The 124,742-nt window shown below is 41.2% G+C and overlaps 3 protein-coding genes across 4 annotated transcripts; 2 read left to right on the top strand and 1 right to left on the bottom strand.

The window, feature by feature from the left end:
- Window positions 1–12,531: 12,531 nt before the first annotated feature.
- Window positions 12,532–56,898, top strand: mboat2a (membrane bound O-acyltransferase domain containing 2a). Its single transcript, XM_062440002.1, has 13 exons — window positions 12,532–12,707; window positions 34,926–35,071; window positions 38,862–38,939; window positions 45,059–45,154; window positions 46,152–46,207; window positions 48,100–48,154; window positions 49,366–49,552; window positions 50,323–50,515; window positions 50,827–50,930; window positions 51,021–51,085; window positions 51,745–51,877; window positions 52,724–52,875; window positions 54,338–56,898. The coding sequence occupies exons 1-13, from the start codon at window positions 12,624–12,626 to the stop codon at window positions 54,498–54,500; spliced, it is 1,512 nt and encodes a 503-aa protein (XP_062295986.1). The 5' UTR covers window positions 12,532–12,623; the 3' UTR covers window positions 54,501–56,898.
- Window positions 56,899–57,688: 790 nt separating this feature from the next.
- kidins220a (kinase D-interacting substrate 220a) lies at window positions 57,689–104,372 on the top strand. 2 transcript variants are annotated; one of them, XM_062441023.1, is made up of 31 exons: window positions 57,689–57,819; window positions 61,932–62,090; window positions 63,600–63,698; window positions 64,427–64,525; window positions 65,855–65,953; window positions 66,446–66,544; window positions 66,746–66,844; window positions 67,848–68,045; window positions 68,195–68,293; window positions 68,604–68,702; window positions 69,032–69,130; window positions 69,582–69,759; window positions 69,885–70,049; window positions 70,250–70,429; window positions 71,440–71,605; window positions 71,746–71,897; window positions 72,290–72,390; window positions 72,792–72,977; window positions 73,487–73,627; window positions 74,630–74,867; window positions 74,970–75,061; window positions 77,595–77,739; window positions 78,481–78,643; window positions 92,070–92,248; window positions 94,319–94,530; window positions 94,799–94,915; window positions 98,863–98,979; window positions 100,222–100,320; window positions 101,226–101,444; window positions 102,172–102,393; window positions 102,806–104,372. In XM_062441023.1, exons 2-31 carry the CDS (start codon window positions 61,959–61,961, stop codon window positions 103,724–103,726), a joined length of 5,115 nt encoding a protein of 1,704 aa, XP_062297007.1. In that variant the 5' UTR covers window positions 57,689–57,819; window positions 61,932–61,958; the 3' UTR covers window positions 103,727–104,372. The 2 variants fall into 2 exon arrangements, with proteins under 2 accessions (XP_062297007.1, XP_062297008.1); XM_062441024.1 differs by lacking the exons at window positions 94,319–94,530; window positions 94,799–94,915; window positions 98,863–98,979; ... (2 more) ...; window positions 102,172–102,393; window positions 102,806–104,372 and adding an exon at window positions 93,377–94,307.
- A 1,514-nt stretch (window positions 104,373–105,886) lies between these two features.
- id2a (inhibitor of DNA binding 2a) lies at window positions 105,887–108,529 on the bottom strand. The gene is made up of 3 exons (XM_062441025.1): window positions 107,854–108,529; window positions 107,462–107,522; window positions 105,887–106,546 (listed from the first exon to the last, which is right to left on the bottom strand). The coding sequence occupies exons 1-2, from the start codon at window positions 108,205–108,207 to the stop codon at window positions 107,466–107,468; spliced, it is 411 nt and encodes a 136-aa protein (XP_062297009.1). The 5' UTR covers window positions 108,208–108,529; the 3' UTR covers window positions 105,887–106,546; window positions 107,462–107,465.
- Window positions 108,530–124,742: the final 16,213 nt, after the last annotated feature.

Below are 124,742 nucleotides of genomic sequence, written 5' to 3'. Positions count from 1 at the left end.
AATACCTGCGTTATAATATCAATTTAAAAGTTTAAATTGATTACGGAGGGATGTGGTTTTTCATGTGTAGGGATGAACACTGTTGAGGGTATTCCTAGATATAAAAATGCACAAGCTAAACTTAACTGAAAAAACAGCCCTTGACACTAATATCAAAAACCTCTGAATATGTGTTCCTATGATGTTTCACCTTCAGATGTGCAGCTGTTCAATTTTCACGCCTGGAAAATCCTCCTTTTCACCCTTCTGCTGTCCCCTAGGTAATGTCAAATGTTCAAAGAGCTTGTTATCCGCATCTCCTGAATTCATTACTCATTTACACAACACAACAGCACAAAACTACTGCCTCATCATCATGCATACATCTCTGTACTATATACTATAATATAGTCTTCTGTGTTGTAAGGAGTCATTTTTGCATATGGTCAAAATCCCTGTGTTGACAACTCACTGGAGGTAATGTTTGTTAAAAGACAGGAAAGGGATCCAAACTTCTGTAATTAAATCAACACTGATGCTGTTAATGAGGCCCAATAATATGCAGTCATAATGTACCGGATAAAAACGCTAATTAGACCAGTAATTAACACAGTGCAGTCAACTTCTTATCTGTGTGTGCTCCAGAGTTAACATGAATGTAGCTACTGCATTATGAACCATGTGAGGATATGTTAAGTTGTTCTTTGTAGGATGTAGCTAAGAATAAAAAAAGGCAGCCACATCTCCCAAAAGAGGAGAAAAGAAACATTCTATCACTAGATGCTGCCTGAAACTTGTGAAGACTGTCTCCCATGCCTGAATTTTTGTCAACGGGGGCTTGAAAAAGCAACAGCCTGTTTTCCTGGGTTTTGGGATAAAAAATCTGCTGATGTTTTCCCAGCTCATTCAGCCCAAGTGTCGGTATAAATAGTATCACAGCGGCCAAGGCAAAAAAAACCCTGGGCAGCCTTTAAATCACAAACTGGGCAGTGTTCACACATTCTTTCAGCTCTGCAGCGTCTCCTGGCAAGCTGGTAAATGAAGAGCCCAAAGACCCAGGCTGACCCTGACTGGCTAGCGGGCCTTGACTCCCATATGAAATGAATATATGCACACTCCCAACGAACATCTGCTCTCCAGAGACACAGCAGCTCAGTCAGTGAGGTCAGCTGAACCAAACACCACCAGCCCTCCTCTTCACCGCTGACAGTTTTATATTCTTCAGTACCATCTGCCTTTCTACATGCAGGTTAAATAATTTCAATTGAGACCAAACCAAGCTAAAAAAAAAAAAAAATTCTAAATCGTGATCTGTTTGATTTTCCACTTTCTGTTGTTGAAGAAATACGATGGAAACCAAGGTGAATAAGGTCATCCAGCAGGTGCATGTTGGGAATATAATATGAAAAGCACATTGTTTTATATTTTATTGGAACTGGAAAAAGCACAATCAAGTATATCAACGAGGAACCATAAAATAACTGTTAAAAAATACTGTTAAAATGTGTCATGAATGTAGCCTTTTGAATAAATCTATTTTCTACTTTTGCTACGTCATTGCAGTCATCAAAGCCACCTAAAGTTTAGATTTCAAAATTTTACAACTGAGCCGTATTTGCTGCCAAAGCAGAAGCTGCCAGCTGCTTTATTAAACTGAACAGAGGCCTCATTCACCAGCAGGGACCATCCTCAATATAGACCTTGTTTGCATGCATGCAACTTAAAGCCTTGAGTAACGAGTCAGAGAGGTAGCTATTTGATCTGCTGTGGATATGGATGCTGAAGTTGAATCGTCCTTTGATGATTCGATGCGACAACAAACTGAAGATGGATGTTTTTTTCGTTACTTAGCTGTACACAATGTGCCGTTTCACTTTCCTTTAAACTCAAATGAATCACTGTGTCATACAAAGTTGATTTGGTAATGGAAACCAAATGTGATCATGCAGCTGCAGACAGAATAGCCAAAGCAGATGTCATACTGTACGCAGACCTGGAAAAGATGTTGGTAATATGTATTGTGAACAGGGCGTGTCAGTACACTCGTTCTTTGGTCAAAATGAGCCACAAACATCCCATATATAATTTTACTGATTTGGCATTTGAATGTTAGCGGCACCATACAGCATTTCATGGCAATAAAGGGATTTAGGTCTGAGAGGGAGTCACTTTTTCCTAATTGCACTGCCATGACATCATGATTGTGTAACAGGTGGGATAAACTCACAATCCAGCTGCTTGTGCTTCAAATAAGTGGGATGAATGACTGCTTTGTTTAAAATAATGTGCAACCAATTCCTCTCATTCTGCAGCCGAAACTTTCCAACACACAAGTGAAGGAAAAAATAAACAGCATATTCTGGGCCAAGCTCGGGTCCTCTTCTGAAACATCCTGCTGTCTGGACCGTATCATACATCACATTACTGAGTAAAGACTACATTAAAGAAGAGCTTGTTACACAAATGAGGTAACTGCACATGAGCATGAAGTGAACAAGCAGTGCCTGGTGAACCTGAGCGGTAGCTGCACACACTGGGACTCCTAATGGGAGAGGAATGAAGAAAAAAGGGGAGGAGAGGGGCAACGGAACGAGGGGAGGGAGGGGAGTGCTGAAGGGAGGGCAGTCAACTGTAACGAGGCAAGTCTTTTCTCACAAACTCTCGAAGAGGGAGCTCAAGAATAAGTTCAGGCAGAACTACTTTGTATCAAGAGCTTATTAACAGACTCTCTGTACAGTATGAAATAAAATAAACTAAAAACAGCGCAGTGGTGATACAGAATTTAGTTTACCACCATATGGAGATATTTTTTGTCAATGCAGGTGTGCAGTGCATGCCGGCAATTGGAAAACTATTTTAAACCCTTTTTCAGGTTTGTGATTAGATATTTCAGTCATGCAATTCTCTCAAAATTAAAAGTAGAGAGTTGAGTAAACCTGAAGCATGACATCATTTGATCAATACCCAATGTTGGATCTTTGGATTCTTTCCTGCCTGTTGTACTGACAGACACATATATTATCTTAAAGCCAGGTGACAGTATCAATAGGGTCAAAGGTCAGATGCAATTACACATTGTCCAATCAACAATGGAAGTTTAATTAGCTGGTGGAGATTAAAAATTCCGCTGTCTGTATGTAGCTGACTGTAATGTATGACCTGTACGCAGCAACATTTGATTCATTCTGTTAATCTTGCTTTATTTAATGACAAACAGATAAGGTAATTTGATAATCAAATCATTTGAATTATTCAGATTTGGATCTTTAAAACAGAACCATCAGTTATGGACAAGGAGTTTTTACAAACCTACCCTAACTCTGGCTGCTGCACTCAGTTTTCTCATACCATCCACATCCTAGCATGCCCATTCATTCCAAGCAGAGGAATGGTCTGGCTCATGGTTTTCATTTAACCTTGCCACCCTGAAGGACACCCAAGAAATGATGTTCTGTAAAATAATTGCATGACATTTTTAGCCAGCCCCCACCACACACCCATCTGAGTGATGATCGCAAAGAGCTGGGGGTTTGCAGCTGCTTCACTGTCATCATTAGGAGCAAGTGGCTTTTACAGTAATTATGGCTCCTCTTAGGATTTGCCCCCCCCCCCCCCCCCCGAGTCTGAGCATATCCAGTGTCCCTGTACTTCATTATACCCTGACAGGCAGCATGTCAACCTGCCCCATCGTCTCTTAGTTTCCTAGTTACCATAACTCGAGGTGCTTCATCAAGCATTTCACTTTCACTTTGTGCCCTTGGTGGAAAATCTCCACACTGCAGATTTTTTTTTGTCTTGCATACTGCAGTAAAAACACTTTCATTGTTATTTCGTTTTAGAGTAGAGGACCCTATTTTATTCAGTGTCCCCGGAGACAGTACGCAGATGAGGACACGTCTAGTGAGCTCTCACCAGCTCATGGGCTAATAAAAAGATTGTTGGCAGTGAACACTCCATGTGTGTGTGTTGCAGATTAACTCATCTGGTGCTCAAGCAATGTAAACTGCAGGAAATTAATTGTTAAAGCACAGGACAAACACACACACACACACACACGCACACACACACACACACACACACACACACACACACATACACACACACGCACACACACACAAACACACACACACACACACACACACACACACACACACACACACACACACACACACATTAAAAAAGCTGCAAAACAATGCATAGCCTGCTGTATAGGATCCACTGTTTAAACATCACAGGGTCAGTTCAGATATTTGGGTATACGCTGACTGTGCAAAACATCTCCTTTATCACAGTGTCATCTGTTTTAATTTCAGGACAGATTAAGTGAATCGGTTCATGCACTGTTGCCACAAATGGAGGATAAAATGTGATCTGCTTTGCGAAAAGACAATCATGCCAAACAGTGACATTCTTGGCCAGGCCAGTCACATAGAATACACAGTCATATCCTTGCTGTATAAACACATACTCACAACTATATAATATATAATTTTAGTAGTACGCCTGTTCTCTAAGGATAAACACTTCTATTGCATCCAGTAGATCTAAGAGGTTACAGAAGTGCGATCACTAAGTCAGGTTCTTGTGTTTTCTCTCTCTGTGTTCATCCACACTAATTTAATTTAACTCAGGGTAAATATTTAAGCAGACTATATAGTTCTGACTGAATCAGCATCTGTGCAGCACCATGAATTCAAATCAGCCTCCTTGACAGTCCTGCGAACTCCCCGAGCAACTACTGTCACGGTGCAAATTCCCAGGCTGCGCTGCATCTGTTCTGACACCACAACAGATGAGTTGAAAACCTCTCAGGCATTTGAACTATAGCTGTATTAAAGATACAATGGGATAATGGTAGCAGTTAGCTGGGGGAGGAAAGTCTACCTCAGGGGTGTTTGTATTTTTCTCTATATTGCCTCAATTAGAAGATTAATTTAACAATCTTGTATCCCAATTCTCAGATAATTTGAAGTGTCTGGTAAAGTTCAAACAGAATGAGGAATCAGCGCTACTTTGTGGTGCACCACAGGAAAGAAGAAAGTGAAGCAAGCACGGTGCGTGGAGTGAATCTGTCAGTATCCTCCTGGGAATGCTAATGGAGGGCCAGTGAGTTCAGTCAATGTAACTCAATGATTGTGTCCGTCTCACCCACAGTGAACGGTTCAGACAGACGGCGTGCAGAATGGAGCTTCCACATCCATCATGTTCATCCATCTTCCTGACAAGATAGAATTTTAGCCATATGGAAAAGCTAATCATGGAAATACAGTCCTGCAGTAAACAGCAGTGAGCGAAAACTCTGAGAGCGGAGAAATGGAAGTTTGTCATGCTTTCTGTGTCAGATCGATACTGATGCCAATGGGGACATATTACATCTACCACAATTTGGTTATTAAAACTCATCCATGATAGATGACTTAATTTCCTTTATCAGGTCAGCCCAAAGATTAAACTACGTGACTGACATTAGCCAAATCTCTATGATAACTCATTGCCTCAATGTGTTATTGATTTTACTGTGAATGGTGACTTCTAACAAAAACTGCTATCTCTCATTCATCTTAGTCTGTTACCTTATTAAAATGAACACCAGAGCTGTTTTTTTTTTTAAGAACATAAATCAATTAAAAATCACACTGTTTTAATAGTTCTGGTTAACTCCATTTTTAAGGTTAAAATCTTACAGTAATATACCATATAAAACTCAGGCCTCCTTAAATTCTTCTACATTATATCCCAGTTACACTCCCGCTCTTCCCCTCCCCTGCAGCCTCTATTGTGTGTCTACTTTGCATGCTGCATTGGTTTGTGTAGATCTGCCAAACTTCAGTGTGCTGCCAATGGAGTGACCATCATCTCAATCTCATCTCAACGACTGGCTAAAATAAGGAAATTATTCTCCAAAATTGTGAATGATTTTAAATTCCAGAGATGAATTGTGTGTATTCATTGATAGAAACCATTGAGAAAAAAGGACAAAAGGCAGGAATAGCTGACTGGAAATTAAGCTTAGATTAAAATACCTCCACTCTCCCTGTTTTGGCATTTACACCAGAGACCGTTGTGAGCTTATTTGAACATATTTTTCTTACAGCACCTCAACAAGGACAAGAATATTTGTTGTGAAATTGATGCAAAGGTGAGAAAGTAAAGATTGAGGCAGGGAAAAAAGAAAGAGAATGGGTGGAAGAGATGTTTGGACACATCAGGTCAGACTGAAGTGAAAAAAAACAATGAATGATTGCAGAAAATGAAACAATGAGCTGAAAGGTCTCATGTTTCTGCCTCTGAAATAGATGGTGGTTACGAATTAGACTCCACACTTTCCAAAAGCATTGTTGATGTGGGAAAAAGGATAGGCGTGTGTTTCTACACTCAGCAGGCTAGCTGGGGATAGCACGATAGCATGTAACTGATTTCGGGTGTTACTAACTCCTCTCCTCTCCTCTCTGCATCATTTATTATTAATATAGAGTAACATAAGTATATTTCTTGGTTTCTGGATATATCTCCACACTTATTCACTCTGGATGTTTTAACTTTTACATCCAGGAACTCCAATATTCCCATACCAAAGCTGGCTTTGTCAGTGAGTAAGAGCTTATTGATTGAGTAACACTGTTTATTGATTGGAAAATATAGCCCGGTCTTAAGTAATATCTCAGCGATTCCTGCAGGTTAGACGGCTGCACTATTTTTGAGGGATGATGATAATGTGCGAGCAGAGAAATCCCACTGGGATCGCAGAACCATTAAAACGGCAGACACTCTGCTTGCTAAGTAAGCTTTCTGTGTCTGCAGGCAAAGCTAAACCAAAGATGGAAAGGGAGGAAAGGGGGGGTTGAGCAACAAGAGTCATAACATGATTATCAGACATAGAGGATTGTGGCAGTAAATAAACAGCACATGTTCATCTCTGCAGACTTTTTTCTATTTCAAGAAGCCTGGTCCAGGGGGAACTCTGGCCTGACCCTCAAACACAAAGACACTTCCTGTCTGATCTGTAAAGAAAAAGGCTGCATGTCCCCGGAGGAGCTAGACTGAGTGCAAAACATAAAGTATTGACTATAAAAGGAGCTTATGGACTTTATTACCACGATACAGATCAGCTAAACAGCTCAGCTTGTAAATAAATGTCAGCTCCAAGTGATAGGAAGTGTTTTTGGAAAGTAAAGGAAAAAGAAGGCTGAACGCAAAGAGGATCACATATGTGTACACTTGTGAGCTGCCTGGCCTTCATTATGAATAAGTGGGAACCTCCATTAACTTATCCAGCATTCACACTCGCTGCTGCAGCCTTTTAAATAGATTATTTGAGGCTTTGTCTCTCACTCCGCTTTCTCACAGTCTCTTTTCCTTCTCCGTGAGAATCGCACTCTTTAGGTGGAATATCGGTCCACGGGAGAGGTGAGGAGGAAGGGGATGGGGTTGCCATGACGATGCCAACTTAACGAACTGAGTCTCCCCCTCATGATTGTGAGTTTAATGAGATATCATTGAGGGGGAACAAAAACATGGTTGAGTGGAGTGACATGAATGCAATGGATCTGTGTATGTCTAGCTGTCTGCTTCTCTCTCTCTATCTCTCTCTCTCTCTCTTACTCTCTCTCTCTCATTTTGTGTAGTTATGAATGATTAATGGTGATTATATAAGAGCTGTAGTACATGAGGTGCATGGTGAATGTTTCAGGAGTATGTAGTCCATCGAGTCCACATAAATAAATAACCTACAATGATAATGGCATTTACTGTATGTTATAATCTCCCGTTTACAAGTGAGTGAAATGTTTTGTCATTGTCGTAAAGAGATAATTAGTCTCTATACTACACACTTGCAGTCACAATGGTTGAAAATAAGGCTCACAAAATTGAAAAAAGAATTTGATGCAAACTCTTTAAAAAGCCAAAACAAAAATTGTAATTAAGTGAAACATTTATGCGATGCACACTCACAGGTTCAAGTACAAGTTAATGAGAAAAGATATGCAAACATTATTGCAAAATGACAAAAATAATACTCATGCTTCAGTAAGTTGAAGTTTCTTGTACACTCTGCCAGAGCAGGTTGGCTGGTTGATAATTATTGGTGCACTGTGACTATCTGAGGTTCCACTATTTTTTATTAGACTCGTATATAAAAAGGCTTTGTTGCATAAATAACAGCTCAAGTAAAATCATTTTTTTTAAAAACACAAAACAAGGCCAAGATATGTCCACTTAAGCTTGCCATGCCATCACTGCCTCTCTGCAGAAAACTCATTGGATGCTTTCAAACCAACCTAACAGCACGTGTCTTCTAATTAGGAGTCTTTCTCCTATAGTGAACAACAATTATTGCACATATTATTACACAAACAGGTAACATGAACAAAAGAACAGTGCACAGCATGTAAATGATCCAATGTTGGTCTTGTAGTAGTAGCAGTAGTACTCGGGCAGCATGGTGGTCCCGGTACTATGGATTAGGTTAATTGGTCACTTTAAATTGCCCGTGAATGGTTGTCTGTCTACTATATACCTAGATAGACATGTTCAGAGTGTACTCTGCTTCTTGCCCAGTGACAGCTGGGATTGGCTCCATTGGCTTAATTTTGACATTAATGTAAGTCATGTAGCCTAATGAGTGATTCTCACTATGATGACAAGGATTTACAGCACAGTACACAATGTATTTCTCATAAACCTCAAATTATCAACATTTTATTAACCCATTGCATTATTTTACATACGTTTCAACAGTTCAATTTGTTTATTATATTGCATGAATCCTGTAGAAGAACACAAGTGGAAGATTTTAGTCAGCTGAGCTTTAATTGGTTTGTCAGTGCTGCCCTCTGCTGGCATCAGTGAATTGTTGCAAACAGCACTTTATTAAAACAAAACCTAACTAGATTATTTCAGTGAAACAAACAAACAAAATAATCCAACTAAAAATAAGTTAACATATAATGAAAAAAAATCAGATTTTAAAAAATCTTATGAAAAAATGCATTATAGTAACATTTTGATCCTTCAAAACTTTGAATATGATATTCATTTATTCACTGTTTATCCCCAATTTTTGGGATTATTCACAGTCTTCTACTATATTGATTGTCTGATTAAGGAAATACAATTAATTTATATACAAAATTATATCTGATGGGTTCTAGGATAAACTGGCTATAACCAGTAGATGGTGCTGATAGGCAGTGAATAATAAAATGCTTCAACAAGTTAAAGTAATTCAAGTAAATAAAAGTTATTTGACTGCTGACAATAGTTTAATTTTCTTTTCTTTTTTAAAGAGCAGTGCTGACTTTGCCCTGTCTTTGAAACACTGTCATTTTCATATCCTGTCAAGGCATATTTACATATTTAAATTCCTTTGTACCTGCAGGTTATGGTGGTTATTCAAATTTACTAGTCTCACCAGTGGAGGGGGAAGCACTCAGATCTTTTATGTAAAAGTAGCAATACCACAATGAAAAAATACTCAATTACAAGTTAAAGTCCCGCATTCGTACTTAAGTATATGTTTTGTCAGGAAAAAGGTACTGAAAGCATCAATAATATATATGTATATTTTTTAATATTAATACTGATTCATTGAAGTAATGCACACAGCATTTTAATGATACAAAGTAAGGTAATCAATAACAATGCATAGATAAACTGATCATATATTTTATGTGAAAAATATTGATCTGAAAATTAACTAACATGACAAATGGGAAATAAATATAGAGGAGTAAAAAGTACAATGTATCCCTTTGAAATGTAATGGAGTATAAGTATAAAGTTCCACATAATGGAAATGATCAAGTAAAGTACAGTACTTGAAAATGATAGATTACACCACTGCCTCTCACTTTCAGATTCATTCTCTTTATTGCAGCTTCACTGATGCAGTGAAGGTTAACTTCCTGCCCCATGTTCTTATATTTCTCTCACTATGTTTGTCTTTGCAGCACAGCCAAGCTGTCAGCATAATGTACATTCAACACCATGTTAGTATTTACAGGTTTTCTCAATTGCTTACACACAATAACTGGGCCTATTGATTAAACATCCCAAATACTGACATCTACTAAAATAAAAACCCATTTCCTGGTAAACAAAAACAATTAACACTATTTTCCTGTTTTCACTTATGTGCTCATTTAGAAAGCACTACCATCCAATAGGCTATCATTAACTCAAGTTGTCCCAGCTAGAACCCAATTAACACACAGTTCTCCAGGTGCAAGCACTGAGTCAAAATTGTTCACGCACCAATCAGAACCTCAGGATGGATAGATAACAAGACTGTGGGTCACTTGTTTTGGAACAATGGATCCACAATAATGTGAGGAAGAATATGTAATTTCTTTCTTCGCCCTCTTTTTTTTTCTCCAATGGTTTTTATTGATAAATACATGGACATTATTTTTCTGCACTCTATGTTCTTTATCAGTTGCATATTTCTTACAATAAATTTACCTTTTCATTCAATTTCAATTCACCACAGTACATAAAGGACTGAAAAATGTTTAAAATGCAAACATGTGTTGAGTTTTATATTGTGCTCATCATGTCAAGAAGTTGTCATAAGCACTATTATTCAGTGCAGTAACACGTTTTTACAGTGGTGGTTTATGTTGATCTCACCAGTCGGTAATTGCTATTTTGTGTTGTTTTGTGTATGTGTAATCGATGGCTTTAGTGTGATGTCTGAAGGCAAAGTTTGGTTTAGATGTGAGATTACATGTTTTTGAGTGGAGGGTTCGGCATGGTGGTTGGCTAAAATGAGTGTGCAGTTATGCATGCATTTGTTTTAGGGTGTGTGTTTTTTTAAATGACACATACTTTGAGGAAATGTGTCATGGCAACCAAGAAATACTCTAAAATGTGCACAAACAGCTATATTAAATTTATACCACATGCATTTGTATTTTGTATATTTAACTCTTGGAATACATTTCTTCTCTATGTAGCCCGCTGTTCCCACAAAGTGCAGCCTGCTGAAGAGTGTGATGACCATTTACAAAACTTCTGGAGATCTTTTTTTTTTTTTTTTAAAGAGAAGTGCAAGTGCACAGACCATGCAAAAGGCTTCGATGTTCACTTTGGAGGACCATCACTGGCCTCATTGTGGTCGTTGCCTCAGAAAAACCCTGCCGAATACCCTCCTTACGTCACACTTTTCCCTTTCATGTGTGGATTGCCATGAATGTGGAAAGGGGTGGGGACCACATGCAACAGTGCTCAGTTCGAATACAATTTGCCTCGAAGACTGTTAATCAAGGACCCCCACCCCGTTTTGCTTCCTAAAGTGGGATTGGCTAATGGATTTTTCACCTTCTCGACACGATAGGTCAAAAAGATAGTTATTACGGAGGGCTGGGCACGCCATCTCCCCACCCACACTATCACCATTTTTTTATTGTTGTCAAAGGTTCTCTGATGTCAAGATAGTTCACGCCACTCTCTGGCGTAATAGTAACTGTTGTCTCATTAGCACATAAACTAGAAAATGGACGAGTGAGTAAGCACAGAAGAGGTTTGCAGACAGGCTGGTACTGTTTCTTTCTTACTGACAATGTTTCTGTTTAACAAGTGACCGTTAACTGGGGCCCAATGCGTCCGTGGTTGCCGTGGCGACGGCAGCTGTTGAAAACATTATCACAACATCTAGGTGTTCTCCTAAAAAGCCTATAATTGTTTTAAACTGAATGTCCAATACACCACTCTGGTCCTTTTTGTCTTGCAAGAAGCACTTACATTTACTTTTTATGTGGGGAAAATGATTGATTAGCAGAGCAGCTAGCATATTATAACTTAGCAAAGCATCATCATCATGCAACTTGTCAAGTTGTTTTGGAACCAATCAACGTCGCGAATCCAGCTGACAGACAGATAGTTCATCCAATCCTCTGACGTTTTTTTTTTTTTTTAACGTTGCCTGCACTTTTTAAAACAGTTCCCTTGGAGGACTTGATCACATGGTTCTGTGAAATATTTAAGCATTTTGTGAGGAATTTGACACTCATAAAACAGATTATTTGGTTAATATTGACCACTTAACTGTATAAAAAAATCCCAAGATATTTACACTGCTAATTTGTAGGCTATGGTTTGCTTCCCACAAAACATTAGGAGAGGTAAAGGCATCTTGCTAAACACAGTTTAACTCTCGTAAATGGTTAATGTAGATAGATAGATTGTAAAATTGAATCAGGCTGTCCTGTTGCTATCACTACTAGCAAACACAAGGCATTCTGCTGAGTCACCCGTTAATGGTCACTCAATAACCAAAACTTATTTTTACACTGGACATATTGGACGTGGAATTTGGTAAATCTAAAAAACAATTTGTCAGTATAAGTGCATCTACTACGAGAACCCCCCCCCCCCCCCCCCCAAGTGTGAGGTACTCTGAAGCGCACTATAAACGGGCCTCAGACGAAAGAGGAAGTGGTGAGCAGGGAAAATCTCGCCGTGGCTCGGTAGTCTTTGGTGGATGTGTGCTGTGGATGACAACTGTCCAGCCCGTCGCAACAACAGCAGCGGCAGCGGCAGCAGCAGTGTATTTATCATCGCAGCAGCAGCCGAGGGGAGTGAAGTGAACCCAGGGGAAGGGAGAAAAAAGAGAGAAAGGATTTACGGACACCAAGCAACCAAGCATGGCTACCCAAACGACTGCATCATGCACTGGATCCACTCTGTTGCAGCCAATCAGCGAAATTATCAATCTCCCTCTCGACCAGGTACGTTTTTTGGATGGGGATAAATATTGATTCATTAACGTCTGAGTTAAAAAAAAAATAATATATGTGTTTGAACTGCACATTAATCCATTAATCGTGGTTAGCTAGCAGATGTGGACATTGTGTTAGCGGAGCCGGATGATGCGCAACGCGGTTCTTGTAAAACGTTAGCGGGTTGAAGTGGAACCGAGTGCAAAAAAAAATCCCAGTTTGTGTCTCACTATCCCCCCCCATCAGCTATGCTAGTCCCTGTCAAGCTACACCACAGCTAATGCCCTTTGTTTCTTCTTGCGTCCGATATGCTTAGAGCTCAATCCAGTGGTGCCCAAACTGGGGTCCGAGGACCCACTATGATCCTTTGATCTGGTTTAGGACAAATCACCAGGATCATCTTAATGCCATAAATGTCACTTCATTTGAAAATTAGCCCTGCTGAGTGTGTGTTTAGGCCCCAGTGATTATTCTGATATAAGATTACACATTTTCTCTCATTCTTATGGTGAAAGACAACAAAATATAGTGTTATGTAAGAAGAGAAAAAATCTAATCTAGTTGTAAAATGGTCTCTCAAGGTGTGAATCTTTGTGTTAACCTATTTGGGATGAAATCAGACTTTGATTACTTTAAGTAATTCACAGCATATGTCAGTTGCTACAGTATTATGTAGCAATAACCATATTTCAAGTTACATTTGATGGGCTTATTTACTTTTACATACCTTGCATAACCCCAAAAATGGTTCAAATGAATGCCATAACAAACATCTTAGTGTTCATAGATGACTTATTCTCATCAGTGCTCATGTAATTAGAGTGGACGTGACTTCAGTGGGTGACTACAGTAGGTGTGGTCTACCTGGATTCATTGGTGTGCTACTGGTTGTTTTCTGACATGCAGATGTTTGCATTGTAAATATAAACTTCACACAGGAACCACACCTACTCAAAGAGTTTATATACTTTTTTTTTTTTTTTTTTTTTTACAGTTATCTTGGCTGTTAATCATGATTTGTCTATGGTAATGCAGCTGTGGCTTTTCTAAAGAAAGTTAGAAATGTCCCAAGTTAACCATGGTGGTTTCCACCAGCTGCTCTGTGATGTCACAGTCTATACATGGCGCTGTCTGAAGGCTGCGATGAAATTTTATAGAAACATTTGCAGTCCCTAACGAATGAATCCTACTGACTTTGGTGATCGCCTGACTTTTCCTTTTTAGCAACAACTTGACATTTTTGTTTTTTTGTGATGTTTCTCAACAACAATCAGATGGATTGAAACAGGGCCCCCAAATTCAACTGGTTGGTCCCTTCATTATTTCCTCCCATTGTGCTATCATCAGATCAAAAGTCTTAATGTGTGCTTTTGTTTATGATACTTGCAGAACTAATGATATTTAGTTTAGTTTAATTTGTGTTAGTGCTAATTAGCTAATTAAACTAAGACGTGAACATGGTAAATTATGATACTTGCCAATCATCATATTGTGAGCAAGTAAGCTCGGAGCAACTAGCATGAGGGTAGACTCGGTCTTTTGTTGTAGTCAAACTTAAGTTGTTATCTCAAATTAAACTTCACTGTCAGTTTAAAGTTGAATGTGAGCACCAAGGAAGCACTGACACATCCCATCAGTCTGTTACAGAGCACAAAAGGTCAAAAAATATACACTGTCCTTTTTTCCTTTTCTGGCTATCCTGTGGAGTTTTACTCCATTGCCATCAACAGTAGAGTCACTTGTTAATAACGTGTCTCTCTCTCCTGACCAGCATGGGGCCACATACAGATGAGTCTATTTCCTCCTACTTATTTTTTTTTTCCACATGCAAGCCTCAAGCTCATGACTCACTCTTCTCTTCTCATCGGACCTTATTGTGCACACCTGGGTTTGTGGGTGTGACGGGGGGGGGGGGGGGTTAGGGTTAGGGTAAGCGTGCCTCCTCAGCCGTGAGCTGGTGAAAGTTTGTAGGGTTGAAAATAAACCGTGCACTTATGTCAACTTGACTTTTACTCTGTCAGCAAACTTTGTAAACAACTGGCCGCACGCAGAGTCCGACAGCGTATTATATCAGAATAAAACCCCCTTGAGATGGATCATCTTGTTTTTAAAGGGGGGCCCAGAGCCGTGTGGCTAGCCCCTAACTCATCGTCTTTCGTCGAGGCTCACGCTGGATTACACACCTATCCCACCATCTTTTATCCTCCGTCCCACCTGCATGTGCAGACTAGAACGTCTCATTATGCCTCTCTCCGTCCCGAAGCAATCCAGCCTCTGCCAGGAATGCTGCGTGGCGGGAACTCACTTCTTAAGGGATCTGTTCTGCATCATAAAAACAAATACTCTCTGAACTCAGGAGGGAGTTCATTTGCCTTTCTGTGTTTTTGGCTACAACGAGATGAGCGATGAGTCCATTTTAACGGCTCCCCACAGCTGCCTTCTGCTTTGTATTTGTGCTGTTTGTACAGTAAATATTTGTTGTAAATGAGCATTATTTATATAGTTATTCTAATAAAGGTGATATTGTGTTTTGTAATTGATTAAATGTGACCTCTTGAAGGAAATAAAAAGAATATACAAGGTTAAACTTGTGTATTGATCCGGTAGCTCAGCTTGTGTAAAGCATATCACTTAACAACTCTGCTAGATGGCCCTACAAGTGAATATTGTGACCTGTTAAGCTCATAGCCTGCAGTGTTTGCCAGGTATACACTACAGTAAGTGTAGCGCTTGTGTTTCCAACAGCACGTTTCATGTCTTGTCTTGTTTCCTTGCCCTTTACCTTTTGTTGTCATAGAAGTGGAGTCAGAGGAAGTGAATGCAGGAAATGAATCGTCAGCCGCTTTGTTTACTGAAGTGTTGGTATTGACTTGTGGAGTTGTGCGCCTCTGGCTTTAACTCCTCATGCTGTTTGACTACCATGAAGGAGCTCGCTATTTGAATGAGTAAGAAAGAATGTCATTGTACAAACGATCAGGTCTCATGCCCCCCACCTCCTCCACATCATCCTCCTCCTCCTCCTCTTCCTCCTCCAGCCACAAAGACGTTGTTGGACAGGTATTGCTTTTGTGACAATGTGGTTTGTTAGCTTCCTGCCAACTGGGTACCCCAGTGTGCCAGGGCCGCTGTCGACAGCACGGAAATCAATACAGCCGCTCAGATGCAGTATGATCTGTGTGGCCCGTGGACATTGACACTCACTTTCATAAAGCTGTTATATTGTGTCTGTTTGCGCCCCTCGCCGGACTGTACGTTGTCAGGACTGGACTATGTACGGCATCCCGCGGGAGAGACGGGCCTCTGCACCGGCCTGTGTCAGCGCTATAATTGGAGCTGTGAAATCTGAACTGTATGCTTCTCCATCTCTTATTCTCCTTCTTCGTCCTCTTCTTCTTATCTGCCTTTCTTTCTTTCTCTCTCTCACACACAAACACACAGCCCATCCCCTCTCGGTAACATTATTGTACTACTTAAAAAGAAAAAAAGAGATCAGTTAGCTGTCTTTGTCGGTTTTGTCATGAACATTGTGGGTTGAAGGGAAAGGCCGTTTCCAGTATGAAGCGCTGCTCTCGCTTGTGAAGACATTGACCTGACAGCGCTCATCAAGAAAATCCTTGACATTTTACTGCATCTCATCTGACCTTGCGCCCCTCTAGCCTTTAGACATCCACTTGTTCAACCCCTGCTTTAGACTTGTCTCCACTGAAATTACAGGCCTGTTTCCAAGCTGTCATTTCTGTCAGAAAACAGCTAATTTCTCAGGCCAAAAAAAAAACACGTTTAAAAGGAGTTTCCTTCTTTGAGATCAGAGACTCGCACTTCTCCTTTTTTAAGTGCAGATGCTCGATCTCAGTCCTTTGATGCCTTAGTATTTTATGTGACACACATTGCAGTTTCCTATATAAAAATATTAGAATAATCAGGGTGAGTGGTAAACCTTATCAGGTGCAATCTATGGGGCAGATTCAGATGTATGACTCAGTACTATAAACCCAGTTACTTTATGAAACTGTCCAGACTCAGGTTTGAGGCTTGGTTAAAGTTTGACCCACTCTGCTTTACTGTAAGTTGAAACAATAAATCCCTCTAAGGTGGTACTTTAGTGGCTCGCCGTGGTTGTAACATCAGCTGTGAAGCCCTCACGCAGCCGCAGCTGTTTCAGCATGCAGCAGCTGGGCTCCTGATGATGAATCCCTCCGTTGGCTCGTTGGCACGTAGGCACGATAAACTTTTGACAACTTGCAGTTTGTTCGTGTGGCTCTTCACTGTCTCGTATCCCAGAATCTTAAATTGTATATATCATATTTTTTGGTTTTGGTAAATGAACGTCACAGGAATAAGGGGAATTCACCTGATGGAGTTTCCCGAGGCTTAAATTCATCATGTTGACACCGCTCCTGTTTTTCACCTGTGCAGGTCTGCAGGATGTCTCTCAGGAACATGGCAGCTTGGAAATTTCCACCTGCACTTTGCTGCGTTTAGTAGACAGTCTACACCCGATAAGCTGACATTAATGATGGTGTTAACCTTAAAATCTCCTAAAATTCTCGTCTTGAATGTTTTTAGTGTCAGCAACGGCTGCAGACACGGAGGGAAAGAGCACCAATGGAGATGTTGTCAGCTGATTAAACCGGCTCTATCAGACATTTTCTTCCTCTGGATTCTGAGAAATGATCCGGTGGCTGACACGTTGCTCTTTGTTCTCTTAATCTCAGGAAAGCAGAACTTTAGTGTTTTTTTTATTGAGGAATTAAGCAGTCATCATGCTCTCTTTGTCGCTCATCAATCATTTTAATGTACCAAAAATGATCCGATTTTTCTGATCTTGATGACGCAGCCTTACAGGTGGCAGCTCACAGGGGACAACAGACGGTGGGTGCTGCTGCGTGTCATGAAAGGCCCACCGCCCAGCTGTACAATCAGTCGTCTGTTTATGTGACATATGGGATTGCAGTTTGTCACGGCAACAAGCAGCCTTTTGTGGTCCTCACTGCATTTTCCACCGGGCTATTGTACTGTAGGCCTCTGTGCCTACACAGCGCTGAGAGTTTGACCCTTAGTGTTTCCTTTTGTCCGCTGACAGCTCCCTGCTCCCATCGGCCCACGTCTAACGCTGTAATCCAGAATGATTTAGTTAAAATGAGTTTAAGTGAAAGCAGTCAGAAGTTGTTACATGTAAAGGCTTCTGGTTATTCCTACGTCTCTGGATCTACAACAATCAGCAGGTTAACATTTCCTTCACTCAGTGGGATTTTTTTTAAAGTGTTGGTTGGATTTTGGTAATCTCAATTTGGCTTCCCCTCTAAGGTCCCCTGCTGCTGACAAAGTGTACCCAAAGCTCCTAGCCTGGGACCTGCCGGTTTTACTTTAATGCCCTCGAGTCCTGTCAAGAGTTTCCCTACCTCTCCTTTTGTCTTTAATTGGCCGCCCTCTGGGGAGTCTTATCCTTCCAATTGATTTCTTCCCCCTCGGCTCTGTCTAATGGAGCGCTGCTGGCTGCTGCCGTCGTTATGTTGCACGATCAACACGAGCATGTGCGAGTCCTCTCTGGGAATATGGAAAGACTCGGCCGTGTTGTTAACATAACTGTGCGCTTGACAACGAGCGACAACAGTGATGGGAAGGGGGGGAACAAAAAACTGGCAGCTCTTCAAAAAGGTTTAGTAGATTTTTGTCATCATGTGTTTAATGGTGTTTGTTGTAAATGTAAAATGTGACGCACAGAAGTGGAAGAACTGGCCAAGAGGGAAGAGTCAATATTGTCAGAAAGCCTGTCTGCATGTTAACTCAGCACAAATGTTTAATGTGTTACTCGGGATGAAGGTAAATAGTCTGTATTGATCCGACTGAGGTTCATTACATAATATTGGAGTAAAATAACTTTGAAGTGATGAGTTGACCTCTGGTGACTCCGCCGAGCTTTTGAAAAATCAGTTTCCAGCAGTAAAGTTTTCGTTCCTCAGTGAATCTACTTCCTGCTGTTCATGTTTATCATGCTCTTGTCTCATCTCGTTAGAGTTAAAGCATGATGATGACCGCCATGGGTGAGGGATCACTTCCTACCAGCAATAAATACAGTCATTGTTTTAAAGCTGTAAAACTTAATCATTTTGATATGGAGAAATAGTCTCTTCTCGATCATCTGCAGTTCTCTGTGCTTTCGATGCATGCGTAGGGTCATACTGCTGGCAACTTGTGACTTGTGTTGACCTTTAGTTTTTTAACTCTGTTTTCATGTGATTCAACCGTAGATATAAGCAGGCAAGCACTTTTTTGGTGTGTGCCACAAACGTCCACACAAATTCATCAGTAATAGTAATGGTGTGGTGGTGTGAGGGTGGTTGGGGTTTCTGTGCTGAAAGTGTGCACTCTCAGCGTGGAGTGCCGGTTTAATGTTCAGGTGGAGCAGCGCGCCGTGTTTTTAGAGAATCATATTAGCAGCTTCAAATTGCAAGCTGAGCCACTTTAATATATCTGATGCTGTAGGTTGTAGATGAATGCCAGCGAGCAAAATAAGCTTTGAAGGTGTGTCGCTGGTTAAAATGTACTTTCCCAGTTAAGCCTCTGTGTTCAGTGTCATACATCAGACTAGAGCCCGACCGATATATCGGTTAGCTGATATTATCGGCCGATATCGACCTATTACAGATATATTGGCCCATCGGCCCCTAAAATCCAGTGTGGGTCGGGCCCTACATCAGACTGATACCTGTAATTTCTCCACATATCTCACACTTATGTACAACAGCTGTTCCTCCTCTGGTTAATTCAGAGTGTTCAGCCAGGAGTGCGATGAGATGAAGGCGCCAAGGAAGTGTGTCCAAAATGAATGAAAGTATGTAACGTTGTGACTTTTCTCTGTCACTTGTAACTCCATTCAGGTGAGTCTTGTAAAGGCGTTCAGGTGATGGACTCTGACACGTTCGCCAGGCCCCCGTCACCTTTCCTCCCGGTGCGTCCGTGCTCCAGCGAACAGTCAATCTGAGTCATTGATCATGCCTAAGTACAAGCTGTGATGTCATCTGAAAAGTTGGGCTACTAAATGCAATATTGATTCAAACTGTTTTCTTCTCCGGGCCCTCTGCCATCGATTTCATTGAACCTGAGCACCTGTGCAACAAAGGGCAAAATAATCTGTGCTTTTAAAGTGGTATACCATTCAATTAAAAAAAAACAGAAGCAACATAAGGGGGAGGAAAAACATTTAAAAAGCACTCAGGTGGTCAATGAGAACAGGGTCAGACTCACAATGCACAGTCTTATCTAGAAAAGGATCAAAATCAATGCAGGACAAGCAGATTTATTAAGTGTGTCCAAAACAGCCATTGAAAGTGGAATAAAATGAGACTCGCCCATTCAAAAAAACAGGAATGCTTTTAAGTCAAGTTCGAGGCAGCTCAGATTGTGAGGGGTCTATTTTTGGCAGGCCCTCATCTCCACCCGGCTGTGAGAAGGTCGACCCCAGCTTTTGTCTCACCACACAGTCATGAACTGAATGAAAACTGTGTCGTCATTTGCAAAATGACTGGCTGATCATCTTGCAAATGTTTGAGACGCTCCAGTCAGAGGAATCGCAGCTATTTTCTGCCACCACTGTGTGTGTGTGTGTGTGTGTGTGCATGCCACCTCAGCGTTTGTCTGTTTTTATCTGCTGCTGCTTTGCAAACAGAAAGTGACCACAACGAGACAGCGAGCAGACACAAAGTTCATGTTTCTGCTCCGCTTCACTGTCCCGCTCTCTGCGTGTGAGGTGTGAAATAAAGCGAGAGATCAAAAGCCTCGCGAGTTAGAAACGAAACGAGCTTTTGTGCCAACCAAAAAAAAAACAACTGCATCTTGTATTGTGCTATGGTGCCGCTGACTCCTGCACCGAGCTGTAAATCAAGCTTGTGAAACGGGACTCAAGATGCTCTGGGGAGGCTGATGTTGTCAGTAGTGACATTTTGAGCGGCGCTGTAGTAAAACAACCACATGCCAGGCAAATGTCAGTTACTTAACAGTCTTATGTAACATTAGCCTATCTTTTACAGTCTTTAGTAACATTACAGAAAAACCTGCTTTTTGTGCTGCGTTCACTTTCAATCTTCGAGCATTGTTGTGGAGTGTTCTCAGCGGTTCGGTACTGTGAAGTCGTTGAGATCCGAGCACTCGACCGCAGATTCTTGCCAGAGCGCTAAGTCGTTTGTAAAGATCTGTTGTTTAAAGGTTGTCTCCTCACGCTTACTACAACACCGAGGACTTTGGCATGTAAGCTGTATCATAGCAACAGACTCCCCTTCTTTTTCGGCTAGGTAGCGGTTGCCAAAGCCGGGAATATTGTGTGTGTTTCTCCTCTTCTCTGGAGCCACGGTCACAGACTCGGAAGGGGTAATTACACGGATGTATTAACTGACAGCATAAGTCAAATTTAGGTGCTGCTCTCCGCAGGCTTACGACTGTTATCCGTCTCTTTTAAAACCAACTTGTTAAAGTGGTCTGCTTCACACTGATCATCAGCGAGCTAATGAGCAGACAAAATGCCGTCTGTAACACTCGTAACGCTGACCTTTTGGTGGAGCGGCGCTGAATGAATGCTACCAATGAGGCATGGCTTGTTTGGATTGCTGGGGATCATGAAACACGAAGGCAGAGCTGCTCGTATTCTTGGTTATCTTTTTGTGTTTCGTGACTCACAAACCTCACGTTTTCCCTAAAGTTGACAAATGTTTGAGGGCTATTAAAAAATGTACTGGATGTACTGTAATAATAGTTGTCAGTGGGGGTCAGTATTCATTAATGGTTCATATTTTTGTTGGGAGGTCTTGCCTCTGAGTTGGATTGAAGCCCACCAGAGAGGGGTCAAAATGCATTGAGAGGAGCCAATTGGGCTGATTCATCCCACCATTTTCCCACCAATCCCCCTATGTAGCTTTCCAGTGTACCCTCAAGTTTCTTCCACATGCAGACGATTAGCTACAAACTGAACCCACATTGAGAAAAACTTGAAAGCATGAATAAAAGAGGAGGATGCCCTTTGGTGGCTGAGTTACTGCAGATATGATGATTGCACTGTTTCATTATTCGAGGATCAGCAGCTCCAAATGCCGATTTATTAAAGCAAGACTGATCATGTATGGCAACGCTGGTTTCATGTTGAAAAAAATGCCCAAACAGTGTCAGGGCAATGAGTAAAGTTATGCTGGGGGCTGTTTCTTGATATGAGGCAAGTTGTGGCTGTTCTGTGTGAATGAAAGCAGGGGGAGCAGAGCAGGCAGCTGTCCAATTCCCTCCTTGGTCAAAAGTTCAAGAGAGCACTCATTGAGTCATAGCTGCATTGGCCTTTCACATGTCAGGGTCCGAAATTAACACTCTCCAAGCGCTAAATGCGGGTGTGTTTTCCCCTCGGGGAGTAAATCTTGGGAGGCTATCTGCCCCACCGCCCATAAAATGTTTGTACCAAAATAAAATCAAAAATGTGTGTCGTGATGACTCGGAGAAAATTGCTTGTTTGTCTTCATACAGTGTATGTACGTGAACTGTATGTGTTTTTTAAACTCGTCTTCACTGATTGAACAATTCAACAATAATAATACGAATGTTACGGTTATTTGTCATCATGTCTGTTGTCTGTCTCAACCTAAATGATGAAAATCTGTCATAGCGACGGAGAACTTGTTGACTAACTTCTCTGACTCGCAAGAAAATTGTCTTGCATGTTGAGTTTTTTGTATCTGTACAGAATGGCAAAATGAAGGTCTGGATCAGCAGATGTTGCCCATTTTGGCATTATCAAATCTTTCTCTTTTTAAATATCAAAAACAAAACGTCTTACATGTACCACATTGATGAATATAAAATATTGGACTCAACTAACATGCTTTAACACTGTGTGACTACTGAGTTGTGACAGAAATTTAGCTCTGGCCTCTTTTCTTCAATATAATACCTTAAATACCAAAAAAAAAACGTATATGTGACACCAAAAGGCAATATATTATATTGACTAGTAAAAAAATATACTTGGCCAATTTTCTTTTCATCTTACCGCCCATTTGGCAAAGCAAAATGCTGCATTATAGCCACGACCTACCATCAGAGTATTAAAGTCAAAATCCATCATAAACTCTCACAAATTTCTCTCTCTCTCTCTCTCTCTCTCTCTCTCTCTCTATATATCTATCTCTCTTTCTCTCTTTCTTTCTTTCTTTCTTTCTTTCTTTCTTTCTTTCTTTCTTTCTTTCTCTCTCTCTCTCTCTCTCTCTCTCTCTCTCTCTCTCTCTCTCTCTCTCTCTCTCTCTCTCTCTCTCTGTGTGTGTTTGTTTGTCCAAGTAGTTGTGTGTGTAAGTGTTATAAATCAGCTGATTGTCTTGCTGGCACTTGTTTGCTGAGAGTTATGCGTGGTGTGAAAAGTGGATGTCAAACAGTGTTCCCCAGTTATATTTTTATGCATGCACATTATTCAGCACCGTGGAGGAGACGTGCATCCACAAGCAGCAGAGATAAATCAGATGGATGACATAATTACTCAGCAATCATTTTATTTATTAATTTCTCTGCTAAAAACACTTTTTTTCTTTTCTTTTTTTGGCCAAACTGCAGATTCTTTTTTCTTAGAAACATTTTTCCATTTACGTCTGCCGGCTAGTTAGGCCTCGTCAAAAACACAGCTCCCGGAGAAATGCAAATGTGAAATGCCGGCGGAAGTAGATAAAAGAAAGACGGAGAGACGTGTTTGCACTCAAGGGCTGGCACTCGTGTCTGCGAGTCCTACACAGACTTTTTGGCTAATTATATAAATATATATATTTACAAGATGTTGTCTCTCTGCCTTTTGCTCTCCTCTTGTCTCCTCCTTTCTGTTCTTTTGTTGCTCCACGTCTTTTTTACACTGACACGGTCACCCGCTGTGTACATAAGCTCGACTCCATCAAACCGAGGTCACTCATCAGGTTGTAATCATATCCCGTCGTCACTACATGAATTCATCCTTACACTTTCCCCCCCATCGACTACCAGGACGAGCTACTCAGAGCACAAATGACCAAATGTAATCTTTGCATCGATGCAGCTGATGTGTTTTTAAGAAAGGAGACACAGACACACACACACACACACACACACACACACACACACACACACACACACACACACACACACACACACACACACACACAGACAGGCTGGCATTGTGAGCCTGGTTCTGGCCCGCTGCTGCTGGCTGCCTTGTGGGGAATGGCTGATTGTTTGGCTATTAATAGCCGGCCTGACTGTAGAGCCTGACTGGGATCTGTGGATCAGCTCAGAGAGGAGAGTGCCACACTGCAGGTCTCCACCAGTGGCACTTTGCTTATTATTTTCAACATATATCCACAGTATCAGCCTTTAGGATTGTAGTAAATACATGGCTGCCAACTCACAATTATGATTGTTTTTTTTGAAGAGTGTTCACATTTTTAATTATTTTATTCAGCAAACAGACTGACGACTCAAGGTGCATAACTCAAAAAGCGTCCAACTTCTCTGTCTTTGATTTCTAGTGTGTGTGTGTGTGTGTGTGTGTGTGTGTGTGTGTGTGTGTGTGTGTGTGTGTGTGTGTGTGTGTGTGTGTGTGTGTGTGTGTGTGTGTGTGTGTGTGTGTGTGTGTGTGTGTGTGTGTGTGTGTGTGTGTGTGTGTTTGCGACTGGGCAGAGGGGGCACAGCCAGTGGCACAAAACAAGTCAAAGCTTTGTTGTACTGGTGCAGAGAACAAGAATACTGTTGTTCCCATACTGTCAGCATGATCTAGTTGTGCTAGTATGTACACACACACACACACACACACACACACACACACACACACACACACACACACACACACACACACACACACACACACAGTCTCTGTCTCTTGGAGCCTTGAACAATTGTGCCGCATTTATTGGCCAAGACTGAAGTAGTCATGACATTGCGCATGTCTTCAACTGGCTGGAGGTAATGTGTGTGTTGACATGTGAGCGATAGCATGGGGTTGAGTGGCAGAGGATGAAGCAGCATTACACTTCCCCACTTTGCCTTTTGCGCAACATCCTTCTGTTGTGATTAAAAGCAAACATTTCTCTAATATTTTGCACTTTCACCACATTTTGCGGCCCTGCTCCTGAGGGAAAATTATCGTGTTTCTGTCTCACTCCGCCTTGCTCCATCCACACCCCTTTATAACATTTGCAAACACTCTTATCACCAGCTGTTTTTAATCCTCTGCGGGAATTAGACATCTATGCTCTCCAGTTCTCACCTAGCATGAAAACTGCTGACGACCATGTGTTTCTATACGCACTAGGCTACTCTCTAAGGAGCACGGGGACATTATATGTGGACTGTAGTGTGCCATATATGCTCCATAGTCACTTTCCTCTCAGAATACAGAGTGTGACTTTAGTCGGGTTTAACTCTGAGGCTTTGGGTCCCTCCCTCCACCCTGCCAGCGCTGTGAATCTGCATGAGTCATTGTGGACTACAGCTGATGGAAATGAAATGAGACTGTGCAGAACAGGGCTGAAGTGTCTGCGTGCACATGCGCACGCACACAGGCTGAGCGGGTGGAGGAGTGGGGAGCGATGTGACTTAATGACTTGGAGAAAAAAAACGGGTTTTATGCTAATGATTGTCTAAATTTATCCCCCCCATTTGTGTAGACGCACACAAACAGACGCGCGCACACACACACACACATACACATACACACACACACACACACACACACACACACACACAAACCATCCAGTTGCTGTGAGTAAAGCTCGGACAGGGAGGCATCTCTGCTGCTCTTTGCAAAAGGAACTATTTTAATCCCTGTGTGCTAAACATGGAAACGTGCTCTGGGAGGCGAGAGAAGAGCTCTATTTATGAAAAATTATATTACCCCTTTAGTGTGCGTGTGTGCGTGTGCGTGTGTGTGTGTGTGTGTGAGATGCGTGATGCTCATTGAAGGACTTAGTCATTTCCCAAGCAAAGAGTGTTGTGCACCTGCAGAGAGCAGGTCAGACTCAACAAGCCAGTTTTATAGAGATGTTTATCTGCCTCAGTGCCTCATGGGAAGCCTTGGCTCTGCATTTTCTCCACACACACACACACACAGACACAGACACACACACACACAGACAGGTAAATAAAGGTTAGAAACTGTCACTAGATGGGTTTATCAGATTAGCTGCAAATCCTCCTTTTCTGTCTATTCATGTTGTCCCTGAGATGTGTGAGACCATCACATCAGCTTCTTTTTTCTTTATCGGCTTCTCATTATTTACAAAAGCTGCAGGTGTACAGAGTGAGTGCGTAGCTTTTAATGTTGCTTGTATTGACGCTGCCTGTGGTGGTTTGTTCATTTTTTTACTTTTTTTTTTTTTTTATAGAAGAGGAAAGAGGAAAAGCTCTGCCCAGAGGAAAAATGACTCCTCATCCGTCTGCTCCCTCTTGCATCCTTTCCTTCCTTTCTTCACAACTTCGCTGTCTACCCGAAAACTCCTCTCCAAAGTGACACCTGCAGCTGATGATATTGATTACAACTAAAGCAGAGGGAGAGAAGCTCTTAAATTCTTTGTAGTGAAATGATTGCGAGCGAAGCACTTCTTCTTCTGGTGATGATTTTCAACAACAGGAGGAGTAGGTTTAAAAAAAAAAAAAAAAAAAAAGAGATAGAAAATTAGGGAAACATGCAGGAAGAGTTGTTAGGATGAAATGAACAGCGGAGCAGTGCTTTTAACCCCGAGGAACCTTCTGTTTCTCCACCTTGCATGCACACAGACGCACAGACACGCACGCTGTATTTCACTTGAGAATGAGCTTCGGGATGCTAGCTTATCTCCGTCTTCCACTGCATCCACAATGACTCCCTGCCACCCCCACCCCTGAGCCTCTTTCCCTCTGCCAGTCTGTGTGTCAGTCTATAATGTCGCTTCTTAAAGCCTAGCCCTGTGCCACAGCTGCCAGGATGAACTGCCTGACAGCTTATTGGCCTTAAGCACTAATCGCTCGCCTGGCGTCTGCTACCCATCAAAACATCTGCACGGTGTCCGCCTGCCTCGCTGTGTCTCTCTCCGATTCATACGCTCTTTTAATATATGATTGATCTGCTGAGAGACTGTATCTTCAGGTTTTGAGATGAGGTCGGAGCATGTTGAAGACGAAGAGAGAAAAGAGCTCTAGTTGAGAATGATCAGGAAATGTTTATTTGCCTTCTTGGAGTATTTACTGAGTCATTGTTTAATTTGGTTGTTTTGTTTTTTTTGTGGTGAGACAAATTATGTAACTTGTAACAGGATGGAAGTATTGGCTTGACAGTCAAAAAAACAACAACAACCAGGCCTGCAGGGAGATATTCTGGGGTCCAAGCACCCAAATCAACCCTAAATCAAAGATTTAATACGTCTAAAACTGGTGATGTACTACACATTTGTTTGTATGCTAACAGGTTAAGACACCTCACTTGAAGTGCTCACTGCTGCAAACCCCATCTCTTAGAAATGATGTTTGTATATTACTAAATCCCACTAGAAAATGAACTTTAAAGGAAACATAATGCCACTGAAATGAAATGATTTGTCAGTATAATGAGAAAATGTTATTAATTAACCAGGGTTAATTAACCCAGACCCATCCAGCCCCTTCTTCTATCATCCAAATCTCTGCAGTTCTTCACAAGTCGTAATATTGAATTAAAGTTCAGTGAAAACAGCATTATCAATAAGCTTAGCAGCCATAAATGAATATAGCGAGTGGAAGTTGTCTGTTTATTATGGATTAATGAAGCCTCGCTCCTAGAGGTGTAATCTGATTGGTTACTAACCCTTTTACCTGGTAACTAGCCTAGGTAAAATCTTGATAGGGGATTTATTTTATTCTCTGTGCTTTATTTTTCCAATAAAGACAAATTGAAATAGTGTTGACAGGGTTATTTGTGACTGAGAGACTTTTAGATTATGAGGTAAAATGAATCAAAGAAAATTAGAAGAAATGCTTTTTTACATTTGTTTTAATTTGATCCACCCAGAGAATTGACGTACAAAAATATGCTGTTAACAGTTTGATTTGATTATTTTATGGAATCGTGAAGATTGAATTTTATGGTTTTGCTTTGCTGTGTGGTTATTAAAAGTAAGAAAAAACAAGAAAGTAAAGATAGATGTACGTCATTTGAAAAATTAAACAATCTTGGTTGTCATTTAAGTATACATTTCAGAGTTTAGAAGGTCCACCTGAATATACCATGAAGTCCCTTGTTTTTACAGTCTATGGTCAGTGCTTTATAAAGCAATGTAGACACACAATCCATCTGTAAGTGTTTACGTTTTTAAGTGAGGATAGCTGACCCCACCTCTCAAGTGACTGCAGGGTAAAAAGCTTACAAGTGGCTGTTTGTGTGCAGCAGGGGGACAGTGAGACAGTGCAGGTGCGTCTGTTTGAGAGAAAGGGAGGGAGAGAGAGAGAGAGAGAGAGATAGTCGGGTGCCCAGCTCAAAAAAATGAAAATCAATTTGTGGTGGCCAAAGTTTTATTGTGCTTGGCTGCCAAAAACAAACAGATACATATGAAACATTGTATAACAGTATAAGAAAAGAGAAAAATGCGACTCAGTCAATGGAAAACAGACAGGTGAGAAATAACAGTGTCTGTCCTCTTTCAAGGACACTTTGAGTTTGGCGTTGGATCAAACTTTTTATTTATATAGCACCTTTCATACAGGTTAATGTAGTTCAAAGTGCTTCACAGTTGATAGACAAGCTGATAATAAGACCGAACAAGTGTAGACCAAGGACAACATAAAGAACAAGTGAGAATGGTTCCAACTTTTTGATTCTACGTCTATAATTTTCTGGTTTTATCCACCATCACAACTTAAGTTCATTCATTATTTTTGGTCCTTCAAACCATCCCCAGTTTTTCCGTCTTTTTTAGTCCACCAGGATAACATTACAGTAGGTTTACTGCATTGCATTTATCCAAAGTAGTTTCTCCTCCGTTTGTAGTCCCCTTTGAATCTCTTTGAAACCTTTCTGCAGCACAGATAATCAGCCTTACTTTCTGAAACAATAAGAGCGCTGTACCCAAGGGTAAGTTTGGTTTCAGAGTGAATCAATAATGAAAGAAGAGATCCATGTATTATGAATGGAGAAACAATGTACCCTGGCACAGGAGCTATTCTATTGCAAAGTGTTTATTCAGTAAACTGCTATTATCCCAACACTGGTAACAGGCAGAGGGAATAAACACACAGTCACAGCATTTGTTAAAAAGGCCAGACTATCACAAATGATATTGTCTCTTTAAGCATTCACATCTTATTGTTTGTGTCGCACAGTGCCATAGCTCCCACAGTTTGCTGTAAAGTATATCATACACCCTGGAGGCATCCGTGGTTGCCATTTATCCCATAAATCCTTGCATCTATGTGAAACGCGTCTTTTAAAATAAGGCTGAAATAACAGCCAGGGTTGCTGTAGCATCAGTGTAAAAATCACATCTGTGAGTGAAATGTAGCAAGTCGACCGGCATGTGGTCAAATTATATAACTGCTGCTCAGCCCGAGGAAATGTTCCAAAAGCCGTCGTGTTTACTCTGACAGTTGATTTCTCAACTGCGGGCGTCACTTCAATGTCACCCGGCTACAACAGAGCATTGTGCTGATTTAGTTCAGCTCCACTTAAAATCACTGATAAAATGATAGTGTAATATTGTTCCCCAATTTTTTTTTTTTTTTTGCAGTTTTTGCAGACAGAGTATATACCAACTTTACAGTACACCAGATTGTCCGCATTAAAAGGAAAGGAAACCCCAGCAAAAAACCCAACATCACATGTCGCTTGTGGCCACAGTAAGACACCAAGTAGGTTTTTGGGGATCAGTTTTTTTGATGTGACCATTATGATTCAGGACGTAATAAAAGTTTTAATGACGGAAGATCTGCCTCGAAAATCCTCCACAATTTCAAGTTTTTTTTTTTTTTTTTACTACAGTTCTTAAAGTTAATGGGAAGTTAGGTTGAAAGAGTTCAAGTTGCTCAGGGAAGGGCTACTCGACACATTTTTCATGAAGCTTCTGCCAGTTTTCATCTAAATCCACATTCTCTTTTTATTCTTGTCATTATTTAAGCTTCATAATCAAATGTACTACTGTAAAGAAGGTAACTACTGCAGCATCAATCTTTATATTAGATGAAAAGCTTATAAATAGACGACTCAGAGTTGATACATTGCCGTTGCCACACAGCTCTCGAGTAGTCCCCCACGGCTCTGCTGTGCCGTTGCCGTGAACAATACAGTTCCTCTGTCACGCCCTTCCAGTCTCCCACATGAAATTCCTTCCTTACAAAGCCACATGTTGATATGAAGGGAGGGGCTGATTTCACACTCTTACTCTCAGGTCATTACAGAGACAGAGAGTTCAACTTCTCGCTCATTTGTCAAGGAAACAAGCACTTGAACAATAGTTAGCGATAAGCCAAGGTGTATACAGTAGATAGATAGAGAGATATATATATATATATATATACCTGCTTGTATTGATTTACTTACAGACTGCTGTTTGCTTTGGAGGCCGTAGTCATGTACATGCACAGAAAAAATAGCTTGATTCATGCCATAAACCTACTAACTATTTGACATTCCTGGCTATTTTTGCCTCTGTGGTTTGCTTTGATGAATCAGTGTCTATAGTACGTGTGGGATGTTTGCTGGTTTGCAAATGAGCTCGTCCGTGATTCTGCGGGGAGGCACACAGACCGGCAAGTCAGCTTTTCATTCAGCCGACCAGCGATGACGACTTCTTCTCCAAAAGAGCAGCTTGAAGTAATCAAAGCGTGAAATGACTTCCAAAACTGCAGATTGGGTAAACACTGTTTGAAAAAGAGGCTCAAATGAGAAGGGGGAAGCCAGAGGGGATATTTGATGTGATTCGTTATTGCCAAGGCATCACATTTTATTTCTAAGCACTTAAGATTTTTGAGAAAGAGGGGATGATATGCAGTTCTACCTGGGTCTAGATTAGTGACACCAGAGATCAGAACAACAGTCAGTGATTCACACGGGGAAGGGATTTATATGGACTAAAAAAAGGTGCGCTTGCTGTATTTTTCATGGCTGAAATATGGAAATTGCCTCCAGTGTCAATAAACACTCATTTTTTATTTGCACACAGCTAGGTTGGGTTGTTTGCCTTGGATCTATAACAAATAGACAGATGACTGGTAGTTTGCTTTCAGACACCATAGAAACGCTATCTGCAGCTAAAATGACACACCCGGACGGGGGGGGGGGACCAAACGGCTGGTGTAATGACGTGATTATGAGTTGGTATTTTGTGTACGAGACTCACAGACAGAAGCACCAGAACCAGCTCACAGCCTTATTATAGCTTCTCCTGCTAGATTATTTGTGAATAATATACATTTTAAACAACTGTGTGTGTGTGTGTGTGTGTGTGTGTGTGTGTGTGTGTGTGTGTGTGTGTGTGTGTGTGTGTGTGTGTGTGTGTGTGTGTGTGTGTGTGTGTGTGTGTGTGTGTGTGTGTGTGTGTGTGTGTGTGTGTGTGTGGTCATGTATATATAGGCAAAAACAAAGACCTCAATCTGGGCTTCCAAATGCCATCTGATATGATACACTCAGGCTAATGCTGCAGATGATTTGTCGCTACATCTGTTAGCCATGCAGACTAAATGACCAACATACTTAAAGCCATATCTGCCACCACCACCCCCCCCCCACACACACACACACTCTCATTAATCATGCAGGATCCATAGATAATGGATGGCGTTTATGGTGTCTCCTTTCACCACTTTCTGGCCAGACGGATCTGTTAACATGACCTATATACATGATTACGGCGTTGCGCCTGCAGATACGCATCGCTGAACGTGACATAACACAAACAATATCAGAATCACTATTGAATCTAAATTGTTATCCTTTTAATGCCAGGATTTCTTTCCGTCCGGTTTGTGCCTTGTGTGGATTTTCTTCTTCTGCTACTCTTTCGTCTAAAATCAGCCCTTTAAAACTCTAAAAAGATGGTTTTTAAAAAATGTGTAGTCACAGACCATGTATAACCACAAATGTGAGTTGACGTCATTGTACTAAGTTAGAGTTCATGCATTGCAGTTACTCATATAGGCCTTGTGGGTCAGTTTGTTTGTGTATTTCCATTTGTAAAAAGAGTCAGCAAGGATTTACTAAAAATGTCTGTAAGCTTTTACTTTCTGCATATGTACAATATACAATATATGTGATGGTATAGGTATACTATGCAGGATTTTCCTAAAAAACACTACATAGACTCATACAAAATTAATCTCCAAGTGTGCAGCCGTGTATTTATCTGCAGAGACCCTGCCCTCTGTGTGTATGTACTTAATTTTTTATTATTTTGCAGTGTGTGGGCAGCCTTTGGGCAGTGGGTATTTAGCCCCTAGCTAAATCAGTGCACAGGGTGTGAGGTCAGGATTCGTAGTGTAGCAACCAGGATACATCGCTGTCTCTGTCCCTCTGCTCTGCCCTGCTCTCTGTGTGTCATGCATGTATAAAGAGCAGCAGGACTGTGTGTCTGCCTGACAGCGGGGCCTGAGCTACACACACACACACACACACACACACACACACACACACACACACACACACACACACACACACACACACACACACACACACACACACACACACAGAGCAGAAAATTCACAGCAGACAGGATGAACTTCTGTATTTACACAAAATCTGGCAATGTGGCACCTTACTGCAGGGTTGTGTGGAGCTATGGGTGTGTTTATTTGTGATTTAAAACATAAATCAGAAAATAACATTTTATTTATCTGAATTATGACTTTTGTTCTTGCCAGAGTCTCTCTCTCTCTCTCTCTCTCTCTCTCTTTTTTTTTTTTTTTTTTAGAAAAACCAACCAACAAATCCTCCACAGTGTACCTTTTAATTGCAAGACACATTTAACTTTTAATTATCCCTGAGTCTTTTCTGTTTACAGGGTGAAAGGACATGGGCGCACACATGCCCAAACACTGTATTACCTGCGTCAGTGATGACAAACAAAGAGAAAAAATTATTATTCACAGTTCGGTGGGTGGGCTGCGGGTCACTATAGTGTTCCAGTCAAAAAGTCTTAGCATAATCCAGTCAGATCAATAGGTTATGATGTATACACTCCATCCTTCCTATCTAACACCATATGGTTCAGGATGAGTACAGATAAAAGGTTAGTAATCAAAAAGAGAGGTTTCCATTGTCCTCCCTCGATGGATCCAGTCAATCTCACTATTGTCTGGAGTAAAGCCTCTTTGCTGTGCCATTAGGGGATGAAACAGCGTCTCAAACACCCACTCTCACCCAGTTTTAATGGGAGCTCCCAGCCAGAATGTATGTACAAAGACAACATAAATAACACATACTGTATATTGTTTACATGAGATTTGTCTTTCTTGTTTTATTGCATACTGGAAAACAGAAAGCAACTGTTTTTATATGTTTTAACCCCTTAGCTACAAAAGTGGGTGATAATCATGTTTGTAATAAAATTTACATGAACATGTTTTTATTTGTTTGTCATGATTAACATTGTTAATTAAATTATCAATCAGAGTGACCAGTGCTATGTTAACAGTTACTGTGAAGAAAAACCCAGAGATATAATTGTTACCGTTACATTAGGAAGGACGTTAGCTTGCTAATTAGCTAGTTAGCCATTAGCTAGTTTCAAAGGCTTGATTCTGGTAGGTTGCATAAAATTTGATCCATATTCATTCATTATTCTTAAGATTCATTTCTTTATAATTTTCTTGGAAAACTGTGAAATTATTAATGCCATCCAACATGTTACACAACAGTAACATATAACTATGCTGTACTCTATTTAGGGTTTTAGTTAGATGTTCTTTTTCTTTGACAGTAAAGGCAACACATGGACCAATTACTAATGAAGCTTTACAAGAACTTTACACTATATAATATTCAGGGCTGAGGATGGTAATGTAATGCTATTTTATACCGAGATCCAACATTGCAGCTGTAAAGAAGGACCTGTGACCACCTCCATACTTAGCTTATTGGCAGAGCAAACCCCCCCCCCCCCCACCCCCCACCCCATGTCTGTACCTTTTTATATAGAACAGCGAGGCGGAATAAAGGTGCAGCGTTCCTGCCTTGAACAGGCTGTGTAAAAGGGGCTATTAATCATGATAAGCAGCAGGGCTCTGTCTACATACTGACATACCCAATCAGACACACACACGCATACACACACCGGTCAGCCTCTCGGTGCCGAGCCGGTAATGTTAGCCGCACATAAGCTTTTACAAAGAGCCATGAATGTACTTTTAGAGACTGTCAAACCTCTCTCTGAGTCTGAGTGTGAAAGCAGCTGCGCGTGGCTCATTAATTTGCTTGCTTTTCTTCTTCATTGTCACCCACGATTGCCGTCCATCTGACAGTCGCCAGTCTGTCCTCCGTAAGTAGGGGGAGGGTGGTGGCACTCTGGTAGCTGTCAGTCATAGTAGACGAATGAATTCACAGTTACTGTTGATCATCTAATCGATTAATCAACTAATCTTTGCAGCTCTAGTTTAAACACACCGTGAGAATTGTTTCTGACTGAGTTAAGTTCTTGTCTGCGGTCCAACACAAAAAGGTGACGGATGGTTCAGGTCTTGTTCTCTTGTTGATACTTTAGAGAAACGCTGTTCTCTCTGAATGCAGATCTTGCGCTAGGCTGCCCTCAGTGTATTTAAATTTGTGTCTGTTTGACAAAGACCTGAGCACATCCCCACACAGCACAGCACAAACAGCAGCAGGTGGTATCTGACAACAATCGAAGACACTAAGACATAGTAATGACTTAGTGTGAAAGATAAACCGTGGAGAAGTCGGCCTGTTACTGAGTTCATAAACTCTGCGTTAGTTGAACATTTTTCACTGTGCTCCTAAAGTTTTTCATTTAAGAGCGTGTTAAATGTCTCGTTTCTTCACACGTGTACTCTGTGAAGAAACGAGACATTTAAGTTCACGTATCTTATAGACGCTCCTCTGTGCAATATTTCGTCAAACTCAAATAAAGGAACACTTTATCTACGTTATTTATTGCTCTAATCCCAGAACTTGATGCGGATCCAGCTTCTGCAATCAGTTTCGCTTCCTGATTTTATAAATTTCTAACAGTGCTGATATGCTGGCCCCCCCCCCCCCCCCCCCCCCCCCCCCCTTCCTTCTCCCCCATGCAGGTTAACTTTGTGGCAGGTCAGCTGTTCGCCCTGCTAATGGCCTTGTGGTTTCGGATCTACCTCCACCCCAGTAAGACCAGTCCCTTCATCAGACATGTGGTGGCCACTCTGCTGGGCTTCTACTTGGCTCTCTTCTGCTTTGGCTGGTGAGTCACTCGCTGTTGTCAGCTGTTTTATCCTGCGTTTCGTTCCTTCTCATCACTATCCGGTTATAGTTTGTTCCTTCCTTCCTTCCTTCCCTCCTTTCTTTCTCATTTCTTCCCCTCATTATTGTATGTCAGACTGTTGCCACAGACTTTCCTGCAGAATGTGGATTTTGTTACTTTCATGCTTCAGTAATTGTGATCTGAAATGTTATGCAAGTATCCACTTCTGCTTTGTCCATTTCTACTTTATTTGGGGATTTCCTACATTTCCCAGAATGCCACTCAATAAACCACAGATAATGTACGTGAGCCTTTCAGCCAAAGAAGAAACTATTAATCAATTAATCAGTTGGTTGATTTAGAGAAATTTGATAATCAATTCATCTTTTAAATTTAAACTTATCAAGCATCAATTCCCAATATAAAGCCACTTCCAGCTTCTAGAAATGTAAGGGTTTGTTTTTCTTTGACATATATGATAGTAAACTGAATATTTTTGATCATTTGTTAAATAAAACAAACCAAAAAAGCAAGACTGAATGTCAAGGGACTGAATAAGAGAGGACTTGACATTTCATACATAGTATTTGGATTAGCAGCTAGCATTAGCATTATAGTGAATTTGTGGAGTCATCTTTATAAAGAAACAGCTAGGTAGAGCTCCTGTTACTCAGATTTGGATATAACACTGTCCGCACGTTGCTTAATAATTGAATATGTCCTGAGCACAAAGTGTAAACGGTAAAACTATGGATATAAATTTGTCAGATAAGAAATATAATTTATTGATTTGAAATTAGATTATTTATACATGTTGAGCGATGAATGTTGAAATGAAACAGAACAACAAAACAGAGCACATGACTTAATTGTATCACTTAGTGGGAAATCCATTAGCTGCTCAATAGATCATTTTAAACCTCTGTGTTAATTAATAATTAGTAGTCCGGAATCACTTTAACAGTCTGAAACAATAATGTTAGCTTATAAACGTTATCCATCCATTTCATCTACATTTGGTGGGTTTCCTGCATGAAATTAGAAATATACCATTCTGAAGAACAAAAGTTATGAACTATTTAATAACAATATTTTTATGAGGGACCACAAATAGCTATTTCAAAGTGAATTACTTTATTGTTGAGGATGATGAGGAAACGTTCTGAGTAATAGTTGTAAGTTTGCTGTGTCTTATTCTGCTTCTGTTCCTTTCATTGTCCTGCCTTCACCATTTTTCTCCTTTTTGTTGCCATCTTCTCCTTCTCTTATCTCACTTCTGCCCTGCCCTTCCTCAATCTCCTCATCTTTGCCAGAGCAAATGGGTCAATCTGTTGGTAACTGATATCCAATTAGGAAGCTATTACCCTGTAATAGACAACCCACTGTACCTCTGGCAGTGCCTCTCAAAGTGCCGCTCTGTGTGTGTGTGTGTGGGAGCAAACATAGGAAACATTAGCCTGGCAGGCAGCCAGCGATAAGGGAAAATGCTAACCAGGTGAAATGTTACCTGGTCATCAGTTAATGGGTGATAGGGCTTTATTTGATCACCTACAGACAGACAGGTTCATGTACATAGTGCGTCTGACACTGAGAACTGAGATTGGATGATATCATTTGTTGTGGCTACACAGGAGAGGTGATGTAGTTTAAGATGTTCCTGAATCAGAAACAAGACACTGCAAGACACTGATATCTGTCATAAATAAAGCAATTATGTAATCTTTATCCGCCCAGCCATCCATTTTTTATCATAATAATAATAATAATAGTTTTGTATGTTTTATTTTGATCAACAAATGATTTACTAGATGTTTCTTTCTCTTTTACTCCAGTTTAATCTGAATCGAACATGAGATCAGTAAATATCCAGTACAGGTTAAAAAAAACCAAACAGTGGCAGTGGAGTTGTCAGAAACTGTAAGTTGAGCCTTCAGTAAACCTCTTGACTCATTTCTGGAATCAAAGCATTTCTTAGCAGCGCAACAAAAATACACGAATATGTGTAAAAATAAGGAAGTGAGACTTGGAAGTAAAACAGCTGCACTGTAGTCACTGAGCTGTGTTTGGGTACTGTTCTACTGGTCAACCAAACAAGATTTGTAGGAAAGTTCAACATAGTATATGCAAATAGATATTCAAATATCAATGAAAAATAGATTCAATGATTAATTAGAGTTCAGGACTCCTCCATTTAACCAAGGCATGACAACCTATTTGACCAAATGGGCCAAATAATCAATACATAAGGTTTATGTCCATGAAAGCCTGACAGATAGTTTTATTTGCTACAGTAATTAATACATTAAAATCTTCTATACATATCTATATAAGCAGGTATAATTTATGAAGCCAGTATTGGGTATTTTATTGTACTTGGCTGAATGCTTTGGGCTAAGTATTTTAAACACATTCAACGATAATAATTATACGCTAATTACAAGAATATGTGAAATAATTTGATAAACTTGTCTCAGCAACTTACAATAGAGCCCGTAGAGCAGTAGTGTACATGTTCATAAAGGATCCCAATCAGGGTGTGCCAATGCAGCTCGCTTGTGTGTAATGCATGAATGCATCTATGCACATGCTTGCATTTGCTCATGTACACACACATAGTAATTCACACTTTCATTACACACACACACACACACACACACACACACACACACACACACACACACACACACACACACACACACACACACACACACACACACACACACACACACACACACACACACACACACACACACACACACACACACACACACACACACACACACACACACAGCTTTGTCTTAGAGGGCACCTGGCTGCAGCCCTGGAGAAGCAGATGCTGCAGAGTGTCGTATTTGTGTATTTTAGGATGTGTTCCCTCTCTGTCAGACAGACAAGCTCGTTTCTGAATGTCACTGGAGAAAACCGTCAGAGATTGTGACAGTCGGAACATTTCTCTCCACCAAAGGGCACCAAGTTTGTTTTAGGCTCTGTAGATACATGAAGAGATTGTCGTGGTTGATTAATACTACCCAAGCCAATAGGTCAGAGGTCAAAATGCTGCTTAGTGTAAGAATTTTAGATCTCTTTCCCTCTCCCTCCCTTCAGATATGACTGCCTTCTTAACCCTTTTATTTGCTGAGCAGCTCATATAATTCACCCAGCCTGCGTTTCCTTGTTCCTCGCCAACCCCTGATGCCCTTGCCCTCTTTGTTGACTCACTACTAACACAGTGTGGCATCTCTCCTCTCCCGGGGGGCGGCATGACGTCGGGAGCATCACACACTGCGCCCTTCAAAGGCCCATCTGTTAGCTGCTGCCGCTGTTGAACTGTGTGTCTGTTTGTGTACGCGTGTGCTTCACAGGAAGGGGAGGGAGGTACATAAAAATCTTCCCGACGCACATATGCACAGAAATTTCTTCCTCTAATAGTGATATAAGGAATCTTGCAGCTGAAAGGCAGAATGTGTTGGTCAGGCTTTTCTTTTAGTCCTGTGACTGGAGATGACACATTTCTGGTTCCGGTGGTCTTGCCTCACATGGCTGATGGTGTGACACTGGTTTCATAATGTTTATAATTTCCTCTTCCTAATGACAGTATTAGATGATAAAACAGGATGTGGATGATAATGACAAGACCAAGTAGAGTCTAATATAGCTTAGTAAACAGAAGAGGCCTTCATCTTATGAAGTTTTCCAGTAAATGACAAACCAAGAAACCAAATGTCAAAATTTGAATATGGAAGGATCAATAACATACATTATTATTTATGTTGTCTATCTCTCCCCACAGGTATTCTCTTCATTTCCTGGTGCAGAGCGGTCTGTCCTACAGTGTGATTGTCTTTGCTGGCCTGGAGAACATGCACAGGTAAGAGCACAAATAAGATACAACTTTAATTTAAAGATTTGTCAAAAATCTTTGTTTGCTCTCTTTGTTCCCGGAGAAGGTGAGACCACACAGACCTGCAAACCGCCTCATCATTTCCCACATGATTGAAATGCAAACACCTGAAAGGGCAACCAGACGTGCGACAAAGACATTTGACGAAGTTGTAGAGCCTGTCAGTGCTGTCAGATCAGTGAGTGCAGGTGTAAAACAGAAGATGTTCACCCTTAGGGAGAGCACCATCAATAAATACTAACAAAACATTAATCACAATAACAACAGCTCTCAGAATGAAAGATCTCATTATTACAGTGACAGACTGACAATGACCCATAACGAAAAACTGTTTCATTCAGCCTAAAATGTGACATTTCAACAAATCCAACAATGTTTTACATCAAACGTTGGAGCACATAATTCCTGGAAGTTTAACCATCCATAGACACGACAGCTGGTCTGTCTCTTGTGCGCGCAAGTGAGAAGATAAGCAGTGTCCACTCCTTATTGTAACCTCTATTAAACTAAAAACTTTGGCCAAGCCAAACCAACTGGCCTTTGCCACATGTTGAGATAAAGTTCACCCAGCCCTTGGCTGTAGGTGCAGCTCGGGGACAGAGAGGAAGAGAGCCACAGAGACAGGATGCACTGACATGTTCATGTTTGCAGAGGCTGTTGAACCTACTGCAGAGAACCCACTGGGGTTTCTTACATAACAAATGTTCCATTATCAACAACACCGGTTTAGATTTTTGAGGCAGTGGTCATTTATCTTTGAAGTTCTCCCAACTTGCCTCGTTGTCCCTCTCTCTCAGTCGGTCTCTTTCTTTATGTTTGTCCTATTCTCTCCATTTCTTTTGTTACTATATGTTTCATCACTATGTCTCTGTAAGCCTTCCCTCCTCATAATGTCTTAAAACTATTGCACAACACACTGAGATAACACTAAAGATAATACTGCTGAGTAGAGATTAAATAAATCAGAATAATGCAAAACATCTACACGTTTGTACCTCCCAGTACCAACTGCTGCAGCTGCAACAGCTAGGCTCAGACAAACTTTAGGATCACTGTACAGAGTGTACTGCATACCATTCCCAAGACCAGTGCACTGTGGCAGTACTTGTTATCCCACTCAGACACCCGGCCCCTGGGGGAAAGTGTACAGTGAGTGCAGTGTGACAACTTCATGGAGCTGCTAAAAGTTCTTTTTTTCCCCTGCACTGTGAATGGCCGCAAATGTGAACCTATCATACTATGGCTCTACACCCTTTGTTCAGTGGTAGGCATCATATTTCTTACCATTCAGTCTCGTGCAGCTCCGGATCTCTCAGTGTCCCACTCCCCCTCTTCCTTTGACAGTTCACCTGTTGGGTGTATTGAGACAACAGGGAATGTTCTGGATGCTTTGCTTCATGCCTCAAGCGTGAACACAGCGCTGCCTGCTGGTCGCCAACAAGGAGAGAAAAGACAATAAGATGTTGTGCAACCAGTGAAGAAGGGAACTGATGCCGGTGCTAAAGAAGAACTATAACCAAACTATAGAAACTGCTGAAGAATCCAAAGACATGCTAACAAGCTTCATGTAAATGAGGTCTACAGCTAATATAATATAATGATCAATTAATCTACCAATCATTTGCTTGATTAATCAGTTTGATCTGTCAAACACCCAAAAAAAAGGTCCAAAATGCCAATTTCCTACAGCCCAAAACAGTTATCAAATACCTTATGTCTGATTAACAGTCCAAAGCCCAAAGAAAATCAATTTACAAGGAGACTGAAAAGCAGTAAATTCTCACATTTGAAACCGTCAAGTTTGGAATTTTTACTTGGAAAAAGAAAAGAAAAATACTTTTAATAGAGTACTCAATCCAATTGATTAATCGATCAGTTGATTAGTTGTCTTTTGATTGACTAATTGTTTCAGCTTTAATGTAAATATATGATATTCAAAGGATCATTGTGATCTATTGCACTTTATCTTAGTAGAGGATATTCTGTTTTAGTGAAACTAATTTACCTCTTTACATGGCAAATTGGTATTGTTCTAGGTTGTTTTTCCCCCCCAAATTTTGCAATATCTGTTTAACCCCTGGACACTGGTTATATGTGTTACTGATTGTCTGTACCAAAGAGGGAATTTCCCCTTCATCATCTCCCCTCAGATGTATCCTATGATCCCATGTTGGGCAGTCAACCCACAATTCTAGGTAACAGGTCTGTATATGGTTCATGTCTGTTGGTTACCTAAAGGGTTGGTTGTTAACTGACCGACTCTCATTCAAGTTTTGACTCTGAGGAAGGAATTGTGACACTACCAGCTGAGACACATCCCCACAGTGACTATTTTAACCTCACTTCCACCCTAGCAGCTCAGGAACTCTTAAGCAGAGCAAACCATTTCTAGTTTGGGGTACTGGACTTACTACCACCCTGATGACATCCTCAGCTGCATTCAACTTATCTCCAGTAAGGCGGCAGACCTGAATCGAGGATAACATTTGAGAAATTTTACTGGACGTGTTAGATAAGTGTAACCCACCTCAGCTCTTACTGTTAGTGGTAAAGACTGGGTGATACAGATATATTTCGTCAGTGCACCAATTACCTTGTGGACCAGTAAAATCAAAACTCTAGACCCGCTATAGGAGAAAGGGGTATTAGCAATTTGCATTTAGTGACAGAATAAAGGACTCTCACAGCCAACAGGTAAGTTTATGCGTGTTGTATTGACTTGACCAAAAATAAAAAATAAACAAAATAAAACAATAAAGTGTCAATAACACATGAGATCACAGTTTACAAAAATAAATCCCAGATCAGTGAAAGTATCACAGTTCTTTGGTTGGTTGGCTCGCCACCACCACAGAGATTCCCCTCTACCTTACAAAACAGGAAGAATACCAGTAGAAGAAGTCTTCATACAAATCTCCAAACCAGGGGACCATTCAAAGGAAGGAACCAAGAAAAGAAAAAGACCCGGCCTATATAGGCCAGAAATAGGTTACTATAGTATTCTCATACACAAAATATACCTTTACATGAAAATATATGCATATAAACTCACATATATAACATATGTACATCATAATATTGTTTCTTAATGATCACTATAACTATTCTTACTGTCCATAAATTTAACTGAACATACTTTTGATATTAACATGAAACAAAATGGCTAACATTTCCTCTCTGTTCATCTTTCTTTTACCGCCACTCACTCTCACAAAAACCACAGAGTAAGAGTAATGTAAATAAAACACTGCCATATAACCAATTTTTCTTTTCTTTTTAAAACACAACATACATGAATTGAATGTATTGTTAATCCATATTAACGCTAACATATGTACATTTTACCCTATTACTGAGACTAATGTCAGTACAGTTTACTCACCAGAGGCTCAATCATATATACACACACATCCCCTGCAGATCACACAGCTCTCATCAGTCCAGATATCACTTTAGAAGAAGCAGGGACATGGGAGTTCAGCAATGTGTATTTCTTTTACAAATGAAATTTAGCAAGGTTCACATGTGGCTAATAATTTAAGCTAGCGCCATGGATGCTAATAAACAACTCACGTTTTTCTTTGCAGAATGCACGGTCCGCTATCAATCCACAGCAAGGAAAAAATAAGGATTTGGCTCTCTGCGCCGATTAAAGCAGGGATAAACCAGAATATATTGCTCTCTTGCACAAAAATTAAATGATCTGTAGCAACAAAATCAGCATGCGGTCACCTCAACAACAGTCCAGCAGAGAGAGCCAGAAAGAAAACACACGGTGACACGTACACCCTGACGGCGTCTGATTGGCTACATTGCATCATGTGAACTCCCTCATGTCACCTGAATCTTGTACACTTTAAGAAAAGCACATTCACCATACTTTGAAATTAAATAAAACACCCTTTTTGACAGATATAAATGAATGTGTGTACATCATTATTTTTCCTATTTATTGACAGATTTTAATATTTTAAATCATAAATCCTATTTATTCATCTGTCACATAAAAGTATGAATTTATTCATTTAACTAATAACTGGACTTCTAATTAGGGCTTAGTAACCTGGGTTACATAAGCCTGCAGTTTAATTGGAATTTGTTGGAGTTTTGTTGTGAAAACACAACTGTGAACCTGACAGTGATAAGTGTCTGAATTACTGCCTCGCATGCTGAACAGATTGAAATTTCCTCTGGATCTGTGTATGCATTTTAGCAAACATGAAGTTTGCCTCGAGGCATTTATAATGTGTACACAACCTTAGAGAGAGGCCTTAGAGTATTCAAATGGTTATTTAAAGCTTGTTTCTTTTTGTTTTCCGTGTTTCATGTACAGTGTGCGTCCATACCTGCGGCTCCTGTCTGTGCACTGACCTGTCTACTGCTGTCCCACAGCGGGAGGCCAGCCTACTTTAGTCCCCATCTCCATCCAAAGCCTTGAGTGGAATGAGTGGAAAAGAAACACCCCCCTCTGAGCTGTGAATTAAACGAACACAAATCAGATGAGGATAACCGAAGGATCCCCGCTGGGCACTCACTGCAAATATAGCTGCTGCAGCACATATAGCCCATATCCACACAGATAACTACAGCTGTGTGCTGCTAGTAGAGAAAGATGATTTTGGCGAAATGGGGATAGAAAACCTTTTGTCACTGGCTTCAAGAAAATGTCAAGTTGGGAAAACTGCATTGTAAACAAGTGAAACAGTTAATCTCATCTCAAATGTAGAATCGTGGCTCCGATTAGTCTTTTTACAAGTTGTTGCACATCAGAGAAGAAGTTTTAGAAGTAACCTAAGCTTGGAGATACTTGTCAATCAGGTGCAAAGGTAATTTATATGCAACATTTTTTACAGCTATGGTAGTCCAATTCTAGGTGCCTTAAATTTCAGTGTTAGGGTTAGTAAAAGCTCTACATGACAGGACACACACTCAGTTCTCCCACTTTTGGGTTGGGAGTTGTAAAAATGTGTGTTCTTTGTCTAGAGGTGCCTGGACGTCACCGGCTACTCCCAACTTCCAAAGATAAGATGTTCCTACTGCAGATGTTACCTTGAATCTCAAAAGATTTACGATCTTACACACGAGCAAGTTTGTAATTAGTGCTGCCCATATGAATGAACTAAAATGACTACATGTGAATCATACACAAGTCTGCAAGGATGCTTACTTGAACATGTGTCAACATATGTTGTGGAACAGTCACAAAATAGAAGGTATCACTACCACGAAAGATAGATACAATTAAAAGGTGAAATATTGGAAATGTAGTAAAAAATATATTCTAAGTGAAAAGAGCTGTGGAATAGTTCAAGATATTGAGTGGCCTCTCAAAAGGTTTTTGAGATTAATAATTGTGTTAAATGTACACAAATATTTTATATTGTAGCACTGAAAGTGTTTTATTTTTGGATTGTAAATGGTTGGCAGCAGAGATCAGACGGTGGACTGCAAATACAGTGGACTTTCAGAACCAAGATGTCCTGATGTGTCTTACCTCCGACGCAGCCTAGCTCGAGCTGGTGTGTTGTATTCCTTCTCAGACCGCAACAATCCTCTTACTGTTTGCGGCAGTGCTTATGCTAGTTAGCTAGCTTTGACTTGGGCTGACTGTGCAGCAGCTTTGTACCGCAGCCTTTACCGCTGCTCTGTCTTCTGTTGAAATGTTGTGTTGTCCTCTGTCTTCCTCCGCTGACAGTAACACATTATTGAAGCCTCCTCTGCCCCTTTGTCCAGTCTTTGGCCTCCCTCCCCCTTCCCATAAGTCTCTGCCTTGTTGCCGTGACCACTGTCTTTTTGTACAGTACTGTAATGAAAAAAATCATTGTTCTCCTAAAGCGAAGGGCAAAGTTAATTTTCTCTCCTCGGAGCACTGAGGTTAAATGTTCACAAGTGATATAATATGTATGTATCCATCAAGATGACCCGCCTGAAATGCTTCATATCAGTGTGTAGATTAAAGTTTTGGAGACTGTAAATTAAATTTAGAACAAATACAGCAAGACGTCAAATTTGCTGTTGATATTTTCACAGATTATTTAGCTATGTCCACAGTATAATCATTTATTTTTTCTATTGTCTCTGCACAGGTACTGCTTCATGGTGACTCTTGGCTACCTGATATTGTGTCAGATCACACGAGTCTACGTATTTGACTACGGCATGTACTCTGCAGATTTTACAGGGTAAGCTACACTAACACTTTTTACAGCTCTCTGTTGCATTTGTGGTTTTTAATTATGACTGGAAACTGAAAAAATGTCAAATGTACTACAACTGTAGCTAAAAAGACAAACATCAAGAGTCAGGGGAATGTTAGATATGACTCAACCAGTCTGAGCTAAACAGAAACAAGAGCATGTCACATTGCTCAGCTGTGTCCGCAGGAGGACGTCGATGGGGACTGTAGTTGCTTGCAGTTGGTTCCCACTCCTCCAGACTGTCTGACAATTCAAGCAGACAGCCTGCGCTCCCAGCAGGGTGGGGGTGGCTAGTTGCTAAGCAACCTAATGCAAACCCATACTGCCTCTGCGAGGGCAGAGATTTCACTCTTTCAACTACCTCATCTTCTGTCCCTCCATTTTTCCTGAAAATGTCAAATTCACTTTTTTTCTCCCCCCGAAATGTCAGCGTGACCCTTATAGCAGGGAACAGGTAGTTCTGATTTCCCTCAAAACTTTGAAGAAATTTTAATAATGGACCAGACAGTATCTGACCTGCTGCTTCATCTGTTGCTAAATACAATGTTGCCACTAACAGTTTTTAATTTAGTATAAAATTAGTGATGCAAAAAGGTTATATACTGTTTATGTAAATGTAGACACATGAGATCAGGATGCACAATTCTTTATTATCTATTATAATTTATTGCTTTATGATTGAGAATGATTGAATGAAGTCAGGAGGAAGTAGTCTGTGTAGCCGACTGATTCTCTGACCAGGGCCAATCAAGGCTATCAGGGCCAAAAAAATAGCTTGAGGAAGATAAAAAAAAGTCCTGTTATCCTACAGGAACTTCCCTACTGTGAAGCCCATACTGTCACTATTTTTACTGGATTAATTGGCATCTAAAGTCATTAATTGCATGATGCTCCCAAAAACGTTCTACATCTCTGCCATATAAAATACATTTTGTGAAGAAAGAGTGATGAGCTGGTTGTGTGTTGTCCTTGTTCTCATTAGGCCCATGATGGTTATAACACAGAAGATCACCAGCTTGGCGTTTGAAATACACGATGGTAAGGCGAGCATCAGCATGTCTCTCAAAGTGTATGTGTTTCCTGTGTGTGTGTTCTTTGTGAAAAAAAAGTGGCAGATGTGACAGAAGTGAAAATGCAGGTTCAATTTTCTCATGATTTTAAAAACAGATCTCATGGGCCACTTTTCCAAGCCAGTAGTCAGTTCTGACAATGGACTAGTGAACCAGAAAGAGAGCTTCAACTCAGTTATGTAATGGAGCAATGATCAACTATGCTCTCTCTCTCTCTCTCTCTCTCTCTCTTTCTCTCTCTCTCTCTCTCTCCCTCTCCCTCTCTGTTAAACAGTTTAATGGCTGACTTAAAACAGAGAATGCATAGTGTGAAACATATATGTATTTGTGAAATGTAAACCATGCCCCTGGTATGTGTAGCATGACAATCCTGTGTCACATAAACATCAGTGGACCCTCTGATTTTTAAGGCAGAGCGGTCAAAGCTGAAGTGCATGGGGTCCAGTTGCTCCTCTATTAGCTGACCGGGATTTGACACACTTTATAGCCTTTTGAAGCAAATGGAGCGTTTGCTACCCATAACGGTAATATCAAATGTGCTAATGAGCAATAAATACAGCTAGAGACCTTAATAAAACCAAGGTTAAAATAAACAAGCGTGATCAAGTGTCAGTGGCCAGGAGAGGCTGAGAGATTTAGAGGGTGATGAGAGTCACTCACAGCTTTTTAGTTCCCACTTGGAGTCTTAAGTCCCCTCAGGAAGTTTTACATTGAGCACAATCAGCAGTCTAATAATGATTTGGTATGTGTCTGTGTGTAGTGCAGAGTTGTAAGTGTTTTAAATTCTGTTCAGGTCACTAATTCTCCTTGCAACTGTGACTTTAATGAGAAACTAATACTGTAATCCCCATCTTCAGCGAACTGTCACTCTCTTATACCTGTCTGATGTTTATACTCTCTCACACACACACACACACACACACACACACACACACACACACACACACACACACACACACACACACACACACACACACACACACACACACACACACACACACACATACACATACACATACACATACACACACACACACACACACAGAGAGCAGTATGTTGCTATGTCTGTTTTCCACAGCAAAATATGTGAAGCCTCTTGCATCACAATTCGTCTTTTCCTTTGTTTGATTGGGATCAGAGGAGCAGCTGAATTTAACTAAACATAGCCTTGCAGGAAGAGATCTATGCTCAATATGTATCCCACGATGCCAGAGTTGACCATGAGTTTTCAGTCTAATGAGTTGCGTAGCCTCAAGCAGCTCAGGGTCTTTTTTTGTAAGTATGCATTAAAAGAGAACAAACTATGAAAATAAATTTAGTCCAAAGAATAGAGCCGACCTTTACTAACCTTCACAGCAACCACTAGAATGAATATTCACCTGGCCACATGCCAAGATGTAACATCCCCTCTTAAAATGTTTATCAGTAAAGGGCCAACGCAGAAGTGCTGCCAGAACAGTAGTACAACCCGTGTTATATTTCCAGCTAGGTTATTTACACAGCTCCCTGCACTTTCTGTTGCATCATTATTTGTCGTCACTCTTTGCTCTCCCGCTCTGACACATTCATCGCCCCTCGGCTAGCTCAGCAGAAGGAAGTTGACATTGTTTACTTTGCTGGGCCATTCACACATGCCCTTCCTGGCCCCTGAGTCTGTGTGTTGCTATGCAGTTACCTCTGACCCCGGCTAGTGGTGGTTGCCACAACACTGAACTCTTGAGAATCAGCACTTCTCATTACTCTGAGCTTAAATGTGAAGATTTGGCAAATTTACACACGTGAAGCTGCTTTTCAGAAACATGGTGGACATAAATTAAATGTATTTTTTTAAATGTACAAAGTGTGTGTGTCTGTCTGTAGGTTTGACCAAGCGAGACGCACAGCTGAATCCCAGTCAGAAATACCTAGCTATCAGGTATGTGACTCAGGTATGTTTTTACTGCTCTAGATGATGGTTTCATGTCAATCAAGGATGTCTACATTTGTGTTACAAGTGTGTCTACAAGTTTTGTTACATTTGTATTCACGTTTCTCATGAGCACAATCTGAAAGAAATGATGCTCTTTATTTTAGTAAAGGCTTCATTTCTTGTATTGCTGCATAGGAAATCACCACATTGCCGGCGCACGCCCACCTCTTTCAGACTCTCTTTAGTGCTGTTAAGCAATAATTTGGAACTCGGTATCTAGGAAATCACACATTCACTACTCTCGTGTGACCTGTATTGTAGGAATACCCTGCCCATTTATCCTGCATTACAACTGCAGATTTCTTTTTCCTAACAGTTTCTAATGGAGATGGCAGGGCAGCTTAGGTATAAAGGACTTAGCAATGGAGATGAGTTACTGCTATAATTTACAATTTAATATGTTGATAACATACAGTAGTTTACCAGAAAAGAGATTACAGACAGAGCAGGACTGACATCTTGATATCTTTATTGCAGGAATAGCTAAGCATAAAAGAGAAATTCTCTTTTTCTATAAAACCCAGTTAATGCAGTGATCCTGAGGTTGAACTGGCTCCAACTATGAGGCATTAAATCTTTGTTTTATGAAGCTTTGCTGGGCCGCTGTGAGTCAACCGCTGACTCTGAGATGGCTGTGGGGAAGGTGAGGAATTAGTAGTCAAAGCAAGAACAACCATTCAGGCAATTAGATTTGGTGGGGAAAGAAAAGATTCAGTAAAATTGTACTTTGAGCATCTATGTGGCCGCTAGGGTGCGTGGGGGTCTGCGTGAAATGAATTTCAGCATCTGCCAATGTCCGTAAGGGTCTTCGCCAAACACAGACAGGTACAGAACTACCTGTGCATTCGCTGTCCTTGTCTGCCTTTAGTTTTTGACCATATCCAGCCCTTAAAGTTCTCCTTCTTTACTTGGAGAGTTCAATAGAATAGAACAAAATGGAATATTTGAACATGCTGGCAGCCTTCTGGATAATTTGATTCTTTCGTATTTATTACACTATTGTATTTTAAATGAAATCACAAGGCACAGCTCAAGCACGATATCCTGGGTTTATTCTGTCCTTAACATGTGAAACTGGACTGTCTTATCAATGTATTGTATGTATTTTAAACTTTTTTCTGACATATCTGCGCTCGTCTTTCCCTCTCCCACTTAAGGCGGATGCCCAGCTTGCTGGAATATCTAAGCTACAACTGTAACTTCATGGGCATCCTGGCAGGACCCACATGCTCCTACAATGACTACGTGGCCTTCATTGAAGGCACATGCTACCAGCCGCGCCACCAGGAGAACGCCAACGGGAAGGAGAATGGAAAGTACAAGCAGAGCGAACCCTCGCCCAAGGTACGGCACACGGCTGTGGAGATGCTGTGTGGTTGTAAGAAACACAATTAAGTCTCATTCAGCTTCAGTTACTTTATCTAGACTTTATCTGATGTCTACACAGGGTTTATAATAAACACACACAATGAAACCACATCATAGTTTTTACCACATGAACAGAAGGGGATATAGTGTCTGCAAACACTGAGGTAAAATAGACCTATATTTTGTTCTATGGTGAACAAAAACCTTTCGAAAACGCTTTCTTTGGTAACTTGAAACCCTTAAAGAGAGTATTTGAATACATCATGAGTGGTTATGATATAACAAAACGAGACTTTAAACTTTGTATTTCTCTTTAAGTACATATTTCTGTAATATTGGAAAAAAGACCTTGAGTAGAGCAGCTTTACAAAGGTGCAGTGTAATTATAATGCATGTGGTTCTCTTTAGCGAAACAGAAACAAAGACATTATTGAGAATTTAATGACGCAAATGTCTAAACCTCCAGGTTACTTATTTATTCTTACTGCATAATGCATTAATAATTAAATCACACTTCAAGATTTGAGTGTGTGTGTGTGTTTTTCTGAAAAGAAAGAAACGGTGAAACACAGACGCTGCTAAATATAACACATGAGAGAAATCTGAAGGACTTAATGAGTGTTGGAAGTAAAAGTATCACTTCTAATATCAAGTGGTTATTGTTTCCTTATAAATATAATACAATGTGATGAGTCTTGACAGGACTTATTCTTTATGTCCCGCTCTCTCCTCTCACCTCCGCTCAGAATGATGTCATCTCCAAGCTGTGCACGTGCGCCATCTCGCTGGCCATCTATCTGTCACTGTGTAAACTCATCCCAGTGGAGCACTCCATAGACGACGACTTCGTCAACTCCACACCCTTCTATCTACAAGTCCTCTACCTTTACCTGGCCATGTTGGCTCTGAGGCCAAAGTATTATTTTGTCTGGACACTTGGTGAGTTACACATGCTGTCCAGGCCCAAATTTATATTTTTATTCTATTGTCAAAAAATCAAATCTTGACATTCCTCCAGTTTTTTTTTTGTCTATTCTGCACTTGTCCAGTCACGTTTCTCATTTCACAACATTTCTTGGCATTGCAGCGCCATCTAGTGTTCAATTGAGAACTGCAGCCATTGTTTTATACCAATGACAAATACATGACGTGATGTTGTGTCACCATTGTCTCACATACTAATGCATTATAATGATTTGGAGGCTGTTTCTGTCCTAGCACTCAGAATCATTTGTACCTTTCTCCTGTAGCTGATGCAATTAACAACGCAGCAGGATTTGGCTTCAATGGATACAACAAAGATGGCTGCCCACGGTGGGACCTGATATCAAATCTCAGAATTCTGGACATTGAGGTTTGGCTCTTTTTATGAGACACTTTATATCCTGACATACCCTTTTACAACTTGCTGTCTAAAGATATAATGTTGCACCTCTGATTTCAGTTTGCCACCAGTTTCAAGATGTTCTTGGACAACTGGAATATCCAGACAGCTCTTTGGCTCAAAAGGTAAAAGCATACAGGTTGAAATACTGTGTATTTGTTTTTCTTAAGTGGTTTTCTTTTTTCAGTCGTGATGGAATAAAACCCTGATTTGAATGGTTTAAATGGAAAAATGCCACATTTTGCAAGTCTCATTGGTTTAGGGTATTTGAAAGCATTAATTAGAACTTTTTTACTAAATGTCATGATTTTTATTGCAATTCATAATTTGTAAATTTATTGGCAATAATCTTTTGTAGAAAGACAATGTATATATGTATGTAAACAATAACTGCAGTCAATCCTTTTTGCAACCAGAGCTAGAAAATATGACTATTTGTATGGACTTGCTCACAGCCATTCAACGCAAGCGTTCTTCGATTTAGTGCAACGTGATTGGTCCACTTCCACAGCAGCTACAACCCGTCTGTGGTGGCATTTTATGTGATTTAATGCTTCTATTCACATGATTGGTATCGAATGAAGTACTCAATTGGTATTGGTATCAATTTAAGGGTACTTGGATTGGTACTGGTAATGATACCCAGCCCTAATTATATACATATTACACATATTCTTTGGTTATAGGCTTTCCTAGTCCAGAATATAACCTTTATAACTGTTTCTGCATAGTCATGTGAAATGTTTTGACTACATCCTGGATGTGTGCCATGTCTGTTCCCCAGGGTGTGTTACGAGCGCTGTCCCATAAACCCCACTGCTGCCACCTTCCTGCTGTCAGCCATGTGGCACGGGGTTTACCCCGGCTACTACCTGACCTTCCTCACTGGCATTGCCATGACCATGGCTGCACGTGCAGTGAGTACATGCACTGTTTGTGTCTATATGCACAGTACAGCTTTTTAAGGTCTTTCCAGCACAGAGATCTTGAAATGTATAATTGTAAAATCATCCTCATATATGTGGGTTTATTAGTCTACAGTGGTGTCGTAAATCATGATACAGAGCGTTCATCCTATAGTTGTTCTGGGAAATTTTGCCAGCAAATTTGATTGATTCTGTTTTCCCATCTTCCTGCCAGAGTCTATGAGCTCTTTAGTTTTACCGCAGAAACTTAGCAGACCAACAAACACACACCGAAATCCCTTTAATGGAGAATGAGGGTATAATCATAAAGTAGTATACCACTTATACCTCATTTTAAGTGTGAGGCCATTACCACTAATCTATGCAAAGCCAGACCTCTTCACTCTGGTCTTGTGAAAGAAGCAGACAAGAGGATGTTTATGAAGAGTGATGGTACGGCGGGGGGGTTGCTGTGTAGTTCTGGACAATCTGCTTGGGAAGGGATGATTAACAGAAATGGCAGCACAGTAAATTTGCTGTGTAGGCGAGTTCTTGAAGGGACTTTCTTCTTCTTTATCTAAAGGAAGACAAGGAGACCACTGACCCAGTTCCACCATAAAACTCCTGGCCTCTGCCACGCAGTCCTTTTCAGATATCGATTCCTCTCAGGAGTTATTAGATGGAAAAAAGACATAGAAAAAAAGAGATGGGCAGATAATAAGCAGAATTAGGCGCTGAGAAAGAGTTGGGAACTAGGTCAGTTAGCTCAGTAAAAGAGTGGAGTGCAATTTAAAGTTTACAGATTTATTCACTCGTCAATTATGTTGAGATCTTACGAGATGTTTTCTCTTCTTACAGGTACGGCACAACATCAGACCGCACTTCATGGTCTCCGACTCATACAAGTGCATTTACGATGTCATCACGTGGGCATGGACTCAGGTGGCTATTAGTTACACAGTGATGCCGTTTGTCCTACTTGCTGTGGGACCTTCACTCAAGTTCTACAGGTACGTATGTGTTGATGTTGATGCTGCACAGGTTTGGGTTTTACTACTGACTGTGTTTCTTTTCACTAAAGCTTCAGGATAGCAGAGAGAATATTATAGCCTCTGCTTTTCTCTGAAGTCATTAGCCGAGCGAGTTGTACACACCCTTTTTTTGTAAAACAATTGTAATATTATGCAGGCAAATGAACTGCTCACAGTGTGCAGTGTGAGTGCTTTTTTCACTAGCCTGGCTCCATCTTGTCCGGCTGTAACAGTTAACGAGACAGTTTAATGAGCGAAGGGTTCGGAGGATTGATGTGGAGGAAATAAAATGTGCGTGCCACTGCCATGAAATAAAGACCCAACAATGCCCAGTGTCAATCAGATCAGGGCTGCAGTTAAATCCGCACGTGGCTTCTGGACAGACTAAATAAAACAGGGTCATGAAAGGAGCAGAGAGGTAGAAACTGACAAATCTTCACCTCTGTGGGTACGGTTTAGGTCAGTAACATAATAAGAAAGTGTATAGTCTGATAGCGTAGATGTATTTTCACATTTAGATAAGCTTAACATAAAAAAAAGCTTTCTTGTATCATTTCTGAAATTTTTCTGCAGCTGTTTTGTTTTACTGAATTTATTTTTCCTCTTTGCGTATATGACTCATAAATAGCCACTAATTATGTAATATTTGGTAATTGTCTTAACTTTTCTCAAAGCTATTATGTACGTTTGTAATTGTTGAACGTAGAAAAACTGCATTAGTGTGTTAACATTTGCACTGAACAGCTCAATCTAATAAGAATATCATTAGTTTTAAAGCTCCTGGAAAGGCAACTCCATGATTGGCTCTAAATTATGTAATTTAATAAAGCTGTGGAATTCTTTAGAAACTCTCACTCCCTTCCCTTTTTACAGGGTTGCAATTAGGCGTGGCTAAGCAAGGACATGAATTACTCAATAAATATCCGTCTAATCATATTTATTATAATGTGGCTATCGGCCAAGCTGACTTCACAACACTTCCTATCGTCTCCCCTGTGGGAAAACAGTACACTGCTCTTTTCTTTGCTTTTTAGCAAAATTGAGAATTCAAATTACATGGTTTGAAAGCTACTGTGTTAAACTAGCTAACAGACTGGGGTACACTACCCAAATCTGTACTAATCACAGAGTGGATAAGGAGCTCAAAAATGTTGCATAGCAAAGCTAATGCTAACCACATAGCTACAAAGTAGGGTCCATTTGATAGAAGTGGTAGTTTATTCCATGGCAGCAAAACATTGTATTGATTGACTGGAAAATAAAATGACACTTGAGCTGAAAGTGAACTGTTAATCAAATGTGATCTAATTACACTCCCACAATCTTGAGAATTTTGGCCTGATACTGAAAAGAAACACACTGACCTGTGACTGTGTTCTTGTCTCATTCTCCACATACCACATAAACTAAATGACTCTTGCTTTGGGATGTGTGTGTGCAGGTCCTGGTACTTCTGCGTACATCTTCTGTGTCTGCTGGTGGTAGTGGCCCTGCCCGTCAAACTAATACCAAAGGCCAAAGAGCAGCATGACGGCTTACAGGACAACCAGACAGACCACAACAGCACAGACAACAACTGCAACCAGAAAGACAAAGCCACATGAGGCTCAGGACACCAACGTCCCTTCAGCAGCAGAAACACTGAGACGAACTAGAAACCACTGAGAACTGGAGTGTGGCGAGTCTGTTTACCTGACAAAGAACCAAATATTGGACGTACTGAGAATCCTAACAGACAGAAAACACAAGTCAACGTCCTGTCAAAACTTCCAGTAGCAAGGATGACCACGATCGCTTTTCTGACATGGACAAGAGACCAGGATTTAACAACGGCCATGGTGTAAACTAATGAGTGATAGTGGTTACATTACATTGTATTAGTGGAGATGAAGAAAAACTGACTTCCTAGCTGCCTTAAACCCTCTATGTACTCTGCAAGCGAAATACCAGTTTGGATGGCACGCTGCAAGAACCCAAATGCAGTTACCACCAGCGTGGTGTCGGGTTATACAAACAGAATAGGAGTGCAGTATGTGGAGGGTTTTTGTCATTGTCTGGATACAAGCCTCTTGTTAGTTGGAAAAGGAAAAAAATATGTTCATGTAAGAGAAACATAACCTTTATCATCAGCTGCCAATTTCAAACAGGCCTTAGGATCCTCACAATATTGTTTGATTTCTATGTCTTTTTTAAAAATCTTTACTCGAAGAAGAATTCACATTGTACGTGTTTTGTATTTAGATGTCTGTGACAACACTATTTGAACACCATTCTTAATACTATCTTTCTGGGATGAATTGACTCCGCCTGACGTAATGAACCAACAGAGAGTCCCAAAGTGGAATTCAGATCTCGTCCGTCTCCAGCAGTGGAAAGCCACTCAATAGTTACTAAATGGATTTCTGTTTTGTTTTTTTAAAAAGATTTTTTCATATCTGCTGCTTTTTTTGACAAACACTCATCAGTTTCTGTTAAATGTGTTTCAAAGGGAGTTTATTTACTCACTTTACGTGATTTACAATACTTTTTTTTTTGTTAAAGGATTTCTGACTTTGGGTTCAGGGGTATTTGTGTGTTGTCTTTTTGTTTTTTTTTAATGTGTTCATATTTTTCACACAACAGGTTTCCTCTGTGTTCAAATGTTTTGCCTCTGTGACACACGTGTCCAAAACTATTTAATTAATGTGAATCCCTAAACAACAAAATAATTAGTGAAAGGCAGTGGATTGTTTACATCGCTGTTGAGCAAAATTACTGCAACAGAGATCTAATCCCATTCGCGCCACAGTCACTCAATCGTTTAACTGTCAAAACATTTTGTAGCCATAATTATCACAAACCAATTGAATGTAAAATATAATTTGTCAAATTGATGCACAGTACGTAAAAGCACATATTGTATTCAGGCTACAGATTAATTTAAGTGTGCAATGTGCATTTGTCGGTGAGGAAATCTGATATTTATGTATGTGACATAATAATAATAATAATAACAATTATAATGTACAAATTCAAAGACGTAGACCAGCTGTTGTGGTAAACGGTCTTATTTCATATTGTGTCCACTTATGTTAGAATAGGGTTTGTTTCAGGGTGCATTTACTGTATGGTGTAAGAGACACTGGTTCCTCCTGCTCTTTTGGTCCGCGGCTCACTGTAAGCCTTTCAAACCATCCAGTTTACTCTCTACAACACACAGAATTTAAGACAGACACCCCTGTGACAGTTTCCTGTCCCATGATACATTTGAATGGATTTGGTAAATAGAGATGTGGAAATGTGGTGCAGAGAAGTCAACCTAAAAGAGACCTCACTGTTTCAACAGAGTCCAACGACACATTTTTGCATATCCGTTAAACCAGGAATCAGTCTGGGGGAATTCAAGCCCACAGTATCATACACACTTTGAATTTGTGCATTTTATTTCTGGAAGTCAAAAAAAAAAAAAGGGTTAGTAATTTGAGTTGAGTTTGGTGCATTTGTGTTAGGTAAAATAATAACAAAGCAGCAGAGGTGAGTTTTGAAGTATGGACCTATTTTCATTTTCTTCTTAGGATTCTCTAACATTTGCATATTCCTGCCATAACTGTGTGTGCGTGTGTGTGTGTGTGTGTGTGTGTGTGTGTGTGTGTGTACCAGTATTCATGTGATTCGTACATGTTGATGTGGTCTCAAGTAAACTATATTTGTAGCCTGGGCCCAGTTTAGGTGAGTGCGGCCCACCTAAGGGAAAGGGATGTCATTCTACAAACATTGCACTGCATGGCCACCCAAACCAGCAGATCAATGCAAACTGCTCCATATGTCCAAAGTGCCAAATCATGAATGGCGCATTTTGTTTTGTGTGTGTTCGTGTGCCTGCGTGTGTGTTTGCGTGCGCGCATGTGTCCATGTTGTATGTGTGTGTGCGCCTGTGTAACATAATGGTTATTTTTGTGTCAGAAGGAAATTTATTGAAAGGTTTGTATAACAGTACATTAAAAATCTGATTTATGTGGCAAAATAAAGAGAAATTATTTTTAAACACTAACAAGGATGTTTGTCTTTTTGTGCAGTAATAGAAAAATGATTTAAAAGACATTCAAAAAATTAAAGGCAATGCTGCACATATGCTGTTGCTGAAAAGTTCAGGGGTCAGGTCAGGATACTGCTAAAAAAAACAATATTTTTTAAATATTATTTGGAACACACATGGGCTTAAATGGTGCCACAGTATCCATCACCACACCATGCTAGACTTTTTACTTTTTTCAGAAAATTATTTATTTTATATTCCAAAATGTGAGATAAATCTTGCTTTATAATACATGATTCCCTTATAAATCATGTCAGTATCCATGAAAAACACCTGAACTTATATTTTGGTGGGCTTAATGGGTAGACTTACCCTAACAGTTGAAAACATTTGTTAGAAAATTAGAAAAGTAATTAAAAAAATAATCATTTGTAATAAGTTACATTACTTTGATTAAGTAATTGAAATAGTGACATTACTTATTACATTTTAAATAGGGTAATTCATCTGTAACCTATTACATTTCCAAAGTAACCCTCCCAACCCTGTATAGAACTATTATAACACTTAATCATAAGTATTACTGACCTTTCCCCACTTACATTATGAGCAGTTAAATTTAGAACTACTGACTGTTAACAGAAGTCCTGTCAAATGGGATTTTCCATGCAAAATCTTACTCTAAACTGGGGGAGGGGTTCCTGATGTGGCCCCCCTTGCTCTGCCACATGTTTACGCCACTGTAACAGTGAGGAGGAGGAGCCGCTGACTGTATCAGGTTAACGTTGTTCTGTGAAACACACAGAAAGAAAGCAGAAGACACAGCATGACGTGAAAAAAGTGTGTTTTTGGCAGGACTTTCCAAACCGGGATCAAACTCTAAACATTTTCAAAGCAGCTGAGCCTGGGTAAGAGGATTTTTGTCTGTTTAATTTACTTTTTGTTGTAGTAATTTAAAGTATAATGAGCTTTTGGGAGAGGTAGCCACTCTGCGCTAAATTAGCTTGTTAGCCGTTTGGAGTTAAGCTAGCGATTGTTTTTGCTGTTGCTTCCTAGTGATTTGAGCCAAACACAGGAAGTTAGTTGTCTCTCTGTAACATCTCTCTCAAAACCAGTCAATCAGACAACAACAACGACAGTATTTTAATACTTAACTTTAATTTCTCCAGTCATATTTGAGACCATGTGACATGTGTAGCCTATGTGTGTCATCCAGATGTTTACTTTTTTGGGAGACAATGAGCAACCGACTGGTGATGTGCCACACCAGTTGGCATAAAATAGTGTTAAAAGTTGTGGATACAGTAAAGAAACATGTAGTATAGACCTTCAGTAAGTTTATCACACCTGTTGTTGACACTGTACCTTGGCTGACAGTTTGTCAGACAGATTTATCTCCAAACAGCAGCTCTACTGACTTATCTCAACAACTCTGCTGAAGCCCCTCAAATGTGGAGTAAAGGCTAATGTACAAAGAGAAGCTCCAGGTTTGGCTTTTTCAAACTTTCCAGACAGCCCAGTAAAGCTGCTTTTTGGAAAAGACCCCGGTATGTGTCAGGGAACTGAGTCCTCAGCAGTTTCATACCCACATGACAAGTCACAAAGAGCTGACTGGTTAAAATTAGAAAGCCTATCCAGTGTTGCCTCCCAAGTTCACATAACAGCAAAGCTGACAAGGAGTTTAGTAGATTTGTTTATCGTGATATCCAGGGTTTTGTGTTTATACATACACACTGAACTGTGTGTGACCCTAAAGTAGATCTGAGTGTAATGTGTATTGGTATAATATTTATATCTTGTCACCAGACAAGATATCTTCAGGGATTGGTAGAGTGACACCATTTCAAATTGTGTGTGTCTGCATCACAGTTATGTGACATACATTTTTAAGTTATTCTGGTGCTTAAAAATCAGCGTTTGGTCGGCACATTCATTTTACTATTGATGTCCTTTTTCAAAAGATTTTTTTACACAAATGCCTCTCTCTAAAATAGAGCTGAAACAGTCAATTAATCAGTTAGTAGACTGACAGAAAAGTTATCTGCTCTCTAATTTTTCACCAAAAATGAACTTATTGCAGTTTCTCAAGTTTGGTTATATTATAGGATACTGGGGCTGCAATTAACAATTATATTTGTTATCGATTAATCTGCTGATTATTTTCGCAATTCATCGATAAATCATTTGATCAGTAAAACTTCAGACGACACTGAAATATCACAATAATCTAGAGCACAAGATGACGTTATCAAATGTATTATTTTGTCCAATCAACAGTCCAAATCCCCAAATATTAAATTTGCAGTCACATATGTGTAAACAACATACCTGAGAGCTGTGAACCAGTGAATGTTTGGAAGTTTTAATTGAAAATTTGCTTTAACGATTATTCGACTATCAAAAGAGTTGCAAGTTAAGTTTCTGTCGATCAACTAAAACGCTGCTCTATAGGTCACCTTTAGGATTTTGAAATGTTGGCCAAAAAACAGTTTTTACATAGGTTTGGGGGAAATGTGACACTTATTTTTTTTCACTATTTTATGACACTTTATAGACAAAATGATTACTCTTTTAATCAGGAAAATAATCATCAGATCAATCAGTATTGAAAATAACATTTGGCTGAAGCGTTTTTTTGACAGTATAAGCTTTTAATGTAAAGCATTTTGATATTTATTAGAATTTATTCAATATTCTACAGTGCAACTTGGTTGATTTTGAGGTTTCCTGTGGCTAGCAGTAGTGGATCTTTAGAGAAAAAACAATGTACCAGGATTAATTTAACATTTTAGTTAAAACTGGAGATAATCTACTGGTGACAGCTGCTTTTTAACATCAGCCAATTGTTTTATTTGCTTTATTCCAGCAAACTTGAAATGAAATCACACAAAGTAGGCCAACATCCCTATTGTCTTTCCCCCTTTTTCATGTGTGTGTGATGCCGAGCCAGCGCAAGTAATGAATGGAAATCTAGTTGCGTGTGTCTATTGTGTTGAGAAGAGAGATGGGCGTAGGCCAGCCAACCTCCTCATCTAATATTCAGTCTTGAGTGAAGTAGGGGGGGTGCTGAGCGTGAGCCGGGCACTGCTTGTTGATACTGTGTGCGAGTGAGCGAGGGATAAAAATTGGAGTACAACAGCAAAATATAGGTTTCACCCCTACACCAAGGTAAGGGCTTCGTCTTTAAAGGTTGTTAAGTCTCTCTTTTTTTTTGACCATATGTTTGTCACTCTCATACTGGCTTTATTCCATTGTTTCACTCTTTTAATGGCTTTTACTGGTTTGGGTTGGTGTTTTTATTTGCTTGGTTTAAATGGATGTGTGCAAGCTCCCATCTTATCATTACTGAACAGAGAGGAAGAGAGAGAGCTAAAGGTTTACTGATTGGTTCTTGTGTGCTTTAATCATCCCTCATTTTTCTGATCCCCCCATTGTACTGAGAGACAAGGAGCAGGAGAGGGTGTGTCAACAGGCTCCTTTTGCCTTCACTAAACAAAGGATTTTTTTCACTTAAGCTGGACACTGTCTGACGTGGGAGAACAGGAGGCAGGTGATCCTTAATGAAAGAAATATTGTCTGACATAAGCAACCAAAAAAAAGAGAGAAAAAGATGAGGATATGTATTGATTGGCTGCTCTGATTGGACTGATTTGCCTGTTTTGGGCCTTAGTGCTGCTGACAGCTGAAGAGGCATGTGACATTTGAGCGTTTATTGACCCGAGCCTGAGCTGCTTGTCCAGAGGATTATGTTGAAATATTGAGCAACGTGCTTGATAATCTTTGTGTGAAACCCCATCGCCAAGGCAACTTGCAGGCAATGAATGCAGCTGCTTAATTTAATGGCGCTGTGACCGGACTTAAGTCTGGTGAACATGATGGAAGAGCCCCACTTGATGAATCATTAATGAGTTTTTTATCGAATGGCTGAGTCCCGACTACAGCAAAGGCAGTAGTGTTTGTTGGTTTCAGGTGGATACGAGAAGTAGCATTTTATATTATTATTCTGGGGTTGGGGGATCTTGTCTGAATAATGGAGGCAGTTAGATTGCTGTTGAACCCAAAGTACACTGCCTGGAAAGTGCTGTGATTAAAGAAATCTTGGGGAAAATGGTTAAATAAATAAATAGAGGAGGACCATGCTAAGTCTATGTCTGATTTTTAAAGAAGTCTTCAGACTGGTGGAGCCTAATTACAGATAATCTCCCCAAAGTGGGCTGTATGCATTGATTTGTCAGATGCAGATCTTCCTACTTTACTTCATTATAAAGCACTTTCAGTAAAACTGCATGCTCCTATTGTACTTTTGTGCAGAACTTTTCCCTTTTTCTTTTTTGTTTTTTTTAGGTACACAAGTTTCATTAAGTCCAATTTAAAGCAAAAGAGGAAGAGGAAGGCAGGACTGACTTTGGTCTTGGTATAATTGGAGCACACAGTCGAGCGCACCAATTGTCCAAGTCATCATTACTTCAAAGGATAAACTTTTAAGCCTTTTGTTTGTCTTCAGTGGTATTTGATGACCTGGTGCAGTTTCTCTGCTCTTCATTATACTGAGCGCACAAATTTCAGTTCATGTTTTCAGCATGAGCGGGCAAGCTCAAGTGAACTTAAGTGAACTAAACTCCTTTTATTAGCTCTTGTGTAATGAGCATGTTCAGTGCATTATCCTCCTTTTTTTCCTCAATAGGGTTTGCATATGTTTTTTAAAGATAGTACGTCATCTTTTTCTGATTGTATGTTGGGACGTTTACAGCTCCGATAACCTTTAAAGAAAAAAAAAAAAGGAAAAAAAAGGACTCTGATTTTAGTTTTTATGAGTGAGTTTGTTCGTGTGAGTTAGGTGAAGTACTTTTTTTTTAAAGGTAGCATTGCTTCAAAGACACCACACCCTCTCCCTGGCATGAATTTTAACTTCTCTTCTTGTCTCTTGGTAGTGTTTCTGTCTCATTTTGCCATGCAGTCAAGATAGATGGGTTTCCTTTGCGTAATGTGAATGCTAACCTGCCTCCCTCTCCCTCTGCAGTGGTGTACAGGTAGTTAGCATTCAGCCATGGATACCACCACTTCCCTGAAGATGACCTCTCTGGCCATCCAGAGTCTGTTCAGCTACGTGGAGGAGGAGAACCTGGCTGCCATCAAAGCGCATTTGGACAAGTTCAAAGATGTGGACAGCAGGAGCGACGTAAGTCACAACAACAACAACCCTCCTGTTGGCTCAGGATGTTTATTTTAGGAAAGAGTGTGCAGTAATGTGTGGCTTTTAAAGACCATGTGCCAAAGTGTTTTTGTGGGAAAAGGGATAATAGAATCTGTTGTGTGAAGCAATGAGCTATTTGCAGAGAGGCAAAAATAGTATGAATCACTATGTTTGGCTTCTTAAAGTTGATATTTTCCTTTAAATTGGCCATGAGTGAGTTGCTGCACATTAGAAAGTATTCACTCCCCTTGAAAGGTTTTAGTGTTTCATTGTTCAAGTAACTTTTTTCCCCACTTATTCAATGACGATCAGTGTCAAATCCCCTTTGATACAACGTTGTAAAACAAGAAAACATGAACATTTCTAAAGGAGTTAAATTCTTTTTATTGGCATTTCATAGATGTTAGGATGTATTTTTAACCATGGCTCCAGCATGTTGAACAAACATGTCAAAGAATGATTGATAATGATCAGAATAACGTTCGGGTCCCACCAGAGAATACCCCATGTTACCCAAGATGGACATTATACTAAATTTAAAGTCAATGCATAGAGGATATAAGCAGATGTATTCTGTGAAGATCTTTGTCAGTGTCCTGATGCATGTGGACGTGAACCAAGCTCGTATTAAACATGCATTAAGCTGAACTCCTGATCTGATTGAATCATTGTCGCAGTTTCGCACTATCAATAGAAAAACGTAACAATGATTTAATGTACTCTGAAAGAAACTAAGTTCAAGTTTAGAGGGGTATATGGAAAACCAGCACTAGGTGTTAACCTTTACATGCACTGTACATGTTAGGTTATTGTCTAACTAATTAAAATAAATACCCCTTAGAGCACCATATATTTATTAATCTGCACTTGAAAAAGTCCCCAACAAATACACTATTTATTCCTGTTTGAGTAACATTTGCTAAAAATGACAGTTCCCATTTTTGGGGGATTTATTTACCTGTGTATTTGTAACCCTTTTGAAAGGGTTATTTATAGGCATGAATGTGATTATCACCACAGTGCCACTCAGTCCCCCTCCACTGAAAAATGTGTTTTACTTATTGCTCCTTCACTTGAATGTTTCACCGTCACTGTGCAAAGTAAAGTATGCGCAATGTTTGAGGGTACAAAGCTGTTTTCACTTTCAGCGTGTGAAAGTGGAAAGTTTCTTTCTGCTTATAGAAAATCTGAGTCTAAAGTCGTGGACCCTACAAGGACAATCAGTATTTTTATATGTCTTAAAACATGTGTGGAGGGGATCTTTAAGTCCAGGCTTGTAGAAATAATGTAAATTAACCAACACAAGAATGTTCAAATGTAATTGTTGTATAAAGTGTTCATTTATCATACAGCAGCATTTAGAATCACTAATCAAGTAGTATCACCATCTGTCAATTTTCTGATGAGTTCTCAGAGGGTTAACTGCATAATTAACGGTTGGCACGTCTTAAAATCCTTACCACAGTTTTTCTTTTCCCTCTCCGCTTGTTTCAGAATGGACAGACTCCCCTGATGGTGGCGGCAGAACAGGGCAATCTGGAGATAGTCCAAGAGCTCATCAGGAGAGGAGCCAACGTTAACTTTGACGATGTTGTAAGCAAGCTCACTTATATGTCTAAAAACTGCCCCTCATGAACACACCCCAATCCCCACAAGTGCATGTGGTGTTGTGGATTTATGGATTTAATTGTGGAGAAAGCGTGAGAATCCAGGCACAGGTGAAAAACAATGCGGTCATTTTAAACCACAGTATCCATTTGACAAAGGTGACGTAGCTGAACGAGTGGCCCTGATGTTCCATCTTGCTGAATTGGCCACACTCAGGCTTAGTCCACAGCTATTATGAGCCATAATGACAACTTATTCCATACTTTTACCTTCACTCATACCAGTAAATGACAGGATGTACTCGCTGGCACACACCCTGTACCTTCACAATCCAACCCCCACACACGCAAACACTCACACATGCACACGCCCACTTGCTTAGACGCACGCACGTTCGCACACTACACCTCTCATTAACATTAACTCACGTACACATAACCTGCTATTACACACGGCTTGCTCAAACTTACGCTCACTTTTGACAAAGAAGAAAGGCAAAGAGTCCCTCCTGTCTCTCACACGCTACTCTCTTGACTCTTCTGTCTGTCCCCTCCTGGTACCCTGTTCCCATGAGCACCTGGTACGACCAGCTGGTAGGTTCAGTGCTTTGACCGTTCCCGAGCCGTACCACTGGGAGCTCGAACAGCCGCTCTTTGAACTGGAATTGGAGTATGATGAGAGTTCTCACGATAACAGGTTGTTTCTGTGCACAGGACTGCTGGACGGCGTTGATCTCAGCAGCTAAGGAGGGCCACATCGAGGTGGTGAGGGAACTGCTGGAAAACAATGCCAACCTGGAACACCGAGACATGGTGAGGATCTCTAGACAGACAAAAAAAAAAGTGGTGTGGTGAGGAGGAAGATTCAGCCCAGAGAGTTTTATTTTAAGTTCTTCTGAAAACATTTTGTGTCTGCTTTATATCTGAAAAATGAATTGTTACATAACTTTAAATAACATATCAATCAATAATCAATGTAACATATACAGTATACTAATAGGTAAAACAGTTGGTTTGCAGGGTGGAGCAAAAACTGGTGATAGTAATGTATCCTCAGTGCTAAAATGACTCAACAGTATGTTTAAGAAAAAGAAGTGATTGCTACACAACAAGAGACAACAGGACACCATGCTGATCCTTTAAATATACCCAAAACCGCTCGTTCTCATGCTCTATGCTGACGCTGGAGACTTTACACAATTTAGAAAATAATAAAGTTATGATGTCTTGATTCCATGTACATACATGTTTTGTCCTCAGTAGAGTGCTGGTTGAATCCATTAGTCTTGAAATGGACATAAAATTAAATTACCAATTGTATCCTCTCTCCTCCTCTCTAGTAGTAATCCCATTTACTGAGCTCTGGTTTTCTCCACATGGGGCAGTGATGTGATTTGCTCATCAGAGGCAGACCTGTCAGAGACAGACAGTCGTCTGCAAGCGTAAAGTAGCAGCTGTTCTGTATATTTATGAGTTGACTATTGGCAATATGTAAATGAGATACATGTGTTTATTATCTGAGGCTGAACGTGATGGATATTTTTGTGATGTAGACGCCCCAGCTCGAGAAAGGCAATGTGCATTTCCCAGCAGCCAGAAATGCTACAAATGCATTCCTAAGGAGCGCTAACCATCATTAAGTAGTGAAAAGGATTATAAATGTTCTATATTGGCACTCATTTATTATACACTTGTATTCCCTTCAGTATTTTATCATGTATGTAGACGTGTTGTGTTGATTTTGAGTTCTTAGCCTTTATGAATTTATGGAAGTGAATCAGGACATCAGCTGAGTCATTGTGGTGTGGGGTGAGTCGAAACTGAACAGGACAGATCACAGCTAGTCATCACAGTGGGATTATAATAAACCACAGTGTGATATTGTTCACGCACTGGAAAGTATGTCACACCAGCTGTAAATAGCACATTTTCCTACCACAAAAATCTGATAAGATTTCATCTGTTCTGGAGTGACTGAAACTGTTGTTGCTCTTAAATAAATTGGAATAAAGCTATATTTATGGTTATATCTACATAGCATTTTTGAAGTGACGTGGGCCCTTTCTTTTCCCGTCTAATCTTTGTCTGCTTTTTTTTTTTCTTCTATAAATCCGTTATGTTTTGTGTGTGTTTTCTATGTAGGGAGGCTGGACTGCTCTCATGTGGGCCGCCTACAAAGGTCGTACAGATGTGGCGCAGATGCTCATGGAAAAAGGAGCTAACCCTAATATCACTGGCCAGGTACTAAGACTGGACACACTGTATTTCTTTTTCTTCCCCCTTAATGATACTATCATTGATATCTGATAGTCCTTATTTTTTGTATTGAAAATTAAACAAATAATAGGTTTGTATACAGCACATTTTCATTTGTTGATCAGAAAAGGTTTATTCCACTCTTTTCAAACTAAATCAAGTCTCTGAATGGGTCTGTTTCTTTTAAACAAAGTGCTCACATGATGTCTTTTATTCTGATTGCTTCATTTAAATATATATCAATGTTTTAGCTGTAATACAAGCACTAGTTTCAAATATCAGTAAACAACTTCAGAGTAACAAAGATGTGAACACAGCCACAACCCTGTGCTTCACCTGCACTATTCAATACCTACCCCATGATCTGCTGTTTCTGCCATGTGAAGTGGCTCAAAGTATTAGTTCAACGGCAGTCCTGACACTGATCATTAGTTATTGTCAGCATGACTTCACCCCCGCTCTCTGCTGTCCCAACAGTACAGCGTCTACCCCATTATCTGGGCGGCAGGACGAGGCCACGCTGAGATTGTCCATCTCCTGCTGCAGCACGGCGCCAAGGTCAACTGCTCAGATAAGGTAAACACATACTGACAGATGTTCATTAAAGATGAAGTAAGCTTAAAAGTTTTGAATGTTGTGGTCCACATGCACCCTCCAATCCTTCATGTCCCTCTACCCTCTTCCTTTATCTGTAATCCCTCTTTTAGAATCATTTGTGTCCCTTTGTTGTTTCCTCTCATGTTTCATTCCCTCTTTCATTATGCCCTTTCTTTGCAGTATGGAACCACCCCTCTGATCTGGGCATCCAGAAAAGGTCACTATGAAAGTGTGATTCACCTTCTAGCCAATGGAGCTGATGTGGACCAGGAAGGAGCAGTAAGTTGATTATAGATATCCTGTGAATGGTTACAGTCAATCGATATCTACCGCTATTACACACTATTATGATGTGGCCTTTTTACACACTGCACATGCTCTGTTGCTGTTACATGGCCTGTAGATTGTTTTGGAAATGTTAATCATAGTCAAAACAATGGTATTTAAAATGCTTTTATCAATAAAATAATAAAACAGTATTGAGAAGCGTGGTCACAATCTAGATTATATTTGTTGGTGTTATTTTCAGGGTTCCAATATATTTCTGGAAAAGTTTAGAAATGCATTTTGAAAGTTTGTTTGGATAAACATAGAAAATTGTTAATTTTAGTGTTGATACACATGATAAAAAGTATGTTGTGAAAACTCATATGTCCTCTATAAGGCGGTGTACCCACTATCATTTGACTTTTATTATATTTGGCAGTGTTTCCTAAACAGTTAAATATTTTATTTGGCAGTCTGAACAGGTAGCTTAACAGATCAGCAAGTCAAATTGGGTTCTTGGTTCATTGTGGGTGCCATGACACGTGAAGCTGCCTGTTCTCGCCAGTTTAGTTTTCACACAATCAAGATTTAATGCTGCCAAGCACCACCAGCGCGTTAGTAAACTGCAATATTAAATAATTGATTGCATCTATGATGCAGTGCATCTGTGCTCCTTCGAGTCATGTTACATCTGTGCTGACACAGACTGAATAATGTGATAGTTTGATATGTAGCATCAATAATCAGATGAAACTGTTGTAGCTAATGTCGCAGAGCAATTACTTTATATGTGATTAAGAGACTCTAGTGCCTAAAACAACATGAGTTATTGGGCTTGTTAAATGAGATGTCAATAATAAGTTGTAATTAAGATTGTAGTGTCTTCTAGAACTGCTGAAATTATCTAAAATTATTGAAAAACACCCAGGCAAGTGGAGAATGACATCTTGAATATTGAAATGTTATGGAGCTTCAAATGTGCAAATTTAAATGTCTTCTTTCTTTATCGTTTCAGAACTCAATGACAGCTCTGATCGTGGCGGTGAAAGGTGGCTACACAAAAGTTGTCAAGGAGCTGCTGAAGAGGAACCCGAACGTCAACATGACAGACAAGGATGGCAACACAGCCCTGGCCATCGCTGCCAAGGAGGGACACACAGAGATTGTACAGGACCTCCTGGATGCTGGCACTTATGTCAATGTTCCAGACAGGGTGAGGCCTCCCCGCCGCAGCATTGGCAGCCTGCTGTTTGACACTAACAGGATGCTGTAAAGAGGTTGATATGAAATACAATGTGAATTAAACACAGTACCCATCTCCCCCTGTTTTCCCTTCTGCCTCTCTTTTGTTGTCTCCTCCAGACTGGGGAGACAATGCTGATTGGAGCAGTGAGAGGAGGTCATGTGGAGATAGTCCGAGCTCTGCTAAACAAATATGCTGATATTGACGTCAGGGGCCAGGTAGGAGCTCCTCTCCCACTATCTTTGCTGTGTTATTGATGTTTAAAAGCCAGCAGGAGGCCTTCTTATGTTTATTATTCACTGTTGCACTGCAACTCAATACTGTTTATTTTTGGTAATGTGAACTTTAATCTATGGGTAACATTTACACAGATATTGCTTTAACACAATCAAACAAAAAAATATCCTACATTCACAGCTGTGTTATTTCAACATTTGTCCATATACCTTTTTGTATTTCTGGAACAGTTTATTTTTTCAAAGATAAAGCTCAGATTGTATTTGCCTTGTTGTTGCCTTTCCACATCAGGATGGAAAGACTGCCCTCTACTGGGCTGTGGAGAAAGGTAATGCTACCATGGTGAGGGACATCCTGCAGTGTAACCCTGATACTGAGAGCTGCACCAAGGTATGAAACCAGTCATTTGAATTTCTTCTTAAGTACTTCTAAAGTATAATTTTTCTCAGTTATGTATCTCATACATTTAAAAAATATGTATTAATATATTACATAAATAATAATTACATTAAAATGTCAACAACAGAAATTTGGGCCTCTGCTGTTTTACTGCTGTTTCTGAAAAATACATAAAATTACTGTTGACCAAAAATGCAGACACTTGTATGTAGGTAGTTCTCTGCTTTTTTCACTTGTGCCATGATAATTAATTGTAAATATAAAGGTCCAATAAATGTAAGATTAGAAATGATGATATGTTGTGTATGTTTGTATTGTAGGAGGGCGAGACCCCACTTATCAAAGCCACAAAAATGAGGAACATAGAGATAGTGGAGCTGCTGCTGGATAAAGGGGCCAGAGTGTCTGCTGTGGACAAGGTAAATCACTTTCAAATAACATGTCTATACAGAAAACTCTCACCATGATAACTCAGTAGCTTTGTATGATTTCTGCAGTTTGAGGGTTTGTTTTCAGCAGCAGAGCTGAAGTGGTGATAATGCACCAAAATTCTGGTGCAAGCAAGACATTTCAGATATTCGTGATCCCCATTCATAAGTAAAAAAATGTCAGTCCTTTTTTAATCCACAGAACATTTTAGACGATTGATTGTAATTTCAGCCGTCATCTACACCTATTATGTAATATGGCCTAATTAGTAATTACAGTTGCCAGATCATTATCAGCACACTCTATTTTATTTTGAACTGTGACCAATATCTTTATCTTTTAGATCAGTGGGAGAATGATATTATTAATTCTAAAATGTAATTTTTCAGTTTGTTAATGAACAGCGACTAGTCATTTCTGTGTTGTTGTTTTTCCACATAGAAAGGTGACACTCCGCTACACATTGCCATCAGAGGGAGGAGCCGAAAGCTAGCCGAGCTGCTGTTGAGGAACCCTAAAGATGGCCGCCTGCTGTACCGCCCTAACAAGGCTGGAGAGACACCGTACAACATAGACTGTACCCACCAGAAAAGCATCCTCACACAGATATTTGGAGCCAGTAGGACCCAATTTCTCATTCAGAGTGTAGCTCATAGACTTGTTGTTCAGCAATCAGAAAATATGTTACTACTTTAAGTACTTAATCTTTTTCCTCTTCTCTCATCTCACCCCTCTCTCTTTCAGAGCATCTTTCCCCCTCTGAGTCAGATGGGGACATGTTGGGTTATGACCTGTATAGCAGTGCTCTCGCAGACATCCTGAGCGAGCCCACCATGCAGCCACCCATCTGTGTTGGTCTGTACGCTCAGTGGGGCAGCGGCAAATCTTTCCTTCTTAAGAAGCTGGAGGGTGAGTAACCCCACAGCTTTAGAAACGTCTCCTATACAAGGAGGAAAAGTACAGAATTGTGGAACTTTGCTTTTCGAACACTTATTTCCCTCAGTTTATTCAATCCTTTTCTAAGTCAAAGTTACGATGTTAAATACAATTCGAGGCTTGAAATATCAGATTTTTTTCTCCTTTCCTCCCTCTTCCCTCCTGTCCATCAGATGAGATGAAAACATTTGCGGGCCAGCAGATAGAGCCATTGTTCCAGTTCTCCTGGCTGGTGGTCTTCCTCACTCTGCTGCTGTGCGGCTCAGTGGCTGTGGTCCTGGGCTTTACTGTTGATCCCAAGCTGGCTATCGCCGTTTCCCTCAGCCTCCTCGCCTTGCTCTACATCTTCTTTGGTAAGAATGTAGACAGACTTGTGACAAATCATTTTTAACAGATGACTTGCGGAAGACTCTGCTCTTGTTTGACCTGCTCCACAAGATGTTCAGAGTGACGGTCTAGTTTAGCAACAGGCTCAATCTGAATGAAGAATGAAGTTTCACACCCTCTGTTTGTGATGTAATCTGAGTCTTTCTGTTTTTTGGGTTGATCGCTGGTCTGGATGAGCGTCCATGTTAGTGTATTTGAGTCCCTCCCTGTGCTCCCAGTGCCTGTTTTCGACATAGTGGTTTTGACAGTTTGGTCTGAGTGTTCAGGTGCAGCTTTCTTCCTATTTTTTCGGACTATACTGAATAAACAACGCGCACATTTGTTTTGGTCTGATATGCTGATGCTCTAGTGCAACATATAGTACGGCTAAATGTCATATTTTGCACCTTTTTTGAAATATTTCTGATCAGCACTTCCAAAAATTATAACGACCAAAGCAAGAGGCCTTGTGAATTTCAGTATGCCATATTTTTGTAGTACGTTGTAAAAGAGTGTCAGGACCTTCAAATAATTATGTGTGTCTGTGTGTGTTGATATAGTTTAGTTTTTTAAGTTAAAAACATACATCAGAAAAATTAAAAACAAATATCAATGAGATATGAGTGAACATTTCCTGTACTCATTTGCCTATCAGGTGACCCTCGGTATCAAACCTAAGACAGAGCAGTGGCGCCTAAAATCATCCTCAGACTATTAAGAAAACAAATATTGAAAAAGGTTAGCAAAAAAAAGTGAATCTTTTCTACAAGATTCTTGAACCTGCATGGCTCACTAGAGGGAGCCATTATACAACCAAAACCAATGATGATGATTCAGGCTTCTCAACTGAAACTGTTGCTGACTTTTAAGAAAATAACCTTTTAATGTTTAAGAAGAGAACTTAAACATACGATCAAAGAGCTGAAAATAACAGGATGGTATGAATGAATTCTTTTTAGCTTTCTAAGCAGTTGACCACCTCCTCTCCTTTTTCCAGTGTTGGTGTACTTTGGAAGCCGGCGTGAGAGGGAGAGCTGGAACTGGGCATGGGTCATCAGCACCCGTCTGGCCCGTCAAGTTGGCTACCTGGAGCTCCTGCTCAAACTGATGTTTGTCAACCCCCCTGAACTTCCCGAGCAAACCACCCGTGCACTGCCCGTTAGGTGACAATAATGCACATACAGAAATAAAAAAGTTCTCCAGGTTCAATGTGAAGTATGTAGTCCCATCTACAGGTTGTGTATCTGAGTGTGAGAAAGCATCGGTTTCCTGACTCTTTCTCTCTTTCCCACATTTCACACAGGTTCTTGTTCACGGATTATAATCGTCTATCCAGCGTTGGAGGGGAGACGTCTATGGCAGAGATGATTGCCACGCTCTCAGATGCCTGTGAGAGGGAGTTTGGCTTCATGGCCACCAGGCTGTTCAGGGTTTTCAAGAATGATGAGATTCAAGGTGACTTCACTATCCTTGGCTTTAGTTGTCAGTCATGTAACGACATTTCAGCCAGCACATACAGTAACACTTAGATCTGTTATTGAGATGCCATCTTACATAATTATTGGGCAACGTCTAATAAATGTGAATATTTGATAGTGGTATTGAGCTGGTACGAGTATAAGTACTGTTTTGACATGTTTTTATGATGACAGTGAAATGAGTAAAACGTATTCTTGTTCAATAGCAGCTAAGTAGGCCTCTTAATTATATTTCTTATATGTTTACATGCATCAATGCGATATAAGGCTGTTAAGGATGTTGTTAATGAGCAGAAAGCCTAATAGAAAAAAACTGTTTAGCTCATTTTTACATCTCCCTCACATTACCCTCTGCCTCCCATACTCTAGGTAAGAAGTGGAAGAAAACATGTTGTGTTCCCTCTTTCGTCCTGTTTGCCTTGACGCTGGGCTGCCTGATCACTGGTATGGCCCTGCTGGCTATCTTTAAGGTGGGTTGAAGCTATGAAAAGTGTTTATGATGTTTACTTAGACAGGTATCTCAATCCAACTATCTCCAACAGCCAGAACACACACATTTTATAGAAATCATAATATATTAATGTAATTAATATATCATGTTAAGTTATTACATAAAGACTTTTAAGTGTTGTGTTTTGTTTATTTGTATTAATAAAACGTGTTCTTACTGATGCAAGCTTCCCATAACTAGCATAGTGTCTTAATTATTTTTCTTTCTAGTTGTTTTATTTAGATAGTGGGAAAGATGAAAGAGGGTAATGAGACTTCATATGTGGACAAATGTGACTCCGGGGGATGGGGGCTTTCCCTGTGAACTCCTGACACAAAATAATAATAATAATACTGATAATAATAATAACTCTGTCCTCAGGTGGACCCTGGGAACCTGACAGTGAATGCAGTGCTAATAGCCATGGCCAGTGTGGTGGGCCTGGCCTTACTGCTCAACGTTAGAACTTGGTGGCAGGTTGCGGACTCTGTTCTCAACTCCCAGAGGAAACGCCTCCATAGTGCTGCCAACAACTTGCACAAACTCAAGAGTGAAGGATTTATGAAGGTAAAATAAATGTACTTTGAACCACATCCAGGATGGATGAAAATCCCCAGGCATCCTGGTGTCATGTTTTAGGTGGATTGCTTATGCTTATGCTTATGAAGTTGTACGTTTTTTAAGAAGTTGAGTGTGTAATTATTTGAATGAGCCCATTAATAGTACATATGAAGTGGGTCCTCTTCTATAGAGCCCGCAATGTTGCACCGCCATGTTTCTCTACAGTAGCCCAGAGTGGACAAACGAAACACTCTTGAGAGGGCCTTTCACGTTTTTCACAAGTTTTGTGGCCCCTGTAGGTTCTCCTACATGCTTGGAAGGGGAGGAGGGGAGGGATATTCAGTTGGATGCCATCAGCAAGTTCACTGCTAGATGCCACTAAATTTTACACACTGGTCCTTTAAAGTTGCTTAAACAGTATAGTCATTATATTAGAGAGATACGTTTTATAGTGACAGTGTCTTTTCATTGTAAAAATTGTTTCAAGGCATGACATTTTCCCTGTCTCATATCAGGTTCTGAAACATGAGGTGGAGCTAATGTCAAAGATGGCGAAGACCATCGATGGCTTCACCCAGAACCAGACGCGAATGACCGTCATCATCGACGGGCTGGACGCCTGTGAACAGGACAAAGTTCTACAGATGCTGGACACGGTGTGTGTTTGCACTTGCATTTCTGCAGGGCACATAAATAATCAGTGCAGCTCTCTCTTGACAGATAACAACATAATATGAAAGAATTAAATTTTCCAACATCTATCACTCAGGCAGATTTATATCCATGAGTCAAACTGTTGTACAGCAGCTGCCATGTGGCCTTAACTTTCAGTGGGTCTTCCACCTGTGCACACAGAACCCACACATCTCATGTGGTGTGTGGCAACCCTGGTGTTCCCAGCTGCCTCAGCTCTCCTCCAAGTTTAGATTCTTCCTCCCAGCTGCTGTAATAGAATTTCCTTAAGCCAAATGTTATTATTTGGTGAAGTAATCCCTGAGTAGATGGCAACCTCCTGTGTGCTAATGTAATCTTCTCATCTCTGCAAGCACCTCCCAGTCACTCTGAAACCATCTTCTGTTCAAAGAAATCCAAATACAACACTCTGAAATAATGTTCGTAGGTTACACAAATTACCAAATTGAATCTTTTTTTAATCTAGTCTGTGTACTTTTCCTACCAGTTAAAGTGCAAACATGCAGACATCATGTGACAGTGTTGACAGCTGCTGCAGAGATAGAAGTTCATCATCCTGTGGGGCGAGCTGGAGGGTGCTGGCCAGGGGTTAACAAGCCATGTATGCATGTAACACAAATCAATGTCCTGTGACATTTGGACAATGTCCCTTAGTTAGCAGAGTGGAAATCCCCAACACCATGTGCTGCGGACAGTCAGCTCTCACAGGAGTCATTAAGTTCTACAGCTGAGTGTTGCTGCTAGATGTCATGTTGTTGATTAGATTGTAAACAAATAGGAGTATGCACGCACATCCAAACCAAGGAGGGCAGGTGCTGAGTTGAATGTGAGCAAATCATGAAGTAAACAAACAGCTCACACACACTACAGCGCTCCAGTGTCCACTGTTTAATTTAATATAAAGAAATGATGGCAAAAACAGCACACACTTAATGCATTATTTTCTGATTCTCTTCTCCTGCCAGGTGAGAGTACTCTTCTCCAAAGGCCCATTTATCTCCATCTTTGCGAGTGATCCGCATATTATCATTAAAGCTATCAACCAGAACCTTAACAGTGTGCTAAGAGACTCCAACATCAACGGCCATGACTACATGAGAAACATAGTCCACCTGCCGGTATTCCTCAACAGCACAGGCCTCAGTACAGCCAAGAAGCTCTGCACAGCAGCCCCAACCAACGGAGACGCATTGCCTGCTGAGGGTAAAGGCCTGTTACACAATACTCTTTGATACAAGAAGGTTTGTGTAGTGTTTTTGGTGCATTGATGTTATTCTAAATGCCTTTGTCTCTTCCTCTCTCCAGGATGGCATGAAGACTTAGACAGGAAGATGTCTCAGACTAGCTTGGGCCAGGATCAGGCCAAGTTTGGCAGCAAGAGCGCCCTCAACCGCAGGGTAATAGATATTCAAATCAAGTTTATTTTTATTGTCCCATATCAAGTAAAATCTCTTGTTAGGGTTTATAGGCCCACATCAACAATGATTTAAGACACTGAAAACCTTTTATAAATCAAGGAAAAAATGGGAGAAACCTCAAGAGGGGCAGTTTAAAGAAAGATTTTCCCTCCTTTGATGGCAGAGAGTACAGTATGAGTCATATTTGGCATTCACAGTTGGAATGTAGTTTGTCCAATTTAGATGTAGCAAAATTAATATGTGAAGTATGTTTTGCTTGTCACCCTAAATATATATTGTTCACACTCCACCCAAGCCCACCACAACCAATAATAATGACAAAGTTCAGAGATGCTTTTTGTACTAAATTAAAATTGAGATAGTTGTTGTGTTTATAGATTGAGATCAAATAAATTTGTTTTCATACCATGGTCATTTCCCACAATACTTATGTTAATCTGGAAATATTTAATAGCTGGAAATGAATGCTTGATAACTTGACATTAATCAAACAAAATGAAAATGCTTCTCACCACAAGCTTAATGGGAAACTGTGAATGGTGTACAGACATGCAGCCTGCAGAGGGTGGGAGATGCTGTCTTAGAAACCCTCACTGCTCTCTCATTTCGGCCTCCTCCTCCCTAAAGGGGATGTTCAGTGCAGGCGTGGTGTTGGCAGGCAGTGCAGAGGCCAGAGGACAGAAGGAGACACACAGAGACCGAAAGAGAGAGGTGCTCGGTGCGCAGCCAAGGTTCCTAGTGTAATTGATGTAATGGCTGTTTATCCTTCCTGCTGTGTTGCCACAGCCTAATGACAAGGCCTAGCAGCAGTGGGTCCCTGTGACAAAACACTGGCACCAGGTCTGCTGGCAGGAGGCTAAGTGACTCTGCTGCTGTCGCTGATGCTGTCCTCCCTCCTGCGAGACCTTACCACTACCCCCCTCCTCTTCCTCCTCCTTCCTTCCCGCCTCCCTCTCTTGTTTGTTTGTTTGACATTTGTTTGTACCTCAGATTTATCTAGTACCCTCAATTAATGGTGTTGGCCCTTTTATTATGGGGCGGCATGCTCTTTTTATTTGCCCTCCACCACTAGCTAGCTCTTGGCAGGAGGGCCCTCTTTCTACAAGTGCAGATTAAAATGAGGGCAGGGGGGGGAAAGTGAATTAGTGGCTCTCTGTTTTCATGTGGCTTCTCAAGTTGTGGATGACATTATGTGTATCTCTACCATCTTATTTCCATTTACTGGAGTTAAATGAATTAACCTTATAAGGAAACTAATTATTACTTGGAACTTAGCATTCAATATTGCTGTAAAATAAAAGAAACAGTCTTTCAAAATATTACCATTTTATAACCAGCAATTACGCTTTCAATAAATCAGTGAAAACTGTTACCAAAGCCAAACAAAAAAGCTGTGTCACTGCTGAAAAAGTGAATACACTTCCAATATATTGGAAATCTATCTGTATGATAGACGTTTTCAGCCCTGACTGAGTGGTGGCCATATGTTTCATCTCTCTGAGAAAGAGGTCATGAGACCGGCGTTACGACTTCAAAGTCAACCAAAAGCCTCACCTTGGCTCATGACCATGGCAGCTGTCTGATATCATCACAGATGTTCTCCGGTAGATCTGTGTCAATAGCTAGCCTGTGTATCATGACTGCTCTGCTTTGGACAGTGCTTCTTTGACTTTTTTCCCCTTGCAGTCACAAAGAATCATATGTTTTGCTCATGAAGACATGATGTGGAAAGAGGACAGAGGAAGAGTGTGATTAAAAAAAAAAAAAAAAGTGTCTAATTAGTTTCACTCACACCTCATTCACTGGCTTAAGTTGCAGAATTATCTTAATAACCTTTCAACTCAATAAGCAGTCAAGAACTTCTTTATGTTACAGAAAAAGTTGTACTACCACTGATATGCTAATATATCATGATTTCATTTTGAATAAAAGCAAAATAGTCCCATAAATGTATAATTTGGCTGTGAATGCTGTAAGTATGGTTGCACAGGAAGTCAAGAATATGAGAAATGAGGCCGTCAATTTACGCGTAATGTTTTACGATGACATGGCCCGAGATCACATGGTGACCCTGAAACGCCTTCTCTCCTGTCTCATGATGCACAGCTTGGAGCAGTGATGATGCAAAAGCTCTCAAATCCCTGCCAGGGTCAGGAGAAAAGTTGAGCCATTGTTTAACACATGTCATTGCAAATTATCTTCAGAGTTCTTCCCTGTTCGATACACAATATGACTTTTATGACTCTTGTGTCTGTAGATGTGACCAGGAGATAATTGCTATGCTCCCTTTTTCCCCATCAAATTCTGTCCCTTTCATGTTTTTAAGTAATGCTTGTGCAATAATTGGATGATGCAAGTTGCATTGAAATGATCTGTGAAACGGTAGTCTTTGAGACATGTTTATCTTACCATGCCAGCTAGACACATGATTCATCCAGACATTTCCAGTTTTCTGATAGTTTGAGTCTCTTTTATCTTCTTTTAAAAAAAAATTCTCTCCTTGTCTGTGAAGGACACATACCGGCGCCGCCAGATGCAGAGAACCATCACCAGACAGATGTCCTTCGACCTGACCAAGCTGCTGGTGACCGAGGACTGGTTCAGTGACATCAGCCCACAGACCATGAGGAGGCTGCTGAATATCGTTTCTATTACAGGTAAACAACAAACCACATCCTGCTCTGTCCATAAAGACATTAAAGTTGTTTAGCCTTAATTCAAGTCATTTTGTTAAGGGGATTGGATGGTTCATTCATCCTAAATGCTTTGCTTTTGAAACTTTAGTCAGCTATTAGAGAAATGTTATTGTAGATGGAGGAGCAAAGAACCATAAAAGCAAAGCTCAGATGGGATTTTATCCTAGAACAGTAGAGGACAACATGTGGTTGCAAAGGCGGGGCTGTTAACCAAGCATTTTAATGAAAAAGTAAGTGTAAGAGTACATTTTACTTCTGAGCTTTTGCAGGAAAATAAATTAATAATATCAATGGCATGACTGACAGATAGGACTTAAAAATGATGCGCCCAGATCAGCAGTTTGAGAAACAAAAGACACAAGCAAACAAAGAGTTTGATGTTGACCAGCTTGTGTAAAAGTTGAGATAAGCTTCTATAGCTGATTAGAGTGTGAGATTGAGCCAGAGCATGTTACTCTTGTCAGATATGGTGTAGGTATATGAGATCTATGAAGGGTGTGACATTGTGTACACATGTCATATTACAACAATAATATCACACTGAATAACAGCATCTTTCTGACACTCCTCCTTTGTTCCATCACTTTGTCTAATAATAAACCAAACAGGTGGATGCACACTTCTGAGAAAGTTGATTTGGGATAATGAGTTGACCAGTCACCCGCTAAAGCCCTATAAAATTATTTTTGCTATTGGTGACAGGTCGTCTGTTGCGAGCCAATCACGTGATCTTCAACTGGGATCGTCTGGCATCGTGGATCAACCTGACAGAGGAGTGGCCTTACAGGACTTCATGGATCATCCTCTTTTTGGAAGAGACTGACGGAGTGTCTGACCAGGTCACTCTCAAAACCATCTATGAGAGGTACACACACATCACTCCTCCTCCAGTTCCTCATCTGGGCTTGTATTCATGAAGCATCTCAGAGCAAGAACTGGCTGTCAATGCTCAGAGAGATTAATTTTTGGTCCTACCTTCAGGCCCAAGAGTAAAAGCATTCAATCAACTCTAACTTTGTAGCTTACTTTAGTCTCTGTTAAAATGTATGAGACCCCAGAGGTGTCCTAACCTGGAGATGTCGTTCAGGCAGAGATATTCCATAAGAGGAAAGATGTTGAAATGCCAAAGAGCTCATTAAAAGATACAGTTTCAACAAAAAAAATGTATGTTGTATGCTGTCCCTGCAGAATGATAACAGAATAACAGTGGTTATTCTGTGAGAACCAACAGTTTCAGCTGGAATAAATCAAACTTTGATCACGCCTACATCAGCTCATAAAAATAATGCACACAACAACGTTCCTCAGTGAGAGCAGGCCTACTTTTATATATAACACCGGCTGGATATCATCTGCTTAAGACATGTGTTCATATTGTTATGGTGTATTTCACAACACTGCACAGCATTAACAGAACACATTTCCCTCTCAATGGGATACAAAAAGTACAAAATTCTTCATGGAGAGGTGACCACAACCCACAAAGGGTTTTTAGCATCACTGTTGCGTGTGCAGTACTGCACCATACATACAAGATGTGCCACTGTCACAGGCAGTGTAAAACAATTTGCATAGGTAGGGCTGATAGGATAGTTGCCTGAGCTAATATTTGAAGTTGAATATAGATGTACATTTCATTTTTGAAGCCACATGAGTGGATGCTAATGTTTACATTCAGACTTCTATGTAAATGGCATGTTCATATTAAATATATGTAATATTATGTTAATATTAAATATTTTAATGGCACGTAAATGTCATTATGAAATTAAACCATTTACTTTCTGCACCATTTTTTTGTTTATGTGATCTTCGTAACTAGTTCCTCGGGTCATTTACCTATACACATAAAACCTACAAATAAAATTAGTTATTAGTGTTGACTACATTTTGACTTGTATCCTTGTCTGATACTCTAAACTGCAGCTGTCAGAAAACATCATATAATATCAGATGTTACCTCTGATGAGTGATATAAAACAGTAATGACATGCTCTCTCTCCTTGGAGGAACTCTGAGATGTTTGACAAATACAGGCCCTGATCTGTAAGATTACAGACTACTTCAATACACTTGCATACTTTCCTTTTTTATTTCAGTTTTGTATCAGTTTTGCTCCTGTGTTCTGACCTCCCTGATGAGATCAAACTATATAAAATAATAGATGTTTTGTTGTCTGTGAATGTCTGATGTAAGTAACTTTGACCAGCAGGTGGCAGTAGAGGATTTTGATTTCCTTTATTGCACAGCTACTGCTAATGGCTGTGAGTGCCACACTAATTGGCATCTGATAGACAGATTTAGTAATTTATCATAAAGCATGAGGCAAATGATGACTATTAAAGCGTGGACTCCATGAAGGGACATGTCTTTTTAAAAAAAAGAAGAGACACCTTAAGCTCAGAGATCTTTGGATGAGCAGCAAAGGAAAAGCATTGTCACTGGGTGTGTGTACACCATATGAGTGTATGTGTGTGGTCACGGATGCTTTTAGGCGTGCTCACCGCAGACAGGAGGAGATAGACTGACACAGGCTGAGTCGCTGGGTTTGGGCGCTGTTGTGCATCATTTGCTGGCCTTTAAAGGTTGTACTCTGTCACAATACACTAGCGCCTACGACTCCTGCGGCAAGGAAGTGTCAAAGACAGTTAGTGTCAGCCAGTCAGCCAGCTAGATTCAGCAGACAACCCTCCCTCCCCCAACTGCACGGCAAAGCGCTGCCTCATTAGACTAGAGTTTTGCTGTTTGATTTCCAAAGGACAATAGGCATTACCTTTTCATTTTTTCTTTGGTGTAATTGTTACATGGAAAGAGTGCAAAATGAGGGGAGGACAAGGTAGTAGATGAAAAGCATCATAGTCAGAAGCGTGTAGTTCATTTTGCTGGATGTGATGATGTCTGCCTTTAATACTTGTGTGTTTAAGTGGAAAAGCATGTCAGTACACTATGTTTAAGTAGAGCGGACACCCTAAAAAAAATATCCATACTTCTACCATAATCATTGTGGAAAACAAAACTGGGAGATATAATTATATGCTATTAATAAAAGGGCTGCCATAAAATTCTACAGTGTTTCTACATCCAACGAAAGGCCCGGATTCAAGTGCCTTTACCACAGCATGAGATTGTGCTTACACTTCTCATTACACCTAATATAGCCGTCATCTTGTTTTTGACCAACGGTCCTGTCTTTCTTTATCTTCCTCCTTTCCAAATGGCTGCTCTGTTCTGCAGTGACCGTCGGAGAAGCGGCCTTAATGATGATGACAGGAAGCCTCAAACAGGCTAAACACAACGCCTTGCCTAGAGGCCTTATCTCTCGCACTAATCTTCCCCTGATAAGACTCAGGCCCCAGTCTGTGTATCTTTTTCTGTCTCTGCTCTTTTCTTCCTCTTTCTTACTAACTGAGCCTCTTTAGGTCCCTTTTTTTATTCTGGATGAGTTATTCAGTCTTTTCCCTTAGCGATGGATAGGCACTTGACTGGCCTCTCAGAACCTCAGGCCCCTTCTCCCGACTGTCTGTCTGCTCTTCTCCTTGCTTTTCTTTAGTGTATATACACAGCACAAGTGCACACACTCATACACATCACACATATAATTTTGTAGCTTCAGTTCAACTAGCGACCATTTCCTGGATCTTACAGTTGATATCTTTTTGTTTACCGCAGCTTAGTGTTTGTGCTCCGTGTCTGTGTTAACACTCATACATGTGCACGAGTTGTTGTGCTCAGCCATTTTTACACAGCGGAACTGCACATCCCTTGAGCATTACTAAGTGAATATATTAGTGGTGAAGTGAACATGGGGGTGAGTCAGCCCCTTATAGGTCAACTGTCGCCCTGCATCTCAGTCACAAGGCAGCATGCTCTTCTTCTTCTCTCCTCTTTTTGTAAGGCTACAGCTCACTAGGCCGCAGTATACAGAGGATCTGAAGTTATGTTTTGTAGATAATGGATGGATGAATAACACATGGTAGGTCTAAGAGGATGTTTTCTGTTTCATTGCCATGATTTTAAGGCTAAAAATAAAATGTAGGTTTTTTATGCCCTACTTGTCCTTCTAAATCAAAACTAAATTAATCCATACACTACTTAACCATAGGAAAATATGTGATGAAGATGACAGCCACTCTCTACAGCAGGTAACTGAACTCCTTGAAAAGAAACAAAAAATAGAAATACTCACCCACCTTCCCTCATATCTCGCACAAACACACGCTTTCAAAAGCTGTTTTTAGCAACTTGCCTGGCAATAACAAGCGTCCATGAAGGGCTGTGAAGTGTCATTGCAGGACACGGCGTGAAGAAAAATGTTCAGCTGTAATTCCCGAAGCGGGAGTGGGCCAGTACAGCCTTCCTAATCTGATGGAGAATGTGTAATCGGTTAATAACCTCAGCGATTTCTGTCATTAACGGTAAGACCGGGGGCTGCCCAGACTAATGCAAGGTAGCAGGGGGAAAGGACTGCGTAACAAGGATGGCACTGTCTGTCGGAGATATTGGCTCAAAGCAATCACGCTTATACACACACACACACACGCACACACACACACACACACAGTCACATACATAGACACATGCACACAAAGAGCGTAGCTAAAATGTTTGTCTCACTAGTTCTGCAGGGAAAACTACAAATTACACCTCGAGCAGCGAGCCAGAGCCGTGGCCTGCCCAGCACACTGACGGAAATTGAACAGAAAACAAAACAAAGTGTTTTGGACCGACCCACATATTTGTAGCCATCAAATTAACTACCCTAAAACCGTGTTTCCAATGCTGTTTTCCTTTTTTTTTTTTTTTTCTTGATCACTCGCAAATTGAATTTGGAGCCTGCAGCCTTGTGACTGTCATTTTCAACTATATCATTTCTTCCCTCTCAGCATCGTCTCTTCTCACGAGTCAGTTCTTCCTTGTTTAAGCTGCCATTAAAGACTTCATGACCATAGCTAACCTGGCTCTCTCCTACCTTATGGTTATTGTTGTAAAGCAGTCCGCCAACACTGCTAATGCACTTCTGTATGTTTATTTCCTTGATGTTGTTCAGGGTCGTAACATTTTATTTAGCCATTTAGGAGACGCTCTTATGTGGAGTGACTTCAGGTGCTGTATTTTTTTCTCAAGAGCTACAGCTGTAACCTTAAATGTGTTTTTGGGAGTCTACTCACCTTCATTATTTTGTCCCACAACCGTGGTCCTGTGGTGTGTGCTAGTTGTGGAAAATGCTGGTCTGTCTGTTGTAGTAAGTTGGCTTGACATTACACTGCCATTACTTTGTTAGTCTTTATTTAAACAAGTGATGGAGACTGTAGGAAAGAAATATGAGAGAAAGCTCTGCTGAGATTTTACAGTACATACATGATCACTCAGAGTTACAGGAACTGAGGAGGTACTCAGGTAAAATGATTTTATGAAATCTTTAGGTGTTCATTAACAGTATCAGTCACACTTAAATTTAAATTTCGTTTTTTGTCAGCAGTGATTTGTTTGAACGGGAAATAGTTGAGTGTTTCAGTTGAAGGGTTAACATATTTGGACCTAATGTATGGGGGTGGGCTCAGTTGGCCCCACAGAGAGTTTATTCCTGGACGCCCAGATCCCGTTTTCATCTCTAGGAGGAAAAAAAAGTGTCACTGGTCCACTGAGCAGGTTCCTGCTCTGCTCTGACATCTGGTGCCCTGTCTGTGCCAGGATGCCCCCGCCGCACTTAGGAGTGTGTTTCTGGCGCTGCACCTGAATCTTCTGTTCATTACACACACCCACACATATAGACACACAAACTATCGCACGGCATGCACTTACAGTCACACTCCAACACATGTACACACACGCAGGAGTTGTGGTGAAACGCACGAACGTCATAACTGAAACAAGCAAACACTGTTTGCCGCTACAAGCTTTTGCGATTTAAACATATGCACATACTCACCTCAAATCACACATAAAACCTGTGTGTGTGTTATGCATGCAGCACACACACACACACACACACACACACACACACACACATATATATACACACACTTTCACACAAACACACCTAGCTCTCACACCAGTGCAAGAACATATGTCACCCCCAACTCCTCTGAGAATCAGTGTAATTAATCAGACCCTGAGATGCAGGCTGCGTTCAACAAACATGCACGCACACACACACACACACACACACACACACACACACAGACACACACACACACACACACATACAGTGCAGGAAGCAGAACGCAGCAAAGAAATAGTTGTCAGGTAACTACCTTACCTTAGTGTTTGTAGTGTTTGGTAGGCATCTCGCTGTCAATGTCTCTTGAATCTTGATGCACTTCATGCTGTCTCTCTTTCTGTCACATAAAAAAATGAACTACTCCTGTCTTTCACTCATTCTCTCCTCCCTATTGTTTTGTTGGCCTGACCCTGCATTCATCTACCAAACAATCCCCCTTGCAGAGATGCGACTAGAGCCAGGCACTTCTTGGACACTTCAAAACTTTTTTTCCCCCCTCTAATCGCACTCTGAATGAATATGTAGCCAGGCAATTCAGTCTTAATTAGAGAGACCCTTATCCCAAGTACTGAAACATTAAGATGACGCTCTCTTCATTCAGGATTACTTTAATTGGCACAATTATTGTAATTTGGTTGCAATTATGCGCTGGGATAAAAGTGCCGTTCCAAAGCTCATGCGGGTGATTCCCTTTATTTGGAATCCTTTAATACGCTCTTAAATATCTGGCCACACAAAAAAAAAAAGCAGAGATCCTATTCTTTTCTTATGAAGAATACTAAACTTTCCCTGCCCTCAAATGAAAAGTCTTTTTTTTTTCATGTGGCCTATTGTTCATGTGATTTCCCATTGCAGTTGTGTCACATTGTACAATCTAGATGCACAGTTAATGCTCATGAATGGTTTTCCCCTCTCTCTGTGTCCTCTGAGGGAGCCCATGGTCCCCACGGTAAATCCCTTCAGGAGGTATTTCAGTGAAAGACAGAGTAAAACTGGTAATTTGACCGCTTATTGCACTGCCATTTGCCAAGGGGCCCAAAAATGTGTGTGAATTTGTAAATGCTGCGGTGTGAATTCACCTATGTCTCACTAGAGTTCTGGCTCCATCCCTGATAGGATAGACGTATTGAGTTTACATACCGGTGTGCTGAGGGACCACCTGACTGTCTGTTAGATAAAGACGGACAGAGACAAAAAAGAAAGTGTGGTACGGATGAGATAAAGATGGAGAAAGGAAAATGGATGGAAAAAGATAAGACAGGGCATTAAGAGAGAGAGAGACGGAAAGAAAGTCCGGTCTCAGGGGGTAAACAAGGTAAATGAATCAAAGTGTACGAATGCTGTAGAGGATCAGACCCGCAGGATTATTGCTAGACGAGTTTGCCATCGGTGTTTTCGCGTCTCAGGTGGATACCAAACCTCAGGTGATGCGGCTGCTCCAAGTGAGATAGTCCAGGTGGTGGACACACACAGATTCATGCACATGTCCCCTGGGTCTCACATGGCTGTTTATACAGTAAAACTGGTGTGTGTGTGTGTGTGTGTGTGTGTGTGTGTGTGTGTGTGTGTGTGTGTGTGTGTGTGTGTGTGTGTGTGTGTGTGTGTGTGTGTGTGTGTGTGTGTGTGTGTGTGTGTGTGTGTGTGTGTGTGTGTGTGTGTGTGTGTGTGTGTGTGTGTGTGTGTGTGTGTGTGTGTGTGTGTGTGTGTGTGTGTGTGTGTGTGTGTTGGTCTGACTTGCATTGTCGTCCTCCATCCCTCAGGTGTTTGGCGGTGGTGACTAAGGCATGAATCAGCCACAGCCAGCTCCGCCACCACTCAACCCCCGCTGAGCTGCTTAAAATGCAAAAAAACCCAAAACATGGCATCCGCAGCCAGTGTATGCAGGTGACACAGGAGGAGGTGTGTGTGTGATAGATGAGTTTAGATTGTGTATTTGTGTGTGTCGGCTACCATGTGAGGACGGAAAGAACGTCATGAGGCATTCTTTGTTAGAAAATCCTTAAAGCCCTTTTCATTTCTGCCTATAAGCCGAGGTTGAGGGATTAGTCTAATTGGTCTGAAACAAGAGAACTGCTCTGTTCCTTTTTCATACAAAGCATAAAGAATCATTTCAAATGCAATAAAAGCCTCAGCTACACCTCTGACTGGCCACTGCTCTTTAGTCACAGAGTCATTCATCAGTGACGAAAAGGGTTGGATTAGCATTTAAATGTGACACTGAGATGGAGGGAAAGGAGTGGTGACCAGAGAAGCAGACATCTGCCAGATACTTTGGTATTTCTGTGGTGTCGGGCATTATCGCTGATCTCTCGCTCTCTGCTGTCTCTTTGTGCTGGAACCGCTGGAAGGTGGGGGGCTGATTATAAATAGCAATGTAGGGTTGAAAGAGGGTCAGCACTGACCTTTAAGTGGACAGTGAGATTCGCCACTCAGCCACCATGGGAGCCACGGGCACACTTGATAGTCACATAGAGATATATACAGACACACTCACACACACACACACACACACACACACATCCGGCCCTTAACTGATGTTAACATCCTGGCTCTTCAAAAGTCAATGGAGGTCAGACCCTTTTGTCTAAGAGTGGCGTGTGCAGAAACCACCCCAAAATACCAAAGAACTACGAGACAAGTGAGGAAGCCCAAAGAAGGCGATTTGTAGATTTAGCCTATCCAGCCTATATTGGGAGGGATTATGAGTGTCCTTTTCTTCCCCATTCTTTGCTTTTAAAGCGTATGATCCTGCTGCCAACCACTGTATAGTTTGAGGATTTATTTATCAGATTTTTCTTAAGTGATGCGCAGGTTCTAAAGAAACGTCTTAATTGTCAGAAGAGGTTTTTCCTCGCTACCTCTGACTCAGACACAAATTGGAGTGGAGAAGGTTTTTGTAAAAGATTACTACTCAGTTCTGCTTTTCAACACGTTTCTCCTTTTTCCTTCTCTTTGTCTAGCTCTCTTTGTTGCCCATGCTCACATTTAGTTGATAGTCCCGTCCGTCTCTCATCTTATTTCTGATGCATTCATCTCCCTCAGTGTAGTTGACCGAAGGATTACTGGTCCAGCCGGAGAATCCCCAGCTTTATTTGCCACATTCATCACTCACTGTATGGATCTTCAGTCCATAACAGACTTATTCCAGATGTGTTATCAGCTGCAGAAGAGCACATTTGTCTTCACTTCAGCAATCCACCCCACTTAAGTCAGCATCATACAGACTATCAGCTGGCTATTACAGCTATAAAACGACCACATGCGCTGATATGAACTCAGTGGTGCAATTAGTGTCACAATGAACGAACTCTGTCATGGCCCTAGGATGCTCCGAACTCTTCTCCTGCACATAAATCACGAAGCTGAGGTTTAATGTTTTACTATTTGTCAAGAATGAGGCCTGAGTGGAGGGTTCAGTTAAGGTTTTTGGGGTCTGGAACAAGAAGGCTCCATTTCGGCGCTACACATGAGTTTAATCAACATTTCAGGGAACCACTGAGTCCTGAGCCCATCTCACTGAGAGGCCGCTCGCTCCGAAGCTGCTCAGTTTTTATCAGCGTGGTGTGTTTCCCATTAGCCTGCTTGTCTCTGTGGTTTGCTTTGGGATGCACAGGTCCAGCTTAGTACGAGAGAGTTTCAATTATTGGCATAAACTCTGCCACGAATGTATATGGAAAGTCGTCAGTTGGCAGTGCCAAGACAAGGAAACGAGGAAGAGAGACATTTAAAGTGAGAGAGGAAAGAAGAGACAGAGGGTGTCCACATTACTTGAAGCATTTGATTTAAATCAAGAAAATGCGTCTGGATTTTAAGGAGACAAAGAACATGGCGTCATCTAAAGTGAAAACATATTTTTGCTCTCCTCCTCTGCCTTTGGGGTAGTGGAGGCTTTGGCAGCTTGCACTGTAACAATAACCTCTCTTCAATCCACGCGCCAGCTTGCTGGTCTGTCCGCTGTCTACTGTTTTCCCAGAGAGGGCCTCGCTCGGTTCATCCACGCGCTTGGCAGACTCTTTGCCAGCGTCTCTGACATGACTCTGACCAGGAGAGGAATGTGCCGGACCCGGGCCTGTTTAACTTCTTCACCCACACACTGTTGTACTGGTCTCACAGAGTCTGACATTGACACTCTTGAGCTTCTCAAACACAGTGTGCACAGGGGTTTGTCTGTTCTGCAGGCATCTCTCTGTCTTTGGGCCCCTTTATGGAAATGTTTGGCAGCAAGACCACCTCTTTGTGTGCGCATGTCATCTGTAAGCACAGAGGGCAGCTGTAAAGCAAAGTCAAGTGGTACATTCATACTTTCAGTGCCCAAAGAGAGAATGGAAGGGATAGAGAGATGAATTCTGCTCATTCCCGTCAGCTGCAGCGTGTGGGAGGTTGAGAGGAGAAGAAAGGCTATGCTCCAGTCGGCTTCGGGACCTATTGGCATTTGGATAAGCTCAGAAAGCTCCCAATGGCCTTGCCACACAGAGAGTAGTTGGGCCTAAGCGGCTGTACTGCTGTAGCTATAAGCTGGGTTCTGTCAATGAGCCCATTGTGCAGGAACGGCTGCTGGGCTGCCTGACGGCCTTTGTCTCACTCTTCCTCGGCCTGGTTGAAAGTAGCACGCCGGCTTTCTTGGTGCTTCAACTCAAGCATCCATCTTGTCATTTGGCGATTGATTGCTGATAAGAAAGGCTTTGTTCATTTTGTCTCTCTTCTGTTTACTGTGAGGATGACTAAGTCTGATGTGATTCGTGTCAATTGCTTAACACCAAGCCCAACAACTCATCATTAGTTAGCTGCAAAGGATGTCATTTGAAGTGGTTACATTTCACTAACACACTGCTGTTGTCGTGTAAAGCGTACCATGTGTCCTATAACAATGCAAAAGGTAACTCCTGCACACTTAGTCCAAGCCACAAAGTTTAATCCGGACCACCTAGATCTCCGTCAGGTCTGTTTGTCCTGCAACACCTGCCTTCATTCTCTTGCTTTTCTATAATTCTCACCATGCATTCATTGATCAGTGCTCTCTGGTCTCTAACAATAACCTGACAAGGCCAGTATTGAAGTGTGAGCTCTACTCTGTGTCTGACCAGTCAGCTGGGAATGCCAGAAAAAGACCCCTGACTCTCCCTCTTTCTCCTTTCTTCTTTTCCATCTGTCAGGGTTAAACTCTGCGATAGATGCCCTTGACTTGTTCTGCTCATCAGCTCCTATTTGTCTAGTTGGAAGTTGCATCTGTCTGTGCTAGTGTTTGCAATGGTACAACAGCACACCAGAGCAAACATGCAGGTCAGCAAAATATGCACAATTGTAGCTAATATCTTGGACGCCATTGTTGTTGGATGGCGTGTGCTGAGCGATGCTTGTGCAGGATGAAATTGTATTTATCCCGTGACACGCGGCTGAATTTTCCAAGGACAACTGAGGTTTCTTAAACTTTTTTAGTTGTAATTATTAGTTGTTATATTAGTATCAAATTACTATTATTTTAGCAACATATCACTATTCAGGCTGTAATAAATGTATGAAAGATGAAACCTGAATAAGCCAAAAGTGATCACAACAACTCTTAAGTTTGAGCTTCAGATTCATGCTTGTTGTTCATTCTCAGTGTTGGCACAGAACGACTAAATTGTGTGGACACACCATTTAGTTATGTTAGATGAGCCTATAAAAAGACTCAAGATTCCTTAGAATGTCTTTGGAGGGTGTTCTTTGTATAGCAAAAGGAAGTGCTGTGTGTGTTGTGTGTTGTGTGTATGTGTGTGTGTGTGTGTGTGTGTGTGTGTGTGTGTGTGAGTCACCGGCTCCTGTTGGTCTGTGTCTACAGACCCACAAATAAACAGCAGTAAGCCAGCTGGAAATGGGGAAAAGCACAGGCTTCTCGCAGTCTGTATACGGGTTAATACAGTTCATGGGAAAAGGAACCAAACACCCACACACATACTGTACTCACACATGCGCACAAACGCACACTCTGCTGTCATTTACGCCTTTTAAATCTTCCCATCTTCACTGTCCAGGTGTCTGCGGGGGACACTGTACAGTTGTTTTCAGCAATGTTGTATGACTCAGCACTGGTGCGGCTCATCGCTGCTTATGCATGAGCTCGCAGGTAACATCTGTGCCTTCAGAGTCCCACTCTTCCTTCCCAGCAGAGGTCACGTGAGTGAGGTTCATCTGTGTGCCAACATGGAGCTTTCTTGACCTTTTGGGTCTTGTTAAAGGTTCTAATGGAAGAAACACTGAGAGGGCTTTGTCCATTGGAGCCCAGCTGTGCCTCTGCCTGTGTCTTCCCCACTCATAACGCATTCAATCCTCTCTGTCTCTGTGTGTCTGTTTTGGCAGTTGGATGGGGATAGTGGATCGTTATGGTGATCCACCTGGGCTTGTCTGCTGAGACATAAGTCTCTATAGGAGGGTCACAAGCACAGCTGCAAAAAGTTTAATTTAGTGTCAATAATTTAAAGCTTTCAGTGAGAGGGTTTTTGAGGTCAACACTTGTGATGACTACACATCTGAGCTCTTCACTGTCACTGTCTCAAAGTTAGCATGTCTGAATGTCTTACAAGGACATCCCCTCCCACCCCACCCACTTGCATTTCTTGCCAGACTTGTACATTTGGTCAGAGACATCCTGCAACCACAAGGTCACAGGTTCAAGCCCTGCAACAGCAGATGCGTCCATCACCAGCCATCTGTCCTGTCAAAATGCCCTTGAACACGAAACTGGATCCCTACCTGCTCACTCACTGTAAGCCCTCTGGATAGCAGTATCAGTATCAGCCTGAAGTGGAAATGATGTAACTTTGGCCACCCATCACTCAGGTATGAGAACCTCACTGGATTTGACCAGGCTGACGGGGCCATTTCGGCCAGTACGTTAACTAGATTAGGTTAGCTGATAGTTGGGTTATTAGCTAACAGAGTGTTTTGTTGAGCCCTCGCCAGATGCTGACCTCACCCTGACTTAGCTAGCATGCTCCAGCAACGGTACTAATCATCCAATCAAGTCACAGAAAGGCCAGCCTGTGTTCACTCTCAAAAACAGATCAGGCTCAGGGAAAAACCCAGCTCGTCAGGCTGCGTTCCCAGCAGAGCATACCAGTACACAGACTGGGTGATGTATGGGGAGGAGGGTGAGGTTGGGTTGCTCTGGAAGGAGGGAAGGTTACACACGATGTAGGGAGAGAAAATCAACTACTGAGAAAATGATGATGGGTCTGAATGAGAAATGGAGGCAGAGATGAGAAAGATGTCTGCTGCCTGCTGGAGTCTCCTCATTCATCTGATAAGAGCGGCACATTCTGGTGATGAATGGCCAGTGTCATAAGTCACTCTGACTTTCATATTTTCATGTCTGAATGATAGGATTAACGAGATGTACTGATTGCTCTGAGTTGTTGGTGTTTGCTTCCCTTGTAGCCCAGGCCACATGTTACACTGTCCTTGATTAAACTGATATCTTTTTTAACCTTGCACAGTTGAAATTGGATTTCCTTCCTCATAACACTTCAGTATTCATCATTACTTGAGATGTTGCTGCTACTTCTAAACTACAGGTTTAAGCTTTAGTTTATATTGAGAGGTGCCAGAGTTTATATTAATTATGATAATATTCTATAAACTGAACACGGTATCTTTTAATTTGACGTTTCTTCATATGATGTAATGTTTTTTCTGCAGTTTTCATAGGAAAAACTATGACAGTAATGGAACAATCTCCAAACATAGTGTTTACTTAATACTTCTGATAACAAACATCATGTTAACTGTACCAGCGCATCATGACGCGCTTCCGTCTGCTGCTTGCTAAATTACCCTGATTGTCATCTTCTCAGGTTTCCTCCTCTGCTGAGAAAAGATAACATCCCTCACTCTATCTGTCCTCAAACATCCCCCCTTTCACTATCTTGCCTTCTCTAAATCCGGTTATCTCTCTACTCTCATGATGATGATGACCGTTGCATATCTCTTCAATCTTAACAGTACCGCTTGCTATTTCCTCTTTTCTTTTTTCATCAGAATGTGATGTTTTGCCTTTTCTACAACGCATCCATCTGTCAGAATTTAGTGTAAACTGACAAGTGTTGACATATTTGTGCCATGTGAATGCGAATAAGGATGCACAATTTATTGTATTATGCTTAACAACCATTTGGATTTCCTCAGTAAAGAGTTATAGAATTATATTTATCTATTATATTTATATTTTTGTGATTATAATTGACAATCATGAAAAAAATAACATAAATTCATCTTAAAACCCCTTTCTCTTTTTTCCTTTTCTTCTCTTAAGACTCTCCAAGAACATCCCCACCACCAAAGACGTGGAGCCGCTGTTGGAGATCGACGGAGACATCCGCAGCTTTGAGGTGTTCCTCTCCTCCAGGACACCCGTCCTCACTGCCAGAGATGTGGAGATGTTCCTGCCCTGCACCGTCAACCTGGACCCCAAACTCAGGGAGATTATTGCAGGTGCGTAAACACTCAGTATGTCCTACAGATGGTGACAAATGAAGAAAAAGCCACACAAAAAGTGCTTCAGTAACCCCAAGCTGCTGGAACAGCTTATTGATTATTCTTCTTCTCCCATAACACATTTTGTACGCTGTATGGAGGCATCTGCATTTGTTATGTTTTTCCATTCATTGATATAAGTTTTGCCTTTAAACTGTCACTTGTCTTTGCACTTCACATTAACACGTGGTTAAAAGGTAATTTTGTTAAATTGAGTATACATTAACACGTTCATCAGATCCACTTTGAATGAGTACAGTTAGTATAGAATTGTTAAGCTTAAAATCTGTGACACATTCTCTATGCATGTAAACCCACAGACACACATAACTGTCAATCAAGGCATGCTGTCACTCTTAAAAGGCTGGAAATGGATGATGTTGATGTAGAATTAAGACTTAAACTTAGTCCCCGTTCTGTTCTGACTAAAATTTTACTGGTGTAATTTGAAATCTTCCACTTCACTTTATCAAAAGTCTTCACATACTGAGAAAAGAGATACATTAGAGATACATAGAGGCAAGAAGAACTGTCCTCTATGTAATGTGTTGAATTGTGTGCCAGCACATTTGGCAATGACATTACTCATAACATTGGAGTAGGGTTCGCTCTGAAATCGCCCACTGCAGGGGCTCTGAGAAACTCACAGCTCGGGTCTCATTTCCAAACAATCAAATGTCAAGCAGGTTGCAGCTACAGCACTGTGGGATCGGCACAATATTTTCACTCGCTGTCACCAGTCTGCCTCTAGCGCTGCACCACATTTCACAGTTTGTAGTTAGAGTGACGTAATGGCATCCGTATTAAACTGTAAGCCAGACCGGCACTGTCCTTTTCCTACCGTGCGTCAGTGTCCGTTCAGCCTATACAGGAGTGTCAATGACGCCTAGTGTGAAGCTGCTGCATCATAATGTTATGAATCTGTTCCGTTGAGTCACGGAGGACACAGCTGACCAAGCTCTACAACCAGACATCCAGTCTGCAAGGAGGGTTCCTTTCCTAAACGTGTGTATGTATGTATATGTTTATGTGTGTGTGTTTGCTCAAAGGTGTGTGGGTGTTTTTTACCTCTACACGTGTCCCCAGGGAGTCGAAGGTGACCAACGCTGCTACCCAGTCATCCCGTTCCCTCCACTCCCTCCGTGGTCAGTCGGTACTCGGTGGCCAGCCAGTGGGCAGTGCTGTCAGTGATACCCGCCCATGAGCCTGACTCACATCATAAGGCCTCCATTGTGTTAACAGGCTGGATTGGGCCTCACTCAACGTGTCATTCAGCAGCCACTTGTATAACCAGGAGACATTCTGGTGCCTGCTTCTGTTTCTGGTTCTTACTTTCTGGCTAGCCGCACAGAGCCACTCTGTTCTGTCCCCGAGCTTATTTAACTTTAATTTGGGAGGTTTTACCAAAGCTCCTACTCAGCTCCCACTCCACTCCTCTCGAAGTCAAATTGATTTATGAGAATACAATCATGGCAAGGTGCTTATGAAATAGTGTCTAGGAGTTCACGTGGTCTCCTTTGTTTGTTTACAAGGGTGAATTTATTTGTCAGGGACAGCGAGGGGCTCCATGTGCCAGTCGTAATGTGGCCGGCATATCATTTGGGAAAAAACGGAATATTAATGTGCCTGCTGCTTCGTGAGAAAAAATGTGCAGTTGAACGTTGTTGTATTTGTAACATCAGCAACCGTTCTCTTCAAAATTCAGTCGTTTGGTGGTCTTCTATTTTAGGTAAGGAGAATATGTTCGGGAACAATATTTCTGTTGTATTCCCTACGGCGCTTCCAGAATCAAGGAATTTTGGTCTTGTGTGCGTTGATCGTTTGATATGTATTTTTCTCTCTGGATTCACAACTGTATAAACTCTCTGGAGATGACGGAATAAAGCTACATTTTTGATGCGTGGGTGGATCTGAAGGGTCTTTATAGTCATCGCCAAGATGTGATCATCAGCATTGCAGATAAACAGTTCCTTCTCTTTCCCTCTCTTGTTCTTTTGTATTCCCCCCCTTGTTTCTGTCCTCTCTTAGATGTGCGTGCGGCCAGGGAGCAGATGCACATGGGAGGAGTGACCTATCCCACGCTGCCCCTGCAAGAGGCAGTGCCCCGTCCACAGTCAGGTTATGGCCAACACAGTGTTGCCTGCTCGCCGGCAGGCTCCTTCACCGGATCCCTGCCTCCTCAGCCCCACAGTGCCTACTTCAGCGGGATGACTGGCCCACAGCATCCCTTCTATAACCGGGTGAGACAGGACAAGAAATACTGTTGAGATAACCTGACTTCAACTTTAGAGAAATGTGATTGTGTTGATAAACTAAATAGAACCAAGTGAATGCTGTTCAATATCTCCTTTACATTAAGCAAAATTGGAAACCTTCGCCACTATCTAATAGCGACAGTAGGAACAGTTCCTCACATTTTTGTTTGTGTTTGCCTGGGTTCACTTCATATGATTTTCATTTTTATTTTTACCTCCTCTTCCTCCCCATTCCTTCCTTCTCCCCTCATAGCCTTATTTCCCCCATCATGTGTATCACCTGCCAAGGCATTACTCCCACCATGCCCCCTCATCCTTGCGTCCCTCCATTAAACCACCTGGTCAACTTAAGGACAGCACCAATGGACTTGTAAGTAATGAAGTAGCGCTAGATCCATCTAACATGTGCCTACGATTCGCTCTAGAAGATGACAGCTTCAGTTAGCTGAGTCATCAGTTATCTTATGCAACAACATTGTGTTATTTTATTAATGAAAAGAATTTGAAACTATCAGTTTAGCTCTGCTCTTTCTCCTGTTTAAAAAAAAAAAAAAAAACTAAAATTTTTCATTTCTGTCATTTCCTTCATCTGAATGAGTTTAACAATAGAGTTAAGAAATAGGTTGTTCCATTTTTGATACATTTTCAGGTCCATTGTCTCGACCTACTTCATGAACATGTCACCACAAACCATGACCTCTTTTTCTTTTTTTTTTCATCACTTTCTTTTCTTCCTCATCCCTCCATTGTTTTCTCCCTTCATCCTGCTGTCCTCTACCCCTCGGTGTGATGTCATGTATTACCATTAAAGTTTCCATTATCGTCTGATGGATTTAGTGTCGTAACAGCCCCTTTGCCTAACCTCTGTTGCTGCATCCAGACCCAGAACAGAGAACTGGAAAGTTATTCAAAAAATAAAAGTGGCCAATTAACTCAACCTACTTTAGCTTTTCTCTCTATACAACCTTTTGTCTCCATTTTGTGCCCATGTCAGGATGTTATTGCAGAGGATGCAAGAGAAGGCCTCCCCTCCTGTCTCTCTCAATCCACCATGGTAACCTGATTAACATGAACAGACATATTAGTGCATACACTGCACACATATAGTCACAGTTGTTTAGCATTAGAGATTTGCTAGTCCTTACTTATTTCGCCGATGCTTTAATCAATGATTTAAATTTATGTTAAGTTGTAACAGAAGCATGTTAAATATGTACGCCTGAATTTTTGCAGACATTTGAGGCATGGTAACCTGCAATTGTTGCATGAGCTTTGACCGTTTTTTGTCACTATTTATTTCATGCCTGCGGTTTTACAAAAGCTTAGAGAACGAATATAGATTATCACACCCACTGCTCGCTACAACACCTGCTACTACAATAAATACTTAAGCTGCATCCTGTGTGACTACGACCTCTAACGCTGGTTAGCACAAACTATAGCGTATCTAAATGTAACATGGCAGAGAAACAGATCGCACTTTCTTAAAATGGACATAAGTGTTGTTAACCCACCTCAGGAATGCATGTTTTCGTTTCGTTTCACTGAAACGAACCTGAATCTCTACACCCAGACATTCACACATTTCAAGAGAAAGCAGCTTCTATTAGAACAATTTAATGATAACACTACTCAGGAAATTTCTGCTCCGCAAAGCCACTTATCAGGGGAATGCCAGCAAGCGTTTAAAGGAGCTGTAAGAAAGATTTGAATATAGATTACTGAAATGTTCCTTCTCACTGTCTCCTTTCTCTCTCTGTATTTTTGTATCTTTAATTTTTTTTTTTTTTTTTGCTCTACATCTTCCTCCTTTCATTTATACCTTCATCGCTGCTAAATGTTATAAGCTTTTTCATTCCTCATATCTTCTCCTGCTCTTTTGTCTCCTGTTCTCTGCAGTATAAATTTCCTCAGTTTCATCCCATTCTGACTCTTCTGTGTACATTAGCCCATCTTATCCCTTTCTGGTTCACACTTGATCTCTTTGTGTAGTGTTCACATGTGCCTGTATTTCTGTGAATCTGAGAATGTGGATGTGTGTGCAACCCGGCTCATTTGTGTGTGGCTCTTTGGGTATGTAAGCGGGCCTAGCCAAGTGTAATTGCCTAGCTGATATAAGTGTGAGTATGGATTCCTTGGGCTGCCGGGATTATCATCAGAGCAACTGTTGGGGGCTGCTAACACACACATACACACACATGCACACACACTGACAATGAGCCCAGCACTGGTAGAGCTTATCTCCTTACCAAGACGCTTCCTCCCTCACAGAGCTCTGTTTCCTCTTCCCCATCCTTCTGCCCAGCCCTGAGCTCAGCCCAGCTGTAATTACAGTCTTATCACACACACTGGGAGGGTTCACAGACACAAACACACATATGCGCACACGCAGACACACCCGCAGACATTTGCGCCTTCGCTCATGTTCTTGGAACAGTCGCTCACCGTCTGAATCGAGGCGTCGTATTCGAGGCCTGCCCCGAATTATAACTTCTGCTTTTTTCTGTGCAGAGTAAGGGATGTCTCTTTCTCTCGCTCGTTCTGTCTGTCTGTCAGTTTCTGTCTGGTCCACAATCCGTTCTGTCTGCAGATTATGACTTTAAAAGCCGGCTGACTCCAGTGAAAACAAAATCTCCTTGTGTAATAACTCTACATCCAATAGCCTCGTCTTTTCCAGACTGACGTGGCTGGCGAGCTGCTGCAAAGGAGCTGTTTCCTCCCCTGCTGCGAGACAGATAAATGTCTGTCTGCCTTGTTGTCAATGTCTCTCCTGTCCCCTGATGATGAGTTCAAAATATGCTCCTGTTTTTCTGCTTTTCTGTCTTAATTTCTGCTCCTGCACTGCACCCGCCTTTTTTTTCCCACAGATACAGTCCCAGCTTTATACCGCTATAAATGTTTGTGTGTATTTTTGTCTGACTATTTGTCCGTCTGCTTCTTTTTGTCTCCTTATCAAGCATTTAAAGGCGCTGCCTTACAAATTAAAGCAGGTACACTTCTGGTTTCATGGCTACTTTCATCTCCGCCTCCAACCCCCTCTCTATCTTCCACCTTATCTCTAATGCTAACACACTGATTCATCACTACCAAGCATGCTGTAGAAAGAGATATAATCTCTTAGAAGTCAACTTTCGGTCTCAGTGTGTATGAAGTAGTTCAGTAGATACACTAATATAGATTCATTCCAGAGTAAAACCTGCATTATGAGGACATATACAGTAGCTAAACTCTGAATGTCCGTCTTCATCCTTGTGCCCACCACGACAGAAAGTTGGCACCTACTATTGTGTACTGTATTATGTGAGCTGCTTATTCTTTTTTGTCTAACAACCACTCAGAGTCCAATTAAGCTCCACACTCCTCTCCCTCGAAACCAGAAACAAAGCGGGGGGGCTTAGTCTGAAGCCGTGTCTTAATGGTGTTAATAGCCGTGGAGAGCAGAGATGACGAGGGAGGGAGGGAGGGAGGGAGCAGAATGAAAAGATGGGTGAGTGATGGAATAGAGAGTAGGAGGTCAGCTCAGGAGGCTGAGAGGGAAGGAATGTAGAAGGAAAGGAGGGAGGGAAGGAAGGAAGGAAGGAAGGAACGAGAGCAAGGGTTCACACAGACGAGCAGACCCAGAGGGGAAAAGGGGGGGAGTGAAGAAAGGGAGGGGAGTGAGAGGTTTGTTTAGTTTTTGTGCCAGCGGGTGGCATGTTGGCTCTCTGTGAGGCCTTGGACAGCATCAACAGGCCGCTGGTATTAGTCACATCAAGCCTCGTAACCTCAGCACAGCTCGGCTCAGCTGCACCTCACAGACATACAGACTCCATCCCTTAAGTGTTGTGCACACACTTAACGTGCTTATATATACACTGAGAAAAAGAATAAGAGCAGGTAACTGTGTATTTGGATGGGTTGGCAGCTTTGTTTACTTTTACACTTATACTGTGTGACTGATAGAGAGAATTACGGTGTGGGATTGTGTTTTTACACCTCTGCGTGCCTCACAGTAACATGCCTGCACGTCTCTTTGTCAGGAATTGTTGCTCGATTTGCCCCTAATCAATGTGTTAGGAATGATGAGTTACACTAACAGGGTGTGCAGTTTGCCCTTGGTAACTTTAATCCACAAAAAAAACTCTGAATATGTTATTTTGTATTCTAATTTTACGTGTGTGTGTGTGTGTGTGTGTGTGTGTGTGTGTGTGTGTGTGTGTGTGTGTGTGTGTGTGTGTGTGTGTGTGTGTGTGTGTGTGTGTGTGTGTGTGTGTGTGTGTGTGTGTGTGTGTGTGTGTGTGTGTGTGTGTGTGTGTGTGTGTGTGTGTGTGTGTGTAGGGCTCTCCTGCAGTCCTGCTCAGTTCTATGAACACAGATGCAGTGTGTGAGCGTCTCAAACAGATGGATGGAATTGACCCCAACATGCTGTCTCAGTATACCGCCACCATCAAGAAGGTACACTCAAAACTGTATCCAAGTTGTCTTCTAAATATGATGACTTACTTACTTTAGCAGAAAATATTTCTTTCAATGATTTTATTACAATTTTCAGTTCAAGATACTTGATCTGTTTTCTTGTGGATTTTTTTTACTCTTCATTGAGTTCCCTCTTGATTGTGTTTTAATTTTTTTGGCCTAATCCAACTATGTACAGATCAATAAATATTTGAGTTGAGTTGAATCAAGGGCAAGCAGACTTCACTGTAGATACTTGAAGACGTTTCGACTCTCATTCAAGGGGCTTCTTCAGATCTAACTGACTGGCGGGGAATCCCACGTTATAACCCTTAAGTTGTGTTCCGGTCAAATCTGACCGATTTAAAAGTTTTATCTCTGAAAAATGTAGTTAATTTGATCAGACTGACCTAAGATTCCATGACTTTGTCTACAAAGAGGATTTCAACACACAAAATAAATTGTATTAATTTGCATACAATTTTGTGTGTTTTATTCAACTTTTGTACATTCTTGGTGTTCCCGTTCAAAAATGACCGGTCATTAGAACGGAATGGGGGAGACTACAATTAGTGTAAAAAACTGAGCTCAGGTACATCCTCATTAGTCAGATGGACACACGCGCACACACACACACACACACACACACACACACACACACACACACACACACACACACACACACACACACACACACACACACACACACTGGGTTCCCTGGCAACCCCTACAGGAACCTTTGCCCGGTAGAGTCTCTCTCCTGCGGGAACAACACCTATTGGTCATTCTCACAGACAGTTGCAACATTGTATCAATAATATTGAACTTTTCTGCTTTGGTAGCTCTACGGCACCACTTATCCCCCACCTACAATGCCGTCCTTTTAACCCTTCCCAAGAGGTTTAACAACCATTCACATTTGGCCACACTCCAACAACTACGGTTTACACTTGGCCTTGGGTGACTCAACGACTGTCGTTGTAACAGCTAGGAGCACTAACAAAGTGGTATCAACGACCTTGATAACGACTCCACAGAGGTTAGATACCCAGGATTCCATGCTAGCCATTTAGAAACCGAAGAAGCCCCTCAGATGAGAGGTTAAACACCTTTAAAAATACACAGTCAAGTCCAGTTGCCCTCAATTCAACCTGGATGACTCAGAATGTTCACAGACATATCAAAAAAATCTATCAATCGTTTGCGAAACAAACCATTCAGTCCTGTCCCTGTCTATTGCAGGCGAATATAAATGGACGGGTGTTGTCTCAGTGCAACCTGGACGAGCTGAAGAAAGAGATGGAGATGAACTTTGGCGACTGGCAGCTCTTCAGGGGAATGGTGAGACTATTAACTTGGAGCATCTGTACTTGTCTCACAGCCTGCTTTAATATTAAGTTGGAATCTTATATATAATATATAAAAATATTAATGGGGTAGAAAAAGATTTGCTTTAGTTGTGTCAAGTCAGAATAAGTGTGTTATCAATAGACTTAAATGATTTTTTCTTTAAAGCATCAGACCACAAACAACTAACAACCAGCTTCATTACTTTAGAGGCCTGAAGTAGATTTACAACAGCATACATTGTCCTCACTCTGTGATAGTTTACAGACACTCAGCTCCGCCGAGGCCCTCCTGTTGATATATGTCAGCTCTTGTTTATTCCAAATAGAAGCAAGACAGCAAATTGTAATACAACATCTTGTGCTGCGCTGAGATATTGGAACGGGAGATTTTATAATCCGTATTACGAGAAGCGCGCAAGTCAGTCATCCTGGAGTCCAGTCAGCTGAGCCGGGGCTGAAATCACTAACACGTGTAGTCGGCTCCACTTCATCAGATCTCAGTGTGTGCTCCTAATACCAAACTAGAGCCCTGGATTGGTTGTGCTTTACTGGACATCTGATGCAGAACTTATGTAGGAGCAGCAGTGGCCTCACGGCTCCATGTAACCAATGTTGTGTTGCCAGGATGCAGCCAGCACAGCCATCTGGTTCAAGATGGCTGACTGATATCTGGATGAAGGGAGGTTATTGTCGGGCAGGAGTGGACAGCTGAGTAGTTCCACTTAAGGAACACTGTTCTCCCCTCACAAGCACACGCTGTTGTTGTTGTTGTTGTCCAACATACTTGTTTTGTATGCCACAAGCTTTTATAAGAAAACTTCTTTACCGTTGCTTCGGTTTCTTAGAAGTCAGATGACTCGTTGATTGGAAATACGGAATCGCAATGTCTTTTTTCAGGTGATGGAACAACGGCATTCTGAAAGCCAGGCTCTGCTTCAGGATGAGTCCCGAGCTGCTAGCGAGCAGGGCAGCAGCATGCACCACGGGGAGCCCAGCAGACGCTCAGGGGGAGCCCAGCATGAAGCGGGGGCCTTTAGCCTCAGCCTCAGCTTTGAAGAGCTGTGTGGGGCAGGGACAGAAGAGCCTCCGAGATTCAACAACCACTCACACTGGCCGGTCAGTCATTCTGACCACAACAGCAGATATGATCAGACAGACACGCCGTACGCATACACATTTAACTGGCCCACATACACACGTCAAAGAGATAAGAGGTATAAAGTTGACAGTGTAAGCATATTATTTGCGTATCACAAGGTCACACACCCAAAACTGTCACAGGACCACATGTCCTCTGCACCAAGCACACATTTAGCTAGTGTGCTGGTGACCTCAATGGTTTCACATTAATGTGGTTTTGAGCAAGAAAAGAGCATGGCAGAATTAAAAATACACATAGAGACAAACACTGCGGCGCACCAAAAGGTGCCAAGGGGCCCCCTGTTTGTTATTTTCACCTTCCCTATTCCCAATTTGCAAAAATCTCTGAGACATGAGCAGCACTCACACGTAGACAGCTGGCTCCGCTTCTATTTTATATGATCTCACTTTGCGATCTGTTTCAAATTCAAATCATCCAACGCTGAAAACACATCACGGCTTTCATTGCCACTCCGCCTGCTGTCTTTGCCAGTAACTTTTTCACCGCATCCAGTTCAAAATGTTTCATCGGTTACTAATGTAAATATGGAACTTGTAACTGCCACATAGTCATATTAATTACATTCAGGTGTCATGCACTCACTCACTCACTCTGAAGTTAACTAAAAAATGAGCATATTGTTAAACAAACTCCCAATGGATGCGCACACACACCAATCTAACTTGATCCTCATCTTGTCAGGTGACAAATCATCGCACCTCAAGCATGTCCAGCCTCAACTCCCAGGAATCCTCTAATGACATCTGCAAACTGACAGACAAGCAGCAGGCTGAGTATCGTGATGCCTACAGGGAGTACATCGCTCAGATGGCCCAGGTGGAGATGTCCGGCAGCGGGGGGGAGAGGCCCGTGCAGCCCCACCCTGGACAATTCCTCCAGGCTGGCAGCTCAGAGGACAAAGGGGTGAGCGGACAGTCACAAGTACACTGAGTTTTTATGACTCTATCACTACCAGCATAAATTGTTTAGTCAAATCGGTGGAAAGCTCCAGCTGTCAGTAAACAGAGTGGTTTAATTTACTGTTGCTGTACTTGTGTAGACACAGATCTGAGTTCAGCCTGTGCGTTATGTCAATCTAAAACTTTTATTTTAAATGATTTCATTCTCTGGACTTTCCAATGGCAAGAGTCTTTTTCTGTGTTGGGAAAGGGGAGACACTGCTTCTTGTGTTTCTTAATTATTGGCTTATAGTCTTTGTTTCGCTTGGCATGTAATAGAGAGGCAGGAATCCCCTCTTCAGAGGCCTCTCAGCCAATAGCACAGGATACTGTATATTTTCATATCTTTCTCATTGAATCCTCTTCTCATTCCCCAGGCCAAGGAAGGGTCTGACCAAGACAGCCGCAAGTCATTCACCAAGAGAGGCTCCAAGACTAGCGATGCCACAGACTTCCCCTCAGGAGCCGATGCCCAGCTCCTAGACCCCATCAGTGAGGAGGATGAGAAGCTGGACCACAGCTCATCCTCCAGGACTCCGGGCTCCAGGAAGAAAGATGCCGGGTCTTGCTATCACAAGCTGCCCAGCGATGAAGATTCAGGCCCGGAAGAAGCTGATAACACCACACCTCTACTCCCCAAAGAGGCAAGAGCTGGTGCTGCGTCCTCTCATAGAGCCTCCCAGCCTAGTGGGCTGCTGACCAAGCCTGGCTTCCTCAACGAAATCCTCCTGGATAAGAAGGACTCGTCCAACTCAGGGTTGCGCTCCAGTAACAGCTCGTCAGTCCACTCCTTGGAGGAGGCTGAAGGAGACGCCGTAAGAGGGAAAGAAGCACTGAAGCCCAGCCTGATTGAACTGGAGCTGGAGGGCCTGGTGAAGAAGAGAGGCCTCCTCCCCAGCAGCCTGAACGGTCTGCAGGACACCACAGTGGCCCGCATGTCCATCTGCTCCGAGGCTCCGTCCGAGGCCAGCCTGATGGCCAGCAGCCCCGATGAGGGGTGGCCGTCCAGCGGGGTCAGCAACCTCAACCGGACCGAGAGCAACACCACCCTCAATAACAACAGCAACAGCCTGAGCGACAACACCATCACCAACTCCAACACCAACAACAGCCATCAACAGCAGGCTCACATCGCAAGCACAGAGTCCACCACCTCCTCCTCCGGCATCATCGACTCGCCAGCTGTCATCATCACCCCCGGCAGCAGCAACACTGCCAACACCACGACTGCCACCGTCCATCACAACCAGAACCTGCGCACCATCAGCCTGGGAGATGAGAGGGAGAGTGTCCTCTAAAGAAAGCCATATGTGGTCTGTTGCTCGGAGAGGGTTCATGTAGGATGTTGTTCTTAATGTTGTCGGTTGATGTAATAATACTGTTGATGTTGTGATGTGTGCCAAAGAAGCAGATTATACTTTATCTGTGTTGGACTGTTAGGAGGAAAAAGTAGGAAGTGTTGCTGTGAATCAAAAGGTAAAGCGTCCAAAAAGATTTAGTTACTCGACTAGTATAAAAAAAAACTGATGCATTCATAAATACATTAAATGCATACATTTGCGATCCAGTTTATTTGGATAGTTACTGATTTCTTTCTCATGGGAATGTGGTGCTGTTATATGGAAATGGTGTGTTTTGTGATGGAATGTTACATGTTACAGAAAAAAAAGTGTTGGCTCAGAAAATGTAGCTACAACTGAAAAAGTTAAGTAATGTTACCGAAGCCTCTCGTCTCCAAAGCGTTGTGTGCGGTGCCGTGTTTGGTAGTTCAAACATTTCCACTAGATGGAAATATAGACAGAGGTGCAGTTTGTTGTCGACAGTGTCTGTGATAGAGGACGTTTTTGCATGCACTGCTAGTCTCCAAAGTGATGTTTATCTTTTCAAAGTGACTTGTGAAGCTATGTTTTGTGAATCAATAAACATTTTTGGCTATGTGGACCCTTGAAATTCGTCTTTTGTTTCTTTGCTTCTCTTCCTCGCAGTAAAATCAGATGTTACTAATGTGAACATTAAGTGGAATGGGGATTAGCTTATAAATAAACCAAAACACTCTACAATTAAATGTTGCATCCCAAGCAATTTAGGAGAGAGATCTGGGTGACATGCAAGTGGTGGGCTTCTTTGGCAGGATTCGTATTGGCCGATAGATGGCGCACTCTCCATACAAACGTGCTGCAGGCAGGCGGCACGGACACTGTCATTATTATTCACTACTGAATTTGACAACTTCAACTCAGTGACTCCCGAAATTGGGTTGGGGTATTTTAGGGGGGTTCCTATGGTACTTTTTAGCTCAAACTATTTATTTAAAGTGTTGGTGAAGTGAATGTTTTGATAAATCAAGAGAAAGTACAGATCATGTAGGCTACACTTAAAGGAGCCTTGGAGTGAAGTCATCAAATGTGAGTTCATAACTTAATGTTGTGAAAACGTTTGGAAAGCCATGATATGTTGTAAAGATGATTGACAGTCGGGTCAACTGTCACCCAGTAGCCTAAAGTATACTGACTACCACACAGCACCTTCATGCGATCGACGCCACCGTTACAACTATACATTACGCACTGCTCATCATAAATGATTTACAGTAAACTGAGTGGTCTCCTCGTTTGCACAATTTGTCACCATCTATTGCATTTGATAGAATCCGAATTATTCCACCATTGCTTGCTTCGCTTTTGCTGGCACCAAAGCAGCACGTATATTGTCTCCAGGTGCTCCTAATACTTCATATGTTATCTTGCTGATGGTCAATATGGGCAGTAGTGCTATTTAATTTGACTGACAGAAAAGGTCACCCATTTTTTTAAGGGGAGATGGGTTTGTCGGAGAGCAACAAATAGGCCCAACCAATTAAAAGTTCGAATTTGTGAAAGAAGCTCTCATGAAGTGAATATTACTTTGGAGTCAATAAAGCATCACGGGCCCATTTTCACCTTAAATTTCCATAATTGTCTACTTTTCTTAAACACATAGCCTACAGCTCACTGCTTTAATGGCTCAGGCTGCCAAGCTAAACCATTTAATCCTATTTACTTTACATAGCGTGTAAGAAAGTAAAAGTGCATTCAGTGCGCCCTAAATAAGCTTCTATGCAACTGTGAGCCCTCTGGTCGTGTTTGCCTTCGGGGGGGGGGGGGGGGGGGGGGGGGGGGGGGGGGGGGGGGGGGGGGAGTGACGTTGTGTTTTAAGACTGTTATAGGTCACATAGTGCACGTCTGATAAGGACACTTTGTTGTGGGATTTGTCTGAAGTGTGTCCGATGTTGGCTGTTCATATAGCGCTGTCATGTCCAGTATAGTTATGTAGAAAGTCAGCTGGACGCACAGCTGGGAAACTGATATTTACGCACTGGTTTGACGTCTTCCACTGGGGTCAGGATTACAGCAGGCTCAACCACTGACACCCAACACACAATTCTCACTTTCCCCCCCCAAATGAAACATGTTCAGGTGTGCGTTTTTGATTTATTTTTGTATAAAAAAGGTACAATTTACTTTTATAAAAAGTTTCAGAATAATTAAGTACAACATTACACTTTTGCAGAAGTTTCAAATTCCTGCAACTATACAAGATAAACTCCCGAGAGTTCACAAGGTTTCATTCTTTCATTTAACTTTTTTTTTTTTTTTTTTTTTTTTTTTTAAACAACGTCCAGTCCTTCATGTGCCAACAACTCTGACAAGACAAGACTAAACTTTTTACAGTAACTAACCAAGTTGTCTTTTCTATTCACGTTCCCACCTTCGCAAAAAAAGCGAAGACTTCAACAAGGAGGGGGACAAGGGTGAAACGGGGAAATAATCCTTGTGACAATAATCTCGTTTTCCCTCCCACTGTCGGGAATATAACGTGCCTTCCATTTCCAGAAAGGACCCACAAATTAAAAAAAAAATTCTTAAGTTAAATAATAATGAAGTGTCCAAACAGAAAACACATCACATAAGATTGTCCCATAATAAGCAAAAGTCTCTTGATTTCAGCGTCAGAAGAAAAAGAAAAATCCAGGCCTGGAGGACAGAGGTTGGAGGAGGTGGTGGAGGGTGGGGTGGGGTGGGGGGGGGAAGTCCTGCTCCCCAGGTCCTGTGTGTGTTTTTTGCGTCTTGACCAAACACCTGCAAAAGATTGAGAAAGAGAGGCGTTTTAGAAAATGCAAACAGGGCAGAGATCCGGACAGACTGGCGCCAGGGAGGAAGCCGCAGTTTTTAACATTTAACCAAACACTCCCAATACTAAGCAAACCCTGCGCTCCAGATGTACACACACACACACACACACACACACAGAGGGATAGAGAGAGGGAGAGAGAAGGGGGGAACGCACACACACTTTTCGCACAACTTCAGCCTACAATCTGGGGAAGAATCAGCGTAATTGCCGCTCAGCTGGCGCCTACCCACTTCTTGTACCAATTATGTGCAGACATCGTAGTAGCAGTAATCCAAACAGCCATTATTTTCCTGTTGCAGATGCTCTTCATTATAGACACAAGAGGGGTATAATACAACCCTGACGACTACTACTTATATACAGTAACCAAAGCAGCCTGGAGCCAATGTCTTCCATTTTATTTTCAGTGCCAAAAAAAAAAAATCTGCCACCGAAATGTGTTTGGACGCAGCAGAATTACTCGATTAATGCGATAAATTGTGAGATTTGGGTCTCTTACTGACACGAAAGTCCCGAAGGGTCTTTTTGTTTGAAATACTACTCGTAACTGATTCTCCTTTAAGCTCCACTACGGTGATATTTAAAAATCCAATATCATATATGATCAAATTTGGATTCAAGTCAAGCCAACTGTCTGTGCCTTGTCATAACTGACGCGCAGCCTTTCAGCGCATACTCATGCAAAACATATTGGGACCTTTAGGAGCAACGTGAGACGACAGTCACATTAGCAGGGAACAAATGGATTGGTAAATGGTAATTCTAGCCCATTCTGCTTCAGCAGACTGAGAGACAGGCTGTAGAGGAGCCTAAAAGCCCTGGACAGAATGCAGCAGCAGACATGAGGACAGCCTACTTACCGCTTTAACGATGCAGAGTCCGGCTGTCATCTGTCATCAGCTCTGATGGCAACTCCGGGGACTGAAAACAAACAAACAAACAAACAAACAGACCAAATGTTATTTATTTCTACGCAGCATCAGATTGAGGTGTCTGGCATTGTAACAGTGTTATGTAGGTCGACTCATCTCCTCTCTCTGATTCAGAACAAAAGGAAGAGAGAGAGAAAAAAAACACACATACACAAACATGCCATTTTCCTTTTTCCTACAAGCCATTTTGTGCGAGTTACGCATCGGTTACAAAGGCGCACAGGCTTATGCGCACAAATAAAAACCCACAACATTTCTTTCACAACACACCAGTCTATCATTCCTCAATTAGGATGCGAGTTTAGCTACGGTGTAATTACCTGTAACGACAAGATGCTGATATCTGTGTTGAGGGTGGTCAGAGGGGTCCTGGATGGAGCCTGCCCCGGCCGCGCGGGGTGATGCAGGCTGGTTAGTGCGACACTGGAGTCCAGCGCGATCTGCAGGTCCAGGATGTAGTCGATGACATGCTGCAGGATTTCCATCTTGCTGACGTTCTTGTTCTGGGGGATGCTGGGCACCAGCTCCTTCAGCTTGGAGTAGCAGTCGTTCATGTTGTACAGCAGGCTGAGCGGGTCGTCCACCGGGGTCTTGCTCCGAGAGATTCCCAAGGAGTGCTCTGATAAATTCGCGTTGTTTTTCCGGAAGGACCGCACGGGGCTTATTGCTTTCATGTTGTCAGTGTTAAATTAAGCGAGAGGGTTTGCTTGTGTCGATATCTTGCTTCTTTAAAGTCCTACTTTAGCCAGACGACCCGCGATCAGACTGGATTACTAAATTGTCAGTGTGGTTTATATAGGCAGCGGCAGGGCATGCGACACAGGCGTGTCAAAGGCGCTGATTGGTCAGAGGCTCGGTGTCACTCAACGTCTTTTCGCTCTCCCATAGGCTCCTCTGACTAGAGTCCCTCCTCTTTTCCTCCGCGTTACCAGTGGCAACGCATTTTGGAGGCGGAACCCAGAGGGCGCTTCAGCAGCTCCGGTGGGCAATTTGGAAAATTAAGCCCTTACCTGTTTCTGATCAAGAAAATTAATGATTCGCATGGCTGTCAATTGAGTACTGTGGCAAGGTGTGAGCACGCGCTGATATCTCTGCCAAAACGGATGTAAATCGGGTCTTATGGTTTCGTCACGAAGAGCAAAGCTCAAACAGAAATGTATTTGGAACAATGTATTTAAAAATCAGACTGGTGCAGTCAGAATAAACGTTTTTATCTACGCAACACAGCACTAATATTTAGTTTATATGTGTAATAGCGTATCGTAAAGACACATTTAAAATGTGTAGTGAGTCGTCGCTCATCTTTCTCCACTTTTACCAATAAATGTGGTTTCCATGTGCGCTTTTGGAGGTGTGGAGCAGTGATGATAGGGACCAAAGCTCAGGCGCGTCTGATGATTCCTATTTCACACAAGCTCGGACCGGTGTGAAGTTTCTGTGTGGAGAACTGAGAGAGCTTCCACAAGGAAAATGTTTGAGTGGCAAATTGAAACAACGTCCACAAGTAAAATGGTTTAAAATTGCTTTTGGTGTGTTTACGCATGTTAAAATGTCCCTTGCGCATTACTTTTTGGTGGCTCTTTTTGAGTTTATGTGCAAATATTTAATCGGATTAAGTACTGGAGCACTTTAGGATAGTCTACTTTTTTGGAGTTTGTTTTTCTGTTACCAGCAACACATTACACACTGAGGCGTATTGTTTTAATTTGGAGATGGTGCGCGACAGTGCCGATTAGAAAAGAAAAAATGGTTAGGAGTTGATGGAGAACTTAGGTGCATTGTTTTCCACCGCACTGGTTTATAATGAATCAGAGAATAAGTATTGTAAATGATTTTTTCTATGCAATAAATCTCAGATTAAACGTGGACCTCGTGGGGGAAAATGTTTGGGGGTGTAACTGTGAATATCCATCTAAATATCTAAATGCATCTCCGTGTTAATTGTCACCTGAGTTGTTGTATGTCAAAGCTCGTTTAGTCACGGCCCCTGCAAGTGTAGCTTTCATATTTGAGTATGTGAAGAGGTGATTAAACACTATTGACACTTTCATGTTTCCTGAATGACTCATTTGTTTGTAGGAATTACACGCTTCACTCTTCACTTGAAGGTGTGTGTGTGTGTGTGTGTGTGTGTGTGTGTCGGGGGGGATTACTAACTGAGCAATTATGGACTGTTATGATGTGATTTTGGATTAAATGTCCAGTCGATAAAATAACAATTAATACTATTTTAAAAAGAGGGATGGAGAAAGAGTGTAAAATGGATGTGGTTATGATTTGAATATTTGTGGTTTATTTTCACACAAAAAATCCTAAAAACCGGAGTAATCCCCAAAACTAGAATGAACAGGAGGAGAAGCAGAGTGCGCAGAGCCTGAAATAAGCACCCTGCTCGTCTGTGGAAGTATAAAGTATAATAGTAAAGATAAGGATTGTGGGGGGGGAAACCTTGCTCTAACCTGTAATAATCCCCAAAATGATGATTCTGTGTCCCAAAACACTATGCCAGAGAAATGTTTTGCAGGAGCCTATTTTACAAAATCCAGCAAAACACCATCTGTGTCACTGTTATATTCAGCAGGCACGGACATCTTCTCCTTCAGCTGTCTGAGGATCCTGTTTTTTTATGCATTTCTAATATAATCTGGAGCTCCTGCAGTCAGTGTCCACATCTGGTGCAATAGGATTTTTCCATTTTCTCCCCTTCTTCCTCTCGCTCCCACAGCTGTGTACATTTCGCGCGACACCCCTTGACTGATGCCTGACAGACAGGTGATGAATTGGCTCAAGAGCACGTCGGTGCAACGCCGAGCGAACCACCTCCACCACCTCCAGCGGCAGCAGCAACAGCAGCGGCGGCAGCTTCCCTCCGACCTCTCCCTCTCCCTCTCTCTCTTCCCTTTTTCTCTTTCCCTTCTTCTCCCTTCTCTCTCGGTCTTTGGAGCAGACTCTCTGGCGCCGGCGCCGTGACGTCACCCCATTCACAGCAGCCCTCGAGCCAGCCCTCGCGGCGCCGCTGAGGCGGTTTCCATGGAGACGGGGTTTCTGGGTTGTCAATCAGAGGTGGTCCTCAGCTGATCGACCCCCGGGCCTGAAATGTGGATGTTTTAACACCGACTCCTTCTCTGATGGTGCCGCTCAGGGTCAAATACTGTACTTCAGTTAAAAAATACAGATATGTGAGTTTTTCCATTTCTTTCTACTTCTACTAAAAATCTGTTTGCAGCTTTTAGTCCACTACATTTAACTGACAGTTCTAGTTACTAGTTACAGAGGGGGATTTAAAATACTGCTAAAATATAATGCATTGTAACAGATTCAACTACCCAACACATAGTTACAGTACACTTTGATGCATCATTAAAAATATAGCCTAAAAGAGAAGCCTGTTAGCCGTCCCTAATAATGTGCTCACCAAACACTTGTGCAGTCTAATGCAATTCAATGCTCTGCCATAAATGATACTTTTATGAAGCTTATAGTCTACATTATCAGTTTTTGTTGACATTGTTAAAACGGTGATCATTCAACTTTATGTTTTATTATCGAGGTGTTAGTGGGGTGGTGTTTCTAATATTATGTCCACTCTATTCACACACATGAAGGTGGCAATTTTTCAGCAACATTACTTCATTCTGCAATTAATAGTCTATTTTCCTATAGTTTATATGCTATAGGAAAGTAGACACTAACTTGAGAGGTTTTGTTTTGCATTGCAGTGTTACTGCTTTTACTCAAGTATTGGAATCTACTACCAATGAGATTACTTCCTTTGGCTATTTAATCTTTCATTTATGGTGCAAATAAATAGCAATCACGTTTTGTTATAAATACTTTGAGCTTTATTTTGTATGTAAAATAAGCTATATAAAAACGTATTATTGTAATTATTAGTAGTTTTTTCCCCTGAGAAACCATTAAATTAAATTTGTCTTAAACCCTGTCAGTAAGTTTGGGTTGAAGAGATGTTTATTCAACTATAGTGGGGGAAAATCAACTTGAAAAATATTTTCACTCGTGCATAGGTCTCACAAAGCAGGGCAAAATGGTGGAAATCAATATTTAAACAAGTGCTCACGCTTGTTTGTGCAGAGAGAGCTCTATCTTCTACATGTTTCCAGATGTGTCAATATGATAACCATCCTCAGCTAAATGTCACCCTGTACACGAGTGTCAAAGTTCATGAATGGCCATTTATTTACTCATTCATCATCATCATGACTCAATATCCAGACTTTTCCCATGCTGAGCCCACGCGCAAATACAACAGAGAGAGAGAGCCACAAGTCAGTTTTGAAGTTTCTCAAAAAAGTTTCTTTTTTCCCTCCATGCCTCAAAGGTATTCTTCACTTAAATAAAAACCTCCCGTATCCCCTCTCTCCACTCCCGGTCACCAGCCTATTAGTTTGGGTTCAGGAGATAAGGTTTAAAAAACAAAGCGGAGCTGCCAACCGGCTGAAGTGCGCCCTGCAGCCCCGGCGTCGGACTGTCTGTGCTCCGGTCAACTGTTGATCCTCCTCCCTGCAGCTGCACTCAGCTCTCTGAGTAAATATTAGTCTGATTTGAAATGATTTACCCGTTTTTCTGCTCGTGCCAAAATTATTTTTAATCACAGAAAGATATTTAGAAACGTGCATTTGTGCAATATTAAGTTAACTTTACGCGTGCCAAAATGTATTACATGAATGTCATGCAAATATTACAGGTCACAAATGACCAATGAGCCCCCAGGAGATTAAAACCACATGAAAAGGGTCGATTTAAACGTGAGGAGGAATCACCGACATTATTAAAGTCCCAATAGGAATTAAATGGGAGCAGTCTACTTGTTTTTTCACTATCTTAATTTATTCTCAGATTTCCAGCCTACACGTACCAACCGCGCACCTATACATATTGAATCCCGCTCGGTTCGCACTCCGCGTCCTTCGAGTCAACACGAGCAGCAGCCGGTTCACGAGCAGTCTGTAACTTTTTGCTCTCCACCGTCCCGGAGTAGTGAAAAGTCTCGCGCTCTGCTCCATCCACGCGGCCGTCGCGTGAAAGAGTGTACACACCACAGTGGCGCAGAGACTCTTGTAGCAGCGTCGACCCTGTGAGGCGTGGTTTGCTGTTATACACCCCCAAACAGGAGTGATGTGGTGTCACCCAGAGTAAATACAGCAGGGGGTGGGGGGTGAACCGTGATCTCCACTGGGTGAACATCCTCAATTAAAACAGCACTAAAGTCAATAACATGTGGCAACATCTTTATATTACATACATTGGTGTTAAAGGGCTTGCACTGCACTCCAGGTTAAAACTAACCATTTATTTTCATGATAGGCTATATTATCTATCTGTTACTTAGTGCCACATTACAAAATAGCTTTGTCTTTAAAATGTAAAAGAATATTGAAATTATATATTTTCAGGTTGTTTTGTCTGATCATCTGAACAAAACACAGTTCACCATCATATATGAATGTATGTATGTATCTATGTAGAAGACAAACAGACAACTCTCACACATGAGAAGATGATGGTGTGACATTTTTGCTTGATAATTGACTAAAATGATCAATGAGTTATAGAGTAGTTGCATGGATTAATCAACCAATTGTTTCATCTCTGATGCAGTCACTAAAATTGGACTAAGAAGTTGTGTAAACTGTATTTTAGCATAGTCAACAGTGTAATTAGTGTGAAATAATGAAGTTCACGTCTCTGTGAGCAGTGTGGGAGTTATTGCGTACATTTTATGATCATTGAAAGCTGTGACACATCACAAATCTGGCAGTTCTCTTTTTGAGTCAAATCTGAACTACTGCATCAAGGTTGAAAGCTCTGATTTACCCGTTTTTGGCTTTTGCTAAAATCCTCTGGTCAGTCGCAGTCCACCTCCTGCCTCTCCTCTCTCCTGTGGTCCAGATGGGACTCTCTCTGCTCTCTGAGCAACAGCCATCGAGGCCTGGCTCTATTGTAACGTGAGAGGCTGCAGCAGGCACACGGACAGGCAGGAAGCACTGGGAGAGATAGATGGATGGAAGAGATGAGGTGGCCAGATTGGACTGGGAGACAAAGGCACCATGGCTGCCCGAGTGCCTTCCAGGCTGGTCGTGGAGTGGCCACTCCAAGCCTCCCTGGAGGCTGGCCCTCCTCTGCCCCGCACACACTGCTTCTCCTTAACGCACAGCTGGTTGGAAACTCTGAGACAGGAGGTAGAGGATGGAAAGCTGAGCCATCGAGACATGCTACAACCTACATCTATAATGTAAACAACTCAAGCAACTAGTCTTCCGAAAGTTGTTAAAAAATCCATTTATTTTCTGTTAGAGTTGAACCACTCAGATCTTTTGGCCAGCGTGAAAACCACCAACCAGTTGGCAGCGTGGAAAAGTTGGCTGCAGTTTAACTTTTGGGCAATATTGCCTGTTGGCATACAATCACACGTTAACATTGCTGTGTCGCCCACCTATCACTGCGGCACAGCTGTCACTGCAGCTAGCAGCCTCTACCCCCGTAATCAGATATCTGCATATCTCCACTTTCACACAGGGAGTATGACAGTGTGGTTTGTAGTCGAATGCACTGTTAGAAGATGATTGTTGAAATCTGATTTTTTTTTATGCAGCAGGGAGAAGGGAGGTGAAGTGGAGTCTGTCTGTAAATTAGGAGTTGGGGTTGCTTTATCTGCCACAAAGTTATGTTCCAGAAAATTATCAACATTAACATTTGGTGTTTAGTGACCATGAGTCAGTTACTGTAGGGCTGTGACAGGTGCAGGAACAATGTAGTGTCACTTCACCGGGCCTTTGCTTATCACCTCTAACTGGAGTGTCAGCGACTAAACTGATGAAGCTTGTGGTGTTTCAATCCCAGAGTGCAGTGTGTGAGGTTCCTCTATTCCAAGGGGAATTGAGAATGTGTACAAGACCTGAAACAAGGTTATGATACTACCGTGGACTGAGACTTCTTGGATTCTGTGGTAAAATGGTTGAATGTGTGTGTGTCTTGAAGAAGGCGCATGTCAAACAGGCTGCATTTCATTTCAGGAAGCTTCACCCCTGCATGTTTAAAAAAGAAAAAAAGAAAATTGTATTGAAGACCAAACACACGCTTGTTTAATACTACTCTGAAACAAAAATATACCATTGTCATTATAATCATCCTGAAGTTCAATTCTTGACCTTAGAAATAGCAGTTAACAAAACAGTCGCACCTCAGTGTTCATTTAGTGTCTGTTCTAGTGCTTTTGGTCATTTCACATGGTCTTCTTCAGCAGACTTCAGAACTTTCAATCTCAACTTTGGGACAGTAGCTAAATGTTTTAGCACTATATTTTAGTTGAAAAAAGTGATAATATCATTCCCATATTATTTTTACCCGAAATAATCATTGCTTGAAATTTGATTTCTCAAAGAACTTCATTACAAAAATAAGAGGTTGTGATATGTAGCACAACAAGCTAGCAAAGCACTGTAAACGGCATGCACAGTGTTGTCTGCCGTATACAGAACTACTCTCAGGAGACTGAAAACATGATTGCTGTTCTTTGGAGCCATTTCTAAACAAAGTGATGTGAATGTGATATTTGGGGTGAAGGAATATGTCATCCAGTGCAGCAGTGTGAATCACTGACATGTTTATAATAGTTTATGAAACAACAGCGGAGGTCTGCGGCACAGAGGAATAAGATATATCAAGCTTTGGATACACACACATTACTTGTAAGTAGTATGAGTTCCTTGTTGGTTTGGCTCTGCTCATGAGATTGTTTGACAGGAAAAATAAAGAGAGAGAACTGTCTTGGCTAGTAAAGATTATCAAAAGTTAGCAACTATGTAAACATGTAGTTACTGTAGCATCACAAGCTACAGTATGACTTCCAAAAAATATAGTTTTAGGGGTTAAGCAATATATAAACACTCAACTGCTAATGTAGGCATTAGTTTTTCAATGTTAAACTTCTTACATAGATAAATATGTGTTTTGCACTTAGTAAAATACATGTATCTTATTATGTTGACCTAGATGACATTATTATAAATAAAGATTGATTGATTGATTGATTGATTGATTTGGTATTCTGGTCAAACATTATTGGCATAAGGCTTTTTTCTTACATTTTATGTTGTTATTTTGGTTAAAATCTTCACAGCTTCTGTCATTATTAAGCAGCATTTAATCTCATGTCAGGTCAGAGGTGATATTCCATAAAAGATTACGAGTTTTACTCCTCACTGTACCGTAAACTGGTCATTAATGTTAGTTTTGTCAGTTAATTTACGACACAGTTAAACCCTAACTATGCTAAGTTTGAACTTATGAAGAGTTGGTGCAGCCAGCTCCTGGACCTATACCATGATAGTATTTGGATCATGGCCTTAATGCTCTTATGCTCCTCCCCTGTGACCCCCCCCCCCCCCCCCCCCCCCCCCACACACACACACAATATTTGGGCCTCAGCTTCATCAGAACTCTGTGTCTGTTTCCCTTAGCTGTATCTCTTTGTTGCAGCAGAGCCCACTTCCTTATAAACCTAAACCCTCTGACCACAGTCATCTCGTTCTTACTCAATCTTTAACTATTTATACATCACAGAGGGAAGAGAGAGTTAATGTAGGAAACACAGTACTTTTTGTGGAAGCAGAGAACAGGCCAGTCCTGGTTGATGTATTGCTCTGTGCTATGCCATCTGTGACCACCCGTATTCATGTTATTTCTACTGAGGTAAATGATGTGACTGGGGTGCGTAGGGAGTCTGACCAGTGGGCTGAGGAGCTGCCAGGTAAAGCTGTAACATATATCCTGGTGTAATATGGGTGCTGGGAAAAATAAAGGTTTTTGAACTGATTATTTTAAATCAGTAGCAGCAGTATCATTTTTTGCTACTATTTTGGGAGAAAAAAAAGATCCATGTGAACATTTGTACTCTTGGTTTAGAAACCTGTGTCCATGGTTTATAATCTGTGCTCTCGCATTTACAATCTGTGCCCTTGAATTATGACAACATTATTGTTTAAAATTATGGATACTTTGAAACAAAATTGAATCAAACTAACCCATATGGTAATCTAATACATGTGCATTTATGAAAATGTCATTTAAGTACATATGCTAGAATCACATATATGACATATATTGTAATGCCAATATTGGATCAGTTTCATACATGATTAATATTATATGTAGCCTGGTCATAAATGATGGGACCAGACCCAGAGCAAAATTCTTTTTTATGGGTTTTTTAAATCCCTGACTGCACTCAAATAAGAACAGCATTAATTCTCTAATTTTGAGGTACAGTGAAAATAAAACATCAGTGAAGCGAATAAGGAAGCAGATATGTGTCTTATGAACTACTTTATCTTAAACCTTCCCTTGTGACAGCTTAATGCTGACTCATAGTTTCTGTCTATTACAGTGCTAACAAACAATGACACAGATCAGCCACCCCAAGTATCACAGTACATTAATGATTACCGTAAACAGACTCAGGCTCTCATATACTGTAAGATTTTTATAATTCTGTATCATACATAGTTTTAAATAGATGTTGCTCTTACATGTCACATATTTGTCATGGTCATATGGAAATATTCAAAATTGGAATTTAATTCGTATTTCGAGGGCATGGTTTATAAGCTGTATGCACAGATTTCTAACATGAGAGTACAGATTTACATATGGGTTGTTTTTTTTCTCAGCTGTGATCTAATTCTAGTGTATGAAATTACACACACACACGCACACACACACACACACACACACACACACACACACACACACACACACACACACACACACACACACACACACACACACACACACACACACACACACACACACACAGTCAAAGTTGCACCATTGTTACATTTTGAGCACCGAGAACCTTCCTGCTCCCACATATTGCTACACACTTTACCCTTTGTAGTGTGGGAAACTACAAAATCTCTTGCGGGAACCTGCACTATGTTATTTCTAAGCATTTTAAACTTTCTATATTTTCTCACACTCTATCCCAGCTGCAAATTGGGGTCAGGCCATAACAAATAAACAGCGTTGCATGGGCGGCTCCTTCTCACAACTATGCTGGTGTTGGGCTACAGCTGCAATAGAAGAACTCTATTCTGGCCACTTGTGATATTTCAAAAGTTCTTCTACATCTTGGTGTACAACACTTTTGACATCTGGATGGTGTTGAACCCAGACTTGAACAGAGGGAAGCTCCAGAGGAGATGGCTCTTTCTCGAGGAGGTGGGCAACATATCCTAAGAACTCCAGCATTTGCAGCTATTGTGAGGAGGATTCAGGAGGAGGATGCTGGTGCCCCATACACCTGACCTACAGAACAACCAACTTCAGTACCTGAAGTAAATAATGTGAGTGATGTTGCATATGTCTCACTGCATGTGTCTGACTCTCCTACCTTGACCCGCTGTAATTATGTGTGTGTGAGAAAGAGAGAGTGAGTGAGAGATAGAGAGGGAAGGATCCTAGTAAAATTCCTGAACTGAGTGTTTTCATCATTCTAAGTTGCAGCTGGTAGCAACAAAAGGAAGCACTGCAGGGTGTGGACCCAAAAAGGACAGGAAGACACATGCATCAAGTGCAAGAAAAACATTTGCAACACACACACACACACACACACACACACACACACACACACACACACACACACACACACACACACACACACACACACACACACACACACACACACACACACACACACACACACACAAAGCAAAACTGTCCCTTGTATGTTATGTAGACTGGCATGAATAGGTGTTCAGTGGGGCTCATTTAGCATTTCCATAAAATACTGTAACATTTTTCTTTCCAATTTGTTCAGCTCAAAGCAATAAACATAAATAGTAATGAAAACCTTGTTCGAAAATTTGTATTTGTTCAATATAAACATGATTTATTCCACTTATGTCTTGGTTATAATCACAAAAATCACATTTTATCTGAAAAAGACAATCAGCACTTTAACTGATAGAGTGATCTAGCAAAGGTAAATAGCAAATATTAACCTTATATGCTGTCTGTATTGTTGTAAATAAGGGAAAGTCAACATCTGTTATGTATTTTGACATAATGGTTATGGCTGTATAGTTTTTAAAAGACAGTAATGATGTGGGTCCACCAGACCTGTGAACTTTGGGTGAGTAACAAAATCACGAACACCACATAAGGGTTAAATATACTTTACTCTGAGCCAAAAGCGCTACACCATCTCTTCCAAGCTGCTTTTCAATGTCTTTGAAGCATTACACATTGTTTAGAGAGCAAGTGTGAAAAATTAAGACCACATTCTCAAACCTGGATCACACAGCAAGTCAGTCTCAGAAGTTTTCTCTAGGCTTCCAAATAAAGTATGTATCAGTAAAATAAGGTATTAGTGTCTCATTGTCCAACATTATGATCTAAATGCTGTTGCAAAGCGCTCTCCACTGCCAGCAATACAATTCCTGTGGAGAAATATTTGTTGGCCTACACTTAAAGATGCAACATTTTCATATTAACAATGGCTCAAATGCTAATGTGAAAAGGGTCGACTCATTGTTTTGGTTTTATGGCATTCAATTTTCCTGTGTTGGATCCCTTTCATTGCTCTCATCAGCATCCCTTTCAGCCACTACAGGCTGCTGCTATTTTTTGCAAAAGAAAAAAAAAAAAAGCTATGCTAAGATAAACCCACTCTACTTGCTTGACCAGCTAGTGAACATACTAGGAGCACTGAGATGGTTAAGTGAAGACATTTCCTTCAGGAGATGGTGGAAAACAAAAATTAGCTAAAAAGAGTAAATATTAGATTTACATTCATCAGGTGGCCCGAAACATGAATGACATGAATGACATTTCCATGTTAACGTAAAAGGTGACAATATGTTACTCAGTCTCAAAGTACTATCTCTAATAATACCATAATACCAGAATCAGACTGAAAATGTGTGCTTTTTTGAGAATGGGAACTCCCCAGATGTTGCTAAACCACCAAAAATTCCCAGAAAACATGCCCTGACCTCAGTGCTCTTAATGGTAGCTACTATACAGCTCTGGCAGATAACTATGTAGTGGGTGACAAAAATAAAAAGAATTTGGACACCAAACAGCACATTCCTTTCTTTTTGCAGATGTTAAAATCTCTATTCCCTGCCTCTTGATTATTCCCTCTACAGTGCACTGGGGGTAAATTTGAGACCATTTTATCATATAATAATTCTCCCTAGACATCCCTAGATTTCCCTAGACATTTGGACATGAATATAAAATAGCAAACACTAAATAGGATTCCAGGCAAAACCTGGGCTCACATGACAATCATACATAAGCATTTTATAAAAAGTGCTTTTTTTCTCCGTTCCATGTTCAAAAATATCCAAATGGTTCTGAATTGTTGCAGACATGGCTTCACATCATTCATTCAAAGGGCTGCTGAACGAGTCTTGTCGTCCCTCACATGCAGATTTGCTGCTGTAAGCACGTTGAAGTGGTCAGGTGGATCATTGAGAGCCAGTGCTTTTAACTGATCACAACAACAAAGGTTCTCACGGCCCTAATCCTCTTTGGCTCTTATCGCTCACCCCTCCTCACCCATCACCCATCTCATCGGCTCACGTAGGATCAGACCTACAAGTACAGACATTCTCTTGCCTTTCTCTTTTGGCATGCTCTCAATATCCCTATTACTTTCTCTTTCTCTTTCCTCTCAGATTATCTGTCTTGCGCCATCACCGTTTTCTCTGTCTGTCTCTTGTTTCTTTTTTCTGCTTTTCACTCCACTTCCACTTTTACCAGTTTATCAGTTCTTTCCCACCAAGGGCATCTGGGTCTTAAAGGACCCTCTTTGCCCTTTGAGTTACAAAAGCTTAGTCACTTTTGAAATGAAGAGCAGAGTCTTTGAATGACACTTACTAAGCCCCATTTGAAGAGAAGCTCCAGTCTATTATCGACAATAGCTTCAGCTGTGTGTGGACTACGATCCAGCATAAGGCGCTTCATTTGGGATGGTGGGAAACTAAACAGCCGCATGGGAGAAAAAGCATTTGAATACTTTCTATAGCAATGGCATCTTTAATCTTTGTGATGTAATTATATTTAATCCTCAGAGCCTTGTGTTTTTCCATATTGCCACCAGTCTTTACTTCCTCAGTATGACAAGCTCAACTACACTTAGTTGCAGCCAACACAGGTTAATATGGCCATTTACCTTGATATCAGTAGAATGAATCAACCTTTAAAGGCTATTAGTGTTATTAAAATTGCCCCAGAGGGAGCAGCTATGGCTTGTGTATTTCCAGGGTCTCTGTACTGTATGTGTTGCAGTTAGCTTTAGATTATTGGGACTTATTGGAGTAACAAGCTAATGGAATTAAGATGCTGGATTTCATGCGCTGTTGCCAAGATTCAGCATTAAAAGGATGTGTGCTGAATAAATAGTGCTTTAAGTAGATGAGATTCCGACACGGGAGAGATTCGCTTGTCAGAGCAGCATTGTTTGCTTGGCTCCTGAGCCAGTGAAACTGTCAAGTGTGCTGCTGGCCACGGATAGATTGGATGGATGGAGGATTCAGAGAGTGGATTCCTCTTCTTAAAGAGCATTTTTAGACACCAAGGTTGACAAACTTTTCAAATGCTGAATGCAAAGAAACTTTCCTCTTATGTGTAGTTTTTCATAATGGAAATGTGACAGGCAGTTCTGAAAGGAACTGCTGGAAGCACACCTAAAGACACCAACACCCTCCTGATGAAAAAGCAAGTATTTTCTATACAGATCTATATTTGCCAGCTAATTACGTACATGAAAAGCAGAATCAAAATGAAATCCAAATATTTACCAAAATAAACTCATGTTTTGTTTCATTTCTCCATCAGCGGTGCCAGAACAGAGTCCTCTCCATTACAGATAATTCATCTGATGTTTGTGTTTGTTGGTGGATTAGCTGGGAGGCGTTGCTGTTGGCCCAGGCTGTAAAACGCTCTCATCTGTATTTTAATGGACTAAGAAGCAGTGGGAGGATGTGGCTCCGTGCCACAATTTCACAGTGAAAGAGGGGATCGTATGTAGCAGGTAATCTATTTGTGAGAGTGTTTTACCCGTATAAATGGAATTAGTGGATGGTTTAACGACACATGAAAAAGCCAACACTGCATGTGTATACGTGTGCCTCTGTGCTCAAGGATCAATATTTGATCAACCCTAATTGGGAATTCTGTGCAAAATGTTTCGATGCTATAATGATGCTTAGGATGTGAGGTAAAATAAAAAATAAAAAATAAAAAACAACAATAAATGAAACATGTTGGTATGAAATTAGAGTGTACACAGACTTGGAGTGGGAGTGGATTCACAAAATACACATGGTGTGAAATTGACACTGAAAGAGATACAACTGTATGGAGACGTATGTATGAAGTATATCAACATCATCTACTTTGAGTAAGATATGTGAGATGCCCATAATGGTGTCTTTTCATAGAAAAGGCTATAAATTGGATTTAGACGTTCACTCATTTAATCATCAAGTTTTAAGATAAAGGAGCCAGTCACAGATCCTGCAGATGCTTTACTTGCAACATTTTACAGGAAACAAAGTTGAAACCAACATGACAGCATGCATGCATCACACACACCCGCAGTCACACGCACACGTTCAAATGCACACAGAGCTTGCAGATGGTGGGGTCCCTCTAACCCGACTCTTTGTAGCCCTTTCACAGTATGAGAAGAGGAAGAAAAGGCTTGTCTTTTATCAGGCTCTGAACGCAGCAGTGTTGACATTGGTATGGCACCTAATTAGGTTAGGCCCAGCACAGCATGCATGGTTAACTAGGCTGGCCTAGGCCTCAGGCTCCACAGATCCCAAGGTGACTGCCACACTACAGCTGAGGAATGATACCTTAGACTACTAATGCACTTGTAACATTATCTATCTTCTAAAAATATCACCACAACAAATATGTACTGTTATGTTTCTTCTCCCTCTGCAATTAGCAGGTAGAACTTCCGGTGCTGGCAGAGCATGATAAATACGCAGGCATCACAGTAGTTAGGGAGGTGGTGGTATGTCAACAAATGCAATAGTCATTACTTTTTAAAATTAATAATAGGCCTAGTCCAATTTATTAAATACGCAGCTCATATTTTGGCAGCATTAGGATTTTGACCTGCTTCCTGTTGCAAGCACAAGAGGTGTGTTGAATATGGAGCAAAATTCAGTCTTGAAGAAAATATTGCAATTTTGTTTTCATTTCATTTTCATTATTCTGACCAACAGTTCTGATTAGTTATGATAACAGTGTGCTCACCAAAGTACTTGATGAGATCTTGGACAACAAAACTGAAACAGAGAATAAACAGGAATGGTCAAGCACCAGGTTGCTGTGTTAGTTAACACTTTATTTGGAAGTAAAACTGAGAGTGAGCTCACCCTGTAATGTTGGAATAACATTGGACAGGACACATAAAACTGTAGTTTTCCTTTAAGACTAAGTGAGGTCATAGTAATTGTGGATTTGGTTTCTATGGAGCCCCCGAAAGGTCAGGGCCAAAGCTGTGGCTTTGATTGTTACAATGACAAAAGCTGGGACACGTTCGTTTTCAAAGCAGGGAACCACCGACATGGGTGTGCAGTGAAGTGACAGGGCTAAGCTGGCTGACCTGAAACTTTTTCTAAACTAACAGTGTGTGACAACAAGTCTGCCTTATCCGATAGAAGCGGCTTTATGATGCTTTCTGGGTTAATGTTAATCGGAAGAGTATAGCAACAGTACAGCTACTGTAGCCATATCCATAACTTCACAGCAACAACCACAAATGCATCCACAGCCCTCACAATAAACATGTCCACAGTTACATTCACAGCCATAGCTTCAACCAGTGACTGTATACTATCAGAGCTCGGCCTGTCAAAAGGAGTAATAAGCAATTAATGCATAATCTACAGTGACAGATCATCTCTACTTTCTGTAGTATCTGCAAAGTGAGGACTGGTTCAACACACTTACTTGTCATGTAAGGAGCACAATGCTTCATTTTACTTATTTTTGAATAACCCTTATTTAACCAGGCAAGTCCCACTGAGGCAGGAAACCCCTTTAGCAAGATAGACCAGGACAATATTGCACAACAAAAAGTGACAGACAACAATACTAAACAACACACTATAAGCTAAGAGCAGAGACCATTAGTAAAGGAATAATTTACCATTTCATTTATATTCCTCTGAGACTTAAATAGTGACATCAAATACCTCTATTTAAATTCCCTTTACAGACATGGAGCAGAAAGCATGTAAGACTTCTGAGGTAATGATTGCAAAATAGGTTTACAGACATATATCAGAGTGGCTTCATAAATAAAAGTATCATACCAGTTAATTAGAATAGCATACTTGTTGTGAAGTCTTTTAAAGTGCAGCTTCCAATTTGTCCACTAAATAAAGCAATGAGTGGGACAGAGGGAGGCTGACAGAAGCCCTGCTTGGGTTCAGTTTCATAGTCCTTTTACTTTCCCCAGGGTCTGTGCTTTGTAGGATCATAAACAGTTTCCTTGTGTGGAATCCCCTTCTCTGATTCTATTTCCGCTTTATTGCCAGTTTGCTCTCATTGAAGTGAGATGGTCAAGCTGGAAAGGGGATGTGAGCTGAAAAAGAGGATGTGATCTGGGAGTATCCAATCTCATGTGACACTTATGATTAAAAAAATGACATTTTCATTCATTGCTACTTCACTGTAACGCATTAGTGTTGATGAGGATGGAGATGTATGTCTCTGTTAAGACTGGCAACATCTTGGTCACTTAAGGTCACATTAGCTCTTCACAGGTGTCGGAGAATGAAATGAGATCATTTGTCTGAGAGTGGGTAAAGGGAGGAGAGGAGAATGTCTGGGCTGCTCATAAAGAAAGACAGAAGGAGAGAACTGCAAGAAGAGGAGGAGGGAGAGTAATAGGAAGAGAACAGGAGGGAAGGAGGAGGAGGAGGAGGGGGTGTCCGGTCATGCTCAAGCCCAGCGTCTTTGAGAGGGTAGAGGGAAAGACACAGGGAGAAAGAGGGGGAAAAAGAAAAGAGAGTGCTTTGCAAGCCACCCAGGCTTCATTACCATGTCAATCTGAAGAGAGAGAGATAGAGAGGGAGAAACAGGCCGGCCAGGGCCCAGCAGTGGGGCCGGATCCATATGGTGCTGCCGGCTCTGGAATGAATAGTGAATGGAGCGG

This window comes from Scomber scombrus, chromosome 19 (genome assembly GCF_963691925.1).
Source record: "Scomber scombrus chromosome 19, fScoSco1.1, whole genome shotgun sequence".
NCBI classification, from domain to species: domain Eukaryota; kingdom Metazoa; phylum Chordata; class Actinopteri; order Scombriformes; family Scombridae; genus Scomber; species Scomber scombrus.
Note: the sequence above shows the minus strand (reverse complement) of the source record. Positions and strands in the feature narration are given on the sequence as shown.

Excerpts from the sequence above, each read along its gene's own strand:
- mboat2a (XM_062440002.1), top strand. The coding sequence starts at position 12,624 with ATGGCTACCCAAACGACTGCATCATGCACTGGATCCACTCTGTTGCAG. Across the intron at positions 35,072-38,861 it reads GCTCTCTTCTGCTTTGGCTG|GTATTCTCTTCATTTCCTGG; the intron begins GTGAGTCACTCG and ends CTCTCCCCACAG. Across the intron at positions 51,878-52,723 it reads TGACCATGGCTGCACGTGCA|GTACGGCACAACATCAGACC; the intron begins GTGAGTACATGC and ends CTCTTCTTACAG.
- kidins220a (XM_062441023.1), top strand. The coding sequence starts at position 61,959 with ATGGATACCACCACTTCCCTGAAGATGACCTCTCTGGCCATCCAGAGT. Across the intron at positions 71,606-71,745 it reads ACCCGTGCACTGCCCGTTAG|GTTCTTGTTCACGGATTATA; the intron begins GTGACAATAATG and ends CATTTCACACAG. Across the intron at positions 78,644-92,069 it reads CTCAAAACCATCTATGAGAG|ACTCTCCAAGAACATCCCCA; the intron begins GTACACACACAT and ends TCTTCTCTTAAG.
- id2a (XM_062441025.1), bottom strand. The coding sequence starts at position 108,207 with ATGAAAGCAATAAGCCCCGTGCGGTCCTTCCGGAAAAACAACGCGAAT. Across the intron at positions 107,523-107,853 it reads TCAGCATCTTGTCGTTACAG|TCCCCGGAGTTGCCATCAGA; the intron begins GTAATTACACCG and ends GTTTGTTTTCAG.